Genomic DNA, 121,896 nt, shown 5'->3' on the forward strand with positions numbered 1-121,896 from the left:
CTACAGATTTAAATTGCTACTATCCAGCACAGATTGCTCGCTTGAATTGTCAAAAAATTATTAACTTTCAAATATTTGTTTATTTGCCTTGAGAAAAGCATTTTGCTGCTCAAAATTGGATTTGCTGATGGCAACCTTTATGCTGTAGTGGGGCAATAACGGCAGTCTGACGACACACGCTGAGAAGCGTGAAGAACCGCGCTGCTCCTGAGATATGGTGACCAACCACCGGGCAAGTTATTTGTTCAGTTTTATTGATTTTTGTACACAGCGAATAAACACCGATGGTGCTCTCACACACGCAACTTTTTTAAACCGTATCGTGTTGCGGTTTGTAACCATCAAGCGATTTCGTTTGCTCGATGTTGCGTGTTGCAACTGAGCAGCTGAGAGACGACGAAATTCTGTTCATGCTGATTGATTGAATCGACTTCAATTTATTCCTTTAAAGTCGAATTGATCACCTTTGTTAAGGCGTTCAAACAGAACAGGGCAGTTTGTTGTTCAAAATTGGTAAGGGGCCATCCACATACCACGTGGACAGCTTTTGGGGGGGGGGGGGGGTTGGCTAATGTCCACGGTCCATACATTTTTTTTAGAATTTATATGGGCAGTTGTCCACGGAGGGGGGGGTCAAAATCATTAAAAATCTGTCCACGTGGTATGTGGATTGCCCCTAATGCTGATCGCAGCCTTTGTGCTGCCACAACAGTGGGGGAACTAACTAAATAGAGTAAAAATTAGACAACTACAACAGAATTCGATTGCTAGGATCCCGCACAGAATGTCTGCTTGTGTTGATGCCAGAAAATTATTAACCTTCAATTACTTGTTTATTTGCCTTGAAAAAGGCATTTTGCTGTTCCAAATCGATTGCTGATCGCAACCTTTGAGCTGTTCTGTTAGTGATGAATAAGGCACTCTGACAACACGCACTTTGAAAGCTGTTTTCACATTCAGTAAAATAGAAGGCCGCGACAAAATTTGATTGTTTAGATCCAGCACAGAATGCTGGCTTGTGTTTTATAAAAATATTACCCTTCAATTACTTGTTTATTTGCCTTGAAAAAGGCATTTTGCTTTTCCAAATCGGATATGCTGATGGGGGAACAACGGCACTCTGACCACACACGTTAAGAGGTAACGAACTGAGACATGTGACCAACCATTCAAGTAGTATGTTCAATCCGAATACAAATTCGGAAACCCAGCTACTAGCGCAACCCGCTGCAGCTGCTACTGCTGCCGTTACTATCAGTCAATGTTGTGTAGACTGTCCATCCGGTTCGCCTTCCGCCTCAAAAATGTAGCTATAGTTTTACCAGAAACACTCTTTTATAACTGAAGGGTGTTTAGAAATAGGCCACGCCTCTCTAATTATTCCACAATTCGCATTCGATATTTGTTTCCAGCGAATAAACACCGATGGTGCTCTCATGCACGCCATGATTTTAACCCGTATCGTGTTGCGGTTTCTAACATCAAGCGATTTCGTTTGCTCTCTGTTGCGTGTTGCATCATGTTGCAACAGAGCAGCTGAGAGACGACGAAATTCTGTTCTTGCTGTTTGATAGAATCGACTTCATATCAGTTCTGCATAGTCGAACTAACTGCCTTTGTGAATGCTTTCTAACAGGGCAGTTTGTTATTCAAAATCGGTTATGCTGATCGCAGCTTTTGTGCTGTCCTAAATGTGGGGGTATCAACTAAATAAGGTAAAATTAGACAACTACAACAATTTAATTGCTAGGATCCAGCAAAGAATGTTTGCTTGTGTTGATGCCAGAAAATTATCAACTTTCAATTACTTGTTTATTTGCCTTGAAAAAAGCATTTTGCTGTTCAAAATCGGTTACTGATCGCCAACCTTTGGGCTGCTCTAACAGTGGGGGAATTAAGATACACGGACACATGCAATGTGGAAGCTATTCCACATTTAGTAAATTAGACGGCCGCGACAGATTTAAATTGCTAGGATCCAGCACAGAATGCTTGTTTGCGTTGTAAAAATTATTAACTTTCAATGACTTATTTATTTGCCTTGAAAAAGGCATTTTGATTTCCAAAATTGGATTTGCTGATGGCATTCTTCATGTTGCCCCAACAGTGGGGGAATAATGGCAGTCTGGCGACACACACTGGGAAAAACCGCGCTGCTTCTGAGACGTGGTGACCAACCACAGGGCAAGTGTTTAATTTGAAGGCAGCCACAGGCGCGACCCGCTGCTATGGTCTGTTACTGCTGAGTGCCGATATCTGCTGCTACTGCTGTCAACGTTGTGAACGGTCCATCCAGTTCACCTTCCGACTAATGAATGTAGCTAGTTTTCCCAGAAACACTCTTTTATAGCCAAAGGGTGCTACGTAATAGGCCACGCCTTTCTGTTCAGTTGTCTAATTCTCTAATATTCTTTAGACGAATTATTCCACAATTCGCATTCGATATTTGTTTCCAGCGAATAAAAACCGATGGTGCTCTCACACACGCAACGATTTTAACCCGTATTTTATTGCGGTGGCAGCTTGGCAGCTGGGAGACGACGAAATTTTGTTAATGCTGATTGATTAAATCGATTCCATATTAGCTCTGCATAGTCGAACTAACTGTCTTTGTGAATGCGGTCTAACAGGGCAGTTTGTTGCTTAAAATCGGTTTGATGATTGGGTGAATAAAGTGATTTTTTTTTACCGCGACAGAATTTAATTGCTAGAATCCAGCACAGCATGATTGTGTTATTGCCAAAAATTATTAACCTTCAATTACTTGATTATTGGCCTTGAGAATGTCGTTTCGCTGTTCAAACTCTGTAAATGCTGTTTCCGCATTCTGTAAATAAGATGGCCGCGACAGATTGTGTTTTCTTGGATTCAGCACAGAATGTGCTGTTGCTAACATAAAGCAAAACTTTATTGCGGGCAGAAGGCCTAAGCCCTTAACTGGCAAATCGAGACGTTTGGTCACGGTGCCCCGCTGGACCATTATTATAAAAAAAATTGTCCATCAAATCCAAGTATGAGGGTCAATTCATGAGGTCATTTTACACCTCTGGGTAAAATTTTAAAAACATCTACCGACCGGATCTTGAGAAATCTCGATTTTAGGGTGTTAGTTAATGAATTTCAAAATTATTCGTATTCGATTCATGCAATATCACCGAAATTCATTCAAAAACTTGTCCAAAGCATTTTATGCCAAAATATACTTGTTGGTGTTGCTACAATTATGATAATTCACCATTGACATAGCTCTCTAAATTAACTTAAGTGTGTTATTTGTATGGCTTAGTGGTTCTAGTTCAATTTAAATGTTACGTTCTGTGAATTGAATGGGAAAAAATAATTTAAACTTGTTGTGTTTCATACAAACCCACACAAACACGCACTCACATACACACACAAATATTCACACACGTATACATATATAGTACACACAAATTTTGAAAATTATGTTTTATATTTTCCTAATTAGAAAGAGTGATTTAAAAAAATCCTCCTTCTCCTGGCGAATAATACGATTTTTTTAAACAATTGCATTTCGCACGGAGTAAAACCAATTGGTAGTTACGCAGTTTTTAATATTTCTCAAATGTTTCAGAACGAAAAAGTTTTTTTAGTGTGTATTATTGTATTTATTTTAGGACAAGAAAGTCGAATCAACAAAAAAGTGCATTTTGGACTAGAAGCTTTTATGTCAACCATGCAAAAAGGCAGTATAGGCTAACACATGTGATTACTGTTATACTCAATCAAGGCACTTAATAAGCGAACGTTGTAAATCTGGAGTTCAGTTGTTCAGTTGCCAAATCACGTTGAAATGAACAGACTCGGAAGCTTGTTCATTGTGATGGCCAAGACCTCTTCCAGTGTCTGCAGAACTCTGGTACAGGATACTTACTTAGCACTGGAAAGATAATCTAATTTTGATGTGAAATTGATGCATGAATTTTAAATCATTTAAAATGCAAGTTTTTATTCAAAATTTAATATTGAGTGATCATTATGGTGGTAACACATCGATACATAGCAAATACCAGAATTCAGTTTTTTTGAAAAACGTGAACATATTCGCACTATTTGAAAACAAAGAGGGTAATGTCACTAAAGCGAGGAGTCAAATTGACGCAGACTATCTTTTTGGGGTTAGTGATGTGGTATTTTGAAAAGAACGGAAGTTGTAGCTTTTCTCAGCTGCTGGCAAAATCAGAAATTGTCTTTTTGAACCCATGCTCGAGACAAGCAGAAAACCATTTATTATACACTGTTCTTTAACTATCCAGAACCTGGAAATCGCACTAATAACACAGTGCAACAAAAATTGACTTTTTTCTGCCTTAGCTTCTATATATATTTTTTTGTGTATTTTTATGCAAAACTAAATTTCCCCGAATTTGAACATATTTCAACTTAAGGGGTAACAATGGCGCCATTTTGAATTTTTGAGGCACCGGTAATTTTTGATGTTTTTTCGACGCCATTTTGTTTAAAGACCAAATATCAAAATTCTACGAATTTGTCCACATCTTTTACCCATCTTTTGAAAAAAAAAAACAGATCTTGAATCAGACAAAAACTGAGCTCAAAACGGTGATTCTATGAAACCGGTTTTGGCATAGTTTTAGTGTATTTCACAAAGCAAAATAATATCGAATATTTCTGGGCATTAATTGTAATTCGCTAATATCTTATGGTGGTAGTTAAATTATATCTTATTTTGTGCATTAATGGTAATTCGCTAATATCTTAAGGTGGTAGTTGAATTATAACTTATTTTGAGTAAAAAAGTCTTAGAAATCGAATGGTAGGTGTCTGATCTACGTAAAATGTCAGCAGATAAACCTATTTTTGTATTGTTGGAGAATTGGGGCAAAATCGACATTTTGTGAATATTCATGTGTGTTTGTGAGCGTTTGTATGTGGATTCGTAATAAAACACAATGGTGCTTATTACGGGAGTCACTTCACGGTGAAATATATTTCACTCTCACGCTCACTTCACTTTTTTAGACCTATTTCCGATTCCACCTCAAGTGAGGTGACAAAAATCACCTCCGTGGAGTGAGATTGACAGTGAAGTGAAATTGAGAATAGGACAAGTGAAATGAGATTGAGCGGGGGCCTAGCGTAGTTGGTAACGTCTCCGCCAACCACGCTCGACGCCTGGGTTCGAATCCCACCGCCGACATAGGTGTCGATGGTTGTGAGGTGGCGTGATCCACTCACAACCAACCCAAATTGTCTAGATTCAATTCTAGCCGACACCGGGAGATTTTCTGAGGCGAAAAATCTCTGGGATCACGCCTTCCATCGCATGAGGAAGTAAAGCCGTTGGCGCCGGTCCGTTAATCAACGGGTCGTGAGTTAGGGTCCTGGGTGGAGTCGCCTCCCCGGGCGTCGGTGATTGGCACAACAACAGTGGCGGAACTAGACCGACGGTAAATAAGCGAGAATAAAAAAAAAAGTGAAATGAGATTGTTTCCCAGCTCAAAAATCTTTAAGTCCCAGAAAGTCGTTTTTTCCGTTATTTTAGATAACACCAGATCTTGACGTGTTCTGCATTTCTAAGACATTCGGCATCAAAAAAATTGTTTTTTTTGGGTATCGAAAATTTCCTGAAATAGTTTGCATTTTTTTTCATCGGGAAAAAAAATGAAAAATTGACCGCTTTAAGGCACGGATCAAACTCTGATTCGCTTCGTTACTGAAGAATAAATCCAATATTTACCGTTAGATCACAAATCAATCAACTTTAAGACTTATGGCAGCTTCGTGGAATCATTTCACCGTTCAAAATGGTCATGAAATAATTCCACGCGAAACGTCGCTTTTTCCGTTCTCACTTCACTGATATGACACTCATAATAACCCAGATTCCACGGCAAATGTCACTTCGCGACGTTTTTCTCACTTACGTGAGTCCCGTAATAGGATTTTGTTCACTTCACTCTGATTTCACCGTGAAGTGACTCCCGTAATAAGCACCAATGATTCATTTTCCCCATTCACTTCATAGAGAGTAACATTTAAATTAAACTAGTGCTACTAAGCCATACAAATAACATACTTAAGTCAATTTGGAGAGTTAAGTCAGTGGTGAATTATCATAATTGTAACAACACCAACAAGTCTATATTGGTATAAAATGATTTGGGCAAGTTTTTGGATGATTTTCGGTGATATTGCATGAATCGAATACGGATTATTTAGAAATTCATTAACTAACACCCTAGAATCGCGATTTCTCGAAAAACGGTCGGTAGATGTTTTTGAAATTTTAACCAGAGGTGTAAAATGACCTCAAGAATTGACCCCTATACTTGGATTTGATGGACAATTTTTTTTATAATAATGGTCCAGCGGGGCACCGTGTTGGTGCTACCTCGCTGCTGCTGTGTACTGTGATTTGTGTACTGGCGCAACCCGCTACTGCAGCTAACTAGTTATACTATCCTGTCGACCTGTTTAGGGAAAGGCAGCGAGTGACCAATCAGAGGACGTAATTTTCGTTTAAACAAGGCTCGACAATTATTAATAGTACAATAGTTCGCATACATTCCGAGTTGTGCTCTCGTCGTGTTCGGTCGCAATTTTATTTCGATCTCGATAGTGCCGACCAGTTAATCGCCTCCAAGGTCACCGTGCATTGTATTGCGTGTGCACTGCTGCTCGTTGCCGTCGTCGCTGTTGAAGACAGCAAGAACAAGGAAGAAAAAGTCAACAATAGCCCGTGCGTTGTCTCGCTACTAGGAGAAATCCAGTACCCGACGCACGGCTGCTTGGCTGTACTGGTGCTGCTGTGTGGCTGGAGCGGCTGCAGCTTTTACTACCGGACTCTTGTGTGAAGGACTGGAGATTGGCATCGCCTGTGCGCTGATTACGGTGGAGAGCGGCTGCAGAAGCTAAGTAGTTTTTTTTCTTGTTTTTTTTTTTCTACAATATTATTTGTTGATTGGCATTTTGCGTGTGTGGCTTACGCGTCCAACATGGACGACGAACGCGGGGATGAAAACCCGCTCGTTCTACCGCCTAGCCCTCCCGGATACAAAGTTTCAAGGGGTTTCTATTGAAAATGAAGTAAATCAAAAGTATGATCAGATCACCACCCAAGAATTTCTTTCTGAAGAGGTATTGGAAACAAACTTGAATGAGGTGCGAACTATTCTCAAAAAATGAAAGCACCAGGAGATGATGGGATTTTCTATATCCTCATCAAAGACTTCCCGAAACTCTTTAAATTTCTTGGTAAAAATTTTTAACAGATGCTTTGCACTAGCCCATTTTCCTACGAAATGGAAAAATGCCAGTCACTCCAATTTTCAAACCCGAAAAGAATCCAGCTGAGGCATCAAGTTATCGACCAATTAGTTTACTTTCCTCTATTAGCAAACTTTTTGAAAGAATAATTCTCAATAGAATGATAACACATATTAATGAGAACTCAATTTTTGCAAATGAGCAGTTTGGTTTTCGCCATGGGCATTCCACTACTCATCAGTTACTTAGAGTAACAAATATGATTCGAACTAATAAATCTGAAGGCTATTCGACTGAAGCAGCTCTACTAGATATAGAAAAGGCATTCGACAGTGTTTGGCATAAAGGTTTAATAGCTAAAATGTCAAATTTCAGTTTTCCGCTTTACCTCACAAAAATGATACAAAGTTAATCAACTGACCGCACTCTTCAGGTTAACTATCTAAATGGTAAATCTAATAGATTGCCTGTTAGAGCTGGTGTGCCTCAGGGGAGTATTTTGGGCCCAATATTATATAACATTTTTACTTCTGATCTTCCTGATTTACCACCAGGTTGTGAGAAATCTCTGTTTTGTGACGATACAAGCATTTCCGCAAAAGGAAAAAGCCTTCGTGTTATATGCAGTCGGCTACAAAAAAGTTTAGATATATTTTCTTCATACTTGCAGAAATGGAAGATTTCCCCTAATACTTCTAAAACACAGTTAATTATTTTTCCTCATAAGTCAAGAGTTTCATTTCTCAAACCCACCCATAACCACGTTATAAAGATGAACGGTGTGGTCTTAAATTGGTCTGATCAAGTTAAATACTTAGGGCTGATTTATGATAAGAATCTTACTTTCAAGGAGCACATTGAAAATATCCAGTCAAAGTGCAATAAGTATATCAAATGTTTATATCCTCTTATCAACATGAATTCTAGGCTTTGTCTCAAGAATAAACTGTTAATTTACAAACAAATTTTTAGGCCAACAATGTTATATGCAGCTCCCATCTGGACAAGTTGTTGTACAACCAGGAAGAAGACACTTCAAAGGATTCAGAATAAGCTTTTGAAAATGATTTTGAAGCGTCCTCCCTGGTTTAGCACGAACGAGCTACATAGGCTCACTAATGTAGAAACATTAGAAAATATGTCAAGCCAAATTATCAACAAATTCCGACAAAAATCGTTGCAATCCTCAATTGCAACGATTAGCTCACTTTATAGTCATAAGATAGTTTTAAGTTTATTTTAAGTTTTGTTTCATTCCTTTTTTTTCCTTGACAAGTAGGTTTTATTAATTTTCTTTCAATTACATTAACTTAACTGCGAAAGCTAATAACATTCAATAATATAAAAAAGCGTACAAATATATATATATATATATATATATATATATATATATATATATATATATATATATATATATATATATATATATATATATATATATATATATATATATATATATATATATATATATATATATATATATATATATATATATATATATATATATCAGGGACCACTTTCATGGCCGTCCTGATGGCCAAGTTCGGGATTCCATCCGGTCCCGGTGCCTTGCTCACCTTTAGGGAGTTGGCGATCACGATGAGTTCCTCATTCGTAACCCTTACCTCCTCCACAACCTCTGCACGGCTGCCGTCTCTCACGGATTGGATGCCCGGCAGGTTGGCCGACCATCCCTGGTCTGTGTCTGAGATACTGGAACGTCGGACGTGAGACTCAGCAACCGGAGGCCAAGGATTTGGCTCGTGTCGTGGAAAGAGTCCCTCGATGATGCACTCCAGCATCGCTGGTGATCGCTCTGCAGGCGCCAACACGCCTTTGGTCTTCGCCATTACGACTCTGTAGGCGTTGCCCCACGGATTCGTATTGGCACTCGCGCATAGCCTATCGAAGCAGGCCCTTTTGCTCGCCTTTATCGCACTTTTAAGCGCCGATCTTGCAGATCCGAATACTACACGGCGCTCTACCCTCTGTGCATCGGTACGTGCACGTTGCAACATCCGTCTTGCACGGAGGCACGCGCTACGGAGGTCCGCTATCGCGTCGGTCCACCAGTATACCGGTGACTTACCATTCCTAGGTTGGCGGGTCCTAGCCATGGTGGCGTCGCACGCCCGCGATAATGTGGCAACTAATTGGTCAGCACTCGGGCGGAGCCAACTGCCCCCCTCGCGCTCTCTTCTCATTGCTTCTGCAAATACCTCGGCATCGAAATGCGATGTCTTCCACCCGCGGACGGTCGGAGTATTGGCTCTACCCGTCGCCTGCCGCCTCACGTTCTGGACTACGCTATAGCAGACCGACTGGTGGTCACTATAGGTGTAGCCATCGTCTACCCTCCAGTTCACGATCAGTCCTGGGCTGGAGAACGTCACGTCGATGATCGACTCCGCACCATTTCTGCTGAATGTACACTTGGTTCCAACGTTGGCCAGATCTAGGTTGAGCTTTGCCAAAGCTTCCAACAAGGTCTGACCCCTCCGGTTCGTGCGGCGGCTTCCCCACTCAACAGCCCAAGCGTTGAAGTCGCCCGCCACTACTAAGGGTGTTAGTCCCGTCAGCTCCATAGATAACAGATCGACCATCTGGGTGAACCTTTCGATAGACCAACGCGGCGGAGCATAACAACTGCAGTAGAACACTCCGTCCACCTTGGCAACCGCGTATCCTTCATTTGAGGTTGACACAACCTCCTGAACCGGGAACTTGCTGGTCGTGCATATGGCCGCCGTACTGGACTTATCTGCAACCCAATTACCGTTTCCGGGAGGAATGCAGTAGGGGTCCGATACGATTGCGATGTCCGACCGCGACTCAGACGCTGCTTGGTATAGCAGCTGCTGTGCCGCATAGCAATGGTTCAGGTTCAATTGTGTCACCCTCACGCCCGTGGTTTCGTGGCCGCCTTACCGGCTGGGCACCGTGGGCTTCCCATAAAGTGCTTGGCGTCCCGTTTTCCAGTACATACCAAGCACTTGGGAGGCTCCCCGCAGTCTTTAGCTTTATGGCCAGCACCACCACAACGCCTACATAACTGGCTCCTATCGGGCCCCTTGCAGGTCCAGGACTTGTGTCCTCCCTCGAAACACCTGAAGCAAACGTCCGGCTGCTGGAGTATGCTCAGGGGACATACTGACCAGCCAACCTTAAGTTTGGCTGCCTTCAGGGCCAGAGTTGCATCGGCCGATGCAAGCCGGAAAGTGGCCACCTGGGTCCCCGCTGGACCCTTTTGGAGGCGAATTACCTCAGTGGCTACTTCCACTCCGCACTTCTCCTTGAGGGCCTGTGCAACATCGCACCTCTCGGTGATTTCATCCAGGTTTTTGAGCTGGAGAGTCACCTCTGAGGTGAGTGCCCGAATTTGCACATCTTTCCCGAGGACCTGCTCGGCTACCGTCTTGTAGGCAGCGCCCTTGTTTTTAGCATCCTTACGGAGCTCAAGGATCATCTCGCCGGCGCGAGAACGACGGATGGTCCGCACATCCGCTCCCAGATCCTTGAGCTGGGTTTCGCCTCTCATTTTCTTCAAGACTTCGGAGTACTTGGACCCCTCCGTCTTGAGTATGAGGGCGTCGCCCCTGCTTCGCGCCTTCTTTCCCGTTTTTGGACGATTTGTCGCCTTCTCGTCGTTGCGCTTGCTGTCTTTTTGGCGCTTCCTTCCTCCCACGGTAACCCAAGGGTTTCCCGTAGCTGCCACTTCGGCAGACTTTTCGGCGGACTTGGAGGCCGTTGGTGTGCTATCTCGCGGGCTTAGCACAACCAACCGTTTCTTGCTGTTCTCGGGGGCTTCCCCCGGAGACTGCCTTGCTCTTTTTGCGGCTGACCCGGAGGCGCAAACCACTGCAAACGTGCAGGTGTCCGTTTGGACCGACTTCGTCGCCCTTCCGGTCACCTCCGTTGCATTCTTCTCTGCAGCCACCGCTCTTGCCTTGAGCTCGGCGTGCTCCTTCTTCGCAGCATCGACGGAGGACCGAAGCATGTAGAGAGCCTGCTTCAGGTACTTCGTCGTGTTGGTGCGACTTTTCGCAAACTCGATTATGGCATCGAGCTGCTCCGACAGCGCTACTACCTTCGGTAGCGTGTCTCGCTGTCTTCCGACCGCCTTTATCAACAGTGGACCAGCCACTGCGATGTCTTGCGTCGATCCGGTAGGCGTACTGCCTTTGCCGTCTTCGCAGGCGTCCTTTACTGCATCCATCTCCGCCTTTCTCGGCGGAGACCTCTGGATGCCTCCTCGTGCAAACGGGTTTTTCAACCCATCTGCGCCCAATTGTTGATCTTCATTTTTTCAATATTCATTCTTGTTAATTGGGTCCCCCTTCCAGCCGCTATCCTTATCCATACTGGAGTGGTCGCCTATCTGGTCCCATGGTAGTCTATGCCGAAGCAGTGAGGCCATGGCTAGGGGCGGCTGCCATAGCGCCTTATGAGCAACTATGACACCCCTGACCGGCGCAAGTCAGGAAAGGACATCTGATCCCACTCCTGCCCGGTTCCCACCGGGCAATGAATTTGGAACGTACTGGAAGGCCTGCCAGGTTTTACGGGACGGAGACCCCTGCACCGGTTGTTGTCTCGCCGTTTCAAGCCGTTGTCACACGACCTTACTAAGGGAGCTCGGCGCAGGTGCCAGCCCAGAATCGTGGTACGAAAACGAAATCCGACTCTTATCATATGGCGTTGCGACCAGTTACCGTAATTGGGAACTTACTGGCATCAATCCCAATGGGCGAATTAGTGCATTTGGGTGGTGGGAGCGGCACTATTCGCTCCGTCAGAGCTGCTTCCGGATAATGTGGCTTTTGTGAGAATTCGGCGGCCCAATGCCTGAGTCTCACCACAACCTAGGCTAAAAATAGTGGCCCCTGATCTATTTCGAGCAGTCATGCAGAAGTGCCTGGATGACTGCCTCTTTCCGGACAGGTGGAAGCGACAGAGATTGGTGCTGTTGCCGAAGGCTGGGAAACCGCCAGGGGACCCATCGGCATACAGACCTATCTGTCTGCTGGACACTACGGGCAAGGTGCTTGAGAGGATTATCCTCAACAGACTGGTGAAGTACACAGAGGGTGTAAACGGTCTGGCAAGTAACCAGTTCGGCTTCCGGAAAGGTAGATCCACGCTGGATGCTATTCTCTCTGTCACCAAGACGGCAGAGGTAGCACTCCAGCGTAAGAGTTGGGGCATTCGCTATTGCGCAATCGTCACGCTTGACGTGAAGAATGCATTCAATAGCGCCAGTTGGGACTCCATAGCGCTCGCGCTTAGGAGCATCTACGTACCGGTGTCGTTGTACAAGATTTTGGAAAATTATTTCCAGAATCGGGTACTAGTTTACAACACGGAGGAGGGTCAGAAGTGCGTCCCAATCACCGCAGGGGTACCGCAAGGTTCCATCCTGGGCCCAGTGTTGTGGAATGTCATGTATGACGGGGTGTTGAAACTAAAGTTCCCTGTAGGGGTTGTGATCGTCGGTTTCGCAGACGACATCACGCTAGAGGTCTACGGCGAGTCGATCGAAGAGGTCGAGTTGACGGCCGCGCACTGCATACGCAAGGTCGAAGACTGGATGCACTCTAGGAAACTGGAGTTAGCGCACCATAAAACGGAGGTTACGGTTGTGAACAACCGCAAATTAGAGCAACAGGCGGTGATCAGAGTCGGTGACTGCACCATTACCTCAAGGCGTTCCTTGAAGCTCTTGGGGGTTATGGTTGACGATAAGCTCACATTTAAGAGTCACGTCGACTATGCCTGTAAGAGGGCTTCAACGGCCGCTGCAGGACTATCTCGAATGATGTCCAATAGCTCAGCGGTATATGGCAGCAAGCGTAAACTTCTTGCCAGCGTGGTTTCGTCCATACTTAGGTATGGTGGGCCAGCGTGGTCCAAAGCGTTAGGTACCAACAGTCATCGTCGAAAACTGGAAAGTACCTACAGGCTCATGTGCCTGAGGGTTGTGAGCGCGTACCGTACAGTGTCATACGACGCAATCTGCGTCCTGTCCGGCATGATGCCTATCAGCATAGCCATTAAGGAGGACGTAGAATGCTTCGATCAACGTGACACAAGGGGTATACGAGGCACCAGAAGGTCATTCTCGATGATCAGATGGCAGCAGGAATGGTCCAATTCCGCAAAGGGTAGATGGACGCATCGACTTATTCCGGACGTATCCGGATGGGTCGGGAGGCGCCATGGAGAAGTTAACTTCCACTTGACACAGATTCTGTCAGGTCATGGTTGCTTCAGGCAGTATCTACACAGATTCGGGCATGCGGGGTCCCCTATGTGTCCCGAGTGTGCGGATGCGGAAGAAACTGCTGAGCATGTCTTCTTCGTGTGCCCTCGTTTTGTGCATGCGCGGAGCGACATGATGGTAGTGAGCGGGCCAGACACCACTCCGGACAACCTAGTTCGGAGGATGTGTAAAGACCCAAACATTTGGAGGGCGGTTTGTACAGTCGCCTCTCAAATAGTTTTAGAATTGCAAAACAGGCGACAGGTTGACCACCGACACGCCAGTGTTAGCTAACGGCCAGTCTCCAGGTTAGTTAGCTAAGTTAGCAAAGAGATCTATAGAACCAAGAGGGTGCACAGAGCACAAAAGCCGCTCCCCGAAGCAATACCTAGCGGTGGTCCCGGGGAGTATTATGGGCTGGAGACTGGAGGGGTTTTAGTGGGTCCGGTCACTGATTCAAACCAACCCCACACTCCCTGAGGTTGGTCACCTCAGGGGTTTGGATGCAAATTTCCCCTCCACCTGAAAAAAAAAAAAAAAAAAAAAAAATATATATATATATATATATATATATATATATATATATATATATATATATATATATATATATATATATATATATATATATATATATATATATATATATATATATACATATATAATAGTGTTGAAATGTCACCATTTGTGGCAGAACACACAATATTAATTCTGAATAGATATTAGTACATAAATAAATCATAACAAACATTCCCCCCCCTATATAAGTTCCAAGGGTTAAGAATGGAACCCCGCAGGAAGCTACCCATCGGCTTAAGCAGTATCCGGAGGGCAAAGCTGGTATTGGGGCTGTATTTTTCCGGCCGAAAGTGAAAGCATTGAACACAATGCAAATATGTAGAGATCTGGCACGGTTTACAGCCGTGACTGAAATAACCAAAGTACGCCCGAATAAACTGCGGGTTTTGGTGTCCGACCTCAAGCAAGCAAACGAGATTGCTGCTTGTGAGCTCTTCACGCGGGAGTACCACGTGTACATTCCAGCTCGCGTAGTTGAGATTGACGGTGTGGTCAGCGAATCGAGTCTGGCTGTCGAGGACCTGTTGAAGGCTGGAACAGGCCTTTTCAAGGATTCTAGCCTTGAACCTGCCAAGATACTTGAATGTAAGCAATTACATTCAGTATCGCTCGACAAGGGTGTAAAAACTTACACCCCATCAGACTCTTTTCGCGTGACTTTCGCCGGGTCTGCTCTGCCGAGCTATGTGCTCGTGGATAAAATGCGTCTACCCGTGCGCTTGTTTGTACCGCGGGTAATGAATTGCCTCAAGTGCAAACTGTTGGGCCATACGGCCTCCCACTGTGGCAATAAAGCACGTTGTGGCAAGTGCGGAGAGCAGCATGCGGATGACGCCTGTAATAAGGGTGCTGAAAAGTGCCTTTATTGTGGGCAGACTCCGCATGAGCTGTCTGCATGTCCCGCGTACAAACAGCGCCAAGAAAAGATCAAGCGGTCTCTGAAAGAGCGCTCTAAGCGCACTTTCGCAGAAATGCTCAAAGAGGCCGCTGCCACCAAACTGGTTTCCCCGAATCTTTTTGAGGTCTTGTCATCCGATGAGTCTGATTCTGACTGTACAGTTGGGGAACCTTCTTTTGTTGAACCCGGGAAGTCTAGGAAGAGGAAAAACCTCTCTTCCCCTAGACTTCCTAGGAAAGGACAGAAAAGGTCTCCATCTGAAGTGACTGATACTAAGAAACAAAAAAGTGCTGTAGAAAATCCGAAGCAAACTCCTCCGGGATTGGCAAAATTGAATTCAAGTAAAGAGTTTCCGGCACTTCCAGGAACATCAAAAAACCCAACTGTTCCTTCGTTTTCGTCCAAGATTCAGCCAGAATCTGGACTGCTGAAGTTTTCAGATATTGTGGACTGGATTTTTGAAAATTTCAACATAACTGATCCTCTTAAAAGTCTTCTGCTGGCATTTCTACCAACAGTTAAAACGTTTTTGAAGCAGTTGACTGCTAAATGGCCCCTCCTTGCAGCGATCGTATCCTTCGATGGCTAATTCATCGGCTGAGATGAAGGATTCTATCTCTATTTTACAGTGGAATTGTAGAAGTATCATCCCCAAAATTGATTCATTTAAAGTTTTGATTAATAAGTATAAATGCGATGCATTTTCCCTCTGTGAAACTTGGCTCACTTCAAATGTAGATCTTAGCTTCCATGATTTTAATATAATATGCCTCGACCGAGACACCCCTTACGGAGGAGTACTTCTAGGGATTAAGAAGTGCTATTCCTTCTATCGTATTAACCTCCCCACGGCCCCAGGCGCGAAGCTGTCGCATGTCAAATGACAATACAAGATAAAGAGCTTTGTATTGCCTCAATATATATTCCTCCCAGAGCACAGGTTGGGCAACGGCTGCTCTTTGATATAATAGAACTTCTTCCCTCGCCACGTTTGAGTTTGGTAGATTGTGGCGTGGCTTGGGGTTCCCCTTCTAATGATAACCGTTCCTCTTTGATCTATAACCTCTGCGACGACTTCGACATGACAATATTAAACAACGGGGATATGACACGCGTTCCAAAACCTCCAGCGCGCCCCAGTGCTTTAGATTTATCTTTATGTTCAACATCGCTACGGTTGGATTGCATATGGAAGGTAGTCCTTGATCCCCACGGTAGCGATCATTTGCCTATTCAAATTTCAATTGATAATGGTTCAACTCGCACGCGATCAGTTGATATTCCGTATGACCTCACACGGAAGATCGATTGGAAATTATACGAGGAAATGATATCAGAAGCTGTCGAGTCGATTCAACATCACCCACCACTTAAGAATACAACCTCCTCGCGGGCTTGGTTCTCGACGCCGCGTTGCAAGCCCAAACGAAGAAATATCCCGGCGTGACGATCAAAGAACGGCCTCCCACTCCGTGGTGGGACAAAGAGTGCTTCGATGTCTACACGGAAAAATCCGACGCGTTTAAGGCCTTCTTTTGGGTGAAAGGTCAACCCGACGACTTTAAGCGGTATTTGGAGCTTGAGACCAAGTTCAAAAGCTTGGTCCGAGCAAAGAAACGTGGAAATTGGCGCCGGTTCGTAAACGAAACGTCAAGGGAGACATCGATGAGCACTCTTTGGAACACAGCCCGAAGAATGCGAAATCGTATAACGGTCAACGAAAGCGAGGAGTCTTCATGTCGGTGGATATTTGATTTTGCCAGGAAAGTATGTCCGGACTCTGTTCCTGCGCAAAACTTTGTTCGCGAGACGTCTCCGGGCCACGACGCGATAGAATCGCCTTTTACGATGGCAGAATTTTCAGTTGCCCTCCTGTCCTGTAACAATAACGCGCCTGGGTTAGATAGAATCAAATTCAACTTGTTGAAGAATCTACCCGGCAATGCCAAGAGGCGCTTGTTGAACTTGTTCAATAAGTTCCTGGAGCAAAACATTGTACCGCAGGATTGGAGGCAAGTGAAGGTGATCGCCATCCAAAAACCGGGAAAACCAGCTTCTGATCACAACTCTTATAGGCCGATTGCAATGCTATCCTGTATCCGGAAATTGATGGAGAAAATGATACTCCGTCGTTTAGACCATTGGGTCGAATCAAACGGTCTACTATCAGATACTCAATTTGGCTTCCGCCGTGCCAAAGGAACGAATGATTGTCTTGCGTTGCTTTCTACAGATATTCAGCTAGCCTATGCTCGCAAAGAACGAATGGCATCTGTGTTTTTGGACATTAAGGGGGCTTTTGATTCCGTTTCTATTGACATTCTTTCGGGCAAACTTCACCGACAAGGATTTTCACCAATTTTGAACAATTTTTTGCATAATTTGCTGTCCGAAAAGCATATGCATTTTACGCATGGCGATTTGGCAACTTTTCGTATTAGCGACATGGGTCTTTCCCAGGGCGCATGCTTAAGCCCCCTTTTTTACAATTTTTATGTGAATGACATTGACGCATGTCTGGCAAATTTATGCACGATAAGGCAACTTGCAGACGACAGCGTGGTCTCTGTTACAGGAGCCAAAGCTGCCGATTTGCAAGGACCATTGCAAGATACCTTGGACAATTTGTCTGCTTGGGCTTTACAGCTAGGTATCGAATTCTCTCCGGAGAAGACTGAGACAGTAGTTTTTTCTAGGAAGCGTGAGCCTGCTCAGCTCCACTTACAAATGATGAATGAAACGATTTCTCAGGTTTTGGTGTCTAAATTTCTTGGTGTCTGGTTCGATTCGAAAGGCACCTGGGGATGTCACGTTCGGTATTTGATGAAAAAATGTCAACAAAGAGTGAATTTTCTCCGGACAATTACTGGATCATGGTGGGGCGCCCACCCAAGAGACCTTATAAGACTACCTTAGTGTGGGTCCCTTCTCATTGTTCCATTCCGGGCAACGAGAAAGCGGACACTTTGGCTAAGGTGGGCGCAACAAACGGTGATATTTACAACAGACCAATTGCCTACAATGAATTTTTAAAATGTTCACGTCAGAATACACTTATCAACTGGCAGGCCTCGTGGGATAAGGGAGAACTGGGGGGTGGCTACACAGCATCATCCCCAAGGTTTCCACCAAACCTTGGTTTCGTGGGTTGGATGTAGGACGAGATTTCATTCGCATGATGTCTCGAATTATGTCCAACCACTACGGGTTAGATGCACATCTCCTGCGTATTGGGCTGGCGAGCAGTAATCATTGCGTTTGTGGATTAGTGTACCAAGACATTGAATACGTGGTTTGGGTGTGTGCTGAATACCGCGGCGCCAGATCTCTACTTTTGGATACCCTCAGGGCCCGAGGGATACAGCCCTATGTGCCAGTTCGTGATATTATGCTACATGTTTATAGCTACTTGAAGAGCATCAAGGTGCCAATTTAACAGCGAAACCAAAAAAAACCATGTTAGTTTTAGTATTAGATTTAGTTTCAGCTCGTAGTCGGCAGCGAGGGTAAAGAATTTGCCTTTAGCTTATAAGATATTTTAGACCATAAGGCATTAGATTTAATTGGCTCCGTAAAACATTAATTTGTATTGTGCCGTGTCAAATAAATGTTGTGTGAACAAAAAAAATAGTTTGCATAATCAATCAACAAGTTTTTACATTTGGGTGGATGCGTGTATAATTTTCCAAAAAATTGCTGCAAAAATGAAGGAAATCGGTTGAAAACAAACCGATTTATAAGCATTTAAAAAGGGACATATTTCGTCCCCATTTCGTTAATAGTTTTCCTATTTACATCCCTATGTGGTAGGCTTAAGAAAAACGTAGTTCTACGTCAAAAACAAAGTTCCCTTCCTAGGGATGTTATCGGTTTCAATCTGCTAGAAATAACAAGTCGGCACGTTGTTGCTGCCATGGCTAAACTAAAATTATTTTTCTCTGTTGCTCTTTTCACCTGCTGCAAACAATACATCTCATCGGATCAACATGGTTTTTATCCGAAACTATCGATAACTACTAATTTAATCGAGTTGTATTCGTTGCTTGCGAAACATGAGTAACAGTGGCCCAAAAGATTCCGGAACGTATACTGATCTGAAAGCGGCATTCGACCGAGTAGACCACTTCACTTTTAGCTAAACTCGAAAAATTGGGAGTGTCATCTTACCTCCTGCAATGGTTCGCGTCCATCGAACACTATGCGTGAACTCAGGGACTCAGTTTTCAGCACAGTTTACAAATGGGCGACAAGCTGGAGTGCCGCAACTACCGCGGTCTCTCGCTTATCAATGCCGCCTACAAAATACTCTCACAGATCCTGTTCCGTCGTCTATCACCTTTAACCAGGAGGTTCGTGGGTCAGTACCAAGCGGGTTTCATGGGAGCCCGTGCCACCACGGACCAGATCTTCTCAATCCGACAGATCTTACAGAAATGTCGGGAGTACAACGTGCCCACACATCACATCTTCATTGACTTTACGGCGGCCTATGATACAGTCGATCGAGAACAGCTATGGCAGATCATGCACGACAACGGATTTCCGGATAAACTGACTCGATTGATCAGAGCCACCATGGCGCAAGTGATGTGCTACGTGCGTGTTTCGGGGATACTCTCGAGTCCCTTTGAATCGCGCAGAGGGTTGAGACAAGGTGATGGACTTTCCTGTTTGCTGTTTAACATCGCCCTTGAGGGTGTGATCCGGAGGGCGGGCATCGACACGAGGGGCACAATTTTCACAAGGTCTGTTCAGCTTCTGGGCTTCGCGGATGACTTCGACATCATATCACGTAACTTTGCGACGGCGGAGGAAACTTACGCCCGACTGAAAGCCGAAGCTGGACGGATCGGACTGCGAATAAATGCGTCGAAAACAAAATACATGCGAGCGAGAGAATAACATCATCAGCCTACCAACTCAAATCTCTGTAGACGGTGATGAGCTTGAGGTGGTCGATGAGTTCGTGTATTTGGGGTCCGCCGACAATAACACCAGCAAAGAGATCCAGAGACGCATCCAGGCAGGAAATCGTGCCTACTTTTCACTTCGGAAAACACTTCGATCGAATCGAGTGCGACGACGCACGAATTTGACGCTGTACAAAACCCTGATAAGACCGGTAGTCCTCTACGGGATCGAGACAACAACGCTTCTCGCGGAGGACCTTAACGCTCTTGGAGTTTTTGAACGGAAGGTGCTACGGACTATCTACGGTGGAGTACAGACGGACGACGGAGAATGGCGACGGCGCATGAACCACGAACTGCACGCGCTGCTAAGAGAGAATCCCATTGCACACCTGACGAAAGTTAATAGGTTGCGATGGGCCGGTCATGTCGTAAGGATGCCGGAAGGCAACGCTGTGAAATCACTTCTCTTCAGCAACCCTGCCGGCACCAGAAATAGAGGGGCGCAGCGTGCACGATGGCTCGACCAGATCGAAGAAGACTTGCGGGTGATGAGACGCCTGGGGAACTGGCGAAACACAGCCCAAAACCGAGCAACATGGCGACAAATTCTTGATACAGCACGAGCCACAACGGCTCTCGTCTGATTGGTAAGTTACAAATGTCTCTGGAGTCCTGCAAGGTAACAATCTTGGAACGCTACTCTTTATGTTATTCATCAACAATATTTCTTTGCTACTCCCGGATGGTTCCGTATATTGTACGCTGATGACGTCAAACTTGTCAAGTTGTGAAGAATACTACGGACTGCGCTGAGCTTCAAGGTCTAAACACAATTGATACGTTGCGGCAATTTGACAGTTAGCCCATACATTTGTCAATTTAATGTCAACGCAACGCAAACGTATCCATTGTGTTTGGGCCTTTAGTGTCAGTAGGATCGTAGCTAGCCGCTAGCCCCACAATTGTCCTGTACACTTTACAGTTGGATGCGAAGTCTGTGTATAATAAAACAAAAGGTCGAGTTCCAAATCGAAATGTAGCACCAAGGCTTTGCTTTACTTTTAGCGTTAGTGGAGAAAAAAAGTTTTTCATGACACTCTCGGGAAAGATTTAAGAGCAAAATTAATTCTTCCACCTACGAATCCGATTGGAAACAAACAAAAACAAGCATCAGAGAACATCAGCTAATATTCGAAAGTTTAGTTTACAAGCTACCACTACAATTGCAACCTGCGGTATTTCGGATTGGTAAGCAGACGTCTATTCCTGAATGTCTAATGTTATATTTGATGTGCAATATTTGGAAATATCAGAATCATAAAGTCCACAGTATGCAAACAAGATTTATCAATGTGTTGAATATTGAAATAATTCTGCGTACTACAGAACACTTAGAACTACAAAAATGTTTATTAGTCACCTAAATTCTTCATCAATATTCCTTCGTCAGCGCCAGGTGGAGGCGGATCTCTATCATCTCCCCAGTTATCAGCGTCGTGGCCCGTAGATGTGGTACTCGGTTCCGAATCAACACTAGGTTTGTCGTCCTTTTTAGCCTTCGATTTTGGCGGTGTATCACGTTCCTTGATTATGATTGGGGAATCCTCCGACCGCTTGTCATCATCACGTGACCGGGACCGGTCGCGCTGTCGGTCACTGGGGCTTGTAACGCGATCCGGTGATTTACTGTCACTTCTACTGTGGCTGTAAGAACGCTGGAATCGGTAATTGTGATTGTTACCTCCCCCACGGAACCGAGCACGGAACGGTCGCCCGTATCCACGATTATTATAATCACGGAAATCTCGGAAACCACCGCGACGATTCATGAAATTACCACGATGATGGTATCCGAAACGATTGTATGGTCGATCATAAAAGTTACCTCGACCGCGGTGGTGGTAACCGCGGCGGTCGAAACGACGACGCTCAAAGCTACGCGAACGAGAACGGCTTCTTGAGTAAGACCTGGACCGTGAACGACTAAAAGAGCGTGATCTTGAACGACTGAAACGACGTCGAAAACTACCAGAACGAGATCGTTTTCCGCCGCTTTGCGATCTTGATCGACTGGAGCTGCCATAACGCCTACCACGAGATCTGCTGCGTGACTGTCGTGGAGGTCCGGAAGGCTCCGGTGGTTTAACTGCATCATCGGCGTTCGCCAGTCGGAAATTACCAAACTTGTCCAGAACGACAGGTCCAGATTTGACTGGGGCCATTTGGGAAACAGATGGCTTTTGCTTCTCTGTAGTGATTACAACTCTTCTAGTTTTTTCCTCATAACGACCTGTCCTTGCATTTGCCTTCTGCTGTAACTGTTGTTGATGCTGCTGCATTTGGAACACTCCTAGCGTTCCACCCTCATCGTCCGATTCGTTGGGGAAAGCATACTGCTTCGGTACAGCTACTTTCACCACCGTTGGTTCCTTGACCGATCGTTCATCTTTGTTGAACATCATGCGCCACTTTCCATCTTTCGTTGGTCGTTCCTTTGCCATTTCCGGTGCTTTTATTGTCACCACTTTGTCTGCTTTCGTCATTTCCTTTTTCAAGTTCTTGGAGAGAAGCGAAATTCCACTTGGTCCGGCAGCAGCATTTTCCTTCTTCGAATAGTATAGCGACAGTTTTGAGCCAAGCTCATCCAGTACGGGGAAATTTTCAAAGATTCTACCAGGAGGAAAAAGAAACAAAGAATTTTTAAGCTACTATAAGGGTATTATAATCCGAATTCCGAACTTACTTTAATGCTTCCTTCAACTTTTCATTGTTCAGCACATCATCATCCTTGTCCTTTTTCTTAGATTTTTTCTTTTCCTCGGACTTGCGCTTCTTCCTGCTTTCTTTTTTAACCTTTTTCTCTTCCTTCTTCTTTTTCTTCTTGGATTTATCGTCCTGTGCCTTACGCTCCTTTTGGTATTTGGCGGCCTCAGCTACGAAGCGTCGAACCTTTTCCTCATAGTCATCTTCATCCCGTGGCATATCCAAAAACTTACGTACCTTGAGACGGACGGAAGAGTTATTAAAGATTAAGAATGAATGCAGATATATTTAAGGGCATACCTTTTGCTCATATTCGTCCGCACCAGAGGACGAATGTCCCAACGCAGAAGATTGATTGCCAAACGGAAACAGTCCATCCGAAGCGCGGGTATCGTTACCCATACCAGCCGACATACGCTTGCTAAGCGGCGAAAGCGACTTAAGTTTTTTGTCAGCTTTACTCCGCTTGGTACGCTTCTTGGCCCGCGATGATTTAGACGAATCTGTAAAAACAAAACAAATCCCCTTAATGAATACACTTCCCATTTTCCATCGGAGCAAACAAAGCAAGAGGCTCGCTTCAAAATTACGGGAAAATAAGTGAAAATGATTTTCAACATGCTTGCATTTGCAGCTGTAACCACCTTCAGTTGCGCTGATTATCTCGAAATTGTTTTCTGCTAAATTCGGTTTCCGGTATAATATGCATTTGGTCGTATATTCTGTTCTGTAAACCAATACTCCGTTTTCCGGCTCATTGACCGATTATTCTTTGGTTGAATGTCCTTCGCATATATGCTCAATTTTGCGACGGCTTTTATGTAAAAACAAGTATCCTCATTTCAATCATTTCTAGTTTCAACAAAATATAATCATCCATCATTTGAAAGCAATTTTTCAAACCTAAAACATATGGACAATGATGTAAAAAGGAAACAAGTCGAAACAATTTATCTTCTGGATAAAAATGGCAACGAAGATGTGTGGATTTAGCTGGCCTATCACAAAGAGAATTTTCCCTCCAATCTGTAATTGATTTTCCACCAGTATCTACAACGGTCATCCACCACTCGTATTGTATCGCTGAAAAGTGTATTGATTTCATGGCAACAAGCATGACCCGCCCGTCGAAACCTACCTGTAGTAGACGACGAATCGCTGCTGCTGCTTTCCGAACCGCTGCTTGAATCACTCGACTCGGAACTGTTCGAACTGGAATCGCTGGAGCTACTTTGCTGTTTCTTGTGGCGTTTCTTTTTCTCCGGTTTCTTGACAGACTTCTTGTCCTTCCGGGACTCGGAAACGTCATGAACCTTTGAGCCACTGACACCGGATGTGTCCGGTTCTTGCTTGTTGTTGTTGCTACTGTTCGATTGCTTGCTACGATCATGTGATGACTTGGGGATATTCAAAGCTGCGAAGAGGGAACCAAATCGTTAATTATCTTTCAAAACACAATTTGTCGCATCCCAGAGTGGCTTTCGTTGATGTGTCTGTTCATTTCGACAGACACTTTTTCATTTTGAACGATAATCTTCGGGTTAAACAATTTTGATAACGTAATTTTCTAATGATACATGAAGTAATAACATTTATCACTGCCAAGATTTTGATAACTGATTATTCGTTTACTCAATAAATGTTGTGGGCACATCGAAGTTTATTTTACGTTCTCCAAAGTATTACGTGTCTTCCAAAAAATGAAATTAAGTCACTTTTACTCTTATATTATGCATTTCAATCAATCGTCAACAAGTAACAAGTACTATTTTTTAACCTCAAAATTCTAAGCCAGTTGTTATTAATCGAAATGAAAAACTCGAACTCGTGTATGTTACAAATGATCTGTTTTTTTCTTCATTGTTTAGTTTCGTCGTTTTGTTAGTTAAACGACTGTGAAAATGAACTTGTCTGTTTTTGAAGTAAATGCTAAGTTGAGCCAAGTAAAGTTGATAGTATGTAACAGATGAAGGAACAATTATTAAAGTATCTTTCTAAACGATTTCACACAACACGGACTCAATGTTTGCCGTTATAAATGCTATCCGATGAAAATTGCAAGACGTTATTTTATAAGACCTGGCTCCATGAAAAAGTAGGTCTGAGCCAAACGTCGAGGGAGAAAAATGCTAAGTTGAATTTTATTGTAGGGTTTCTACACTGAAGCTCATTTGAAATTAAAATTGAAGTGTAATGTGAGCGTTTTGTAGATAAAATATGAATGTATTTTTTTACGTTTACATAAATTTTATTCTCTTTTTCAATTTATGTGATGGAAACGGTGGTGTTTTGTGGAGTTTAAATCTAAGAGACAATTATTGAGTCAAAAATTTGCTCTAGAACACCTTTTTTCCAGTAACAATTGATTACAACTCTGTTTTTCAGCCAAATTTGATTGGAACTCGCATTCATTAAATTTTCCTGACAAAAAATCATTGAAATGTTGTCTGCTTCAAGTTTTATCCCACCGATTTTTACATAAAAAGATTCGTTGGATTTTCAGTTTTGCATACAACTGACACGCAGGCACATACGCGTAAGCACGGTATTCATAAAAAAAAACCGTTATACATCGCTTCGAACATCTTTAATCTGTATCATAGACATGACAACAAAAATATTTGTCATACCCAAAATAGTTATGCCGTCGAAATCCGATCCCAAATATTTTTATTACAAAACCCATCTAAATCCCATGAGGTTCGGGTTTTCGGAATTCAAAACCTTCGAGACTTACCAGGCAACTCCAATTCGTTGGGAGCAACAATCTGCTTGTTGAACGTTTTTGTTTTGAGAAATTCCAACGAATTTTGTGCTTCCTCGTGATGAGGAATAATGTTCAAACAATCTTGATAAGCTTTTCTGGCTTCTTCTATGCGATTCTCTTCCTCGTAACTTCTGCCCAACGCAACCAGCGTTTCTCCCATGTACTTTCGGGCGTTTGCATGGGAAGAATTTATCTTCAATGCCATTTCAAAATCATCGACGGCTTTCTTGAAAGAACCGCTATTGGCGTACAAGGCACCCCGTGCCACCAATCCTTCGACATTGCGCGCATCAATACTGAGCGCTTTGTTCAAACACTGAAACGCTTCCGAGTGGCGCCCTTCTTTGAAGTGCTCGATACCTTCTGCTACGGATCTAAAATAACAAGATATGCTCAGATTAATTAGTATTTCTTCTTTAACTGCAACCGTAGCTTACCTAAACGCCCATTTACTCGCTTGACTATTACGCAGCTCTCCGGCATAATCCGACTGAGGAAATTTCCCTTTGAGTCCAGACATGTTGGTGTAAAACTCGGTCGTACTAAGGCCAAGCTCTTGCATCAAACATTCGAACCCACGAGGATCATTGAAGGAGGGAGTTTTACGTAGGTAGTATTCGTACGATTTGAGTTCCTTCGCTGCTGCAAAACTACATGCGGTACAAAGAAGAATGAACGAAGATTTGTGATCAGATACGAATATTTTCGATAGAGCAATAGTTGGTTGTGTGTCGAGGCGGTGAATGCTCGTGTCGGCCAATAAACTCTTAAAAAGTCCTAGTTAAGTCTCACTAAAAGAATGATTTGGCCTCTTTTAGTGTGACTTGTCATCGGCCATTTTCCAGTGTGTAGAACGCGTGAAGAACTGTATTTTGTTTTCGCGCAATGAGTACAACGTACTAGAATTAAGGAATTGAATTTTATTCAGAGCACTAGCATATTTTAAAACCTGAAAGAGGAAGAAGCGGCGATTGTGTCACCGCCTTTGATGACCAGACGACGGACAGCTTGGAACTCAACTTACGTGTATGCCATCGGTAAATCTTCAGCCGTTATAAGTCCATAATTAATTGTTGTTGGAGAACGACTATTAACGGTGCGATGCATAGTGCAGATTAATTTTCTAGAATCAGGTTGTGCGTCAGTCACTTCGCAGCATATCAAATCATTGGCAGCAAAGTTGCGTGGAGCTCCATTCCGATCAGTTACCGGAACAAGATAGTTACTGGACACGTACGCCTAAAAATTAGCATCCAAATACTTTTAACATTTTGTTCTGATTGGCGAGAGCAGTGATATTCGTAAGTCCAACCTTAATGGATGCTGAATTGGCGAAGCAGCAGGTGTTGCCTAGCGAGTATAACACTTTAAACAAAACTCCTTGATGAGATCGATTCAGCACAATTCCATAAACGACGTCACCGGGTCTCGTTGTCTTAAATAATTATTGAAGCAGTTTAATATCAATAATAGCACAATGTTCGTCTTTTTTCTAGTCATAAATAAGGTTTTCGTAAAATCCTTGAAGGAAACTATTCAACCTGAAGCAAGGTGGTCACTCAGTTCGATTGGCACAATTATTTAACATTATTATTAAGAGCAGCCACGATAATTGATTACTTACAAGCCGAACATGTTAGATGTTTAAAAGATTACGTGTAATAAATTGTATTTTCGATACTATATTTTATTATAATGTGTTTACCGATCAAATTAATTATAATAGGAACAAAGTGAATCTACAGATTCTTCCATAGATGAATGACCACCCCACAACTTGTTGGTAGACAAACTTGAACACTGTTTCAAATTCAATGAGATACCTCCAAAAAATGAGTTATTTTATCATTTGCATCCGAATCCATGAAAATATCTAGCGGCGGAATAAAAAAATGTTCATCTGGAAAGTAAATCAGAACATCCGGATGAGAATAAAGGAAACGCTCGGCGGCCACACACGAAAATACTCACACTGCTGAAAATCCCCATGGCGCCGCCGTTCGTTGCGGTCTTTGGCCAAAGTTGCCGTTAGGGAACTATCGTATAGTAAATCCGCCTTCTTCGCAAGAAACTGGTGTAACTTAAATCGTTTGGCGCGGTCGTGAAAGGTGAGCGTCTTCTGGCGGGACTGATAGACGTCATAATTGGGGTCGGTTATTCCGAGCTGAGACAGATCGGTTTCACCACGTTCGCCTTCCCAGATTTTTTGCAACGGTAAGCCGTGGAATCCGATGGCCTTCTCCACCAGGCTGGGATCCAGCTGGTGCAGTGGCATTTCGCGCGCAGTCTCTTAGGCTTTATAGTTTTCTTATCTACAGAGGACAGAGAGGAAGAGACAGTTTTCGTAACCACGATTTTTGCTTTTTGATGTTGACCGATTTAAGCGGAAAAGTTTTTGTTACCACTTGCATACATTCACCCGTTTATTGACAGAACTAACTCGCAAATTTAGGTACGAGAATCATTATACATGCTTGGCACCCACATTCTATACTTACTAGTAAAACTGAAATCCCACTTCGTACCTATATATTGCATTGCAATGAAACATATACTTTTGATGAACAATATATGAAATTCAACACGAAGGATACGTTAGAAGCAGACATTTGCTCTATCGATCCATTGAAAGTATTTCTGAAACAATTACGAGGAATAGGACCAAATAGTTAGTAATGATTACCAACGTTCCATTTTCATAAAAACCTAATTTTATACTAATTCTTTAAATAAAGAGTGAATAGAAACCTTCATGATAAAAATATACATATATAAGCGGAAATCATTCTCCGTTAATTAAAGATGGCCGACCGCACATTTTTCTTCCAATTCTATTCATGACTAGCAAGCGGCTCTCGCCGAAAAGCGCAAAAATTACCTTATTCCTGGTAAAAACAAAGCCAAATGCGTCCAAAATGACGCTACAACAAAGCGCAACGATAATTTTCTGTTTAACTTCTGAAAATTGTCACTAAAAGTAGTTTAAAAACAGAATACACTGATCTTTAAAATTTCGGAGTACTACTTTTTGCGTAGTAACACCCACTTTCTTGAACATGAAAATCACGAATAAGGAAATGAATGAAAAATGATGAATTTGGATGGCGTCGGTTTCAGTAGTTCTGCCGGTTATGGTACTCTTCACTCCTTCGAAAATTTATCCTTCCGTCTATGAAACTAAAATAAAAAACAGAGATGGCAAAAAACTTTTCTGCGATTTCCCACCGTATCATTGTAAAGCGTGCAACAGCGATGAGATATTTATAGTTTTTTTTTTTCATATTGATAATGAACGCTCAGTTTGAAACATAGCTGGCACTAACTTATAGCTTACTTCTTTATACCCTGGACCTTAGATTATTGAAACAGGGTTGAAGCTGACAAATTTTACAGTGCGCTTCGGGAAGCACGGCAGGTCAAAACTGGGTCAAAATCGAGCGAATAAAGAAGGGTTTTGACAGCAGTTAGTGCGCTTCGAGGTCAAAACGAGGTGAGCTAGTGGAATAAAGAAATTCGCTAATAGATATCCAACTCAACCAACAATACGGGCAACAGAAATATGGCGCCCTTTCGAGTATGATGGCGGTTGGGTGAACTACATTTCATGCGCACACACAGAAAAATATTATGGTAATTGCTATCTTTTTAGGCCTGGCCAGATTTGTGCGGTGTTTTTAACAGACTGATAAGAGACTGTGATTGCTATCCCGCCTTCCATTTTGTATGGAGAAGGCGTCATTACGCCGTGTGTGTATTTGGGCCTTAATCGATATGGTCTAGATAAAAATAATAATTTATTACAACAGGACTAAAAAAGCAAATGATGAAATTGTCAATGTAAGAGATAACCATGATATGAATGAATTATTTTGATAATAGTATGACTACTCGATGTATTTTGCGGTGAGAATAGTAAACGAACAATGTTTTTTATTGTAACCATAAAAAACATGGTATTTTTACTGTAAGCTTGCAAACGATTTTTGTCATTACCATGTTTTTCGTTGTTGCATCTACCATCAACAATATTTTTACCTTGAAAAACATTGACAGTGACTTCTAAATGTATGGGAAAAATGCCTGAAAAAATGCTGTTAAGATACATAACAACCCCCCCTTTTCATGGTAAAAATGACAAAAACAATGTTTTTTATTGTTTTTGACAATGATATTTAATGTAAAATTGATGTATATACAATGAAAAACGTAGTTAAATTATGGTATAACCACATACACAAGACATACTAACACTGGCGTTTTTTTCTGGTACACGTTGTCTCATAGCACTCCGTACCTCGTCCTGTCCAACTGCTCGACAAATAATGAACAAAATGAATTTTCTTTTTCTCGGCTTTATCGAGCCCCAAAGAAAATTCCATAAGGAACTGTCAAAAAGTTATTTACAAAATCAATGCAGCATTTTTCGAGTGGGAACGAGACAAAAGCAGGGTTACGCAGGTACACTGCCTTAAAAAACAACTCAAACAGTAATTTTATTCAGAGGGTGGTACCATTCGAGTAGTTCATTTTGTACCAACTTTTTTGGAAGATTTCTTCCTGAGTGTTACGTATTTCTTATGTATGTGGTATAACTATGTACAATTACAGCAACTTTTAAGGTTTTTTTGATGTTATTTTTTTTTTGGGTAGTCGTTTATAGTCAAAGATGACTAGTACACAATACCACAGATAACAGACATCCAAGCTAGGACAAAAAACTCCAAAAATCGTGTGTAAGATTTCAAACTTTTACTCGTTTGGAATGCTAACAACATCTTTCTGCAACTTGCGACTCTAACCAGTTTAGTGATGGCAGCGCTGGATTACAGTCAAAGCTACCAGACGCATGAACATTATCACAGGTTATAGAGTCGCTGTTTTTGCTATGATATAACACTGATTATGTAAGGTGGGTGTTTTTTTTTCAAATCAACATTCAAACAAACATATTTATCGTAAATATAAGCTGGGAAGGAATAAAATTGTCGATTGTGTACAAATTACGACTGCTCGAAATTTCTACATTAAAAACCGCAACCCTTCTTATTGCAATAATATCGATAAAAGCTGTAAAACTATCGATTTTATTAAATCGTTAACTACTAAGTGTTCTTAGCGCCACCATACTGCGTATTGCGACATGCTAAAAAACCGTTGAATCTATTTACACATGAAGCGAAACTAGCTTGGAGGTCTGTTATCTGTGACAATACCTTTCTCTTGCACCTTGACAAGGTGGTGAAAGGTGAAACATTTTTTCCAATAGCATTGTATGGTCCTGTCAATATCCTTATACGGTATTGCCATCTTGTTTTCGTATTCACCTTGCTGATTGAGCATGATAAATCGATTTTGCTAATAATTACGGCATTTGAGGTCATAAGATGGCAGCACTTACCGCTATAAAGGTGTTGCGGGTAAAATGCATGAAGTCAGGGATCTTGCTCCAGTAATCGTTAACATAACTCATGCATTTGTTGTTTGTATCAATTTTAATAGTCGATTGAAAACCAACATACAGTTTTAATCCCTTTGTGGCACTGCTTGCATTAGTAATTCTGCCTCAGCCGTCATAGAATGCTGTACAGTGTTCTCCTATTCGTTTTGTAGCTTTCGTTGCAGATTATTGTTTATGATCTTATACATTATCAATTTCACTATTCCTTGCTTAAATTTTCAAATCGATTTATCAATATTTGCTAAGAACTGAAAAAATCAAATTTGGAAAATTTCACTTATCCTTTTAAATTCTATTCAAAAACGAAACAATACTTATTCTGATGAATACTACTAAACGCTATTTTCAACTAAGGTTTTACATTACTGCATTGATTATTCTAGTTATGTATGTAATTAAATGAGTTTTTAGCAAAAATAAAGTATTGATCAGGATTTTGTGTCAGACTGAAAATCGTTGTTTTATACGTCTTTTAATATCCTCAAAATTCACTTACAACGAGTAGCAAAGCATAGCATAGTACAACATAAACAATTTTAAAATCATTTAAGTGAATGAAAAGCTTTTTTTTCTCTTCGTCACCTTCGTCAATTTGATGAGAGTATCTATGATATGTTTACATTTTGTGACTCACGCTAATTTGTAAAATTACGCGGGATTTGATTTTTAGTATTGTTGTAATAAATTGAAATTGCAAATTATCTAGACCATACAGGATAGTCGATTGAAAACCACCGAACAAATTTGATTGAAAGTAACATGATATTTTTCTGGGTGTGCGAATCTGGTCAAGCATACCATGACATTTTTCCGTGTGGATATGCTTTAGTTCACCCGACGGCTCATAGTGTTGCCTTGAGATTATCAGAGTCTATGGTATATAGAGTCGCGCGAAGAGAAAATCTATCGTTTCGGCAACACTGTTTTTGTGCCGTTTGTTGCCAAGAACTCTACAGTTCTGTTATTCACCATGCATAAGCGAATATCATTTTTTGAAATTCTTTACGAGGTACACCGTTTTGAAAGATTTTACCGGTGATGTTTTGTTAAATTTAAGTGAACCAGTGTACAGGTTTAATGTTGGATTAAAATGTGTAAGTAAAACTTCGGAAAAACACATATTCTTTATTACGCTCAATTACAACACTTTTCATCCACTCCTAACATTATCACCTTGTTTATTTACATCGCTCGATTGGTACCCTCGTTTGACACTGATTTGGTTCCTCTGGTTTCATCTTTGCGGGACTCTTAAACATAGACTCTGGAGATTATATACAGCGAAGCCCAACTTGGATATCTATGTTTCTTTAGTCTATACCTGGACTCACCTGACTTACACGGTAAGGCCTCTGCCATGGTGAACGCCAACGCGAGCGATTGAGTGAGATTTTTGCCGTAGGTTAATGAACAGCTCTATTTACGGCTGTTCATTAACCTACGGCAAGAATCTCGCACGATCGCTATAGCGTTGGCATTCAGCATGGCAGAGGCCTAAGAGTCGAAACGAAATGGATAATTCTGTACCCATTTTTACTGTCATATGCGGCTGTCAAAAATTGGGTAAATTTAAAAATGTGAAAATTTAATAAGTAAAATTGTACACGCTGCTTTATTTTAACTCTAATCTGATTAGGATCTACTCAGTTTGGTATTCTTATGCAAAATGTCAAAAAGTGAGTAATCGAGTACTGGACAATTGAGTAACATTAACCCAAATTTTCATAATTACCACGTTTACTCAGTTTTGAGTTATTATCCATGATGTTTACTCACCCTGAGTATATGTATATGTCAAAAGTTTTCAACAGCAATATTATCGGTTTCCGAAGAACAATTGGTGTCGCTTTTTATTCGTTGGCTAGCAGTAAGTATCTGATCTGTCATCAAATCTTTAATTTCTTAATCAATTAATAATTTCAGTCCAACATCAGTGTTGCAGAGGATTTGAAAACACCCAAAAGGTCTCTTCAAAATGAACAACCGCATGTTGTATGTTCTACGATGCCGTTTAAAGCCGGACTTTTATTCGTGATAACAAACGTAAACATTTGTATAGATGTACAGTGCTCAACAATCGATGCAATTTAAATCCTTCGCAGTATTAGGTGACGAATGATGACGGATTATCTGGCACAGAAATGTAAGTCACAGTTCACGGGCAACTGTCAACCGGTTGAGTGCCGCATTCAATGAAGACACGGGAATGATTTAGTAAATTTTCTAATGTTTCGATGAAAAATAAATCTGTGTTTTTGATTGTTCTGAATTTATTTTATTTATTGAGTCAGATTTACAAAAACCAGAAATCATTAAATTTCCGTATTTAGGCAAACTGGGTAACTTGTACTCATTTTCGTTAATTTCTGGTTTGCATGAACAGAGTAGATTCTACTCAGTTTTTGACGTATGACGCCCTTACTCAGAAGTGAGTAACCGTAAAAGTACCCTAATTAGGGTACCTCCACTTTTTTCAAAAGTGGGTGATATCTAACTCACTTTAGAGTAACAAAAAATGAGCGTGTACGCACTAGGAAGATATATTCTTAGAAAAAAAGGGTAATTTTTTTACCCATTAATTGGTGAAAAAATACTTCAAGTGTCGTTTTAGTTTGCTCTGTCGATTTGTTCGCACGCGTTATTTCTACGATCTGTTTTGTTCACTATTTGTCAATAATTGGCATGAAAGAACTAAAAAAGAGACTCGATGCTGAGTCGTTTGAGAAGTTGCAAGGTAAACAGTAGGTAATATCAAGTATTGAATTTTACAATGTGAGAGTTTCTTATATTAGGTCTAGAATATCCACTATCTGGCTGCAATACCTTTGTTGCAGAGAAATACGTAACACTCAGGAAGAAATAATCTTACAAAAAAGTTGGTACAAAATTAACACTCTGAACAAAATCACTGTTTCAGTTGTTTTTGAAAGCAGTGTACCTGCGTAGCCCTGCATTTGTCTCGTTCCTACTTGAAAAATGCTGCATTGATTTTGTAAATAGGTTTTTGACAGTTCCTTATGGGATTTTCTTTGGGGCTCGATAAAGCCGAGAAAAAGAAAATTCATTCTGTTCATTATTTGTGGAGCAGTTGGACAGGACGAGGTACTAAGTACTATGGGGCAACCTAGGACAGGAGGTCAAATCAGACAAGAGAAACCAAAAATCGCCCAAAGTTCTGTCAAAGGGAAAGCCCTCTCTGATTGGTCAATTTTGTTTATCGCACGGTTAAGTTTTATCGCAGACAGACGTCCAAGCTGAGTTCCAAACTTATGTAAAGATTTTTGTAGTAGCAATTCTTAACCAGATAGCTACACTAGCGAAAAAAATGTATTGTAGCGATAAGGTCACCAGACGTCGCTAGTATACAAGTGATTTTTAACACAATTCTCTTTAAAAATGTACACGGAATTTTCGATCAATTTTGTGCTTGCTTGGACGTCTGTCTGTGGTTTTATTATTGGTCGGTATGGTTGGCCGTGCTGCAAAAACTTTCGATAGTCTTGGTTTACACTGTTTCTGCATACCACAACAACTTTTCGAAACATTTTCATACACCGAAAATGAAAATTAACATTCGAAATGTTAACCATGTTTTTAAGCTTCTTATGATAAACGATTGCAGATTTAATTCAAGAAAAGCAAGAGGAATTAGTTGAAATCATGGCTAGTTCAAATAATTCCAAATATATCTTAAAATCAATTTAAGATTCATTAAGTAACCATTATCAAGTAACTAATTATAATTGTAACCCAGAACTTGAAAAATCTTAGGTATTGAAATTTCTTTATTAAATATTTTTGGCGACACTGGCGAGCGTCGTGCCGTGTTTTAAGAGGGCTATTTTGAACGAAAAGAAGAATAACTAGAAGTCACGTGTCACATCCTGTCCTAGGGGGTAACGTGTACCAGAAAAAAACGCCAGTGTTACGTATTTCTAATGTATGTGATATTACCGTATTTTGATTCAAATTTTTACACACAATTCTCAAATTTCTTCATATGAACATAAATGTCTGTTCTCTGTGGTCCTGTTTGATAGAGTGCCTATAGACCATTTTACGAGACGTTTCTGAACTCAATTCATGAATGAAATTTTGACAGAAAGCTCGGAACCACTGAAACAACGCACGTAAAAGCAACATCAATATCAGCAGGATCCGTGCCACCTGTCAGTTCGTAAAATGGTCTATATATAACTAGAGTGGCGCCGTATCATCAAAAGTAACACTGGTAACACTGAACATCCTTTCTCTTTTCCCCACACGAGTTTAATAGTTTGTTTCAAGCCATTGGCATCCCTATACCAAGTAACAGTGAATGACAATGAACTCATGTCCTGGGCTCATATTAATTTGTGCCCGCTGTCAGTAAGATAAAAAAACGGTGATGTGCTAACTCGTTTACACATATGCTGAGATGTTAGCCCTTGAAACACGGTGCGATGCCATATAGGCATGGTTTGTTTGCTCAATGGGAATGACACTGACAGATAATTTTCATTCCAATTTTGACAGTTTCGCCACTCTACACACTTAGTTTCTTTTACCGAACTCAGCAATCTTTTTAACGAGTTCTCAACAGCTTAGCCAGCCATCAGCAATCTGTTCAGTAATTCATTTGCTTGACGAGTGTTCGGTAATTTTTCATTCTCGCTGAAACGTCAAACATAGAAGATAGCTCAGTAAAAATTTACAAAGTGTTCATCAAAAATTGCTGCGTGAGTCGTGATTCACAATGCTGACTATTCGTCACGAATTACCGAGCGTTTTGTAAATTTACAAAGCTGACGATTCGTCAAAAAATACCGAGCGTTCTGTAAACGTACAGCGAAAAGAGAAAAATAAAAACGACCATTGTGAAAGCTGCTATTACAACCCTTGAATAATTTTAGGTATTTCGGATTGTTTGGATCGATTATACTGGTGTTCCCAGCACATTCAAGTAAAAACTTGATACGTTTAATGTTATGATGAATATAGGCTTTTTATTGCAGGCTTCTAGTAAACTGCTCTCCTGTGGTAGAAAAATTTCCATATGCTGACTGAAATGATTTGCATTATCTCAATCGTAATAGATAGAATCTTGGGTGAAATCATTGTTGCGGATGTGCCATGATATGAAACATCCAACTAAAATACACAAATACGTACATATTTGATAAATAACAACTTACTGAATAGATCGTGTTCTTCCACGTCGTTTTCTTGTAGATTTGAAGGAACGATATCCATTTTATTTCTTTTTTTTTTTAAATCACACGCGAAACACTTGAAAAACTCAACTTCGAAACTCTTTGAATATTTGCAAAATGACGGACTTTTGATGTTTCGTTTTGACAGATGCAGGAAAATTGCCGAACAGTATAGTAACAAACATCAAGAATTCAGTAAATTAATTGAAGGGTTTTCAGCAACGCCTAGGTAGGTGCTGACAGATCGTCAAATATTTATTGAACTTTATGAAAGTGCAGAACATACTTTAGTTTACAGAAAAGGTCAGCAATGTTTTTTGCTGAGCTCGTCAAGTGCCTTTTGTATAGCGGTAATTCGGTAAAAACTTTAACCGACATCAGTTATTTTTGAGGAAATTACAAAATGATCAGTATTTTTTCAAATTTACTGAACTTGACCGTAATAAAAATAACTGAACAATTAAAACGAGAATAAGTGTGTATATATATTTACAGGCACTCTACTGTTTGATATCAAGCAAATTTTTTCGAGCAGTTGCAGACATTTTTCAGAAATATCTGGCATCTCTGAACATTGTTATTGTTTAGATGCGTGAATTAGTGAAAACGATAAAAAGGATAAAAGACATTCGTTAATAATATGTTTAGTAAACTTTTAGTCTGGTGATAATATAGGTGTACAAAAGGTGAGGAAACTCGTTACTATTTTATAAACGCTAACTAACAACAATAAATAATATTTGAGATGTCGAAAAAAGGACGCAAAATACGCCAGTACAGCAAGGAGGATCTCCGACAAGCCATAGATGCAATAGATAGAAGTAACATGAGTCTGTATAGGGCTGCACGACAGTTTAAAGTTCCTCGGTCAACCTTGTCAGCTTACAATGAAGATCGCAATCGGACCGGTAAAATTGGCCCAACCTTAATGTTTACAGCAGCAGAAGAACAACTAATGGTCGCGTGGTTAATGGATGTAAACCAAAAGGGCCTGGTAGTACGTAGACCGGACTTGCTGGAAGCAGCACAATGGCTTTTAGAGACTTATCCAAGAGCAAAAAGATGTTGCTCGAACCCACCACGTACGTTATAAGTCTGTTACAATCTTACTATAATCTAATTAAACGAATGTATAATTTTGCAGGTGATAGTTGGTGTAAATCATTTGAGAAACGCCACCCGCATGTTTCATTACATCTTAAAACAGAAGCTGAAACGTGTCCCCAGCTCTCGTTGTCACAGTGCTATGAACAGGTGTTTCAGCAGTTAGACAGTTTGGCTGTGTTTGCAGAACCTTCACGTATTTTTAAATACAACGAGATCAAATTCGGATTAGGAACCCACCTGTTGAGGTTTTTTGAAGTGGACGGAAAAGGAGAAAATCGTCCAGATTTGATTACAACTGGTTTGATAACTTCAGCTAGTGGTCAATTAACCTTTCCTATGATTGTATTCTCCTATAAAGAAACAATATCGCTAGATCTAGCTTCAACCGTACCGTTATTCTATGGAAGTGGAAATAGTTCAACGGGAATGATGTCCAAGCAGACATTTTGTTATTTTGTAACTCGAATATTCTACAAATTTTTAGTACTGAACAAAGTTCCCTTTCCGGTTGTGCTATTTATAGACGGTACTAAGCCAAATATATCACTAGAACTTTGGGAAGCATGCCAAAAACTAGAAATTAGTCTTGTTTCATATAATCCACACGACAGTTTGAACAACAAAAAGCACACTCCTGTTGTAACGTCACTAACAAAGCATGTGAAAGATAAACTCAACGAGGCACTTTTGCAATGGAAGGAAGTAAATCCCGACTATATGATAACAGAAACAAATTTTGGGGAGTTGCTCCAACCAGTTGTGCGATATGACATTAATCAGCAGATGATTGTTAAAGACTGGTCAGAGTTTCTTTTTTACCAGTGGATTCTAGAACGTAGAAATCGTATAGAGGAGATTGAATTTGTGAGTGCTGATCGAGAATTAATTACCGATTAGCTAGTTTAAATGAATAAAGGTAAGGTTTATAAGACTATACTAATGTATGATTTTAATACGACAATACGAGTGATTATTCAAGTGATTATGTAACACCACTTTTTGGCATTCCTTTTTTTACCTGCAATTCTTAATAGCTCAACCAGTTTGTGATATAATGAGCTTTTACATATACCGCAAAGACCTTTCTATCTTAGAGATAAATTGAACGAACAAATTGAACAATAGCACCGTTTATTTGGCAATATGCGAACGCATAATATAACACTGTTCTTATCTCTACCATAACGAATGTTTTCAAGTTTCTTATCAGTCTGATTGTACTTTGTTAGCCGGCCCGGTAGTCCGGAACATTTTGATATAGTGGCCGATGATTAGTTTTTAGTTTACAAAAGTATCATTTTGGAATGTTTTCCTCTAAATATTTTTTAACGTTTGGCCATATTTCATCAGTCGTTTTTCCTTTGAATGTAACTAGAATACCCTTTTGTGCGAAATATTCATTTAGCGGTTTGGTACATGCTGCGTAGATTTCTAATCGTTTTCGCACGGCTACCGGATTGTCATCTGGTCGCTGGCTAAGCGGTTCTCCAGTTTCGTCATCTTTCCCAGCTACTTGAGGATCGTTAAATCCGATGTTATACACTCTGCCACTGGGTAAATGCACCCATCTGCTCTGCAACCGTTCAATAATGACCTCGAAAGGCACGTCGAGGTTAATTACGGCTTTAATTGGTTCTGTGTGAAGTAATTCTTCAGCCTGGTCCAAAGTCCGCGGAAAGCCATCTAGTAGCCAAGGCTTCGTTTTAATTTTTTCCAACTCACTTAAAATGCACTTTGTTATGTAAATGTCCGGCACCAACTTTCCATCCTTAATGTACTGATCTGCTATTTTACCTAAATCGGTTTTTTGTTGTATGTTGTTTCTCAACATATCGCCACTAGAGATGTATTTCATGTTGAACGTTTTCACTATTCGAGCAGACACTGTACCTTTGCCGGAACCTGGTGCCCCCATGATGACCGCGCGAAACAGGTTTGAGCTCATTACTTGGGTTTGTGTTTGTGCCTGACGTGCTTAAATATATTGTGCGTTATAGTTTGGTTTTGATCTCAGGTTTCGACTGAAACGGTTAAGCAAAGCGTAAATTTTTGTAAATCCCAAAGTACGTATGCTCAGCTAAAATAGTGAAATACAACTGACACAAGTGGAATTTAGTCTGTTGAGTCTGTTTAATCAATTCTTGGTTCTCCCATTTCTTGCTACTCACCGATAACGAAACCAACACTTATTCGGCAGAGAGAATCAAAACAGAGAGCCCTCATTGACGGCCCATCACTTATGTGTTGTGAAATGAAACTCAGATGTTTTATTACCTAGCAGTGTTCTCTCAACTAAATCCTTAATGAAAAAGGTGCAGGTACAATTCAGTTTATACCAATAAGGTGTATTACAAAGGAGTGGCAGATACGATTTCAATATGCGATCAGAGGTGGCGAGTAAAAAGTTGTGACGTCACAACAATCGTTTACGTTCGGCATTCAGTGCGGATATTCGACAAATTGTTCTTTTTTAGAGTTTTTGACGTTCTACGGTTACCAAAAAACGAGATTGCCATCGTGTTCAGTTAAACTTGGTGGTGTTTCGGTTTCGGGAGCCAAAAAGTTAGGCATAAGCATCCATGCTTCTCCCAAAAATCCCGATGATAAGAAACCTTATTGAGTTTATACTGCAGTAAAGCTAAGGTTCATGAAAACTAGGGTTTGCAATATTTCCGGGAATCGATTTCCCGGGAAACGGGAATGAAAAATCGCATTTCCCAAGAATTCCGGGGAACGGACAAATTTTTTAGCAAAATGAGATTTTAAATGAAGTTTATCAGTAAAAGGTAACAAAAAACTTTTTTAATATTTGCAGAAGAGAAGAATTAAGGGTCTTCATTCACAATTTTCCGTTAAGCTCAAAAATGTTTTTTCCTTTTGTAAAACTTTGCTCAAGTCTGCTGAATCACCGCTGATGTTCGATTTCCAGAATACTTTCAAATCACCGATTACAGCTTTTAAAAACTGGTGTCCAAATCTTTCAGTTTGTTGAAGAGAAAACTGAGTGTTAGGCAGGCATTGGACGCGGAAAATATTTGCTATATTTTGTACGGACTTTTTTGTAAAATGTTTTTTACACTACAACAAATATTTACTACTTGAGCGGTAGCAAACCTATTCGCTATTATATTTTCATTTAAATATATTTGCTATGCCATAGAGATGGTCGGGTTTGATGTTTTTCAAACCCGTACCCGACCCGAACCCGAATTTTTTTTTTCGGTCAAAACCCGAGCCCGACCCGAACCCGAAACTTTTTTATTCGTTCAAACCCGAACCCGACCCGAACAAGAAAATTTTATTTCCCGAACCCGAAATTGTGAAACCCGATCCCGAGATTTCATAGATTTTATAGTCGGGTTTCGGGTTTGCATACCCAAACCCGAAAATATTTTTTTCACAAAACCCGAACCCGACCCGTACCCGACATTTTCAAACCCGAACCCGACCCGAACCCGTCGGGTACGGGTCGGGTTCGGGTTTCGGGTTTGAAAACCCGAAACCCGACCATCTCTACTATGCCATTGTGATTTTTTTAAATAAACTGCGTCTCAAATCTAGTTTTTATTGACAGAACAACATTTCAAACCCTTTTGGAGATTATATCATTATTGAGTAGAACGTAAGATTCCGAGGAATCTTGGTTAATTGGGTTGTTTAGCTGTTTTGGTTAATTGGGTTGTTTAGCTGTTCACGGATTTCCGATTTTTATGTATCATCTGAAATAGTGTAATTTTCTGAGCAAAACGTGATTTTTTAAAACTTTATATCATTATCCTTCGATTTTTAAATGAAGAATAAAAATTCGCTCCAAATCGCTACAATGACAGTTGGTATATGGACGAACTGTCATTGTAGCGATTTCGAGCAGTTTTAAATCTTGATTTAAAAAGCGAAGGACAACGATAGAAAATTTTTTTGAATCACGTTTTACTCAGAAGATGCAGATCTTTCAGATGATATAAAAACTGATATAGCTAAACAGCCCAATTAACTACGTTATTTCGTTATTTCGCCGTTCGGTGGTTTGTGTGACCGAGACAAACCGGAAGGAAACGATAGAATACTAAATATTCAGTTCAATACGACTCAAAATAAGTCGGTCTTAGAGCATTTGAAGGCTTATTAATTAACATGCAAAGATGATTTTTACGTTGAAATCTCGGTTGAAATACTATACTGACTTTGAGTTTTATTGAATGATTTATTTTAGGTCGCACCAGTTTGACGTATTTAATTTTATTGCAATATTGCATAAGAAACTATAGTGAATCATACAAAATTTTTCGCGAAACTCGGGAATCCTGGGAATCAAGATTTCTGTTCCCGGGATCCGGGAAATCGTTCCCGGGATTGCAAACCCTAATGAGAACGTAGAATAAGAGTGCCCTTTTTTAAGTTTATTCTATCTAGGTAGTTGATACCATTATTATAATTTTAGTTGGATGTTTTTAACACATTTGGTCATTATTCTGAAAATTTAAAGTGGGGAAAAGCCGAGAAAAAGAAAATTCATTTTGTTTATTATTCGTCGAGCAGTTGGACAGGACGAGGTACGGAGTATATGGGGCAACGTGTACCAGAAAAAACGCCAGTGTTACATATGTCCTATGTATGTGGTAGGGATGTGCGATACTTTATCGATGCCGCGGGTATCGATACTTTTTTTGATATATCGAGTATTTGGCATCGATGCTTCAGCAGGCAATATTATCCGATAGCGATATTTTATATATATATATATATATATATATATATATATATATATATATATATATATATATATATATATATATATATATATATATATATATATATATATATATATATATATATATATATATATATATATATATATATATATATATATATATTCATTTGATACTCGAAAAATATCGGAAGAAAATTCACGTTGGCAGTGTTGCTGATATTTGCATGTAAAAACATGGGAAAAAAGGAAGAGAATATTCTTTTGTTATCACGCACATTATGACAATTACACATCGCACCCTTGGAAATCCATGAACTGAAATGTTTACAACGAAAATTGATTTTTTGTGAAAATGTTTTTTTTCTTTTCATTTCATAAAATTACTTTCACAAGGCCCCCGAAATAGTCCTACCAGAATAGATTCTACCGGGGCTTTTAGTGTCCATAGAAACAATGAAATACAAATAATACATCACATGTCATCCAATATTTTCAGAACCACGATAATCGCTCTCTCGTTTTGATGTTGATAGTTGCCTTAACGGTGAGTGCTGTCTTTTCTCTAATATACAGTTTTCTCTAGCAGCGTCTACAGTGGTGTGGATTTTCCCTGACTGTCCGTGATACTTATCACTAGAATCGACAATCGGGAAATCGTCGAGAAAATGAATACACTAAGGTCGCTCTTTACGCGGTTTTTTACGCGGCTTTTTACGCGTTTTATTTACGCGCCTTTTTTACGCGGATTTTCCGGAATTTACGCGGTATTTTTTTGCGCGGATTTCGGTTTTACTTCACTCGGAATGCAGAATTAACGCTGGTTTTTTTTACGCGGATTCCGGAATTCAAGCAGTTTTTTACGCGGATTCCGGAATTTACACGTTTTTTTTACGGGGATTCCGGAATTTACGCGGATTCTGGAATTCACGCGGTTTTTTACGCGGATTCCGGAGTTTACGCTTTTTTTACGCGGATTCCGGAATTCACGCGGTTTTTTCTACGCGAATTCCCCGGAATTTACGCGGTTTTTTTATGCGGATTCCGAAATTTACGCGGTTTTTTACGCGGATTCCAGAATTTACGCGGCACGTATCCCCCGCGTAAAAAGCGACTTAAGTGTATTAATAAAATATGAATGATTGTCCCTAGGTTTTTCTTGTTTGCAAATTTTTCGTTTATACATCGTTAAATCTTTGGAGTGAGTCACAGCTACGATCCTTTCATCGTAGATAATCTCTGAACACTATTGCGCCGGAATGTTGGTGTTGTTATTCGAACCAACAAGCAGCATATTTTTCAACTGCTTCGTTCGTATTTTTATGTGAATCACGACTTTGATTTATTCCATTTTAAATAAATTTACTGTTTTATCTATCACCGTTGAAAATATTTGATCCATTTGAAAATTTGAAAAATTTATTAAGCTTATAAACAAACCAATGCAACTTGCTCACAAGCAAACTGCGAGATTCTCGGTTTCGTTCGTTTTCTCGTTCTGCACTTCACCCGTTTCGATATTGCGATAATCTTGAAATATCGATACTTTCATTACGATATATTTGTTACCTGATATCGGATCGTTTCAATATATCGCGATACCAAATATCGATACCTTCGCTTCCGATTCCCATCGCTAGTATTGTCCTTTCACAAAAAAATAGAATGCAGGGTATTTTAAGGAAATAGAAGAAGCAACACCCGCAACTGACAGACATCTCAAACACTAGTAAAAAAGTGCTGTGAGGAATAGTACTCGATAGACGTTCAACTGGGGTTAGTGAAATGTTCGTAATTGAAATACAAAAATATCCGAATAAGTTTTATTCTCTACACCTCATTAGTAAATTAGAGTCTTTTTATTTGTTTCTTAGGTTTTCGTTTGTCTTGATCGAGCAAAGAATATCATATTCATCATCAAAGGCATGTACGATTTATTGCCATCATCGATGGGCACCATTTCGCCTATTTTTAGATCGGTTTGTGAACATAATACGACAACATAGTACGGGTTTGTTAAAGTTCGCATGTTTTTGGCGATTGCCATGGCATCTCTAAGAAATTTGGTATCACATTTTTTTTGCTATCGAACTTTTTTTCATTGGTAAAAAAGTATAATTTTACCCGCACGACTTCCCGAAGTCCGATTGTGCTGAAATTTAGAATAGTGACTTCTTTCGAGAAGACGAAACTCTTGAGCCGTACCTCTAAATCTCTGAACGAAATTCAGAGATCTTTTTCCCATATATTTCATTGATACATTTTTTGTTGAGGTTTTAACCGGCGGTCATTCACCAGTCAATGAAAACTATATTATATTGCATACTGTTTAAGCAACTTCAAATAATGAATTATAAATAGTTTATTCGTAGAACATTCTGATTGCAAACCATATCAATGCGGCTCTGCTACATAATCGAGGGCAAGGAATCAAGGCGGCTTTAGGTCAATGCTATTCAATTTCAATTGAAGTAAATTAAGAGTGCATACGCTTTGACAAACAAATTCATGAGTCGCATTTCCATCGGTGCTGTCTGAGATTGTCATTTTTGGTTGTCAGTTGCGGTTGTCAGTTAGAGCGCAAAATTCTAATTTTTCTCTGAAATCACAATATGTGGTACCACTGACACAGCACGATACGACAAGATTTGCCAGAAATAACAAATGGGTTGTTTAGCTATTCACGGATTTCGGATTTTTATATATAAGCTAAAAGAGTTTGATTTATTTAGCAAAACGTGATTTTTTAAAATTTCATATCATTGTCCTTCGATTTATAAATGAAGAATAAAAATCGCTCCAAAATCGCTACAATGACAGTTGGTATATGAGCGAACTGTCATTGTAGCGATTTCGAAGAGATTTCGAGCAGTTATTATTCGTGATTTAAAAATTGAAGGACAGCAATAGAAAATTTTTGAAGATCAAGTTTTACTTAGAAAATGTAACTCTTTCAGATGATATAAAAAACTGATCTAGCTAAACAACCCGATTGTAACTGTAATAATTTTAGTAACACCATTTACATGATAATATATCTTCATGTAAACTGCACTGTGGTCAAGAAAAATCATGATTTTCAAATTGCGTACTGAACAAATGACGCCATGTTGCATTAAGATTTAGGATACGAGATATTCATTAAACGTCATACCCCTGACTTTTTATGTCATGCAAGAATAAGATACCCGTGTCTCACACACTTTGCTATGTAATTGTCCATTACTTCAGCTAGTGAGGTTTTTGACATCCCTAGAGAATCCAAAAGGCCAAAAAGAAATAAAGAATCAAAACAAACTGGAAAGGTGGTAGCAACCGATCGATAGGTGAGAATCTTCCCATCGTTTTTTCTGGTTTTTTCCTATAATTTGCTATGTAGATTAAAATTTCAGCTTATAAGATTATAAATTCGTTTTGTTACAGATCAAAGTTCTATCGATTTTTCTGTGAATTTTGAATCAGCAGGGCTGTTGTGCAACAGCTGTGTTAAAATGTCTGGCCATGGTCCTAGTCGTTTTTTCCAAAATACGTTCCAGGACTACGCTGGTGGCCAGGTAGTTAGAAACGATGATCACATTCACGGATTGATCCAATCGTACGTGAATCTCATCGTGGACAACACTCGTCCAGGCAGAAACAGTGACCATCGCGGTGATCTCTACGTGGGCGATGCTGGCATCGCCTATATGTTTTTGAGATTATATGAAATGGGACTTTTTGGAGCTGAAGCCTTGCAGTACGCTAAGCAGTATGTGGCCAACGCTAAAGAAAAAGCAATACGTTATGCTGCTCGACCGGAGGAGCGCTGTTCTTTTCTTTGTGGCAATGCTGGTATATATGCGGTTTCGGCAGTGGTCTGTCATAAGATGGGACAACGGCAAGAGATGGACGAAGATCTGAGAAATTTCGCATCAGGAATTACGGTATGTAAAAAAATCGATTTCAATAAAAATGGAAGCGATGAACTGCTTTTCGGAAGAGCCGGATATTTAAGCGGGATATACTGGCTGCATCAGAATATCGATAAAAGGCTTTTTTCGCATGAAACAATGAATGTTATTTCCGGGATTATAATCGATAGTGGAAAACGGTATTCTGCTGCTAAAAGAAGTCCCTTTCCTTTGATGTATCACTGCTGGGGAGATGAATATTTGGGAGCTGCTCACGGTGTATCTTCGATAATGCACATGTTACTGGAGTCACCGCTCCAGGGAAATCCGAATAGTAATGAAATGGCGGCAGTACGAGCAACAATAAACAGCCTTCTATCTCTTCAGGATGCGGAAGGAAATTTTCCTGTAACTTTGCAAGACTATATACAACGAACGAGAGATGAAACTTTAGTGCATTGGTGTCATGGTGCACCCGGAATCGTATATCTGATGGCAAAAGCGTATATTATATTTAAGGACCAAAAATATCTGCAATCATGTGTTCGTTGTGCCGACCTAGTTTGGCGCAAAGGATTGCTGCGCAAAGGTCCTGGCATTTGCCATGGCGTTGCCGGCAATGGCTACGTCTTCCTACTTCTCTACAGACTGACAGCGGACCCGAAATACCTCTATCGAGCGATTAAATTTATGGAGTTTCTAACGCACGAAGAGTTCATCCGATACGCACGCAACCCGGATCGTCCGTTTAGCTTATACGAAGGCTACGCGGGTACTGTATGTTTCTTATTAGATTTATTGCGACCGGAGCGTGCCAGCTTTCCATTTATGGACGTGTTTGATACCAAGTGTTAGGCTAGTATATGCCGATTTTTTCATGGTGTTGATCAAATTTAGATGTGTCTCACGAGAATAAATTAAGTTTTGATTCCTTTCACATACGCACTGAAGTAAAACAAATGTTTTATTGTTGGATATCACACATACTTTGCATGTGATTGCAGTCGGCGGTTTCTAAACTGTCTACAAACAATTGTCAACTGGGACTGATAACTGGGTTCTAACTCTACTACTATAACATAAAATTTTACAAAATTTTTTATATCTAAATAATTAAAAAAAAATTGTTTATGTGCAACGCACTGGAATTATTTAGAATATTATGGAATCAATAAAAACTATTCGAAATCCGTCCAATGTTTTTGAAATATGTGTTGTAAACTGGGTAGTGCTCAAGGTTTGAGAGCGTGAAAGAAAGAATTATCTTGTGAGAATCTAAGGTGTTATGTGATCGATGTCACTTATACATACCTAATTATTTGGTGCTAGTTACACGTTCCCGGCGATGCCCGGGATCAAAGGTTTCAGGATTATAAATAATTTTTTTATATTTCATTGCTGCATTAGCACAACTCACTTTAAAAATATTTCATATACGTCCCTCATCACTTTGACACAGACAAACAGACGTGCCACTCGATGACGGTTTCATCGACCAGAAAACAAACGATGATTTTGAAATTTTGCTCAGTGTGCAATAATGCCGCTATTGTCACTATAAGCAAGCGTGCACATTCATTATCAACGACAAAAACCATCAGTGATGCCGTTGGTGTTAATTTAAGCAAGCGCGCACACCCATTAGCAAAGACAAAAACTGTTTTAGAGAAAAAGTTGGTAGGCATGGTGGCACACGAGTGTAACGTTTCGAATGAGGACGAAGATTTTTCAGGATTTTTCTTCGAAGAAGCACGTCTGTTTGTCTGTGACTTTAAATATCTCAATATTCTGAGCATACACAAAACGGAAATATCCATGGCGTCTCTGAACCCCTCTAAATCCGACTATGCCCAAGACAGTAGCCTCTTAGCGAGACTAGGCATTCGCAGATTTAGTAAGGCTGATTGCCAAAAAAAAAAAAAAAACACCAGCGCTCAAGAAGTAAATACGAGCGGAAATATAAGGACGATTGGAAGCTCGGTACATGGAATTGTAGATTACAGAACGTCAGTACTCAGGCATGTCCAAACCCACCACACCACTGCGTGTGTGTTCTAAGCGATGCCACGAAGGGCATTTTCATTGCCCTTCAGTGCTTATACAAAACGAAAACTCACAGTGTTCTAAATAAAACAGCCCTTCAGAAGCGTCGGCAAACAAAGGCCCGAGTGTTCCCGACTTCGTGTGCCCTCGGGAGCCCGCTTGCTAACACGTGTTTTCTCAAACGCTCCATTTTTACAAAACTACATATGAAAAAAATATTGTAGGTGGTTGTATGCGATGACTACCATCAAGCTATCCATTATTATGCCATTGTCGATCTCGTCTTGGCGACCAATGCTTGTGTGTTCCCCGAAACTGCAAGCCCTCGGTTGCCTCATGTGCCGAAGTTAAAAACCCTCGGCTCGTGTGTTAACGAATGGCAGCAGAACAGATCAGCTGTGAGGTTCAATCAGCTCGCAAGGTCAATTTAAAGGTGCCTTTTGCCGCTGGTTTCACAAGTACAATTTTGAGAAACAATGTATAACAAACTTGTAGTCCCTAAGTAGTACTACAAGTTTGTCGAATAGTGCATTGATGTAACTCTAATACCTGAAGTGTGAGAGCCCATATTCAATGCAATATTCAGCCAACATTCGCGGTGAATATTTTTATATTCACCGCGAATATTGGCTGAATATCCCACTGAATATTGGCTCTCACACTTTAGGCGTAAGAGTTAGAGCGCTGCTTTCTTCGACAAACTTGTAGCATTACTCATGCACTGCAAGTTTGTCGTATACATCATATTTGTACTTGTGGAATAAGTTATCGGCACGCGGCCAATTGAATGGAATTGACACCCCAAATTTGAACATGCAACCTTGACCCGCAACTTCGACATTGTTGGACTCCAGGAACTTTACTGGAGCAAAGCGAAGGTATGGAGGATTTGCAATACCAACACGCTGGGTATCGACTTTATAGTATTCTGCAGGATGCAGAGTCGTGTGATAAAGTGGCAGGCCGTGTCTACAACAACACCATCCTCAACGTGCACTGTCCTCACGAAGAAAGACCCGATGTCGAGAAAGAACTGTTTTTCATGCAGCTGAAAAAACTCCACGTTAGCTGCACGCGTCGAGATATCAATATCGCTATCGAGGACATAAGATAGTAAGGGAAGAAATGTACAATCCGGTGATCGGACCTGGGCGGTCCTGCACACCGAGACGACAACAACGACCAGCGATGCGCTAACTTTACAGATTTCGTACGACTGGTAGTAAGAAGTATTTTCTTTCCCTGCAAAGACATCCACAAAACTACTTGGTGATTACCTGACCAGCGTAACGTACTTGAGTTTGAATTTCCAATGCACAAAAATTTAACGCCCTTGCGAGCGGCTTTTCGGTAGTTAACAGGAACATTCGCCATTATGGTGAAAACATGAGTGTAGGCATGTTTTGGAGTTCTTTTTTTGTTTTATTTATCAATTCCCCCTTGGTTTTCGTAACAAAATTGTTGGAGTAAATCTTACGCCTTAGGTTTACCCAAAAATTCTTAATGGGACACAGCTGGGGAACGTTGGGCGGGTTCGCCGACTTGGGTACCAAATCGATATTCAGTCGCTCCATCTCCTCCAACGATCGCTTCGAGTAGTGAGCCGACGCGAGATTCGGCTAGGACACCGCGTCTTCGCTGTTATGGTATTTCTTGATGAATGATGCAACTTCCGGGAGGTATTTCGTGAAGTAAATTTCCCCGTTCACGACCAGTCAGGAATGACATTTTTTTTTGCTGATTGTCAGTCACAGCAGCACCTTCTTGAGGAACTTGGTGTGAAACGAACTTTACCTCGGAGCTCCCTTCCTTCGTGGGAGTAGTAAAAGTAGGCTGCCATCCAGGGTGAGATTTGTCTCGTCCATCACCACCACCACGTCGCGATTCGCCGGGAAAATCGACTCGACCATTTTAAGCAGCCGCTGCCGCTGCATCATTCCCTGCAGCTCCGAGATCAGTAGAAGGGACTACTGCTTCCTGACATGTATGTCTATGTTCGTCGGGTCGCCAAGCACACGCAGCGATATAGCCAATTTTTTCACCTTCCTCTTCCTTTGGAGCTTTTTGTCGCTCAGGGTCGTGCATGTCCCATTTGCCCGTCATTTTCTGCGTCCGTCTTTGCCGAATTTAACCAACTGAATGAAGGAAGGAATCAATCTTTCTCCGATGTCTTTCTCACCTATTAGTTGTCTGGCATGCATCCTCTGTTCAATCGTATATGATCATACTGATACTCATTCTTGTTGCCTGTAGCCTACAGACTGTACACTACCAAGTTCTTTTTCTTTCGTTCGCATCCGTACTCTCCCAGTTTATTCGAAACCAGTTCTCGTTATCACGAAAACATGTAACTCTCGCTCCAAATCGTTCTATTGTGGCGCCAGCACTAAATTAAAGTTCGGAAGTCGGACTTCCGATTTCCGAACTTTTGAAGTAGAATACTTCTCTCAGGAAGTTCGGCTACATAGGGATGTGAAATGAAAATCTAAAACCGAAAAAAGTGAAAAATATGTCCAATTTCAAATGCTAATAAATCGGTTAGTATTCGATGGATTTCCTTCGTTCTTGCAGCAATAGATTGGAAAATCTTCTAAGATTCTTCCCAAAATAAGATAATTATAATTTTATTATTCATACTATTGTACTATTGAAAATAGTCAAGCCTTGTCAAAACGAAAAATTCGACCTCTGATTGGTCGTTATATGCTTGCTTCCCAAGCACGGTCGAAAGGATCATATACCTTGCAATTGAAAACATGCTATTTGGCCTATATAAGAGCCTGTTTCAGCCGGAGCCGCTCATAATAGTTCTAGACAGCGACAACAGCAGTCGTCCTTCCTTAGCAGCAGCACTAGCCCTGTAGTTGGTCACCACGTCTCAGGAGCAGCGCGGTTTTTCTCAAAGTGTGTCGCCAGACTGCCATTATTCCCCCACTGTCGGGGCAACATGAAGATTGCCATCAGGAAATCCAATTTTGGAAATCATAATGCCTTTTTCAAGGCAAATAAATAAGTCATTGAAAGTTAGTAATTTTTGTCAACGCAAGCAAGCATTCTGTGTTGCATCCTAGCAATTTAAATTTGTCGCACCCGTCGAATTTACTAATGTGAAATAGCTTCCACAGTGCATGTTGTCCGTGTATCTTAATTCCCCCAATGTTAGGGCAGCTCAAAGGTTGTAATTTGCAACCGATTTTGAACCGCAAAATGCTTTTTTCAAGGCAAATAAAATAATTGAAGGTTAATAATTCTCTGGCATCAACACAAGCAGACATTCTGTGCGGGATGCAATCAAATTCTGTTGTAGTTGTCTAATTTTTACTTTATTTAGTAAACCCCCCACTGTAGGGGCAGCACAAAGGCTGCGATCAGCATAACCGACATTGAATAATAAACTGCCCTGTTAGAACGCATTCACAAAAGCAGTTAGTTCGACTATGCAGAGCTAATATGAAGTCGATTCAATCAATCAGCATAAACAGAATTTCGTCGTCTCCCAGCTGCCAAGTTGCAACATGATGCAAGACGCAACAGCGAGCAAACGAAATCGTTTGATGTTACAAACCGCAATAAGATACGGGTTAAAACCGTTGCGTGTGTGAGAGCACCATCGGTGTTTATTCGCTGGATACACTATCTACTGTCTACTGAACGCAATAATCTGCTTACATGCGACACGGGGACGGGAACATTTTCTTCAACCAAGGTGCACAACACGACACAAAACATGTTATTTTGTTGCTTCAATGAGAGTGCTATCGGTCCGGCTCGACAGAATGTTCACAAGAAATCATTTTTGTGCATCCGTGCTACGAAACTGAGGAAAAACTTTAGAAACTGAAAAAAGAGGTGGAGCTTGTCAAATGATCGCTCTGAGCCAGAATAAGTCACACATATTTTTCAAGTTATATCATTCCACCACGTACGAAAAATAATTCATTCCTATTTTCATCCCTATATAAGAGCCTGTTTTAGTCGAAGCCGCTCATAATAGTTCTGAACAGCGACGACAGAAGTCCTCCCTTAGCAGCAGCGGGAGCGAGCAGTGGGTACCATCGATAGCGGATAGCGGCCACAACTGTGGCATGGCTGCGGATAAGCGTAGCAGTTTCAGCGGATCTCATCATCGATAGCAGCAGGGCCAGCAGATGCAGGTATAGCGGATACCAATGGCGGCCACAACTGTGGCATGGCTACGGATAGCGTTGCAGTTGCAGCTGCTATGCATAGCGTAGCTGTTGCAGCGGGTATATCAGCATCGATAGTAGCAGGGTCAGCTGATGCAATGACACTCCCTTCACTAAAATGCTGTTTCAGTGTGGTAGCGGGAAGCATCAGCAGCAGGCTTGCATGAAGTGAATACATCAGCCAGCAACTTTCTCTAAGGCCTCTGCCATAGTAGACGCTTTAAGCGGCGCGAACCGATTCGCTCGGCCGTAGGTAAATGTGCAGCTCTACTGATGGCTGTACATTAACCTACAGCCGAGCGAATCGGTTCGCGTCGCTTTTCGCGTCTATTATAGCAGAGGCCTTATGGGAAAGGTGTATCATTTTGTTCAGAAGAATATCATTGTCGGTAATATTACAGAGATGCGATTGCGTGAATCCGATTTTGAATTGAACAATTGTTCTTTTGAGAGCTAATAACACACTTATTTGAAGAGTTAATAGCTAATAGCAGTAAAGTGACAGCCTCAGCGGTAGATGCAGATGCAGCCGGTACTTCCCTGAGGCCGATGTGGAAGTAAATGGGAGCAGCCGGCGAAACTGTTCGGGTAATGCTTAGACGCGCGTCATTTTTCGTTGTTGATATTCCCCACATGAAACGACGCGCTTTCGTATGATAGCGGTGGTATTAGGGGTAGATGCATTTGCCAACACTTCCTCCAGTAAAGCCGTGTCTAGTTTTCAATGTGAAAACACCTTTCTCATTGTGTTGACCGTGCGCCTTAGTCCTCACTATCAAGGTAACACAGAGATGTAAGATAAACACTACATCCTATGATAAATTGAACAATTGTCCTTATAAGGACAACAAATGAATTAATGAAGATTTAATTTTGAATTTGAATACTTCTCTCAGGAAGTTCGGCTACATAGGGATGTGAAATGAAAATCTAAAACTGAAAAAAGTGAGAAAAATTTCAAATGCTAATAAATCGGTTAGTTTTCGATGAATTTCCTTCGTTTTTGCAGCAATCGATTAGAAAATCTTCTAAGATTCCTACCAAATGCATGAAATTGCAATTTTATCATTCGAACTATTGTACTGTTAAAAACTCTTAAGCCTTGTCAAAACACAAAATTCGACCTCTGATTGGTCGTTATACCGCGCTTTCCCAAGCACGGTCGGCAGAGTTATGGACCTAGTAAATTGGGAATGCATCATTTGGCCTATATAAGAGCTTCATCAGATAATAAACAAACATTTCATCGGATATTAAATTGAACAACTGAAATTTGAAGAACACAAATGATTATTTGAAGAGTTAATATTTTCTCGTTCTGCGCTATTATCCAAAGTTAATTATCTTCATCTACATGCATACTCTGACTATTATTGCGTGTTTGCGTCGCTTAGTGTTTGGCTACGGTCATGCAGAACGCAAATAACGGCGCGATGCGATTCGGCAAGACGAAATCTGTTGAAATGTATAGCTCTACTTCGCCTTAAAAAGAGCTATACATTTCACCACGGTAAGGCGAATCGCATCGCGGCGGCATTCGCGTTCTGCATAACCGTAGCCTTTGTTCCGTTCCCGTTTAATGATGTCGCATTAAATGTGCATATTACAATTCGGCAGCACTTCAACTTCTCATTTGCACAAAATTCAAAAATATTCAATGAACTTCATTCAAAATATCAGACAAAAAGAAATTACAATACTGCCAATGAACGGTCAACGTTTATTTACTAGAAAAAATGACTGACACGCAAGCAGTTATTTTTCTTGTAAAAGTATTCTACTTCAACCTTGCGGTCGTGGCTTTGCATACAACCTTCTTGTGATTTTTTTCCGACATTACAAACACATAGAACAACTGCGTGTTCACACAACATGAACTGCGGGTATGATTTCAATGTATTTGTTTTTGTAAGCCGGACTGAAAGCGCAGTGGTGGCTGAGATGGTTGCAGTGTTGCGAGAACAACAAAAATAAACATCGGGATTGAGCCTGGTTGCCAGTTCATCAGTGACGTTTTGATAATTTCTATTTAAATGCACAATATTCAGTGCTCGAATCTGGATTTCCAACAAAATATAGTTGTGCGGTATTCGCCAGAAATATTGCCGACACTCGCACTCCCATTATGGTTTGTGAAATAGCTCAAACAATATCTCTGTCCACTACAGCTTCGTCAGTGCGTGTGAAGGTGAACATGTGACAAATCGGCATTTTTTGTCCATTTAATGCAAATGTTATAGCATACCAAATTGACTATGTTATTTTCGACGCTCGGGTTTTCTCAGACGACATGCTTGCGCTAGAAACTGTTGACCGTGTATCGCGCACGGCATATCCAAACCCTACACCTCAACTTCAAGCAGGTCCGGAACCGCAGAGGAATACTCGCAGCATCTCGAAGCGGCAATACCCACGGTGGCTGGTGCCGGATTCACACAGCTATCAGGGAGACCGCAACGGCGACACTAGGAGTGGAGGCCCCGATCAACAGAAATGACTGGTATGAAGGGGAATTCGAGACCAAGTATAAACGAACACGGAACGAAATGACCACGATTCTTAGATGACAGAAGCTCCAGCAAGAGTATTGTGATCATGACGGGCTCGAGGAGCTTGTAACCGTTGTTACAAATTGTCCTTAGTATTTTTAAAATGTGCTGTATGTATATTATAACTAGAGACAGTGGTAATTCGCGGCAAAAAAATTCAAAATTCGCGGGTGGCAAAATAGAAAATGTTCAAAGATCGCGGTAATTTCGCGGCAACCTTAATGAAGAGATTTTTTTAAGGAAAAAACAAGAAACTGTTTTATTTAATTTAATATGCGGTAATTTACCCGAGTTTCCGGAAATCGATAAATATATAATAAAAAACCGGGAAAGTTTAAGAAAACGTCCGCGAATCGAATTAAATTATAAAACCAATCTCACTGTCGGATATTAAAAAAATGTTTGCTTGTACGCCCTCAGCTCATCTCGCAGCTTGGATTTTATCATATCATGTAGGTTACTAAAACCATTGGTCCAAGTGGATCTAGCAGCCAAATCTCTCGAAGACAATTCAACTCAGGTTAACAAAATCGCGTTGTAAGTGAGCGATTTAGTACTGTTTCATCTTTTCGGTTGCGTAGAAAAAGGCGTCGCGCTGCTATCTGGGTGCCTATAATATTCAACTTTGTCCGTCTAGCTGGTTTTCATGAATTTCGTAGGTTTCAAATCGAAATGTTTCATAATTGACATAGAATGTTGGTGTTTTCCATTACTTTCGCGGCATTTCGCGGGTTTTAGTGAATTTCGCGGCCGATGCTGGATTTCGCGGGATTCGCGGCTCCCACGAAATCGCGATTTACCACTGTCCCTAATTATAACTATTGTGTTTCTTATTTATTTTCATGTAGTTTGTTAGTAGGATTAGTAGATTAAAATAAAAATAATGTTATTAGTTAGGTTAGTAAGATACACAAACACAAGAATTGATAAAATACAACCCTGAGGGGGTGGGCATAAATTAATTCAGGAAAAGGTAAGAAAATGGTGGGTGGTAAAAGGAGGGGAATCAGGAATTGAAAAACCGCCAAATGGTCAGAAGTACCGCGGCGTTCATGTGAGTAACAAGTGAGTGAATAGTTGCAAAAAGGAGCTAAGTAGAGTGAGCAGATTGTTGCACTAAGCAAGGCCAAACATATCCAGGTAAAGGAGCCCACCCATCGCCTTTGTTGCCACTTGCTAATAAATCTTGTCCGATCAGGACCCTTTTTTGCTGTTATTATCGAATTCATATTCGATCGTCGGTTCCTCACTTCACACGAGTCGGCCTAGGTGGTGAAATCCTCCTACGTCTAAACGTAAAGGAGTTTCGGGCAGCGACGAGCCCGCTTAATCCTCGGGCGACCGGTAAAAGAGGACCCTTCTCGGTGAAGCCAATACGGTATCGTCCGTGGCCCATCGATCGCGCCAAGAAAGGAAGACGCCGAAGAACCCGCATTCCCGCCAAACCACGCATCCGCCAATACGATTAGGCATAGCCAGTGTTCCCGCAGAACAGCAACGAGAATCCCCCCCCCCCGCAACCAGAACCAGAACCCTTCGAAGTAGCAAGTACGTACCGTGAAAAAAAGATTGATCCGCTAGCGCCCACCCCACACACACCCACACGCACACCCTTGAGATACGTAATTAAAAAGGAGTAGAGATGGAATTAACAGTTTTTCCATTTAAGGTAAAAAGAAACCTCCTAGGAATCCAATAGTTTTTGCACAACTTTTCCGCGCGAAGCCCCTCCGATTACCCCGCAGCAAGCCGACCCCGTGATCCAAGATCCACGGTCTCTTGCTCGGTGAGCTATCTCGGGAGGACTATCTTCAAGTATGGTAGAGCCGCTGACTATCACAGTTCACTGGTTTATTTCGAGGATTTGAGAGGAAGAAAAGCTATCAGACTAGAGAATCAAAACTTCCACGCCGTTTGCAAAAGCTTCCTTCGACGAGTATTAAAATGAATACTCAATTCTGAGTAATTGATAGGTTACGAAGTTTTAAAATTGTTCTATTTTTCTTGAAAAAAATGTGAAATTTCCTTCTCTTCTGTGGTGCTTTGGTGCTTTGATAGTTACTCGAGGTTTTGGATCCGTTGCCATTTTTGGGTTTCAGAAAAAAAAAGAATGATTAGAGCTTCTCAACCAACCTTTGACAGATTTTCGACCTTTGGGTACCAATGAACTCGGAATGAATTCTAGTTTATTGGGAACATATGAACCTAAAAAAACCAGACCGATGTCATGGCAACAGTTTCCTGAAGCCGCCGCCGATGATGATGGCGCTACTGTTGGAAATATGGTCATAAGCTCCGTTCATTGTGCCGCATGTGTTACTGTGCGGATTTTTTGCGTGCTTCTAACTACATTGAATGTAGGGCTATCCGGAACGCGTTGAAACATGTTTGAACGTGACCATTTATATCCTGCACAAAATCCGTAAAACGTTCAAGACAAAACAATCGTTTTTCGCTTTCTGCATTTCTTCACACCATTTGCAGCAACAGTTGATCTCGCATGGACGGTGCTTAATCGGCTGTTTCGCAAGCACTGACAGCCTTTTGACTTATAATCGAGCCAGAGAAAAACGGCTTCAAGCGAAATGTATGGGGATGACGTTCGTGACAGGGATGTGAAAAAACAAGATGCCAGAAAAAATTCTATGAGTTGCAAAAATGCACATTTTAATACACACTCCTAAAATCCGGAACCTTTCCGGTGTCCATTTGTAAAATTAAGTTTTCAAGTAATACTAGGAAACCAGAATAGTTTTCCAGTAAAATGAAACCCGTTTCATCAAAAATGATTCATCTCTCGTGAAGTTCTGGCTAGTTTAAAATTGACAAAATTTTGCTTGTCTCAACCATTTTATCTACCCTCTGTAGATTCCGATTCGGAACTCGACGTTCTGTTTTATTTATGCACAGACTTCGCAGCCAGCTTTTTAGTGTACAAGACGATTGCGGGGCTAGCCCTACGATCCTATTGACAGTCTTTCCCGAGCCGAGACTCGAACCTACGGGGACTTGCTTGCTAGGCCAGCGTCGTACCTCGAGACCGTCTGAGTTTTTTAACCATTCCTGTGAATTTTAACTATTTCAGAGACTTGAATAAGTTCTCTCGTAAACAAACACACTTCTGGCATTTACCAGGGGCACTAAAAATTCATAGGAATGAATTAAAAGCTGTAATCTTTGTAGGGCAACTTTTTTGAGCTTCAGGGCGACTTGTTTTTTCGTTTTTGTCGACCAGTGAGTTCTACGATTCATCAAATTGATTGCAGTCATAATTTACTCCCACAAATTCCACCTTTGGGACATGAAATTGTTTTTTTTTTCTTGTTGGGGACATTATACCACTGCGACCAGTACTTAGATCTATTGTGGTGTGTCCTCTTTTAAATTTTCTTGTATAGACAACTATTAAATGTTTTAATAGTCACTATCGCATTGTCCCAATGTGGTATTATGTAACGAATAAAATCTAAAACATTGTTCGGAGAACTAGCCCATATTTCTCAAGGTTCTAGAAGTCCCTTATCAAAAAATTTGCGCCGTTTGGTGAATATTGCTGGGCATTCACACGGTAAATGATGAGCACTTTAACTTTCTGTGCAACAGAAGCGACAATTGTCGTTTTCAAGCCTTCCTATTAGCTTGAGATGATATTTACTTTGACAGTGACCAGTGATCAGTCCTGTATACATCAAATTGGTTAAGGCGCATGTAAGCAGCCGTTAAATGGGCCAGGTTCTGTCGATTTTTTCACTAACGCAGAAATAGAGGATTTCAAAAATTAATTCACCTGAAATAGAAAGTGTCGCGAATCAATTTACCTGTGGCTTCCCAGTTGATTTCGAGGTACGATACTAGTTTAACCAGGGGCTAGAAGTGGCTGTCAGATTACATATTGAGCCGTTGAGAGCAAAAGTGGTACATGTGCCATTAAGTAAATTTTTCATGAGACGCGATAAATGAAAACACTCAAATAGTAAATTATTTTCAACAATTTTTTCCAATATAACTGCACTGAAATCATTGCTGGAAAGGTTTCAAAAGACGGTACATGAAAGCATAACGGGTTCCGGTTGAGAAACTTACACAAACTTCAAAGGAAAAACATGTACCGCTTTTGTTCTATGGGAAAAATAATGACAACCAGAAAACGTTGAGAGCAAAAGTGGTACATGTCCAGTGTGGGCATGAAGGATGCATTATAGCTCTCTAATCTTAGGACATAGAACATTCATGTCTTCAGCAGAGTTGTCTAAGTGATTGAGTACTATAGAATGATGATCTGTTTGTTAAGGAATTCTGTCTCTTCGTGTCGCTAATGTATATGTATTTGGTAACAGCATACGAGTTAATACTGAAAGAGGTAAAATGCTTTCTGTTACAAAATAGTCACGGGTACACTAGCGCCACGTAGTGAGAAAATTTCAAATCAGACAGATCTTCATCTGAAAGTACTCAATCACTTGACCAACTTTGCTGAAGACATGATTGTTTTATATCCTAAGATTCTCGACTTAAAATTCATCTAATTGCATAGACTGGACATGTACCACTTTTGCTCTCAACGAAATGGTAATTATGTTAATTACCATAAATTGTTTTTGCTATAACTTTGGCTTAGGTTATCAGATCTCGGGTTTTCTTTGATATTCTAGTACATTATTGCATTATGCATAAATTTGTGCGAAAAACCCAAAAAGTGTAAAAATGGCACATGTACCACTTTTGCTCTCAACGGCTCATATAAAGCAAGCGTAACAAGAACCGCCGCCATGCTGAACCAGCCAATGGTTCCTTGACGTTTCTCTTCATGCGCAATCACGAGTGGGGGAGACTGGTAACCGTGGTTACATTCTCATATTTCCGAGTTTGTTTAAGTTTCGGGTTCTTTTGCTTATTTTGTTGCAATTTTTTATCGAATATACCGTTATTGTAACGCTTATCTTGTGATGTTGTGAAAGATGAAATGCATTATTCCGTCCTGTGATAGTAACATGCATTTTGCATGAAGTAAAGGTGGAGTTTCAACACACAGGTGAATAGTACAGCTTGTATCACATGTAAGCCTTGTCGAATTCTCTCCATTTCTGGACTGTCAAATCTGCCTGCTGCTGGGAGCAAAACAAGCACAAGAATTTGTTTTCGCCACTTCTGCGAACAAGAATTTTATTTAGTGAACGGCAATCGTAAGTTATTGCCGAGTGCAGTTCCGAGTTTGATGATTGCAGGCATCACCGAGTAGGATATGCTCGACAACGAAGACATCACCGGTTCGAATACCGGTAATAATTTTTTTTATTACCGTATCCAAATCTTAATTTAAAGTTAATTAAATTTAATAATATTCTAGAATTTTCCAACAACACAATAGAGGGTCAATCTCCCCTAATGAATGTAAACAAACGACGCCATATTGTGTTACGGTAAAATCGCTGGTCTTCAGGCACCTGAGTTTAACAAACCAGAGCTGCGAATTTTCGCTGTCAGCAACCAAATAACAGTTGAAATTGAAAGCTGTGAGTATCTATTTCAGCACGAACGACATCAATCAGTTCACAGTGGTAATACTGACTACTGCGATTTCGCACGCGCTTTGTTGTTTTAGTGATGTTTATGTGTTTGAGAATGTAGATGCTCATTGACTTCATTGACTTTATGCATTGAATTGGCTCAGATCAAATCTAGATAAACTTTTCAAAAAGTCCTATCTGCTTTCATCGTTTTTCCGGAGCGTCTTTTTTTTTGGTAATGGTTCAGCTTCAGTAATTCTCCTAAGCGTAGTTTTCGTTCAGAAGGCTAGAGTGATCCCTCCGCTATCAACTTGTGCGAATAGCGTGCAATAAAAGATGTTTAATAAGTTGTGATGATTAAATGAAAGTGGGCGATCGAAAATACGATCAAAGCAGAGAGGACCGTTTGAAATGTTGCTCTAAAAATATATTCAACATGTTTCTAGACAATATAATTTTTTTTCACTGACTTCTAGACAATATAATTTTTTTTCACTGACATGATTTTCAGTGAGAATTGAGAGAATGAAATTGCTGTTGTGATATTTTCTTTTTGTTCGAAATTTCGCAGCTCTGGTCGTATGTCTGATTCCTGTTTGACTGTCGGTGTCAGTGGAGTCATGAAACTAGTCGGACAATTGTCCTGTACAGGCCCGTATTTAAGGGGGGGGGGGGGGGTTCAAAGGGGGCAAATGCCCCATGAGGGGCCCCCTAGTCCTGGGCAAGATGAGACGACAGAGTGGAGACCTTATTTTGCTCGGCCCCGCGAAAAAAACTGCCCCGGCCCCCAGCCCCTAAATCTGGCCCTGGTCCTGTATACTAGTAACAGTTGGCTGCGAAGTGTGCGTCGTTTCTAGCCCTAATTGTATATAAGAAAAGGTTTAATTTTAAACAATGCCCGTTGAGTAAGTGTTTATTAAACTATCATTTTGGGTTTTTTTGCTCAAATTTGATATCGTCAAAAAACTATGGACAGAAGCGTAATGTCTAAACTTACACACCATGAGTACCAATACTAGATTAACAAACTTGGTATCGTTTTTCTAAATCAGCCATTTTTATTTTATCATTTAATAGTACTTTTATTCAGTAGTAATCGTATGAAGCAATAGAAACTTCAGGACCCATTTGCTGAATTTGTGTTACATGGCTGGAATTTACAAGAGTAGTTTTAGGATACCCGTTGTTGGAATATCGGTAGCAGTCATCGGAAAAGCTGTTTCCCACGTTCGCATTGGCCGCACTGGGCCCTCCGTAATTTAAATTGTAGCCATGCTGATAAGTACCTGACTCAGTCGGGAAGCTGTAGCTGGTTTCGTCACTCTGGTTAAACGGGATTTGCGGATTCCTTACGTATTGATTACAAGCACTATTGTTGTTATTGGAATACATATTAATGGCTTTGCCAACTTTCTTGCAACTTGTTTGATTGCTATCACAGTCGTATCGTGTCCGTTGAGCAAAATTGTAATCGAAAGATTTGATGCTGTCTTCTTTTTTAATGATACGTGTTAAATCCGGTGCGCAGGGCATTTGTAAACTTTTGGTAGAATATTCATCAAAACCTGGAGACATTGTACAAGGGACTGCATGATTCAGGTAATTTTCATTGAATGTGTTCGCTGCACTACCAATAATGTACTCCGGAGTGATTTGATTGCATTTTTTGTATATTGCGCCACTTCCGAGATCCAGCAATGTTGTTGCCGGTGGAATGATGGTAGTGGTTTGCTGTGAACTATTTCGCAACGGTTGATCCAACTGAAAGATTTCGTCTGGCTGAAAACTATCGATTGAGCCTCCGGAACAATTGGGGAAATTCTGAGGATTAGTACCACTCAAACCGTCGTAGTAGTGGCTGTTTGATATATGACATGGCCAGGGTGAAACTTGATTACCACTGAAACTACTGTCAGTGTAAGCATGAATGGAACTAACTGTACTGGAACTTTTAGCGATTTCGCAACTAGCGTTGGTACTCCTGCAAGCACATTGCATTTTTAGGCAGGATCGGCATTTAGATTTGTCTGATAAAGTGAAAAAAAAAACAATGAGTTGCATAAAAAAACGTGTCAATTTTAATCTGTTGATTCACCAAAATATGAAGCACTTACCAACGCTGGAGTCTGGTATAAGCGGAGGTGGTTGTAAAATTTCTGTTGAAGGGCTTGTTACCGTTTTGCTACCATTCTTCAATTGCAAAAGCTGTAACAGTACATATGAAGTTTAAAATTGTATCGAAAAAACTGACAATAATTTTCATACCTTGTTTCCCAAAGCAGCATCTCTCAGCAGTAATACAGATAGCTTTTTAGTTTTTGTTTTCGTACAAACGCTCGACAGTTTTCTTGTATCCCCGGAAGTTTTTGACTCCGGTTTCGGGTGATCATGGGTGCCTTTAGCTTGGAAGAAAATTGCTCGATCTGTGTGCCGCCAGTAGTGAGTGACAGGGTATCCACAATGGCCTCGACAGGGTAGTACCTCAAGGCGACCGTTTTTGCAGTTCCGATTAGGGCACGCTCTTCCTTGCTGCTTTCTGCGGGCTTTATCACATATAGCGGGCCGCAGGTGTATCTGGCTCCCGTTTGGAAGCCGGCAGCGTACCGAGCATATCAGCACACCGAGGCAACTCTTTTTCAGGATGCTTACATTGTGATTGTTTGTGTTTCGCATCGCCCAGCCGGATATATGCTTTCGAGCTTGATCATCTGTGGAAGAGTAGATGTAGCGACAGTGACCGTCGGCCCATTCGTAGAACTTATCGTAGCTGATATCCTGGACGTATGGTATGTGGGCGTCATTTATATCCCATTCGCCTGACATGTTATGGTTTAACTGGAATTAAATGAAACAGGCGTTTGTGATTGTTGTATTTGTTTTTATGTCATTACTATAATAATATTTCTCAAGTGTGTTAAATTTAAACATTACAAAAATTAGAAATAGAATAAAAAAAGGCTCGAGTCACTCAGAATTTGGAATCACTAATCATTTTACAGAAGCGCTTGCAGTAGTTGAATTTGGTATTTTATATAAATTATTTGTACGTTATGAAAATTCGAATACTTTTATTTAAATTCATTCTAATGTATATTTGTTTGGAAATTTAGTATATTTATGTGGCAGTTTTTAGATTGCCTAAAACGTACCAGAAAGTTTTTCTGGTGTAAAAAAAAGTATTAACTTTCTGGAAAAATTTAGAAATGTCAGGGATTTTTTTCAAAGTTAATTAAACACATCCCACATCAAATTGCATCACGGGAAAAGGCTGCAGAAAATTGCTTATTAAATATTTTGTCTTCAAATTTTGGGTAGGTACAAGTAGTTTGGAGTACATTGTTTACATTGTATTTTTATTACTGTCAGTTTTTCGAATGTTGGAAAAAATGCCGTAACGTGAATACGTCTCGAATTTATTTTGCGCAAGAACCTGGAAAATCTTCAACGCTCTCATCGATACATCGAGCAACAACTCGGAATTGTGCAGTCAACGGATTAAACGTTACTGTGAAACTCTAAGCATCGTACTAAAAGAGAAATGCGGTCAGAATGGGTGTTCTAATAGTAATCAAGATCATAAACATGTTGCGAAAGCGTTTACGAGGAATTCCAATGCTCCGCTCAGGGATGTGACCAAAAAGTTGAATCTGTCCAAGTCTTTCGTTCAGAGAGCAAAGGACGGGGAGCGACTGCATACGTGCAAAGTGCAGAAAGCTTCAAATCGTGACAAACGACAAAATACGGTGGAAAAGTCACAGGCCAGCAAACTGTAGACATAGATGATTACGTTGAAGTGTACTTTCGCAGCTAACGGAGCCTTTGTTCTCCACTGCCCATCACAGGTTTGATGTTCCGAAAGAAATGAGGAAGCAGAAACTGTGGAGGTTTGCCAAGAAATAGTTGATTTGGAAAGATATCTGCTCATTTGGCAAAAGGAGTGTGCCGATCGCTACTGGTTGTGTTACTGGGACTGTAAGCGGGGAGATTCACCTCAAGGAGTGTTTAAAGAAGCTTCTGTTCCTCTGTTCAAGCAACACGAGGGACCTACGATCTTCTGGTCGGATCTAGCTTTGTGACACTATTCAAATTATATCCTGGAATGGAACGAAGCCAACGGGGTCACTTTTGTATCCAAGGACATGAATCCTTCCATTGCACCGAAATTACCCAAGCAACAACTGAAACATAATAGAAAAATAAATTGTGATCATTTGTTGCACTAATGAAATTTTAAAAGTTTTAAGAAACATTTTTTGTTACTACGATTAAATTGTAAAAAAAACAAGCAACAACTGAAGTTGCATCGCTGCTTCAAAAAACTTCACACCAACAACGTCATTCGCGTGGTTGGAACCCAACCTTCACTGAATAGATCAAGTGGGTGGAGCATATAGGTTGCCAACGTGATGCTTGCGAGATACACAAAACAAACACACAAAAATACTTCTAAAAGTTGTTGTCATGTTCTAAAGCCATGTAACAGCAACTTTTGCTCGATCATTCGCCTTATATTTGTTTTTGAGATGAGGTTATTTACTGCGTTGTAACTTTTGCGTACTTGGACTAGAAGTCGTTCAAAAAGTGTGGGTCTTTAAAGCGAAATGAGATAAATTGCTTTGAATTTCACTACCACGCTGAGGTGCTGATGAATTGAAGAAGCGAAATTAAAAACTGATATAATGGCTATTGGCATAGTAAGGGAAGCAAAATTTGAAACTGAGCCATAAACTTGCAAATGTTTCTACAGCAAATGACGTAAGTAGTAAAAACGAGAAAATTGAATAGAAATTGATAACTGGAGTTGAACTCTCATCAAATTTCTGGAAATAATCAAAGATCAATCAGTATACAGACAATATTTTTCCAATCTGACCATTTGCCATTTAGTTTCTATTGCGTTCGATGCATCTTCGTAGCTGAAAATTTATCATGCAGCATTAAGGTGAAACGGGATTGTGGCCTTTTCCTATACAATTTTGAGGTTAGAGTTCTTTTTACTTCTGTATTTTGATCGTAAAAATTCGGCTTCCACTACATAAACAGCACTCAAATTGCTACTTCAGGCATGCAACTGTTGTGAAACAATTAATCAAAGTTTCATGTACGTAGTCTTCATAAATCAAGAGAAAATTAGATTGAAAAACTCGAGTTGATCGCGACCACGTCCCGTTTCACCTTAACCATGTTGTTATCAAATTCCATGCATTACTTCATACACATTGCGGTTTCATTCTTGAAACTTGTGTTGAAACAACGAAAATGTTGCAATTGGCTCCACCACCTTTTCTGTCATTGTATAAGAAACTGAGATGTAGCTGCAGCTTAGTTTCGCATAAGAATTTGTTGTTGTGATGCACAAAGTTCATAATCGAAACATATTTTGCTGCTTGGGTAGGACCTATCGAAAAATACTGGGTTAATATGAAGCAAGCACTACGGAAGCATCCCATGGGGGTCAAATCTGAGGAGGACACGAGGAAAAGTGGGTTTCCGTGCAGAAACAGCTGCAGCCAGATGATGTACAAGACCTAGTGAGTGGAGTTTAGCGTAAGGTTCGAGTGTATGTTATGGTATTGAAGTCGAACATCTTTCAGTACGCAATCGCGTCAGTAAGCAAGTAGATGCAAAATCTAGGACTCAAAAGACAAACCGCCATGACGAATTTGTGTGAGTTTACATCCTACTGCATTCGTCAGATAGAAAAAAGGTGACAAGTAGATGCAATGTATACTGATCTTATACCGGGAAGATTGATCATTCAATATTTCTAGCTGAATTGGGTAATAACGGATGTTCTCCTATCTCTGTTGGTTGGCGCCGGTCGTATTTATTTGGAAGAAAGTTGGCTGTTAAAATGAGTGGATCATGTTCACGCAGATTCAACAATAGATGAGGTGTTCCCCAAGGTGGCAACTCGGTCCTCTTGTATTTTTGCTATTTATAAATGACGCACTTGCATACCTTCAAGAAGGTTATTGTCTTGTTTATGCCGACCGATTTGAAATTGTACGTTACTGTCAACAACATCGCTGATTGTCATAGGCTTTAAACTTTATTTGATAAATATTTGAAATGGTGCACAGTCAACGATATAAAAATCAGTAGAGGAATTGTGGGTAAAATGAACAGGGGTGGTAAAATGAACACCCGTTCAAATCTCGAATATTACGTTGAAAAATAGTACAAACTTCATTGGCACCTTATCTTAGAGCCACTAGAAGTTATTTGAGACAAAGTATGCGACATGATACAGTCAAACAGTCAAATAATGAACAGAAACAAAAAACACGTGTACATTTATGGTGGTGATGTTATTTTTGACCTACAAAAAATAAGGGTTTTTCTAGTGTAAAACAGTATTTTATAACGATTTTTCTGCAAATATCTGTGCTCAGACTACTAACCAGCAGAAATCATCAAAGGTTCGTAATTGTATAAATGATTTTCTCGATATATTTAGGTATTTTCAATAATACGTATGTGCGGGTAAAATGGACAGCCTATGGTGTTGGGGAAAATTGTGTTAATTTTCATTGAAAAATCTAGATGCTTCGTGTTTATATTAGAAAAAGGCAAAGGTAAACTCGGACCGATGAACAGATGACCGCGGCTAAACGTACCGTTGAATGCGGGATGTCTGTGAAAACCTAAATTAATCCACCCATCGGTCGGACCCAGCCTTTCTCATTCAAACTTATTATTTGTAAAAATAGATTTACATGAACGCTTCAATCCAATAAATGTGTATTCACTTTTTGGGTTCTAAAATAATGATGTTGTAATATAAGTATAAAATATGAAATTTGACGTAATGTGAATGCTCAATAAATAGCGAAATAAAAGTAATGAGCGATACCGGGAACATTCAAATGGTACGATAGCACATTTAAATTATATTGTGGCCACATATATTGATCAAAGCAGGTATAGTTTTAAATAGCCTTTGAATTTCTTTTTTTTCCATAACTTTTGAACCACATATCAAACTGTTATGAGGTTTGTTATTTGTAAGTTTGAGAGATGACTCGTTCGTATGACACTAGTAATGTTCAAATAAGTCTTGTAATCTTTGAGATAATAGAATTTCGTTGTTTTATTAACAATTCAATACATAACGGTTGCTTAGTTCGATTATAATCAAATGAAATGGGAACGTAAAGGGCAGCCAAACTTTGAAACCACGTGTTAAATCATAATTCATCAGTTAACCCTTAACTAGCCTGTTCATCTGATAATACAATTGATCAAATCGGTTGTGTACCTTCTGAGATAATGAAGTTTCGTGATTTTCACACTTCGGTACATTACAGACGAAGTTACAGTTCGATTACAGTAAAATTCAATAGGGTCTTATGAGTCAGCTAGACCTTTCATTTGACACTTATTTCGTGAAAATCGGTTCTGCCATCTCTGAAAAAAGTGAGTGAGTTTATGTATTCTTCGGAATATGTTTCTTTTCATAGCTAGATTTCACATTTTTAAACATAACAGGCAAAGTAATAGTCCGATTGCAAAAAAATCAATAGGGTCTTATGGGTAACTAGACCTTTCATATGACACTGATTTTGTGGAAATCGGTCCAGCCATCTCTGAGAAACATTAGTGAAATTAAACAGTCTTCAACAGACGTTTTTTTTCATAACTTTTGAACCACATGCTCAATCTATATAAAACTCAAAAGTTAAGGGTTTTTAAAATAGCCCGTTCATTTGATACCAATTTCATTGAAATCGGTTGTGTGGTTTCTGAGATATTGATGTTTCGTGATTTTTACATTTTTAAACAAAACCTCTAAAATAAAAATCCAATTAAAATGGCAACTAGAATTTTCATTTGCATATAATTTCATTAAAATCGGTACAGCCATCTCTGAGAAAAGTGAGTGAAAATAAAAATCTGCACATACACACACACATACACACACACATACAGAAAATGCTCAGCTCGTCGAACTGAGTCGAGTGATATATGCCATTCGGCCCTTTGGAGTACTTTCATATCTTCGGTTTTGCAAGTGATTGCTATACCTTTCTAGGAGAAAGGCAAAAAGGTAAAAAAAATTATTAATTAGCTGAAGAAATAGCGAAATAAAAGAAATGACTTTGAATTTCGTACACTTCAATCACGAGCAGTACCGGGAACGTACGAATAGCACAATACCAAATTTAAATTTTGTTGAGGCCATATGTTTTGATCAAAGCAGTTACAGTTTTAAATAGTCTTTGAATTTCGGTTCTTTTCATAACTTTTGAACCACATATCAAATTGCTATGAAATTTCTTACTTGTGAGTTTGAGAGACAACCTGTTCAAATGACACTAGATATGTTCAAATAAGTCGTGTGATCTTTGAGATAATAGACTTCCGTTGTTTTTATAATTTAATACATAACGGTTGGAATGAAAATACGATTATAGTCAAATAAAATGGGAACCTATAGGAAAGCCAAACTTTTCATTTGACACTCAGATTGTTGAATTTAGTCCAGCCATTTTCGGGAAAACGAGTGAATTTAAAAAGTCACCGGAACATGTTTCTTTTCAAAATTTTTGAACCACGTGTTCAATCAATATAAAATTCATCAATTAACCTTTAACTAGCCCGTTCATTTGATACCAATATTGATCAAATCGGTTGTGTACTTTCTGAGATAATGAAGTTTCGTGATTTTCACATTCTGGTACTTTACAGACGAAGTTTCAGTCCGATTACATTGAAATTCATTAGGGTGTTATGAGGCAGCAAGACCTTTTATTTGACACTAATTTCGTGGAAATCGGTTCAGCCATCTCTGAGAAAAGTGAGTGAGTTTGAGTAGTCTTCGGAATATGTTCCTTTTCATAGCTGGATTTCACATTTTTTAACATAACAGGCAAAGTAATAGTCCGATTGCAAAACAAATCAATAGGGTCTTATGGGGCAACTAGACCTTCCATTTGACACTGATTTTATGAAAATCGGTTCAGCCATCTCTTAGAAACATGAGTGAGATTAAACACTCTCCAGAACACGTTTCTTTAAATAACTTCTGAACCGCACGTTCAATCTTCATGAAACTCAAAAGTTAAGGGTTTTTAAGTAGCTCGTTCATTTAAAACCAATTTTGTTAAATCGGTTGAGTAGTTTCTGAGATAATGATGTTTCGTGATTTTTACAGAAAAGCGCGAGGTGTACATGAAAAAGTTGCGACCTGCATATTTTTTACTCATATTATTGCGTGCGCGTTAGGCAATTCCATTTTACCATTTTACGAACTGCTAGTAGAATACACGGTATTTGCTGTCCCATGTTTTCTGTGAAAATATTATTCAGGAATTGAGTTCTGAAACGTCTCGTAAAATAGTCTATAGCCGTGTAAGGTCGTTTCTGTTTTGCTCAAACTGTGATTCGTTGCATCACGGTACTCCAATTTTTTCACCTCTTGCCGATAACGTTCGTGGTTGTGATAAATGCGTGAACGTGTGGATGATTTGTTTAGATGATTTTACGTGATGAATAGTCGTAGAAAAGAGCGAGACGTCTGTGCAAGCGCGGCAGTGTTTTTGTAATAACCTATTTCAATTCATGTTTTCAGCCACTGAAAGGAGCACAACAACAACTATTGATATGTCATGAAAAAGTCAAAAAAGTCCATCGCTCTTTTTGGAAACACAATATAACGGACCCTTTTCATATGTTTTTCGAATCCGTTTTAATTATTTTTCCGCGTTTTCCACTTTAAAAATTTGAAAATTTCAGCTATGGAAGGCAGTCAACCGAGATTTTCTTCACATGCCATGTTGTATTTATGTTGTATTTTATAATTTATTTTTAACAATCTCACATTATACATGATCATATCTACAATGTTTAGATGACTTTATACGGTGAATAGTTGCGATGCAATGTTGTTGTAATAATTTATTTCGCCGAAAGCAGCACAATAACTACTATAGAATTGTCATGAATTAGTCTAATATAAGTTCATCTATTTTATTTTAGCACAACATGACGGATCATTTTCATATGTTTTTCGAATCTCTTTTTAATATTTCTTTTGCGTTTTCTGCGTTAAAAATTTGGATATTTCAGCTATGCAAGGCAGCCAACCGAGATCTTCTTTACATGCCATATTACTGCTTATTGTATTTTACAATTCATCTTCATTAATCTCACACTATATGTATATGATCATATCTATATTGTTACATTAATCCAATTAAATCATGGTCATATCACTTATCAAAGTGAATCCTGATCAAAAACCCACCCCACTAACAAAAACTCCCGTCCGTGGTCTTTGTAGGGATGCAGAGGTATACTCGGTCTCTAAGAAAGCAAAGACTACATTCTAACATTCCTTCCTTATTGAAGGCTTCGTGCGGTACTGGCATAACTCGAAGTTCAGAGCTCCAAGAGAAACGGGATTTAAAAGTTGGCGTTTAAAATTACCTTTATCGTCTCCAAGAAATCTATGAGCAAGTTAAAAACTTTCAAAGACGCATCGACTTATAACTCAGTTTTTTTGTGGATTTTGAAACAAGTCTTTGTGAAATAAAAGTTTATCATATTTGGTATCATTTGACTGCTACATGGAAAACTTTTAAGTTGTGCCGGTGTTGCACGAAACCGACGATATCCCCACCTGACTGTAAGGACGTGGCCGGCGCCGTCATTGGTCTATAAAAAATCGGGTCATTGAATGATGCACAGTGAGAAGGAATTACCACTCCCAGTCGTTCTTTCAGTTGATTCATTGTGCATCTTGAGTGGCTCGGACCCATCACGGAGTAGCAACCATTGATATGTACAGTCAGAACTAAGCTAAGCTAAGCTAATGATGTTTCGTGATTTTTACATTTTTGAACATAACCTCTAAACTAAAAATCCGATTGCAATGAAATTCAATAGGGTCTTATGGGGCAACTAGACCTCTCATTTGCAACTAATTTCATGGAGATCGGGGTCAGCCATCTCTGAGAAAATCGAGTGAGATTGGGAGAGCGTTACACACATACACACACACAAACATACACACACACATACGCACACACACATACAGAAAATGCTCAGCTCATCAAACTAAGTCGATTGATATACGAGATTCGACACTTTGGAGCACTTTTATACCTTTGGTTTTTCCAGTGATTGCTATACCTTTCTAGGAGAAAGGCAAAAAGCTTCCGCCATTTCTCAGTTCCTTGCGGATAAGGTCATATATTGTAATTATTATAATTATAAGAATTATAAGAAGAATATTATGTCATTTGATTATGACATCAACAGGAAACGATTGAACAGGATTCAAAAAGTTCAAGACCTTGGTGTTACTCTAGACAACGCCTAACAACCCAGTCATCGTATCTTCGAATCCCGGTTCGAGAGAGATTGTTGGTTTCAGTAGGATCATAGCGCTAGCCCTGCAATTGTGTACAGTTGGCTGCAAAGTCTGTGTATAATGAGAAGGCCGAGTTTCGATACGGAAAGTAGCACCAAGGCTTTGCTTTTTTTGCTAACTACAATTCCACAGACGCTCCAATCGAATCTATTCAATGAAGTTTCAGATAGGGTTTACTACGTATCCTACCATGGAGCGACCCGCAGCGATACTCTGCCATCGTTCGAGAACCGATGTGAATTGATTGCCTTGGAAACCTTGAAGGAAATCCAAATTTTTCACCAATACATGTACAAACATGTAAGACGATACTAGTACCGGTAACAAAATTTTTATTTCAGTGTTTTTGGTCGACCGAAAACGAGAAAAGCATGATCATATATTTTAACAAAACATACGTCATTCCTGAGACACAATCGTTATTCAAGTTTCAAACTTCAACAAAAGTTATACTCATTTTGCACAATATTGATGTGGTTCCTCACTATCCAACTTTTGCGTGTAACAAGCTGTTATTACAATCGAGGGGTACTCTAATGATCTAATCTCTCCAAGCGGCAACTGTAGGAAATTGTTAAGGTGATTCAGAATACTGCAGAAATGAAATGGTTGTTAACTAAAAAGCCGCTCAGGTTGATCAACGGTTGTAAATTGCGTAAATGCCTTAAAACTTATGCAATATTTTTAGTGATTTACGTTAATAAAAATAATCAATATTCATATTGACATCTTCACATATTTATGTTATACCTGTTTTTAATAAAAGTTGCAATCAATGATTTTCAGTTTTTATTTCTCGAACAAGCATCAATGTTAAGCTAGCATTGTGCAATTTTGAAAAAAAAAATCAGATAAATAAAAAGTGAGTTTTTGGAGATATTTGATCTATGATTATGATCACGGTGTAAAATTTTCCTGCAGCGACAAAAACACTATCTACTTACGGGGGCCATCACATAAATCTAACAAACCATAGTTTTATTGACAATTTTAAATTTTTTTCATTTCTCCATGATCAGACAACTATAGAGATTGCATTTTGTAGTTTTCATAAAGTGTAAGCTTTTAAAAATGAGCCTTTTTGAGTAAATAATTTTTGATATTTTTTAACCTTTCTTATTAGGAAAAAAAGACTACAGTGCATATTTTTTCCGGAAAGCCAAATCATTTTCTACAACTTTGCCGTCACACCAATCAAACAAACTGTTCTACCTTTATAAATATGGGTACTAGGGTGGGGAATTGTTATATAAAAAAAAAGAAACTTGATAGCACAAAGCCAGAACCAAGCTTTTTTGTTCCATTTGGGGCCTAAACAATCCAAAATTTATCGGATGTCGATTGATTTTGTCTCCGCTTGGCGCATTGCATTTTAAATTTGCATGGAAATTTGTATGGGAAAACCCAATTTTTTGCATTTTGCTCTCTAGAGAGCTAAGAAAAGCTTAAACCATATGTTTCATAACTTCAAAATGAAGGTTTTTCGATGCTTAACAACTTTGTGAAAGACACTAAAAAGCTAGGATGTTCCTAAAAAATTATATAGCCGTTCAAAAGTTGAGTATGTCGAATCAAATGCCTAAAATCATTTTTTTGCCAACACTGCCAATGCTCCCGTGATAGGCAGATTTCCTTCAGTAGTAATCTCTGAAACACGTTGTAGATCCTACCACCGCTCAGAAAATTGGCCTAAATTTGTTTGCTTGATCCAGCTGAGTATAAAAACTTCCTACGACAGGTTACTTCTGATGGGAAATTTTCAGCATTTAATTTGATGTACTCAACTTTAAACGGCTACAGCATTTTTTCAGGACATCCTAGCTCTTAAGAATTTTCGGCTAAGTTGTTAAGCATCTAAAATACTATACTTTTAAGTAGTGTAGTGCATTAATGATGCATTGCTGAGCTATCCCAATGCAAAAAAGTGGGTTTTCCCATACAAATTTACATACAAATTTGAAATGCAATGCGCCAAACGGAGACAAAACCAATCGACCTCTAGTAAGTGTAGGATTGTTTGGGGCCCCTAATAAAACCAAAAAAAACTGGTTCTGGAAATTCGATCACTTTTTTCCACCCTAATGGGTACCCATCAATACCTTTTTAATTGGGTTGTTCAGCTATTCACGGATTTCCGATTTTTATATATCATCTGAAAGAGTGTAATTTTCTGAGCAAAACGTGATTTTTTAAAACTTTATATCACTATCCTTCGATTTTTAAATAAAGAATAAAAATTCGCTTTAAATCGCTACAATGACAGTTGTTATATGGGCGAACTGTCATTGTAGCGATTTCGAGCAGTTTTAAATCGTGTTTTAAAAAGCGAAAGACAACGATAGAAAATTTTTTTAAATCACGTTTTACTTAGAAAATGCAGATCTTTCAGATGATATAAAAAAACTGATATAGCTAAACAACCCAATTTGGCCCTTCTCAAAAATGATAGAAATACCCAGCCTCTAACGGAGCCTGTGGAGTACCAGGGCACCCTTCACAGTAATTAGCCCTTACTGCATCACGCGGGTCACTGATGCAGCGGACTCTTCTTTACCCAGCGACTCGTGGGAATTTTATGAGCGACAAAACTTCACAAAATTCGGTCACCGGCAGCCTTTCTTTGCCGGAGCCCATGGACTCATCGGAGCGTAGTCCAATAAAAACAAACGCACCAGGCAGAACGGAGGAGATGGAGCATGAGGATGATTTCAACCTCGACAGCGAATCGCTGGACGGAGGACCCTCTGCTTCATCCTTAATCCTACTTTCTCCACAAGGGAATGACGAAAGTCAAATGGACTTAGTTCCCGGTCCACAGACAAGGCCCGATGACGAAGGGAAACCCGAATCATCGGCACCCCTTGTCAAGCGACTTTCAAATGCGCAAAGGCGGCGACTGAGCAAGAATCTTCACTCCGGTCTCTCCTACGAAGAAGCCAGGAAGCTGGCCCTCTTTCCGACAAAGCAGCCTGCTCAATCGAACCAAGTCGCCGTCAAGCGACAGCGGTCGGACGACTTGGTGTCCCCAAATACCAGTATCAAGTGTCCACAGCCTCGATCACATTGCGGACCAGGAAAATCCAACCACCAAGCCCAAGTTTAACGGTTGCCATCTAAAAAATGGCTTCCTGCAACTTGCCTGTGCCGACAACGACACAGTGCAGTGGTTGGAAAGGGAGGTACCTTCTCTCGTACCATGGGAGGGAGCACAACTTCGTGTATACCACATGAAGGATCTGCCGAAGGCCAGACGGTATGTCGGTTACTTCGCGGACAGTGCGAACTCTCCGGACGAGAAGATTCTTCGTTCACTCCAGAATCAGAACGACCATCTCTCTACCAAAACGTGGCGAGTCTGTAACCGCAAATTGGTAAAGACCTTGGTCGAACTAGTTCTGGATATTGACGAGGAATCGGTCAAACTCGTTGAGAGTAGGAATAATGAACTGCACTACGGTTTCGGCAAAGCACGCATCCGAAAGGTAAGCGGAAGGCCGAACGTCACAGGCAGGAAAGACTCCGTCGCAATGTCAGGGAAGGTTCGTGCGGGTAACTCCTCCGGGAGTACTCTGCCACCACCCAGGCAAAGCGATCCTGCGAATGGGCTGAAGGTTCGCGTGGGAAACTCCTCCGGGAGTGCCCCACAACCACCCAAACGCAACCCTGCGGTTGGGAAGGTACGCGCAGGATGCTCCCCCGTGAGTGCCCTGTCACCACCCAAACAACGCAACCCCGCGGCTGCTCGGACGGTTCCGCCGAAGACTCGCAAGAGTGTGAAGCATCAACCACCGAACAGTCGCACCCCCCGGGGTCAAAATCCGCCACAGTGTGCGCGACGACCTTCTGTTGCCAATCGACTGTTGCAACCGAAGCCGAACAGTGAGGAAGAGCAACTTCCATCAACCAGCCAAACCGCTGTTGGTAGCCGTCAGCCAATACCAGGATCATCTTCCGATCCGGACAAAGACGGCAACTTCACTGCAAAGTGAGCAGAACTTTCAGTTACAGCAACATTCGAAATTCAGTTGACCTGAATTCGGCAGCAAATGATCTACAAAACAGAATCATGGATGCTTTCGACGCTAACTGTCCACTAACACAGTGGTCAGTATGCCGTGACGTACCCTGGTGGAATGATCAACTTAGTGACCTTCGTCGGGAAACTAGGCGGTTGTTCAACAGAGCAAAAGTCGCGTCTAACTGGGACGACTACAAGGCGTCCCTCACTAAGTACAACGCCGAGCTACGCAAGGCTAAACGGAAATCCAGAGTTAGTTTCTGTGAAAGAATCCAAACTCTGCCGGAAGCTACGCGGCTACAAAAGGCGATGTCCAAAGACCATACTAACGGTTTAGGACAAGTGAGGAAAGAGGATGGATGCTTCACTGTCACTACCAAGGAAACGCTGGAGGTTCTTATGAACACCCACTTTCCTGGATCGACAGAGGCCGAAGAACTGAATAGTGATGGGTCGCGACAGGACAAATCGAGACATATGGCGTCTCGGGAGTCCATCCTGATGGCCCGTCGACTGTTCACGGAAGCTTCAATAGGTTGGGCTCTAAGCTCATTCGACCCTATGAAGTCTCCAGGTCCAGACGGCATACTACCCATCTTTCTACAAAAATCGGCCGCAGTTATCATGTCCGAACTCATCAACCTCTTCAGAGCCAGCTTTATCCTGGGCCATATTCCGGATAACTGGCTGAAGGTGAAAGTAGTGTTTATTCCCAAAGTTGGAAGAAAGGACAAAACCCTACCTAAAACTTTCAGACTCATAAGTCTGACTTCATCACTTCTCAAGTTGATGGAGAAAATAATGGATAAATATATCCGTGATGAGTTTCTTAAAGACTCCCCGCTGAATAGGAACCAACATGCCTATCAAAGCGGCAAGTCAACAGAAACTGCTCTTCACAGCTTAGTGACGTTGATTGAAAAGTCCCTGAGTTATCAGGAGACGGCGCTATGTGCCTTTCTTGATATTGAAGGGGCCTTCGATAACACGTCCTTTGCATCAATTGATACGGCTCTTTCTCATAAGGGAATCGACCACACTTCAAGAAGCTGGATACACGCAATGCTCTCTAGCAGAGTGATCACAGCAACCTTGGGAGATTCGTCTGTAACAATGTCAGTGATCAAGGGATGCCCGCAAGGAGGAGTTCTCTCGCCCTTGTTATGGTCACTAGTTGTCGACGCACTTCTCAACAAGCTTTCACAGCTTGGTTACGAGGTCATTGGATACGCCGATGACATTGTCCTCATCGTCAGAGGTAAAGATGACGCAACTCTGTCGAGCCGAATGCAAACGGCTCTGAATACCACCATGTCATGGTGTTTACAGGAGGGTCTAAACATAAACCCCTTAAAAACAGTCCTAATTCCATTCGGCAGACGAAGGAAGACCTCCATCACTCCTCCAATACTGAATGGAGTTAGACTGGGCTTCAGCAATGAAGTCAAATATCTCGGAATTATTCTGGACAAAAAACTGAGCTGGTCTGCACAACTGGATCATGCCGCTAAGAAAGCGATCTCAGCGATCTGGGCCTGCAGAACTCTGTTCGGTAAGACCTGGGGACTGAAACCAGACTTGGCACTCTGGTCTTACAAGACCATTGCCCGACCAAGAATCACCTATGCTGCCCTAGTGTGGTGGCCTAAGGTGAACGAAGTGACTGCGCAAGCCAAACTCAAAAAAGTTCAAAGACTTGCATGTCTTTCGGTTACCAGCGCTATGCGAACAACTCCAACTGCAGCCATGGAAGCTATGCTTTGCCTACTACCTCTACATCTTCATGTGAAAAGGGAAGCAGAGCTTGGCGCTCTAAGGTTGCAAAAGAGGAAAACTATACTTGAAGGGGACCAAATCGGCCACCTTCGCATACTTAGGGAGTTCAAACTAACTCCGCTATTAACCACAGTCTCCGACTGGATGGACGTTAGGACCAACATGGATGTTCCATATAGAGTGATTGAAACAAACCGCTCTATGTGGAACAATGGAGGGCCTAATCTTCCACCTGGCATCGTCAGTTTTTATACGGACGGCTCGAAAATGGGATCCCTAACGGGATCTGGTATATACGGACCCGGTATCAGGGAAACGTTTTCTCTGGGAAAATGGCCCACCGTTTTTCAAGCAGAGATATATGCCATATATATCTGCGCAAAAATATGTCTGCAACGCAACTACAGACATGCGAAAATCGGTATATTCTCGGACAGTCAAGCAGCACCACTAGGACTTAAGTCCGTCAAATGCGCTTCCAAACTTGTTTGGGAATGCATTGAAACTCTACGGGAACTTTCCCGACAGAATTCAGTTTTTCTGTTTTGGGTGCCCGGACACTGCGGAGTCGAGGGTAATGAACACGCTGACTACCTAGCAAGACAGGGATCAGCTCAGCGGTTTATTGGCCCCGAGCCGTTTCTGGGTACGTCCATTTCCGCTATCAAAAGCGAACTACTAACTTGGGAAGGGCTAGAAATAGTATCCCAATGGCAACAGGCACAGGGTTGTAGACAAGCTAAACAGTTTATCTATCCGAGCCCTGGAACCGCCAGAAAGCTACTTAGTCTAAATCGTAGTGACCTACGGATAATCACGGGACTCCTCACTGGACACTGTCCCGCTTTTTATCATTTAAAGAAAATCGGCGTAGTGTTGAACGACACCTGCCGATTCTGCAAATCTGAACCAGAGAGTTCAGAGCATTTGCTTTGCTCTTGCGAAGCTCTTGCTACCTCTAGGTACAACTTCTTAGGAAGCTACCTTTTAACTCCATACCAAGTGTGAAGCTCTAATCCCAAACTGGTAATTAGTTTCATCAACTATGTTGTACCTAATTGGGGTACAGGTTTACAACAAAACAGCTCTACTCCATCAATGAGTACGAGCAATCCGTAACCTGTGCACAGCAATCGGGGCCCGCCACAAAAGACAATCAGCAATCAGCATTTCAGTACCCAGTGCCCTTCAGGGATACAGAGAATCAAAAAAAAAATCCTTATATTTGCGCAGTCTTACTCAAATTGTGTGCAAATGTTTGCCTGCGGATCGCATTTTTTTTTTCAAATTGCGTTAGGTTTTTTTCAGATATCAAGAAAAAATTTCCGGATTTCGAGCAGTTGCAAACATCTTTCGAAAACATCTGGCACCTCTGGTCCAAATCATTCGACAGTTAGATCTGGCTACAAACAGTGAGCAAGAACCGAATTTATTATTACATTTATTCCAAATGAGCTGTCACCACAAAACCCCGCGTATATCAAAGTGGACCTCAAAAAAGATGATTACATGAAAAAAAAAATTAAGAACTCGTTAGTGACTTGCAAAAATTATTTTATTTAAGGATTTATTTGAGCCTAATGATCTCGAACGCAACTGGAGAAAGGTCCTTTTCGAAGATGAAACTGATTGAAAATAGGTTGCGTACGACTATGAAGAATGAAAGACTGTCAAACTTAGCATTGTTAAGTTGAGAGTACAATATTCTGAAGGAGCTGAATGTTGATTATTCAATCAATAAGTTCTCTGCAAAAAAAACTCGTAAAAAAAATCTAGCAAATTTTTGGTAACTTTTCAATAACAAATAAATGTTTTTAACTCGTACGATAAAAAAAACGGGTTTGTTTTATTTTGGGGGGGCTGGGCCCCGGACCCCCACAATCGTAAATCCGGCTCTGGATATAGTAAAACGCTATACACAGCGTCTGAAACAGTATGTCCCAATTCACTTGATGTTAACCCTATACGTTCTTAAATATAAGCTCAAATATGCCATACCAGCGGTTCTCAACCTTTTTTTGTCCGCGTACCTCTTGGTGATATTTTTCTAATCAATTGTACCGCTAGCTTGGTTTGCTCTCACAGAGTGAGAGGGAGTAGAGGTAGATCAGGTTGTGGTAGTCTACTTCGGGTTTTGAATTAAGCTATTGTTGGAATAATTGCTATACTATAATACGCTGTACTATAATATGTGTGGATTGGGATAAAAGAAACCTAAAAGAGTTCATAAAATTTCAGCTTAACTTCAAGTAAAAGTATTGATATCATGATTCGAAAAATAAGCTGAAATATGATATAGCTTTGTGAGGAAAAGTCCTGTAAATGTATAGTCTTTGGCGAAAATGTGTGTTTTGTGTGTCCCAACAATTTCTCAGAACAATATTTTCTTGTAAAATGCAACCAATAAAAGTTAAGTACAAAAAACTAAATTTTAGATAACCTCCGTATATTATACTTTATAATTTTATACCCAATGAAGATAGGAATCAGTAAAGTTTCATATTTTTAAATCTTCTACAACTTTGCTGAATAAACTATTCCTCTATTTCTTAACCAAAAAAAGTTAGTTTTTTTCATTTTTACTATAGTAAACTTTCCATAACTTACGACAATTTGAGGTTATGTGGCATTAGGTTCCAATTTTTGCCTTATTGGACCATTGTGCGCTGGTCAACCTGAGTGACCATTTCATACCACGATCACTGTTGTTCTTTCTACGATTTTGCTTTGTAAGGTATGCATAATCCTAAATTTTATTTTTTCGAAACCTGGTCGAGCCCGAACCCAAAATTGTGACTGGACTAGAAACCAAGATTTTTTTTGGAGTCGATTTTTATGCCCATTTGAGTCTGACTCAAAGCTTCTAATTTCGAATGTTAGTGATTTTTACAGTTGTATAATATCAGACATTAATATGCTTATTTGAAATAGTCGGGTTTCGGGTTGTCATACCCGTACTCGACACGAACTTGATTTTTTTTCGGTCAAACCCGAATCGAACCCGAGCCCATTTACGTATTGTTTTACCTATCTCGAACCCGACCGTATTCGATCTCTAATTTTCTACGCCTTGCAAGATGTGCTATGTGATGCGAGAAAGCAGCTGTGATATTGCGGAATTTATCGAATTATCAGTAAAACATCTTTTTATCCTGAAGTTTTTGCTGCTTTATATAATAAAACTTATTAAGGGCAAACGGATACAAATAAAATACCTTGTTAGTCACAAATTCAATAAAACAATTCAAAATGTTGCCTTGCTTGTTTGAATTTTTCGACGCAGAATTACGTTTTATGTTGCCGTATGTCATATGTGGCCGTATGTAGGGGTACAAATTGAAAAATCGGAAACATCACGAAAATTGTCCACTTTCAAATGGTTAAAACTAAGTAAGTTTCTAACCGATTTCCTTCATTTTTACAGCAATTGATTGGAAAATCAGCGCTTCGCGCGAATGTGTTCAAAAACACATATATTCTAGTAGCTAGCAGATGACATTGTTTTTGTACCATTTATTAATGTTCTGCAAGCATATTTTTTTTACGCTTAGACCCACTGTAGCGTAAAACGACCAGTTTAAAACTCGTTTGTGGTAAATCGAACATTTTTTTCATCATTTTTTTTTCTTGATTAGAACAATACAAGCTCGCATCTTGAAAATCACGTTGGAGGAGAAGCGGGATGTAGGTGCCGTCCATAATGGATTGAAGACACATGAAAGGTTAACTACGCATTAAGTAGATGAAAATCAAATTCAATACATGCGGAGAAATAATATCCTTTTACTACTATCCACAATGTTAAGGCGAGTGGCTTTCACAAAAAGTACGTTGAGCGTGGAATCTTTTTACTATCTCTGCATTAATTTGTTATTATCATCACTAACTAATAATCAAAAACTTAAATTTAAGTGACATTTTGCTTAACAAACGCAGTGCATAACAGTTTTGTTCATGGGCGCAACTACGGGGAGGGCTAGGGGGGGCTGATTGTATCAAATATATATACATTCTATACTACTTATCAGAGCATCAAAATCAACACAAATTGAGATGTCATTCGTTGGCTAAGAACCAGTTCTGCACCCAGGATCGATTCTCAACCCTTGCTCTCTTACTCACCTTACCAGTCAGACGAGAGCTGTAGTAACTCGTGCTGTATCAAGCAGTTGTTGCCATTTTACTCGGTTTTGGGCTGTGTTTCACCAGTTCCCCAGACGTCTTATCACTCGCTAGTCTCTTTCGATCTGGTCGAGCCATCATGCACGCTGCACCCTTAATTTCTGCTGCCGGTAGGGTTGCTGAAAAGAAGTGATTTCACAGGGTTGTCGTCCGGCATCCTTACGACGTGACCAGTCCACCGCAACCTATTGTCTTTCGCCAGGTGTGCAATGGGGTTCTCTCCAAGCAGCGCTTGTTCATTCGCTGTCGCCATTATCCGTCGTCCGTTTGTACTCTACCTTAGATAGTTCATAGTACCTTCCGTTCGAAAACACCAAGAGGACTTCCGTAGAGGACTACCGGTTATATCAGGGTTTTGCAGTTTTTTGTATTGAGGTGGTCATGTCCGATCATCACCGTGATTGGTGCGTACGTTTGTAATGTCTTAGAAGTAGGGGCCGTCGATGAGAACGTGGTCAATTTGTTTTGCTGTACGTTGGTCGAGGAAAGAAGGGACTTTGGACTGCCAATCCGCGGGAAGCTGCGAAGTTGGTGCATAGCTGGCCGTTGTCGTTCGTCACGGTGTGCAGGCTGTGCCGGCCGATAACCGGCTTATACAAGTCTTTCCTTCCGTTCATGTTCCAAATGACGATCTTGATGTCTCTACGCGAGCAGCTATGGTAGAGTTTCTCCAGCTGTGCGGGATAGTGTAGTTGTGGAACCGGCCTTTCATTCTCAACAAACACAACCTGTCGCTGATTGTCCAGCAGAATCCGGTCGACATCCGGGGCGTTAAGCGATCTACTGTTACATATACCGAGCTTCTAATCGTCGTCCTTATTTCGTCGGCAGGGTCATTACCGATTGTTCCGGTTCGTTTTGAATTCTTGACTCTCCGCAGTATGTTTATTTTAGAATGCTGCCTTACCAGGGCTGCGATGCCTATTCTCGCGACGGAACTGCCGCCAGAGATGTAGCTGGCGAGACACCACATTTCATAGTTCAACTGTCCGGTCCGGATCAGTCGCTGTTTGAGCCGCCCCTAGCCTGTGGTGTAGACGCTCAGACAAGCTGCTCTCTAAGGAGAACAACTACCCCTTCCTGTCAGCGTACGACCAAGTTCCCACCGGTTCACCGGTTTTCCCTTGGTTGCTCGTATCCCAATCGGTTCCACGTGGAGGTACGAATAGAGCATTATGCCTTAAACAACACTGGGGTCTATTTTATTCCAACTAGTACGGGTGTTCTGTTAAAAAGCACTGCCCAGCCGTTTACCAAACCTAGTTCTCCTCAATATCGAATCAATGTTGCTGAAAGAGGTTGACGTTGACGCTGTGTTCAAGATATTCAGCACATCTTCGGAGATTCTATCCCGAAGTGATTTTTTCTGCTTTTACGATACTATTTTAGGCTTTATTAAATAAGCATATTTAAACTCTTTTATCTCTTTTTTAAAATGACATAGATGGAAACTAGCCCCCCCTAGAAATCTTCCTTAGTTGCGCCCATGGTTTTGTTGATGGAGCAGCAAGCTCTTCTTGTAAAACCATATTTTTGCTTATGCGTTTTCCAACTTTATTTTCCAACTTTGTATTATATTTTTATCATTCTTTTGAATTTTTTGTTGTTGCCTTAGTATTAATAACACAATAGAAACTTAAATAGAAAGAGGAAAATTATGCTTTCAAATAAACTTTTATCAACTTACCGCGTCAATACATTTAGTTGACTAATATATCTTCAAACACGCACTTGAAACCAACATTTAGTCCACAAACTTACAAATATGTTAATCGTTTCATACATAAACACAATTGAGCTGGCATGTTGAAAGATCGGTCATTGAATTTAAAGTCTTAAATTAAATTAATTATTCTTAACAAACACACATCACTTTTGTCACACAACTGCGTAAAAAATACCGCTTAGACTTTGATTCCGTCGCTAGAAAATCGTACCGCATCGTGTGGGAGCACTTTTCACTTCGCGATTGCCTATCGACAAACTGAGCAGACGATCGAATTGTGTTTGATGAAATGTTTGCTTCTTGTAAAACTATTTCGAAAAAAAAAAAACTTTGCTACTCCCTCTCTAAGCGCACAACGCTTTCTCTCATTTGCTCTCAATCGGTTCAGCGCTTCCACCATCATAATGCATAGCGTAAACCGTACGCGATGGCGTGCACTCATTGGCAGCATAAATTACAGAAATGGAGGAAAATTCATCATTGTCGCGCTACCATCATCATTGAACCACCCACCCACCGCTATTTCGATTGCTTCTCCCCGTTAGACACGCAACGAACGTTTTACTTCTCTCTATTTTTTCTCGTACAGCAGTTGTATAACAGTTTTATTGTCATTCTGGCAATCATCGTCATCACCACACTCTTGTGGGGAAAATTTTTCTTCTCAACCTTTCAAGCGCTTGCGAGTCTTTGTGTGCTGTAAAAATAGCCTTACAAAGGGGGTGGTTTGTTTGGACGGGTTAATTTTTTTGGCTGTGATCGGTTTACAGAGGGCCCGTCATACTTTCGAATGTGTGGCATTGTGCGCATGAACTATTCATCCCATTCAGTAGCTCGGTTTGCGTAGCGGTAATCCAGCGATGGTAGAATGTATTTGTAGATTACCCAGCTCAGCAGTATCCCAGTAAAATGGCTGAGTGGCTGTACAATTAGTGCATTAGATACATTAGATAAATCCAAAATGAAGTTATAATTTGTTGAAAACTTATTGATTTAGTTAGCCAAACTAGCTTCTGTGTCGGTTATCGTATTAAGATTGATGTAATATTCAAGCCTTTTTATTTTTTAATAGATCTAAACTGGTCGGTCTGTTTGGGGAATTATTATATTGATCTATTTACTGTTCAACTTGAATCAATTGCATGACACTATATTTTATGCCTTTCTTTTATTATCTGACAAAACAACGTTCCATTTGGTTAGGGCATCTTCATAGGTGGCCTTTCAAAAGGTGTTTTTTTCCTTTTTTTTTCGTGGTACATAAAAAGCGATACAGAGAATCAATCTTTTGCATTTATTTAAAGGTACATTGGGCATGGGTTCCTATCACAGAACAGATATGCAACGTCGAACAAAACTCTGCTGCAAATCCTAGCCCACGCTTTCGGATTCGTTTTCTGTTGTTATATCCTACATTGATTTTACAGTTCAATGACCAGAAAAAAGGTGATCTCAAATCTATCAGAATTAAGTTAAGACAGAACCGCATTCAAGAGATTTTTTAAGCAGAAATTCAGTAACAACTCACAATCAACATGAATAGAAAAAAATAAAGTAAAAATTTCTCAATCCTTAAAACGTTCTATAACAAATTTTCTTGGATCGTACACCCGCGACTGTTGAAACCGTTTTAACAAGTTAGTTGAATTACTTAAATATTTTCGTTGGAGTTGGAAACCGAATTTCTCGACTGACGACAATAATTTTTTCTCGTACCGTTTATTACACCTAACATTGCGAGTAATGCATATCAGACGCGCTATGCACAGCACTGCTTGCGACATTAGGTACAATGTAAAAAAATGATTGGCGTTAGTCAAGATATTCGATTTTCAACTCAGGAAACAATGAAATTAAAATATATATATATATATATATATATATATATATATATATATATATATATATATACATATATATATATATATATATATATATATATATATATATATATAATATATATATATATATATATATATATATATATATATATATATATATATATATATATATATATATATATATATATATATATATATATATATATATATATATATATGTATATATATATATATATATATATATATATATATATATATATATATATATATATATATATATATATATATATATATATATATATATATATATATATATATAATATATATATATATATATATATATATATATATATATAATATATATATATATATATATATATATATATATATATATATATATATATATATATATATATATATATATATATATATATATATATATATATATATATATATATATATATATATATATATATATATACACACACACATACATAAAAAACGTTGCACATTTGCGGGTGGTACTTACGACTATAATAAAAAGGCACTCTCACTATACCAGTACCGGAGAGAACAAAAAATTCTCTCGACGAAAGAGCGGCGTGAGGTCGCACATTCTTTTTGCTTCTTGGTTTTGTATGAGGACAAGAGAGACCGAAATAATTCTTCACCAGAGTAAAACGCGTCCTGTCCACTGCTAGATGGCGGTACTTTAAATACTGAAAATATATACTTAAAATATCTGTTCTGTGGTTCCTATAGAAAAGCAAAATGGTAGACTTATTAACAATATCGAACGGCCGTTAGCTACAGACAACTCATAAGGGGTGCATGATTTCGGCATTCGTTTCACCTGTAGTACACAATAAAATAGTTTTCATATTCGAAATGGTCTTCTGCACCTTTTGCCTAAAAATGTCTCAAAATATATTCACAATAAATTATTGAATGAAGTTTGTATTATTGTTTCTTTTTCAAAACAAACCTATAGCAGCTCTAAATGGAATGTTGAACAATGAGTTTGGCAGCCTGTCACCCTGATTCAAACCATTTAAAGTCACGAAAGAGTTCAATATCTCACCGGTTACCATGACGCATGATGTGGAATTGCCAAGGGTGATCAGGTTCAAGCAAAATCCGCTAAAACTCATTTCTCTTAACTGAATCGTGCGCTGCCCTGAAATCTATGAACAGATGGTGAGTCTGCAAGTTGTATTCTCGAAATTTATCGAGGATTTGTCTCAAAGTGAACATTTGGTCCGTAGTGGAGCGTCCTCCTCGAAAACCACATTAGTATACGCCAACAAAGGCTTCGTGCAACGGAATCAGTCTGTGGAACAGGATGTAAGAGAGAATTTTGTACACAGAGTTATTATTAAATTTTCAGATAATACTAATTTAGGTATCTAAATGTATAAATAATAATATTTCCAAATGTTTTACCTTTATTTTTAAAACCATACTTTTTACAAAATTAAACGAAAACAATTTCGCTTCTTTTAGAAAGTTCACCAAAATTGACTTTGGAAAAAAAATTCAAAGTTTTTGAAACTCATTTGATCGTTCGTTTCGTAAGATAATTAGAAGCGAAAAAAAAAAAAACAAAACGGATATCTCGGAACCATGTTAATAAAATAAAAATGTTGACTCTATTCCAAAAAATCCGATCCATTCATTCATGCAGTCATAAGCGAACAATTCGGAATTGGGTGTAATTAGTGTTCAACTGCGTAAAAATATAAAAAGAAGAAATAATACAGCACCAATTCCTAGAAATAAATCAGTGTTTAAATAAACTTATAGCTTGTTCGAAAACAACATTTCAGTGGCCCGATTGAGCCGCCTGATACTGAAATGCCACATGGCACAAGTAGATCAGCACCCACGTGCCATCACTCTTCCGGAACTCCCTTTGCGGCAACCAGGCAAGAATAATTTATGAATATCATCGACTGCATCAAATAACAATTAGTCATCTTCTGTACTATCATTGTGATAAGTGCATTTCTGTACAAGCACTCTGACTTCCAATTTCACCCCCAGGAAACCAATCCTTCGGCAGATATCTGTCGAAAACAGATGTTGCACTTTGTTCCGCGATTTTAAACCGCACGCGATCGATCGACCGACAGGCTGACGCTGTGAATAAATTTACAGGTCTGTGCGGCACAATGTAGCATTCGGTAGGAAAACTTCCCACTTGCGCATGTCCACACTCCTCGTCACCGTTCAACGATCAGGCGGCTAATCATGGGACACATCTCAAGTGGAGGCAATTTAAAATTTAAAGGGCTATCGCCCTTGATAGCCCGAAATTTTGCCCTGGGGCAAACCAGGGTGTGTTTCACGAGGTGACGTCAGTTCTGAATGCCATATGGTCGAGTCCGCCGAAATTCCACCGAATGCATCGCACGCGTCCTTATAACTTTTATTCTAACAGGGAGATTCCGCTGCAGATCCCCTGAAATGCATTTCAAATTGAATTATTCCTCCTTTTCACATTTCACTGAACACCCCACTCCAATTGGAAGCCTTAATAGAATAACTTGTGCGATGGTCAATGTGTCAAAAGCAAACTGAAGATATGTAAACGCGATATTCAAATCATTTTCCATAAAAGTTTCGAAATGCACGCAACTCTTCGTTCGGTGTATCTTTTTATCCTTCACGTGCACCGCTGCTAGTAATGTTCTAGATCAGTATCTTAATTGCCACTGTAGAATGGGAGCATGATAATACCGCACGGTCATTTGATTGCCACCGATGCCGACATATTCTAACACGTCATAATGATAGTGTAAATATTCCCTTTCAATGAGCTCATTTGAACTGACCGAACAAGTACATAGTGATCAGGCTGTAACATATGGCCGACAATTATGTTTGAGGTGTTACATCTTAACTTATTATTATGGGTACGTTGATTGAAGAGAATGATAAATCTAATGAAAGATCTAACACCGGCGGTTCCTGATTAGAAGACAGTACCCGATCAAACGATTATAACAAACGGGTAACACAAATATATCTGAATTTGATAGAAATATCAAATCGTGTAAAATTTTTGATATCACAGATAAATCATAAGAACAGAATTATATCAAATTCTGTTATCATTAACTTGAATGTTTAATGGTGTTTTTTTTTTGAAGAAAAAAGGAAAGTACTGTCCTAAGCATATCAAATCAACTAAGTAATGTCAGAAATTAGAGATGCTAGTCGGCTTTGAGCGATATCCGTCGATAATAAGTTAGATGGAAAATTTCGTAGTGTTTTTATCAATCAATGAACATTTTCGATTCTAGGATTATATAATTTAATCTACTTGTGTTTTTATTTTACATAATGATATATATTTAGTAACTGCATTGTCAACTGTTTCGATTACCACGCTAACGCTTTGTCGTAGACTATTATTCAATCGCATTAAATAAAAACTTTCTGAGTTGTTATAAACGAACAAATTAACAAACAACTTGTTTGTGTGGAGCTTCTCCCCCAGTATATAAAGGTTATCAGAGCAGTCTATGAGTATGCGTTCTATTCTGTAGAAAAATCCATTAATCTTTATGAATGAATCATCGTAAGCAAACTTCGCGCATAATGCCCTAGTACAAATTTGAAAACCACTAAATGAACATCGTTCAATATCATTGAATTGTTGTCATTTATGTTACCATCTACAATAATATTTTCCGGAAGCCGACACATCAAGGCCGGGTTGAATTGGGATTTTTTCTTAGGTGAATATGAAAGCTGATTAATCCAATCGCGTACATCCGAACTTTCCGGTATTTGTGTGAAATTCACGAATTTGTTCAGAATGTATTTAGTTGCCAACTGTAAAACTGGTTGTTAGATGTATGAAAATCTACCAACATGCCGTTTCCGGTCTCGTAAGGAAAAAGTGATGAGTTCCACAAAGCACCTGTTGAGTGAATAATTAGATACGTAACATAAAAGCATAAAAATGTTGGAGCCAAACCTAGATTCCTGACGTTGTGCACTAAGTGACCCGCAATGTGTACATTATAAAGCATGTAAGGTTCGCCATACAACTTTTCGAAGTTCTTAATGAATTGATTAATTTGTTTTTCACAGACTGATACAATATATGATATTTAGCTCCAACAATTCAAATATAGCATATGAAAACAACATTAGGTTGTTTGTATTTTCAGCAGGTAGTAAATCAGATAATATTTGATGAAAACACTGAAAGAGAATTGTTTCCCATTCGGAAGCCTTAAACTTCAGATATTCTTCTGATTTGCGTAATCGTCGAGGAAATGAGCTTGGTAAACGAATCGATGATAGTCTGGTGTCAATAATGTTTTTCAAAGTGATAGATACACTGCATGATCGCTGCACCTTGCTGCTGATGTTTTCCACCAACAGTTCCCAGAGCGTTCGAGTCACACCTAAAAGTGCCATGTGCATGTAGTCAACAGGCAAACCATTAGCGATATTAAATTCTGGAACTCCAACAAGTACGCTTAAACCTTTAATCCCGAACTTTGACTCATGAGATAAAGATTTTTCAACAACTATCATCAACTGTCTTGTTGACAAATCATCTCTCAAATTCACGCGCTGGTATGGATATCTTATTTGTTTGTTAATCACTTTGCCCGGGTGTAGACAAACGGTACAGCCGAATTTCCCATTGAATTGCTTCGAGCAAAATAGCTCACATCTTCCAACTGAATCCAAACAGCACTGAAGCAGTATAACCCTGTACGTCTTAGATCCAATTTCATTCCATATTGTAGTTTTTGGAGCTCCAGTATAAACTTTCTGTGGAACAAAGCCATATTGGGCTTTCCTCTATTGAACCAAAGACTTGCAAGCATGAGGTTATTTTGATTAAATCGCAACTTCGGTGGGAGATTGTTGACTGTTACGAACAGTGGAAAAATCGGTTTCTTACTGGTACATTTATATCCGGCAACCGCATCTTCATTGGCGGAAAGGGTTATGAAGTTTTCCGATCGACCTTTGAAAATTGCTTCAGCTAGAGCACCTCGATTGATGTCTGCTATATCGTTTGCCTTTATGAATGTTTCATATTCTGCTATCTCTTTAGTATACTTGTGATAAATTTCGCGTATTTGCGGCTCAATGGGAAAAGATATAAAAAAATCTTTTTCAGTAGAACCGCAGTCCTCAATTGGACATATGTAATCGTTACTAGGTTGTTCGTCGAATCTATGATTCTAAAAAAAAATAATATAATGAAAATTAAAACTCTTTTACTTAATATACGGTCGGCATGCAACCAAACCGAACCAAACGCCAAAAACATTATCTCGAGTAAACGGCGTTCAAAGTTTAACCACCACGTATGTTTGCTGCAAACAGCTATAGATTTTTTTTGTTATAATATCATTATCCACTGGTACTAATAACTCAATTTCTAAAAAATTGGCGCTTGGTTTGGTCTGGTCGCACGCCGACCATATGATATTTAACTCTGGTAATAGTTTATTCGTCTACAAACTCACCCATATAAACAGTGAGTATAAAAATAGCTTTTGTTCATATTATATGAACCTGGAAAAGTTTTGGCAAGCGAGAAAACGTTTCAGGAAAAGGTTTAAATTTCGTCGTGACGTTCTATAGACGAAGTAGATCTTCTAAGGCAATTTGTGTGAGTTTATGTTTTATGTAATAATTAAGAACCATTAGTAAAACATCCATGACAGACAAATTTTCTGCAAACTGAGTGCAATCATTGCCGTCAAAAAAAAATCTGAAACAAAAGGTATACAATAATGTTTTTATGTTATGATACATACGACTTAAAAACACATAGCATTGAGCGTTTCAACTTGTCTTGTCGTTTCGTCTAAAAACTCTCCGACATCCTCTTCTTAAAGTTGAGGTAAACTTTCTATAGAATTTTCAACTTCATTGTTAGCATCATCTGCAGAGGCAAAATTGCTATCGGTATTATGTACTTCGTTGCAATTCAAAACATCGTCTCGATTAATATTCTGGAAAAACATTGAATGTTATCTTCCAGCCCGATTTTTCACCGTTGCACATACTGTTACAGTACGCGTGTAACTTTTATCACCACTGCAGAAAGATTCGCAAGAACTTCGGTTGAACAAAGTGGCCCTCTTGTCTTGAAAATGCTCTGAGGTATTATCGGTCGCTCCATGATCAGTTAAATCAAAATCTGATAAATTTAGTGATGCCATACCAATTGCCGTGATTATTGCTTTTGTAGCAGGATTCTAGGTGTGAAACAACAATTAATGTTAGTTAATCGATAAATACAGTAATCACCCGATTATATCTGTACCCGATTTTATCTGCCCCCGATTTTATCTGCCCCCGATTTTATCACATTTTTCACCCGATTTTATCATCATAAAACATTTCCTTAAAAAAATGTCAGGGTGAACTGATTTTCTATTACGCTTCAATATTTAAGATATTTTTCATAATTCTGTGTATCATTCTGGATGCAGTTTACATTAAAAATTCAAGCGATGCACAATGTTACATTTTGCTGTTATCGTGCGAATAATTGAATAGTGATACAAATGTGTATTATAGCCGTATAATATGTTCGGAGAAGTTTCAAAATATTTGAAAACGCATCTTTTGATGTAGAAAGCTGGGTGATCAATCCTCCTAAGAGTGAGATAGAATATTTACTTTTTCATTAGATAAAGATAGACACTTGGTGTCTTAGGCAAAGTATTAGGTGATCTCAAAACAAGAAACTTTACAGAAGACATCATGTTTCTATCTCTTACATATTGCAAGCAACATAAAGTTTTCTATGAGAAGGCATTAAAAATCGTTATTTACATTTTAAGATTTTTCTGGTTGCAATATGTGAGGGATATCAGCATGCTGTCTTCGGCAAAGTTTAGTGTTGTAAGAACATCTAATATTTTGCTCATGGTACTGCGCTACAAAAAAGCAAGTAATTCATTTTACCAATTCAAACAAAAACATGAACGAATAAAAAACTTAATTGTAATTTATCTGCAACTTTACATCGATTTTTTTAGGTTTTTTATTTTTTTAGGTTTGTTCAGAAAGGTTTTAGGCAACTGAATTATCTATCTAAAAAAATGTTTTTAAAAAATAGTGATGATCGATTTTTCATAGTCACTTTTTGTTTTTGAAATTTTTTTGTTCAGTACAGGATCTCGATTAATTTTTAAAATATTTTTTATAAAAGCTCAGACAGTTTTTTCAAATTCATCCCTTGACAACTTTTCTCTATCTTTTGTGATTATTCAGATATATCGATTTATGAAAAAAAACTGCAGCTTTTTTCATATGTTTGTACAGATAAATTTTCCAAAAAAAATAAAATCGCTGATTTTACGTATTTAGTTATTGATTTAACATCTTCAATAAAAAAAATTAAATTTTAAAAATTTCCCGATTTTATCACTTTCCCTATTTTATCACGCCGAAAATCATCAGAGTGAGATATAATCGGGTGATCACTGTATATGATGCTAACCTTTTTTATATAGGTCTTGTTGATCCAAGGACGGATCAAATAGTGATGACGGGGTCTTCGTTTATGATTCATTCTATATATTAATCAATCGAACTATATACGGTCGTGACTCGATGGGTGCGATAACAAAAACAAACTGAAAACATGACAGCGTACCATCCCTCTGGGATCAATATAACGAATGAGTATATGTACTCGCTATTATTTAGCTTATTTTTTAAATGACGAATAATGAATAACAAACGATAGCCAAATTCAATCAACAAAATTTTAGTTTCGCGTGTAGCTGCAGGTTCACAGCAAAAATACTATTACTTTTAATGCTGTAGCCAATTCAAGAAATGCACATAAATTGACTACGAAAATCCCAACTATATGACAGTGGGTTGGTTTTCAGACAATAACATGAATGGCAATTATATGGATTCATGGTCAGGTATATAAGTTGCCAAACATACTGAAAAATCTGTCTTACTCATATACAACAAGATACAAAAACTTTTCGCCAGCATCAGCTACAGATGATTGACGCACGAATATATGGTAACGCTTTGTGCAAAGTATTATACATTTATCCTTCGTGGAGTTACCCACTGCTGCTAATATGATTTCGTGCATTGAAAATGACATCGGTTATTTGCACTCTGAGCTTCCCGAAAATAATTCATGAGAGTTTTCCCCCTGGAAAGTTGAAAAAAATTAAGAGTTTTTCAAAGAGTTTTGTATTTTACTCAAATAGATGTGTAAACCAGGAAGTTACAAATTGTGGTTCGTGATTTGAATTACTAGCAACTCTGCTCGAGGACATGATGTTTGCCGGAGGGGGTGACATCTAAAAAAAGTTCAGGTTTAAAACAAAGTTGATTTTTCATCGTACAAGTTTCATTGGAAATCAGTAAGCTGTTTAGAAGTGAATTCTGGTGTTAGTTATTGCTTTCGAAAGGTAACACTAACATCTGAATCCTTTACCAGAAGGCAAGTTTTTTGGAGACAAATGCACTTTTCTCATGTATCGCTAATGTCAAGAGATGTAAGTGATACGTAATTTGACAACGATGTTGCCTCCCTATGTCTCATTTCGTTCAATGTAATGTTTAAAAACCTAAATTAATCCACCTAGCGGTCAGACCCAGCCTTTCTCATTCAAACTTTTATTTGTAAAAATAGATTTACATGAACGCTTCAATCCAATAAATGTATGTCACTCTTTAGGTTCTAAAATATTGATGTTGTAATCTATACATACAAAAATGTAGTCCGGTCTGTCTGTCTGTTTGATCCATATAGGTTCGAAAACTACCGAACCGATCGACGTGAAAATTTGTATGTAGGGGTTTTTGGTCCCGATAAAGGTTCCTATGATAGTTTGAGACCCCTCCCTCTTCTGGAAAGGAGGGGTCCAATACAAATGAAACATACACTTCTGCACAACTCAAGAACAAACCAAGCAAATGAAGCCGAATTTGGCATGTGGATGTTTCAAAGGGTAATAAATATGTCCATAATGGTTCGACGCCCCTCCCTCTTATGGAAGCACATGTTTCTGCAAAAATTTCTGCACATCTCGCGAACTAATCAACTAAATGGAACCAGATTTGGCAGGTGAATGTTTTTAGTGATAACAAACATGTTCCATAATCGACCTCAGGCAACATTTTAGATATTGTTTTTGGCACATTTTGCATGTGTAGGATAAGTACAACGATACACCGTGCCCCAGTGCTTAGTCGAGAAAATTTCCAGTTCAAAAGGATCCTCGACATCGCTAACCACAGAGCCACGGGGACCACAAGAAAGATACACAGGAGCTAAATTCGACCACAGATACCATTTTGGATTCTAATATGGCGACTTCCGGCTACAGAAAACCAGCGGCAAACGACCAAATACCACCCAATATGGGTATTTTCGGAATCGTATTGATGCACTGGAGCCACAAATCGACTTCAGACACCATTATGAATTGTAGGATGTCAACTTGTGGTTTCTGGAAAACAACCAAAAATGGCCGATTTCCGTCTAACATGAGTATCTCCGGATCTAGAATGATACACAGCAGCTGAAATCGAAAATGATCAAATTACACCCAATATGGGTGTTTTTTTCAACCAGAATGACGCTCAGAGACCAGAAATTATATTAAATACCATTTTGAAATCCAAGATGGCGACTTCCGGTTTGTGAAAAACAGCCTAAAATAACCAAATACCATCCAATATGAGTATCTCTGGAACTAGAATGATGCAATGAGCTAACAATTGACCTCAGGCACCATTTTGAATCACTAAATGGCAACTTATAGGAAACAGTCGAAAATGACCAAATAACACTCAACATGGATATTTCCGTAATCGAGATGATGCATAGAAACCAAACATTGACCCTTGACACCATTTTGAATTTAAAGACGACCACTGTTAGTTTCTGGAAAACAACCAAAATAACTAAATACTTCCCAATATGGGTATTTCCGGTGTTAGATTGATGCCAGAAAATTTGCTGATTTGCCCAATATGAATATATTCAGAATTAGGGCGATGTACAGAAGCCAAAAGTCGAGGATGTTGTCATTTCGATAAAACCAATAAAACCGATAAACCAAACGAATTTGTCTTTTGACTTTGATCATATCCTATGGCCGATTCGTCGTGCATTTGCAGACTTTGAACACATCGCAAGGAATCAATGAATTTGGAGCGTTCAAATAGTACAAAACCACATTTAAATTATGTTGAGGCCACATAAGTATATCAATCAAAGCAGGTATAGTTTTAAATAGTCTTTGAATTTCTTTTTTTTCCATAGCTTTTGAGCCACATATCAAATTGTTATGAAGTTTGTGATTTGTAAGTTTGAGAGATGACTCGTTCGTATGACACTAGTTATGTTCATATGAGTCATGTGAAATAATAGACTTTCATTGTTTTATTAACAATTTAATACATAACGGTGGCTTAAGTTCAATTATAATCAAATGAAATGGGAACGTATAGGGCAGCCAAACTTTGAAACCACGTGTTCAATCATAATTCATCAGTCAACCTTTAACTAGCCCTCTCATCTGATAATAATATTGATCAAATCGGTTGTGTAGTTTTTGAGATAATGAAGTTTCGTGATTTTCACATTTTAGTACTTTACAGACGAAGCTACAGTCCGATTGCAGTAAAATTCAATAGGGTGTTACGAGGCAGCTAGACTTATCAGTTGACACTAATTTTGTGGAAACCGGGTCAGCCATCTCTGAGAAAAGTGAGTGAGTTCAAGTAGTCTTGGAATATGTTCCTTTTCATAGCTGGATTTCACATTTTTAAACATAACAGGCAAAGTAATAGTCCAATTGCAAAACAAATCAATAGGGTCTTATGGGGCAACTAGACCTTCCATTTGATACTGATTTTATAAAAATCGGTTCAGCCATCTCTGAGAAACATGAGTGAGATGAAGTAGTTTTCAAAACACGTTTCTTTAAATAACTTTTGAACCACAAGTTCAATTTTTATGAAATTCAAAGGTTAAGGGTTTCTCAGGTAGCCCCTTCATTTGAAATCAATTTTGTTCAAATCGGTTGTGTAATTTTTGAGATATTGATGGTTCATTATTTTTACATTTTGAAACATAACCTCTAAACTAAAAATCCGATTACAATGAAATTCAATAAAGTCTTATGGGACAAAGAGACCTTTCATTTGCAATTAATTTCATGAAAATCGGTCCAGCCATCTCTGAGAAAAGTGAGTGAGAATAAAAATCTGCACATACACACACACACACATACACACACATACAGAAAATGCTCAGCTCGTCGAGCTGAGTCGAGTGATATATGCCATTCGGCCCTTTGGAGCACTTTTATACTTTCGGTTTTGCAAGTGATTGCTATACCTTTCTAGGAGAAAGGCAAAAAGGTCTATTACTTCGAGTTACATTTTTAATTGTCAAGAATTGAATGAGTATGAAACTGTGATTGCAATAAAAACACAGAGCACAGGATATATTAGTACTGTACAAATTTTCAAAACATCAAAATGTTCAATGAATATCTACAAGATTAAAACCTAGTACATTGAATTTAATCTTATTAAAATTTGCACCCGTTTCGCCAGCAAACGCGGAAGAACAAATTCAATTCAAGTTTTTGAAAGTCCTTAAAAGCAACAACCGAAACGAAAACGGAAAATTTATTGCGTCTTTTATTCGTACAATGCCACTCGTGTAATGCTAGTTCTCAAAATTGAAGCAATTAAGTTCATTACAATGTGATATAAGTTCGGTCAAAATTATTTTGTTTTGTTCACACAATTTTTATCCGATAATATTATGAAAGTGTGATATTCGAGGTGGTTGAATGAAGTACCTAAATTTCATTTACTTTGAACTGTGTCTTGTATTTATTAAAATGGCCGGACGAAGAAGCGCGTTAAAGAAAAAGTTACTATCGCGTGCTAATGTGCACAATTTGACTTTCATTTTGGATACAAAGTGTGAAAATAAAAATAAAAGGAAAAGAGTAAAATGGTAAGAGCTCGGCGACAGAATAACGAGTAGTAGCTGTGCTTAAGTCCGTAAGTATTTATAGCATCCATATGTGAGCAAAAGATTATAATGTATCGTTCCCCCGCAGGAAAATATATTTAGTGAACGGGAGCACAATTAACAAGTCGTTAGGAATGAAAAACGAAAAGGAAGCAGTTCCGAAGGACTCGTTTTGGATGAGAACTCACTAGAAATAAAGAATGATTTTAGTCACGTAGTTCACTCTTCGATTTCGAAGTATCTGGCCTCTACTTCCATACGTTCAGGTGTCACTAACAGTACACGCAAATCCGCTTCAATCGCCGCTGGTTGTCTAAAAGTATACCACAGTCCACAACAATATCGTGTCCAGAGTTTATAGCCCCAATATAAATCTTTACAGAAAGTAATTCGTCGCAGACGGCCAAGTAACGAATCTTTCTCCACGCAATCAGAGTGTTCCGTTAGTTCTGATGGAGTTGCAGGGAAAAATATATTTGACGAATTTCAGCGCATCGATAAGATGAAAAGAACTCTCTAAAACTGTGTGCTTGTGTGAAGTTTACTCCGAAACCATAATAAATAGGCATTCCGGAACAAAAATAATTACACTTAAACAATCACACGCACACCAGCAAAACATCTCTTGAATATTTTTCTTAGTTTTTCATGCAACATATAATACCTTTTTGCAGAATGTTCGTGTGGACAGCAAGCGATAATTGAAGATATGCAAAAACGTTTGGAATCGTTTACTAATACTAATCAACGTCTTCGAGAAAAATACAAGAATGCGCTGAAAAGGTGCATGAACTTGTCGGATGCTCTTAGCAGCAAGTTGCTTAACCCAACAAACAAATCAGTTTTTACCGAAGTTCCAGGATTTGTTGGACGTGATCAGTTGGAGAAATCCTCTACCGCTGGACTACGTTTGTATAAAACTTCTCATGCTCGAAGTTTGGCCAGATGGTCTGAGCGGTCGCTCTGTAACGGGGCGCAAATAATCCGTCAAATAATCCGCTAGGTAGAGGTCTTCATACGTCTTCAGCTAGCTCACAGCAGGATCGCTTTTCAATCAAGACTGCGCTGGAGCCGGAAAACGTTGAATATATTGCAGGTACCTTCTTTATCAAGTTAGGATAGATAATGTGAATATTTTTTTTGCAGGACGATTATATGAACATAGGCTGAATATGGGCGATTCTCCAGCCGTGGCAAGAATAAATGCAGAAGAATGTAATCGATTGATGTCACGTGTGATTTCCTATCACGGAAAGCATCGGAAAGTCATCACTGAAGATTAATGTTTTGGAAATGTCGTGGATAACAATGATCACCTTTAACAGTCATTTTATTCATTTTTCTTCACTTAAATTTGTTAAACATATCTTTATAATAAGACAATAAATAAAACTCCAATGAGGATGGTAAAAAAGGAATTCATGTATTTTGAGAAAACCTTAGAATATGTAAATTTAAATAACACGATTGAAACATAATCTGTTATAATATTGTAGCATGATTATAACAAAATTTGTTTAAAAATTCTAACTAATTCTGATCTTTTTCTTCAGAAAACCAAACAAAACTTGCTGTAATTTGTAATAATCACCAGTTTGTTTCTTGATAGAATTTTTGATATTTTAACTATTAATGGGACCAAGTTTAGAACACAAGTTGATACAAAAATGGCTGATCGGGATAGCCTCTGTTCAGTACAAACGCTTACAATCCGAGTTTAATAGTCAAGTATAGGCATGCGCTCTTACGCGGTCTTCGAAGTATCGATATATCGATGAAAAATACTAGATACACTTGAAAATTTATGATCTTATCGCACAATTTTTGAACGTGACATAAACATATTATTCTAAATATTGATTTCATTCCAAATTACGCGCAAATTATAAGATACACTGGGTCAGTATGAACTATCCTTGAAAACAATTTCCAGAAAATACCTATCGGGCTATCGGGCATTTATAGCAAATCAGTTCTTCAATAGCATTCGCGGTCTTAAGTTGCATTTACAGTTTTTATTTAAAATTATATCAAATTTAAACCTTTTAGATTGGTATTGAATTATCAAAGCAAATAATTACCGAATTTTTAAGTAAAGGTTGGGAATATGCACTAAAATTTGCAAATTAAATACATCAAAAAAAAAAAAATAGCTTCAGGCTACACGCACAAAACAACGGCGTTGCTATTAAGAATTGGTAATATCGAATATATATTTGAAAAAAAAAAATACACAGGCACAAATAAGGTAAATTCTAGCTTCGATCTGAAAAAACCATTTATAAATATAAGGAAACATCTAATAAAAAGAGGAAAATTGAAAATTAAGATTTAAATTATTTTTTCAATTCTGTCTTCTCTAGAATATGTAGTAATATTCCAGTGATGCAGCAGAATTTCCTGATGTTCCTGATCACACTGGTCGAAAAAAGCGAAAAAATGTTGCCCTAAAATATTATAGCTATTTAACCATTCCTGTGAATTTTGGTTCCCTCCCCTTCAACGCTCTTACGTTAGCCTACGGGAGAACTCATTTAAGTCTCTGAAAAAGTTTTCTTTGCTAGGCGCACCATAGAAATTGTTCAAAAGCTATAATCTTTTATTTTTTCCTCTAGGGAAAAACCTGTGTTCACTAGTGAAATCAATTATTAAAATGCATCCGATTCCGTGATTTTTCAAAATTAGGTTTCGATAATTCGGATTTATTATTTTAAAAACACCATCCTCCAACTACAATTTTAAGTTTATAGAAATGTATAATCAATGTAACATGTAAAAAGATTAGATGTATAAAATAGGTGCTATCTTTGTGAATGTGAACTATTCGATTACACTGGTGAAAACAGGTTTCGCTCAAACTGAAAAAATGAAAGGTTATAGTTTTATATCCATTCCAATGAATTATGGTGCCCCTAAAAAGGATAACTTTCTCAGAGATTTAAATGAGTTTCCTTATAGGCTAACGTAGAAACGAACACTTTCTATGCGTTATTTTGACAGACATTCTGCCTACACTAGACTCTACAAAATTCACTGGAATGGTAAAAAATCAACTATTTTGAGCTTTAGGGTAATATTTCGCTTTTGTTGACCAGTGTTATTCATCCATTTTTTAAAATCCGTCTTGAAAGCGAAAATTTTCCGGTTTCCAATTTCCTGCGAACCTGAACAATAATACGCCAGGAGGGTAGTGTACACACCAAATTTTCATTGCTGGAAACCAGCAAAATTTTGCTGATTTTTGGTGTGCTGTGTTTCCAGCAATCTGTTCAGCAAAATGAAATTTGCTGATTATTCAGTAATGCTCAATTGCATAAAAGTGACAGATCGTTTGCTGCATGTTCAGTAAAACAAAATACAAATTGCTGGTTGTCAGCTATGACAATTTGCTGTACATTCAGCAAAGCATAAATCAATTTACTGGTTAACCAGTTAGTTCAAGGGAACCATGTTTCCCTCAGGCACCAGCTTCCATTCCCCCATCGGATCATAGCCAAATTACTGTTAAACTAGAGATGTATGATTATCATTTCAACCTTTAAGTTCATCTAGCCCAACAGTGACTTAGCTATGGTCCCATATCCGCTATCAGGAGCTTAGAGATGATTCCGTACCAGCTGCACAGCGATTTGGCGCGTTTTATTATTGTCAGCTTGACGTAAAATATTTTGACATATCAATTCTTTCGCTGGATTCCAGCAAACATTCATTTACTTTTTCCTGTTCAGCAAATAGATTTGCTGTATTTTTGCGAATCACTGAATCGATTACTGGTTTTCATTAAATTTATCAATGAAATGCTGGTTTACAGCAAAAATAAAATTACTGAACGAAATTCAGTAAATTGTAGAACTGAATTACAGTAAACTTTTGAAAAAAATGCTGTGATTCAGTAAACAAGTGATTTGCTGATACACTTTCAGCAATGTACTTTGCTGAGCCATAAAGAGAATTTTTGGTGTGTAAGACCGACCAGGGTATTCGTCAAAACAGGATTCTTTCTTTTTTGACTGAATCATGTTTTAAGCTTAGTGGTTTAACTCTCAATCAAGAAGTATACGAAGATGAAAGGTATGTAAAAAAAGCAAAAACATGCTCCTGTATGCAATTGAATGCAATACTTATCAACATTATTGTACACGGACACGAAGTAGCTCTCAACTAATAAATTGTTTTAGGTTTTACAATTTCAGTTAACCTTCTGAACTTCCATTTAATCACCGATAGCAGTTTAATAAACCAATATAAAATTTGATTTGAAATGGAAAAGTGATGATAATCAGTGCTTTTGTTCTAAATTAGCAACTGTGCAATTCTCAATTCTCTTGTCAAACTGAGACAAGCTAGTAAAAGAAACCTAATCTGTTCCGTTCCACTTCCATCTATTAAAGAGAGAAATAATGTTGCAAAAAAGTTACAAACCGGCAAGCCAAATGTCACCGCAACACGGGAAAATTTCACATTATAATCGTACGTGTGCATATTCATTAACCTCGCATGGGTAAATACAGTATGCATCTCCTTTCATCGTGCACTGTTTCTTGTCAGAAGTCAGTCAGAAGCATTCCTAAAATACCATGTCCAACGAAGTATGCCGGGCTTATTAGTATGAAAACAATAAAAAATGGATATCACCTGAGTACAATTAAAACTACCCGCATTTTCAGCCATAAGCGACCCGCTGATGGTTTGTGGACGTTTTTCCACATTTGATCTTCCAACGCGTGCTATATATCTATCTCGTTTTATCAAACTGACAATTCACAGACAGGAGGTCGACCGTATCAGCGACGTTGCTTGAGAAATTTAGTGACACTAATGTTTTTTTTTGTTCTGTTGAAACAATCGTTGAGAGACAGGCGCTTGGAAAAGATGCAACGCTCGCTATTTATCAATTTTTCTTTCGAGAAATATAAAATGGCGTATAAATATAAAATATGACAATGATTGCTCTACAAGCAACCGGCAGAATGTGGTACTTTTTGTAGATGGTTGAACACGTGTTCGAAATGGTACGTAAATTGTAAACCAGAATCACCCCAGGGTTCTTTCATGTTAAATTAAGATATATTATATTATTCGAAGAAATTATTGGAAACATTCAATGCTTAAGCAGAATTTTTTAATTCTATTAAAGATTTTAATAAGACTTGTCGAATTATAGTACTCGCATCGTACCTTGATGTTGAAACTTTTTCAAAAGTTCAAATAATTATCGATCTGCTGAAAGTATCGTATTATCTAATGCCAATAACTTCTATTCCGTTGCGCCAACCGGTGATCGATGATTCATGTTCAACAGAAACAGAACAGACTGATTCTTCACAGCTTGGTCCAACGGGACTGTTGCTGCCAATGAGAAGAAAAATCAGTGTTGAAGAGCGATTAATGGAATTCCCCCGCTTATCGGGACCGCGTGTACGCACTTTGAACTCAACGTCATAGCCCGGGCTGTGTTTGTTCGGATGGGAAGTATTCTCAGCGCCCGCATAATTAAATCCCAGCAAGAGCGAATTAAAAATCCGACAGTATTTACGCTGCGACTGTTACTGCTTCTCACCACACTCGAATGCCATGTACAAACAGCGGTATTTGATGATAATTGATTATGCTTTATTTCATCGAAACTTTATTTATTAACATTCGAACGGACACGTACTGAAGGAAACTGATTCCTTGACAAAACTTGCCATATTCCAAATTTCTACAAAGCTAGCCAAATAACCTTCGAGTCTGTCTGTGATACGTGAGGTTAGAAGTCACCCTAAGTTTGGCTATGGGTGAAACCGCCCTCATAATTTGCCCTAAGGGCGGAACGATGTCCTTATACCGTCCCAAAGAACGAAAGGAGCGTAACATTTTCCCACGTTCAAGTGCTAATAAAACCATCATCTTTGATGTACTGGGTACCAGAAAACCACATTAAAATTCTGCTGGTTTGACTGGTCCCGTGGAACACTTGCAACTTCGGCAATATTTCGAATGGTCGCGTAATAAGTGTGAGGTGAAAAAGAAAGAAGCAACATATTACCCTATGAGACGCTAGCACGAGGTGAACCGCTCCGCCGATGGCGAAGGGTAGATAAGCAGTTTCAAAATCGTGCGCTTTCCTTATTTTCGAAACTGAAAACCGTCCTGGAAGTCGAAACCATCGCTAATCAACGGTGAACCGTTTATCTTTTTTATTGAAAATAATAAACGATAATCCCACAATGTGAAAAACAAATGGAACGGGTCGGGGTGCATGGGGTGTCAATTTCACACCCAGTCACGTGAGAATTTTTTCAAAAAACTAAACACAATGGGGTGATTCAACATGATTAGAACTTTAGTTGAGATAGACAGACAGACATATTTAAGCTTGGGTCGGTGATTCCGTCTGATTGCGGATTAGTTTGAATTTGTCAGTTATATTAAATTGAAATTAAAACTAACCAAAATAAACTCTCAACGCGGATCCAGCTCTACAACCACATCAGGACGATGCACAATGTCTGACTGATCGCATAATTTTCATCAGAGTTTTGCCGCAAATGTTTTCCGACGTCGGTTTCCAACCACTTTAGCACACAAAAAGAAGCGGCTATCCATTCGATGACCCACATCAAGCATGGGGTAATAATTTCGTGGCGAAGAAAATGAGAAAAGCTGCTTAGCTGATGATTGGATGAATATGATGAGCAGTTTATTCTGGAAATAACGATTGTAGTTAAAAATTATCGAAACCGTCTTATTCTGAGAAAACATACATAAGTATCTCAACAATGAGTCTTTCCACCTTTCAACTAATTCAATAGTATGTTGAATTTGGCTTTGGCTCCTTCACTGATCTTACATAATACACCTTTATTGATCTTACTTGATACACACTGAACCTATAATTGCCCTTCATTGGGCTAGTTATCCTTAATAGTAATAATAGTAATATTGAATTTAATTTATCATTAGAGCCATTCCATGCCTAATGACCTTATCGTCCAATATCGACCATTATTGATTTGAACGAAACTTTGCAGAAATAACTAAAACTATAAGAATAGCAAGAAAAAACAGATTATTCTTAAGATTTATTATTAAAGTTTTATTCAAATAAACATTAACTTCCTTTCCGGGGGAAACATCCCTCAAGATATCACCTGCGTCACAATGTTACACCAACGCACCTGGTCCATGGCAATCTGTCTCTAGTTTTTTGACGTCCTATGCTTCCAAGATCTTACTCCACCTGCGCGCGAGTCTTGTACCGCCCGGATAGAAACCGAACACCTTTTTTGCGACATTGTAGCTTGGCATTCTTACAACGCACAGTGGTCCAATAAGGAAAAAGTGGAGCTCAATTCCGTAGCGCCTTAATCCTAGCTTAATAGTGTCTTCGAAACAATTGTTTGTATGAATGGCCCGCATAATCGCTGATTGTCAAAAGTTATTAAAAGTTTACTATGCTAAATATAAAAAAACTAACTTTTTTGTGTTAAGAGATAGAGGAATGGTTTATTCTAGGAAGTTGTAGAAAATTCAAAAATATGAAACTTTACTGAATTAATGAAAATATTCATAAAGTACAAAGTTATAAAGTATATTATATGGAACGTACTTGAAATTTAGTTTTCTTTACCTAACTTTTGTTAGTTACATTTTACACGAAAGTATTGTTCGGAGGAATTGTTAGGGAATACAAAACACGCACATTTCTTTAAAAATACACATCTCCAGACATCTTCCTCATAAAATTATATCACATTTTAGCTTAATCTTCCGATAACTTCAAGAACGTATAGGTTAAAAAGGGGCAAGTGGAATCTAGATGTCAATACTTAACGAACTAATTTCATTTTTGTCATATGGCTTACATTTTAAGTTTAGTAAAGCGGGCAATTTATGTAGTTTTTCGAGAATGCGAAAATGAACGGGAATTGAAGATGTTACTTTTAGGCCTAGAAAAAAATTTCCTGAACGAGGGAAATTTTTTTCTGATACGTAGGGACTCTGTCAATGCTTTTCCTTAAAGTTAAACTGAAGTACTATAAAATCTTGTCGATTCCATTTGTCCCAATCCATCTATAGAGTACGGCGTGCAACGGGTTTCGCCCAGTGTATCACTCCAGCTTTAGCGTCTTTTTGGATACTGGGTTCGCTGGGCAAGGTACATCCTTTGTCTTCATACGCCACTAGCAAGACCTTCTCGAGAATTATACACGCCTCGTGTTCGAACTACCGGTCTCACAAGCGTCTTGCATATGGTGCTCTTAGTACAGGAGCGAAGTTTACCAGACCTCAAGATTCTTACCTTTTCTGCTTTAGGTTTCAGCTTGATATACTGTTCAACAACCGCAGGAAATATCCTTTGAGCAAGACCCATGTCGTCAGTGAAGCAGGAGGCAGGAATAACCGTCGCCTTGTCGAAGTCCCTTGTGTTTTCAATCTGGCTTGTTTTGTATCTCTTAGTTGCTTTCTTCGAGCGGATTACAACTTTTTCGAAAATCAATATTTTAGGAGGCATTTGGTTGGCAAAAGGTTGGACACGTCTAACTTGAGACCCTAATGTGGCCATTCACCTCTGTTCAGCAACTCCTATCCCAACCTCCACGTGGTGCCGACCGGAATACGAGTAACCTTAGCGGAGATCGGGTAACCAGCCCCGGTGGAAACTATGGTCGTATGCTGACTGGGAAGGGGGACGTACGCGGCTGTATCCCCATAGGGGCGGCGTACAACAGCGTCTGAACCGGAGCGGGCGGGCGGCTGAATATTATGGGATGCTGTATCCCGCCAGCTACACCGAAGATGGCAGCCCCATCAGCAGGATGTAGGTATCGCGACCCTGGTAAGGTAGCATACCGAAACCTTTCATCAACCACGAACAACGAATTTAGAAATACGGAACGGATCAATCGGCAAAGACCTAGGCTACGAACACGGAAAAAGATTAAGGTAAACGATTGGAAATTGGGTACTTGGAACGTCCGATCCCTCAATGAACCGGCGCGGGCTGGCCTGCTTGCTCGAGAACTACAGCGGCAGGGAGTCGAAATCGCAGCGATTCAGGAGGTTCGGTGGAAAAATTCCGGAGAAAGGGAATTCCGTGCAGTAGACCCTATTGCACGCACTTCTTTCAAGTACCACATCTACTACAGTGGCGGCAAAGCAGCGGAACAGGGCGTCGGTTTCGTAGTGCTGGGAAATCAGAAAACAAGAGTCATCCGGTGGAGGCCCGTAGATGACCGTATATGCGTGTTGAGGATTAAGGGCAAATTCTTCAACTACAGTTTAATAAACACCCACGCACCGACAAACGACAAATCCGATGAAGCCAAAGATGAGTTCTATGACAAGCTTGAGCGAATCTATGACGAGTGCCCAAAACACGACGTAAAAGTCGTCATCGGAGACGCAAACGCACAGGTTGGAAGGGAGGAATTCTTCCGTCCGGTCATTGGAAGGCATAGCCTCCACTCGTCAACCAATGAAAACGGCCTGAGGCTAATAAACTTTGCCGCGGCCAGAGGAATGGCCATATGTAGCTCCTATTTTCCACGTTTGAATATTCGGAAACACACCTGGAGGCATCCAAATGGAGAAGCCTGCTCCCAGATCGATCACGTACTGATTGACGGTCGGCACTTTTCGGATGTTACTGATGTTAGGTCTTTTCGGGGACCAAACATTGACTCTGACCATCGTCGTCTGTAAGATCCGCGCACGGTTGTCGAACGTGCTGAAATCTCGCACAGAGAGGACGACGCGTTTCAATATTCAGCGGTTGAAAGCTGATGGCGTGGCAGCAGAATACGCCAGAGAGCTGGATAAACGGATCGCAGAACAGCAGGAGGAAGGAGTGGAAGACAAATGGGCTGTGGAGCAGTATTCACGGCGCCATCGAAACGACTGCGAGAGAGGTGGTAGGTACGACGCGTGGGAGACAGCCTAACGGCTGGTTCGATGCCGAGTGCCAGAGAGCGACAGATGAGAAGAACCGTGCCAGGTGCCGCATGCTCACTGCGGCTACGCGTCAGAACAGAGAGAGGTACAGGGTGGCAAGAGCTGCCGGAAATAGAACCCACCGTCGGAAGAAGCGCGAGTACGAGGAGCAGGTGCTCGCCAGCGCAGAGGACAGCTATGCTGAAAACGACGTGCGGAGATTCTATAGAACTGTCAACAGAGTCAGAAGCAGGAATTTCCCTGTGCCGGTCATGTGTAATGACAAGGACGGCAACCTGCTTACTGATAAACCGACGGTTGCAGCCAGGTGGAAGGAACATTTTCAGGCGCTATTGAACGGTGAGGAGCCGGATGAGCAGAGCAGGAACAGGATGACGATTATGAGTGACGAACAAGCTGTGGAGCCACCAACACAGGAGGAGGTGAAAAGGGCGATTAGTGAGCTGAAAAACGGCAAGGCCGTTGGGAAGGACGGTATCCCGGCCGAACTTCTAAAAGCGGGAAGCGAGCGGCTGTACTATGCGATCCACCAGATAATACTGGGCGGACGAACAAATGCCGCACGACTGTTTGGAAGGCCTCATATGCCCTATCTATAAGAAGGGCCACCGGTTGGATTGTGGCAACTAACGAGGGATAACGTTGCTCAACTCCGCATATAAAGTGCTCTCCCGTATCCTGTTCTTCAGATTGAGACCGTTAACGGAATCCTCTGTTGGCGAATACCAGGCTGGTTTTCGACAAGGGCGTTCCACGACGGATCAAATTTTCACCCTGCGACAGATTCTCGATAAGTTCCGGGAGTACAACCTATCGACACACCATCTGTTTGTGGACTTCAGGGCGGCATACGACTCAGTGAAAAGAAACGAGCTGTGGCAGATCATGCTGGAACACGGTTTCCCTACGAAACAAATAAAGCTGAGTCGTATGACACTGGAAGGATCAAAATCGTGCGTGCGGATAGCTGGCGAGACATCAGCCGCGTTCGTAACGTTGGACTGACTGAAGCAGGGGGATGCGCTCTCCAACTTACTGTTTAACATCGCTCTTGAGGGTGCAGTACGAAGAGCAAACGTCGAAAGAAACGGTACGATCATCACGAAATCTCACATGCTTCTTGGTTTTGCGGACGACGTCGATATCATCGGTATCAACCGAAAGGCCGTGGAGGAGGCTTTCGTACCTTTTAAGAGAGAAGCAGCGAGATTGGGACTTGTCAATAACTCTGCCAAAACGAAGTACATGGTAGCTGGCAGAGAGCGTGGGAGTCCCCGTGGTGTTGGTGCTGAGGTGGAGATTGATGGGAAACGATTTGAAGTGGTTGACGAATTCGTTTATCTTGGTACGCTTGTGACATGTGACAACGATATGAGCCGTGAAGTGAAACGACGAGTTGCAGCTGCGAACAGGGCTTTCTACGGACTGCGTAACCAGCTAAGGTCCCGTAGTTTGCAAACTCGCACAAAACTAGCGCTGTATAGGACGCTGATACTCCCGGTGGCCCTTTACGGACATGAAGCATGGACGCTGAAGAAAGCTGATCGACGAGTGCTCGGAGTTTTTGAGCGTAAAGCTCTGCGATCGATACTTGGCGGTATATTGGAAGGTGGAGTGTGGCGCAGACGCATGAATCACGAGTTGTACCAGGTATACAAACATGCTGATATAGTGAAGGTGATACAGTGGGACAGGCTTCAGTGGGCTGGACACGTAGCCAGGATGCCTGACGAGAGAGCCGCCAAAACTATCTTCAGTAGAGAACCAGGAAGAGGCCGTCGACTCCGTGGTAGGCCTCGCACGCGGTGGATATGCGCGGTGGAAGAAGATGCACGATCTGCTGGTGTACGGGGAGACTGGAGAACGGCTGCCCAAGACAGAAGAAGCTGTACATCTCTAATTCGTTCGGCCCTAGACCGGTGAACGGTCCGTTAGTCAAAAAAAGTAAAAAGTAAAGGAGGCATTTTAGAGTGGATTTTGAAATCTGTTGCATTGTTTTTCTGGCGTTTAGAAGTGTTTTCAATTATTCAAAGCACATTTTGTGATTGTTTTACTTTCGGTTTCTTTTGATCTATTAAGGCGTTTGTTTTGCTTTTTTTCTGTTCTTTTGGAGCCTATACCCTCTCAGGCTAAATTTTGCGCTGATTTTGTTAATGTTTAATCATTACATAAATGTCCATGGGGGTCTGAAATGACGATTTTTGTGTCCACGTAGAATGTTGATGGCCCTTTATTTAAATCAAAAATGGTCGATTATATGTACACTTATTATCAGTGCATACACTGCAAGCTCAATTTGGCAATAAAACATTAGATAATCATACATATACATTAATTTGTATTGGGCCGTGTCAAATAAACGTTGTGTGAACAGAAAAAATCATACATATTCCGGCGATGTTTTGAATGTCCGAGTGAATACAAAGTTAACAAAAAATACGCAAAATAACGGTGTGGAGTATACCAGATAATTTTCTAGTTGATTACTACGAGAGGAAAAATAACACTGATCGAAGAAGTTTGCCCTAGAGCACAAACTAAAAAATTTAAAGCCTAGGATGTATGTCCAAAGGCCGCAGAGTAATTGTTTGCTGGGTTCGCTGTTTCTTCGCTGGCCTTTAGGAAAACTTCATTGTAGGGGAAGACGCAGCACACTTTCGAGGGGACTAGGAGCCCCAAAATTCACAAGAACGGTTAAAACAGCTATAATCTTCCCTTTTTCATTTTGAGCTCTAGAGCAAAACCTCTGTGTTGGCCACTGTACAATGCACAATGGTCCAGAAACCAAATTAAGGGGGAACTTTGGGTCTAGAGCTCTATAGCAACATTTTAGAGAAAAACTTTCTCGTACAAAGTTGTTACATATGATAAAGCGCATATTGCAAAATTGTTAAAAATTAGGGTGACCAACATTTTCGATGCAATCAAGTGTCTAACTTTTTTATCTTTGTAGATAGAAGAAACATTTGTTATACAATGTTATAGCTCCATTAAATTTAAGTAAATTTGTAAAAAAAAGTTTTTCTCTATCTTTGAAAACAACCGATTTATATTGAAAAAACACATTTTACCCTCTAACTTTTTTATTTCAAGTTCCATCTAAAAACTGTCTTTGAACGACTTTTAGAGCTTTTTAAGAGAAACAATTTGCAATGCTGACATCGTACATATCTCAATTTTACTCAAAGTTATTAATATTTTTCATAAAAAAATATGCGTTTTTCATTTGTATGTCATTCTTTTTGGGGCAAACATAAAAAATATCTCTTGGTCACATTTTGAAGGGCATTTTTGACTCTATAAATGGAGGAATTTTCAAAAAGATGTTATTTTTCAAATTTGAGTAAATTCAAATTAAAAACAAGACGCAAATCTCAATAATTTTATACATTATGCATATAAATGCACCCAGATTTATTTTTTGGTATTTTTACTTATAACTAGACGTAATTACCTTTAATTTGACCCAAAAAGATCGATCTTTTTTTTTCTCTGCTCGACACCTTGGACATATGTGTCGGTGGTTGTGGGGTGGCGTGATCCACTCAAAACCAACCCAACTAGTCTAGATTCAATCCTAGCCGATACCGGGAGATTTTCTGAGGCTAAAAATCTTTGGGATCACGCCGTTCATCACATGGGGAAGTCAAGCCGTTGGCGCCGGTCCGTTAATCAACGGGTCGTAAGTTACGGGCTCCCCGGGCGTCGGTGATTGGCACAACAACAGTGGCGGAACTAGACCGACGAAAAAAAGCAATAATATGAAAAAAAATATTTTGGGACACTGATCCCGAATTTGGTATTATTTTTGCACAAAAACAGGTTTGGGTCGGGTTCGCGTTTGGTCGAAAAAAAAAGAATAAGAAGTCGGGTTCGGGTTTCAACCTAATCCGACCATATCTAGTATGAGACACACTTTAAACAGGCTTTTGGTACTCAGAACTTGTTCACTTTGTTACAGATATTTTTTCTCAAGACGTGTTGAAGATTTAATTTATCCCCAAAATTCCAGCAAATGTAAAAACATTGCATTTTTTTAAGGAAAACGGTAATAGATTACTAACTCAGTACATTTTGAAAAATAACAGAAAATTTACATTTTGTCGTTATATTCTAAAAATTTGGATTCTGACACTTCAATAGTTTATAGCTATAGAAAAAATATAATTGTGAGCAAGTTTACATTTTCAATTTTATGTGATGGCCAGCGATTCCCACTGTGCAATGAAAATTTACCTCGAAGTAAAATTGAAAGTTAAGTTAAGTGCAATAGTAAGCCAAGTAAATAAAGTTTTTGAGGCGACAATCCTTAAAAGACAGATTAAAATATTATGAGATGACGCACTTCTCATTGAAAGTGAATTGGAAAATGTAATGTACTAAAATTAACTCATAACTAAGGCTTATACACTTTCAAAAATTAAACAATAATTACGCTAAAAAACATCAATTGACTTTTGGAAGACTCCTACGTGGAAATAATATATGAGAAGTTTCCTAGTTGCATAGCTAGGTTTTTCCAATTTTTTTGAGATTGACATACATTCGCAGCCTTATATTCTCCAAACAAAAAATAACATCCATCATCTTCGAAGCCAAGTGTTAGCCTATTATTCTTTTAGCATAAAATCTACTCTCGAGCGACTGCTTCGTAGTTATGCTTCATTATAACAGCAACTTTCGCAATTGCCTATCCAACATAAGGTTTCTCTGTGTCTACCTCCCGCAGCGATAGATTATTTGCCACATCCTATTGTTTAATTAGTAACAAAGTGATAAAAAAATGTCGTTTGCAACAAAAAAAGAACGTATCATTTTCCAATAGATATGCGCCACACGCAACCAATAAGGTCTTCATTCTGGCTTTATGCCTGAGCGACAATTTATCAAATGAGCACGTGCTGTACCGATACAGGAACCGTAACATGCATTTGCCGTACTGAAAAGGTGTTCATTGGTTTCACATGCTTCCTGGTAGTGGAAGTTGCCACAAACGTACCTGTATAACATACAAATGAATTGCCTTTGAAGTAGATCAGGGGTGTAGCAGCTAACCTAGTGTGTTGCAGGCTGATAAGTTACGGTTGTTTATTCGTTAAAAATCATTATATGATATTTTATAGATTTTTGCATACATTTATTGCTTGATTCTAATTTTTAGTATATATTTGTAAACGATATTCTTACCTTTATACGCCTCTGTTTCAGTAACGCATATATTATTCTTTGCGCTAGATCAGGACATGCTGTGCTTGTGTATTTCGTAGATACCATTCAATACCAGGTGACTATATTATGCTGTATATCGCCTTTGCCTGCGTTTCTTTTTACTATCCTCTGTGTATGCCTCTAAATGTTGTCATTGAGTGGCTCATCGCTCAACAAAGAGCACAATGTCCCTTGCGAAGCCTCTTAGCAATGGAATAAGGGGGATTCTGTTTATACTGAAAATACAAATAGGTATACAATTACCCATGCCCGACATGAAGGATACAGGGAAAAATTTATGACCCGAGAAACCGAGAAATATTTTCGAAAATTATCATGCGGTCACTTTTTGGTCGAACCATCAAGGACTATTGTTTTGCTGTTCACAGTGGTGGTCACTTTTTGCCACTGGTTGGAATCAAAATCAATTGAGTTTGTGCTGGGAGCATGAAAAACTATCGACAGCATTGTCCGGAAACGATATTTACAATGTACAATGCACGGTAGCACAGTGCAAGAGAAAACAAATTTAGGAAATTCGAGGGGTGTGTTATATTTAATATCGAACGCACATCCAGCACGCGAGCGAGAACACGGTATTCATTAATTTTCATATTGATTATGCAGTATGTTTTGATCAGCGCGAACAAACGGATGCTGCGTTGAATGATAATTGAAATTTATGTTCAAAACATGGCTCATTGTACCGTAATTAGACGCAGTTATTAAATAAGTGTTAAAGCTATGAGAGTAGAAAGTAACTTATGCCAGCAGCGATTTCGGATTGAATTAATTTTTGTAAGCGTGAATGCCAGTACGTAATCATTGCAATTGTTTAGCGAACGCAATCTCCCTGTTTTCCTTACTACATACATTTTCGGCCTTGAAGAACTGGAATGTTATAATCCAAAACTGTGATTTTATGCATTTGTAGCCAATAGTTCAAGAAACAGACGAGTTTTGAGTGAAAACTTCATATTATGCGCTGACAAAAATAATGCAAAAATATGGAAACTTGAGTTCGTAACAGCACGTTTCTTTCCTACGTGAAGGGTAAGGGCCTATAATCATGCCTACTCTTTACTCTTTACTCTATACTCTTTACTCTTTACTCTATACTCTTTACTCTTTACTCTTTACTCTTTACTCTTTACTCTTTACTCTTTACTCTTTACTCTTTACTCTTTACTCTTTACTCTTTACTCTTTACTCTTTACTCTTTACTCTTTACTCTTTACTCTTTACTCTTTACTCTTTACTCTTTACTCTTTACTCTTTACTCTTTACTCTTTACTCTTTACTCTTTACTCTTTACTCTTTACTCTTTACTCTTTACTCTTTACTCTTTACTCTTTACTCTTTACTCTTTACTCTTTACTCTTTACTCTTTACTCTTTACTCTTTACTCTTTACTCTTTACTCTTTACTCTTTACTCTTTACTCTTTACTCTTTACTCTTTACTCTTTACTCTTTACTCTTTACTCTTTACTCTTTACTCTTTACTCTTTACTCTTTACTCTTTACTCTTTACTCTTTACTCTTTACTCTTTACTCTTTACTCTTTACTCTTTACTCTTTACTCTTTACTCTTTACTCTTTACTCTTTACTCTTTACTCTTTACTCTTTACTCTTTACTCTTTACTCTTTACTCTTTACTCTTTACTCTTTACTCTTTACTCTTTACTCTTTACTCTTTACTCTTTACTCTTTACTCTTTACTCTTTACTCTTTACTCTTTACTCTTTACTCTTTACTCTTTACTCTTTACTCTTTACTCTTTACTCTTTACTCTTTACTCTTTACTCTTTACTCTTTACTCTTTACTCTTTACTCTTTACTCTTTACTCTTTACTCTTTACTCTTTACTCTTTACTCTTTACTCTTTACTCTTTACTCTTTACTCTTTACTCTTTACTCTTTACTCTTTACTCTTTACTCTTTACTCTTTACTCTTTACTCTTTACTCTTTACTCTTTACTCTTTACTCTTTACTCTTTACTCTTTACTCTTTACTCTTTACTCTTTACTCTTTACTCTTTACTCTTTACTCTTTACTCTTTACTCTTTACTCTTTACTCTTTACTCTTTACTCTTTACTCTTTACTCTTTACTCTTTACTCTTTACTCTTTACTCTTTACTCTTTACTCTTTACTCTTTACTCTTTACTCTTTACTCTTTACTCTTTACTCTTTACTCTTTACTCTTTACTCTTTACTCTTTACTCTTTACTCTTTACTCTTTACTCTTTACTCTTTACTCTTTACTCTTTACTCTTTACTCTTTACTCTTTACTCTTTACTCTTTACTCTTTACTCTTTACTCTTTACTCTTTACTCTTTACTCTTTACTCTTTACTCTTTACTCTTTACTCTTTACAATTTACTCTTTACTCTTTACTCTTTACTCTTTACTCTAAATTAAATTTTTACTCTTTAATTATAACTTTCATACTTTTCGTTTAACTTTTACTTCTTTCACTTCATCTCTTATCTTTTTCGCTTCAACTCTTATCTTTTTCGTTTGAACTTTTACTCTTTTTGCTTTAACTGTTACCTTTTCCTTTTCAACTTTTTTCCGCATTAACTTTTACTCTTTTCGCTTTAGTTTTTAATGTTTCCGCTTCAACTGTTACTCATTTCGCTTCAATTTTTACTCTTTTCGTTTCGATTTTTACCGTCTTTGCTATATATTGTTGTTCATGCTTTAGATGTTACTCTTTTTTTTATTTTCTACTCTCTTCGCTTGAATTTTTCCCATTTTGCCTTAATTTTTAACTTTTTTCATCTTGATTTTTATTATTTGCCACTCCAATATTCACCCTTCTGACCCAGAAATCTCTCACGAAACAAAAATAAGTTTCTCCGGTGAACTGAATTTTGCTGCAGCATCTGACTACCAATGGAAATTGATTAAAGAGCTTAAAAGTGTTTCATCATACCTGATTCAACTTCAGAAGTTGAGTGTAAATTTTGTATACGAGTCATATCAATAATACGCGAGATTTCCGAGCATACAAGTGTATGCTTCAAAGCCAGAACCTTTCAACGCGAAGAAATATGGCCATGCCAGAACATTCCAATCACAGTTTCAGATAGCATTGTTCCCGGTATTCGTGTCTACTAGTTCCGCAGTTTCGACGCATGTGGATTGACCTGTGAACTAGCCGAGATATAGTTATTCTGCATTGTTAACGGTTTCTTGTTGAACATAGCTAGAAAATTGCAAAATCAAGGTTCAATGTTTATCGGTGCACGAAATCAGTACGACAGCTAGCAGTTCGCTCTAGTTTTACCAGCCCAATGTTCCACCTGGCATAATTATCATTACCACCGAGTGCGTTTATTGCAGATTAGTCACTTTACTTTCCATAATGTCACAAGCAGTTGGTACATCCAAGCGGCAACTGCAAAAGCGTGCACCGATTGCCCGAGTCTAGGTAATCACGCCGAATATGACTGGGCCAGGGCCTCTAGGACGAGTCTGCTTGTTGCAGACTGCAGGTTTTTGCACCTGGAGCTATCTACGCGCTGAAATCGCAAAATCGCAGTTGCTCCTCTTTGGCCTCGTGGCTGCAGCCTGCTAACTGGATGCAATAAGCGTTCGTTCGCAGAGAGCAGTGGCGTACTCAGACGGTGAGTTCGAGTTGGAACGTTTTGGTTATATGCTAGTCCCGAGTAGAGTATATTTTTACCCAAAAGATGTTGTTCAGCGCATACCGCGCCGAAGGCTCGTGCTGAGCTCAGAACATTAATTTATTCATAGGTCCATTGAAAAACCGGCGTAGTTTTGCACCTTCTGCAGCGATTTTCGCAATTTTTATTGCGTTATTGATGCAGAATTGTTTGCGCGCCTCTTGTGCTTCATACATCTTTTCATTTACATGCAGTCTTGCCGTTTCTGTCGGGTGTCAATCTGTAAATTATTATTTTCACATGATCGCTACAGTTGGTATTTTGCTGTTTTAAAGCATATCTTGTTGGTTTGGTTGATGTTCTCCATATGATGATTAAAGTTTGCTTAAACGAAAAGATCTGGTTATTACGATTCAAGGACAGTGGACTTACAGCTTTCAGTATTGAAATAGTGCCTGTAAAAATGTTTTTAATTATCGAATGCATCAGTTTAACTCATTGGTGTAGCTCCTGGAGCAGGTGACAGCCATTTAAAATGAAGCTTACACTTCTCCGTGAGTTGAACTGTTAGCAGAGCTCTGTTCTTGGCGTATCGTCTTCTGTAAGATATGAGAACGGGCGGTTAGTTTGCTTTATTTCTATGTTTGACAGCTTCGATTTTTTCCACAGGGTGAAAGTGAAAAATCATATCGGGAGTGATTAATTGTTTTTAGGTGGTCTTAAGGTCATGTGATTGAGCAGCTTGAAAGTGTTCCTTTTGTGTGGCTTTCTTCGAACCGTTTGTCTTTCGAAACTTATTTATGAACCGATGAAAACAAATCGATTTATAACTGTGATGAATTAAGCATATAGAGCTGAAATTGATATGTCAGAACAAGTTGTATGACATGTTGAACTTTGAAAAATTGATTATGGAAATGTGCATACGGTCGGATAAGGTTTTAAATAGTTTGTCAACTCTAAACTCAATCATTCAGGTTTTGAAATTTGTTTGTGTGTGTTCTATATTCGTTTACATGATTCCGTAAAGTTTTTTTAATATATTCATATTTTTAGTTTTGCCGAAATCTATCTTCAACTAACCGTGATAACTAAACGTAAGGAATCATCAATTTAGTCATTCAACGAAACTTCACAGTTATTTTTTTCAAATTCAAAACAGCATGCAATGAAACAATAAAATAATTCAGGCGGTAATCATAAAGTCACAAAATTGTTACCGGACAATTGACCGTACAGAATCTGATAAAAAAATCCTAGTCTAGGTTAAAAATTTGTATGACCTATATTTGCTACAATCACTCTTTGCAGGTGTCTTTTTAAGTAAAAGTGAATTTTTGGATTGTTTTTTCTTTTCTGCCAATTTACTATAGGAAGCTTCTTCATATGTTTCTGTTCTGAATCGTATGCAAGATGATCTCGCAAATTTTCTTTGCGGTTTAGGTTTGATGATTGTGGAAGTTATGGAAGTGTTGATTTGATATTGCAGAATATTGTTTTAACAAGCTTTGTAAAATGTATCAAATCATAAGTTGGGAATTTAATTGTACCGTAAAACGGGGTAACATTGATCATTTTTTTCACTTTTTCGTGAGTATTTATATATTTTACAACTGAAATTACAGGTTTCACATTTTTAAAACCAGTACTGGCATCCTTGGATCTTGAGAAGTTAGTTTTAAAAGCTCTTCGAAAATCTTGAACATTAAAAACATTTGTTTTTCGTCGTTGTTTCAATTTTCCTTATTTGGGGTAACTTTGATCAGTTTAAATTTTGAATAGTTTTGAAACCTTTTTGAACTAAAAATGTTAGATAATGCTTTGATAACATGTTTAGAGATGCTTCCCGGATTGACATCACGTTCTCCTAGACTGACTTGAGTCCTGTCCTTGCTCCTAGCCGCGGTATGTACTGCGAGTCTCTTTTATGCCATATGTAATTTTACCTTTCGATGATGAAAAACGTAAACGTTGGTCGCGAAATGTGCCAGAAGTATTTTGTAAGTCAGCAATCGTTGTTAAATGTTTGTGTTCAGAAAACGTATGTTGATTATATATGCAAGGCCTTTCCAACAACGGAAGTATCAGTAGGCCAGCTCTAGCCTCTTACGTTCTATGCTCCAGCCAAGACCACATCCTGGCGTAGGCCAGGATGATGTCTTGGCTCGAACATAAAACTGGACTTTCTTAACAAATATGAATTAATTAAGTGTAAATGTAATAAATTTGACTAAAATTTTTTCTAGTTGATTGAGAAAATTAAATAACGGATTTGGGAAACATGTCAATGAATACGAAATGTTCAATATTCGACTAGTATAAAGTGCTTTTTTTGGCACTTACTGAGAGTAAGAAGTATAACGGTCAAATTAATATTAAAATTTAGTTATTAAAACAGTAAACAATTTCAACCAATACAATATTGTTCAGACCTCGAATTATACAAGACTAAGATGTTATACTCAAATTTAGCAAAAGTAATCACGGAGCAGTTTTATTTCAACTATTCGGGGAAGGGTAAAACTGATCAATGTTACCCCGCTGATCAATGATACCCCGTTTTACGGTACCTATTTATTAGGGTGGCAATGAAAATCGATTTTTCAAATTTTAGAAGTGGGGCACATAAACTTCGCCTTCTCGAAAAAAGTCCCCATGCAAAATTGCAACTAATTAAAATCGAACGAAACCATCACTCAATCGAAAGACTTAAATTAATGCTATTTATCCAAGCATTGCACGAAAAAAGGCCACCATATGAGCAGAAGGATGAAATGTGATCCTATTGCATGACAACACTCGGCCAAATCGGAAAAAGTGAGGTATTGAAACTTTGACCGCTTTGAAGTACGTGTTCCCAAAGTCCGATTGTGCTGAAATTTTGCTTGGGACATTTTTCGAGAAGACGTAATTTTTGAGCAGCTCTTCTAAACGAAATCCGAAGGTTTTCTCATACATGTCAATGCCACCCTAGCGTACATACAACTCCCAGAATCGAAATTTGATATTTGCTACGTTCTAAAAAAAGAGGATTTGCTACTTCACGCATACAGATTCGACGAACTTTACTATGTGCTGCATTGAACACGGAGGGAGATCCCAGGATTATTTCGGATTGCCCTGGTGACCTTCGCTCGTAGTTTCCAGTCCAATGTTCCACTTCTGCGTTTGGTTTGTTTAGCGCGATCGCGCCAAAGTATCACGGTAACGTTTGAGCACGTAACTATCAATTATCTGAAATGAAATCTGGTGGTGTTGTTTTAATTGCGGTGTCAGTAGACTTTAATTCAGCGCTTATAGACACCATTCAGTTTAAAGAGTTCGAACATGTTTGGGTGAAAGCAGAACTAGCAGGAGAGACACACGTATTTGTCTCTGTCTATTTCCCTCCAAATAATGCGCGGAAAGAAATCTTTGAAAAGTTCCTTCATGTTGTTGAAAATATTGCATCTAAGCTATTACCTGAAGTAAAACTCCACATATACGGTGATTTCAACCAACGCAACATTGATTTTATTCCGGACATCGATAACCATAGCATTTTACTTCCTATTGTTGGCGAAAATGAAACGCTGCAACTTCTTTTTGATAAAACCTCTAGTCTTGGTCTTAATCAGATAAATCATGTGAAAAATGGACAAAATTGTTATCTAGATCTGTTAATGTCCAACATTAGTGAAGACTTTTGTGTGACGAATTCATTACAACCATTATGGAAGAACGAAGTTTATCATACAGCAATAGAGTTTTCTTTATTTGTGCATGTGAATAAAAGACCTGACGAATATGAATTCGAAGATGTTTTTGATTTTCAGTCAGCAAACTATGATGAATTAAAACATAAACTAAATAGTATCAACTGGCAAGATGTATTGTTTGAAGACGGAAACGTCGATTCGGCTATAGAAAATTTTTATAAGATATTATCTGATTTATTTATTAGCGAAATACCATTGAAAAGAATAAGACGTCATGGCAATTCCAAATACCCAGTCTGGTACAATAGACAAATTAAAAACTTAAAAAACAAAAAAACAAAAAGCACATAAAAAATACAAAACTCATAAAAATCGTGATGCTTTAACAACTTATCTTAACATTTGCGGCGAATTAAACGATGCCATTAGTAACGCGTTTGAAGAGTTTACATTAAAGACTGAGCTTGAAATCAAATCCTGTCCAAAAAATTTTTTCAAATATGTTAAATCAAAGTTAAACCTGAAAATTTTCCTTCAAAAATGCAACTGCATGACAAAGTTGAAGAGAACCCGGCATACATCTCTGATCTATTTGCTGATTTTTTTCAACAAAATTATACAACTTTCTCAGAATCTGATCGTGACTATACAATCTTCACCAACTTTCCTGAGTTTCCCAACTATTCCAACATTGAACATGTCAGCGCACGCGAAATTGAAGATACTTTTAAAGCTTTGGATGCGTGGTCCGGGACCCGACGGCGTTTATGAAACATTAAGCTAAAGAGCTAACTTCTCCACTGTTCTTGATTTTCAATATGTCGCTGGAATCCGGTTGCTTCCCGAAATTCTGGATAAACTCATATCTAGTGCCTGTGTTCAAATCTGGTAAAAAATCTGACATTAGCAACTATCGGGGCATAGCCATTTTTTCTTGTATACCTAAGCTTTTTGAAGCAATAATAAACAAAAAGTTATTCCATCAAATGAAAAATAGAATTACTCCAACGCAACACGGTTTTTTCAAAGGGCGTTCAACCACAACTAACTTACTCGAGTTTATTAACTTCACTCTGAACGCAATGGATAAAGGAAATTATGTTGAAACCTTATATACTGACTTCAGTAAAGCTTTCGATCGCATTGATATACTCCTGCTTCTCATCAAGTTACGAAAAATTGGAATTCATTCACAATTACTCAAATGGATTGAATCGTATCTGACAGATCGTCAACAAACAGTCAAATTTAAAGGTAGACTTTCGAAAGCTATTCAGGTAACCTCAGGAGTTCCTCAAGCCTCTCACTTGGGCCCTCTACTATTTATATTGTTTGTAAACGACATTTCCTTTATTCTAAAACATATAAAAACTCTTATTTATGCCGACGACATAAAACTTTTCATTGCATTGAAATTAAAAACGATGATGATGTAAACATTTTCCGTAACGAGATAAAAAATTTTTATATTTGGTGTAAAAAAAGCCTTCTTCAGCTAAACGTAAAAAATGTAGTTCTATGGCTTTTGGCAGAAAAAGAAACATACCAAGCATTATTATTTCTTTGGGAGATCAGGTAGTAGAGAAATGTGAACGAGTTAGGGACTTGGGAGTCATACTCGACTCAAAATTAACATTCACTGAACATTACAATACAATTATCAATAAGGCTAGTAACATGCTCAGTTTTATAAAACGTTTTTGTTATAACTTCCAAGATCCATACACAATAAAAACACTTTATAATTCCTATGTCAGGTCACTTTTAGAATACTGTAGCATTGTATGGTCTCCGTTCTCTGCAACACATGTAGACAGAATAGAATCAGTGCAAAAACAATTCCTGTTATATGCACTTCGTAATCTACGATGGACATCATTTCCCCTACCATCATATGACGAACGCTGCAGACTTATCGACATCCAATCATTAAAAGCCCGTCGTGAATTCGCAATGATGTCATTTGTTAACGATATCGTATCTCAGCGTGTCGATTCACCCGAAATATTATCAAAACTCAATTTTTATGTGTCTTCTAGAAATTTACGAACTCGGACTTTGTTTTCTTTAAATCATCAACGAAACAATTATGCTGAATACGGGCTCATTAATCAAATGATGTTAGTTTATAACCAACACAGTGAAGCAATTGACTTCTCTATGTCGAAAACTAAATTACAACAATATTTCAATTCAACGCGCAATTTAAATCGATAGAAAATAATTATTGTAATAATCCGAATTAAGTGAAGAAACCATTATTCAACTATGTATAAACTCTTTTTCTTTCTTTAATTAGTATAAATATAGCATATATAATAGTATAGCATAATATAGCATGTAAGTTAGTTATAAACATATGTAGTCTACTTTTGTTTACCGAAATAAATAAATAGA

At 39.2% G+C, this 121,896-nt stretch overlaps 5 protein-coding genes across 7 annotated transcripts; 2 read left to right on the forward strand and 3 right to left on the reverse strand.

The window, feature by feature from the left end:
• Positions 1-21,160: 21,160 nt before the first annotated feature.
• LOC129729456 (tetratricopeptide repeat protein 14) lies at positions 21,161-28,509 on the reverse strand. The gene is made up of 11 exons (XM_055688036.1): positions 28,306-28,509; positions 27,399-27,739; positions 27,251-27,327; positions 26,740-26,862; positions 26,452-26,666; positions 25,865-26,077; positions 25,398-25,801; positions 23,799-24,074; positions 22,961-23,163; positions 22,641-22,897; positions 21,161-22,567 (listed from the first exon to the last, which is right to left on the reverse strand). The coding sequence occupies exons 2-11, from the start codon at positions 27,700-27,702 to the stop codon at positions 21,310-21,312; spliced, it is 3,330 nt and encodes a 1,109-aa protein (XP_055544011.1). The 5' UTR covers positions 27,703-27,739; positions 28,306-28,509; the 3' UTR covers positions 21,161-21,309.
• An 8,127-nt stretch (positions 28,510-36,636) lies between these two features.
• On the forward strand, positions 36,637-97,929 carry LOC129730955 (uncharacterized). 2 transcript variants are annotated; one of them, XM_055690627.1, is made up of 4 exons: positions 36,637-36,763; positions 36,823-37,159; positions 37,222-38,100; positions 97,694-97,929. In XM_055690627.1, the coding sequence occupies exons 2-3, from the start codon at positions 36,823-36,825 to the stop codon at positions 38,079-38,081; spliced, it is 1,197 nt and encodes a 398-aa protein (XP_055546602.1). In that variant the 5' UTR covers positions 36,637-36,763; the 3' UTR covers positions 38,082-38,100; positions 97,694-97,929. The 2 variants fall into 2 exon arrangements, with proteins under 2 accessions (XP_055546602.1, XP_055546601.1); XM_055690626.1 differs by lacking the exon at positions 97,694-97,929 and having other exon boundaries at positions 37,222-38,118.
• LOC129730956 (GTP:AMP phosphotransferase AK3, mitochondrial) lies at positions 38,299-39,329 on the reverse strand. Its single transcript, XM_055690628.1, has one exon. The coding sequence runs from the start codon at positions 39,127-39,129 to the stop codon at positions 38,479-38,481; it is 651 nt and encodes a 216-aa protein (XP_055546603.1). The 5' UTR covers positions 39,130-39,329; the 3' UTR covers positions 38,299-38,478.
• On the forward strand, positions 45,110-46,719 carry LOC129730954 (lanC-like protein 3 homolog). 2 transcript variants are annotated; one of them, XM_055690624.1, is made up of 2 exons: positions 45,110-45,218; positions 45,316-46,719. In XM_055690624.1, exon 2 carries the CDS (start codon positions 45,384-45,386, stop codon positions 46,635-46,637), a length of 1,254 nt encoding a protein of 417 aa, XP_055546599.1. In that variant the 5' UTR covers positions 45,110-45,218; positions 45,316-45,383; the 3' UTR covers positions 46,638-46,719. The 2 variants fall into 2 exon arrangements, with proteins under 2 accessions (XP_055546599.1, XP_055546600.1); XM_055690625.1 differs by having other exon boundaries at positions 45,184-45,218; positions 45,293-46,719.
• Positions 61,096-83,432, reverse strand: LOC129730953 (uncharacterized). The gene is made up of 4 exons (XM_055690623.1): positions 83,109-83,432; positions 62,334-62,903; positions 62,183-62,273; positions 61,096-62,095 (listed from the first exon to the last, which is right to left on the reverse strand). Exons 2-4 carry the CDS (start codon positions 62,889-62,891, stop codon positions 61,155-61,157), a joined length of 1,590 nt encoding a protein of 529 aa, XP_055546598.1. The 5' UTR covers positions 62,892-62,903; positions 83,109-83,432; the 3' UTR covers positions 61,096-61,154.
• Positions 97,930-121,896: the final 23,967 nt, after the last annotated feature.

Source organism: Wyeomyia smithii, chromosome 3 (assembly GCF_029784165.1).
Source record: "Wyeomyia smithii strain HCP4-BCI-WySm-NY-G18 chromosome 3, ASM2978416v1, whole genome shotgun sequence".
In the NCBI taxonomy this organism is placed as follows: Eukaryota; Metazoa; Arthropoda; class Insecta; order Diptera; family Culicidae; genus Wyeomyia; species Wyeomyia smithii.

Coding starts and splice junctions, on each gene's coding strand:
- LOC129730953 (XM_055690623.1), bottom strand. CDS start 62,891: ATGTCAGGCGAATGGGATATAAATGACGCCCACATACCATACGTCCAG. Junction 62,274..62,333: donor ATGCTGCTTTGGGAAACAAG/GTATGAAAATTA, acceptor GTACTGTTACAG/CTTTTGCAATTGAAGAATGG. Junction 62,096..62,182: donor TATACCAGACTCCAGCGTTG/GTAAGTGCTTCA, acceptor TCACTTTATCAG/ACAAATCTAAATGCCGATCC.
- LOC129730955 (XM_055690627.1), top strand. CDS start 36,823: ATGTCGAAAAAAGGACGCAAAATACGCCAGTACAGCAAGGAGGATCTC. Junction 37,160..37,221: donor ATGTTGCTCGAACCCACCAC/GTACGTTATAAG, acceptor ATAATTTTGCAG/GTGATAGTTGGTGTAAATCA.
- LOC129730954 (XM_055690624.1), top strand. CDS start 45,384: ATGTCTGGCCATGGTCCTAGTCGTTTTTTCCAAAATACGTTCCAGGAC.
- LOC129730956 (XM_055690628.1), bottom strand. CDS start 39,129: ATGAGCTCAAACCTGTTTCGCGCGGTCATCATGGGGGCACCAGGTTCC.
- LOC129729456 (XM_055688036.1), bottom strand. CDS start 27,702: ATGCCACTGCACCAGCTGGATCCCAGCCTGGTGGAGAAGGCCATCGGA. Junction 27,328..27,398: donor CCATGGGGATTTTCAGCAGT/GTGAGTATTTTC, acceptor TTTACTTTCCAG/ATGAACATTTTTTTATTCCG. Junction 25,802..25,864: donor GCGAGTAAATGGGCGTTTAG/GTAAGCTACGGT, acceptor TTGTTATTTTAG/ATCCGTAGCAGAAGGTATCG.